This window comes from Pristis pectinata, chromosome 19, assembly GCF_009764475.1.
Source record: "Pristis pectinata isolate sPriPec2 chromosome 19, sPriPec2.1.pri, whole genome shotgun sequence".
NCBI classification, from domain to species: domain Eukaryota; kingdom Metazoa; phylum Chordata; class Chondrichthyes; order Rhinopristiformes; family Pristidae; genus Pristis; species Pristis pectinata.
In genome coordinates, this window is record NC_067423.1 from 42,020,047 (window position 1) to 42,164,225 (window position 144,179).

Below are 144,179 nucleotides of genomic sequence, written 5' to 3' on the forward strand. Positions count from 1 at the left end.
TTTAAAAGCCTGCCAATGATGCAAAGCTCAGAAGCGATTAAAAGTATTGGTTTATTATTGTACCGAGGTACAGTGAAAAACTTGTCTTGCATACCGATCGTACAGGTCAATTCATTACACAGTGCAGTTACATTGAGTTAGTACGGAGTGCATTCATGTAGTACAGGTAAAAACAATAACAGTACAGAGTAAAGTCACAGCTACAGAGAAAGTGCAGTGAAATAAGGTGCAAAGTCACAACAAAATCGTGAGGTCAGAGTCCCTCTCATTGTATAAGGGAACGGTTCACTAAACCACACAGAAAATCTGACTTGTGAATTGGACAGGTGGCATTTACACTAAAGGAGTGTGAAGGGATTAATTTCAAAATGAAAACTGAAGAGATAATATTAAATGGGTTATTTTAAGGAGTTGCAGACGCATAAGAAAACTGAGGATTGGTGCACAGAAATCTTGGAAAATCTATATGTCAAAATACTATTTAGTGTTCTTAACAGAGTACAAAAGCCGGGAAATCCTTTAGGGCTTGATTAAATTATGGTGCTTGATTCTGGATGCTGAGCTTGAGGAAGTGTGTTAAATCTTCAGATGTGCAAAGGAGATTGGAATGGTTTTAATGAAAGCTCATTGGGGAAGATATCAACCTTGTTTCTCTCTATGCAGGTGGTCGACAGACATTTGCAGGGCTTTTCTGTTTTTAATTCAGACTTTTGCCATCTGCAGGATTTTAGCAGGAAAGGACCAGCAATTTTGTAGCTGCGTTGGGGAAAATGGGATCATCCTCTTCGGAGCAATGAAGGTTAAGGAGAGATTTAACAATAATGAGTGCTTTAGTTGGACAGGAGACCCAAATTAAAGAGAGTTAGCAAAAGGAAAGTATTCTTTGTGCACCTGAAATGTAAAACAACCATAAAGAAACTTTCAAAAAACCAATTGTCTTTTGCGTGGGCATGGGGCAGGGAAGGGTAGTGGGAGTTCTGAATAGTTCTGTAACGGAGCTGGCCTTGCCATCTTGTCTCCACCGTGGCACAGATTTTTCTTTCTCCTGAGGGTAGTTGACCTTCAGAAGTTGCCAGGTATCTGGAGAATGTGGATTCGTTGCAAACATTTGAAAGGGAGCAGACATTTCCAGTTAGAACATACAACATAGGAACAGGCCCTTCAGCTCACAGCGTCTGTGCTAAACATGATACCAAATTAAACTAAATCTCTTCTGCCTGCACCAGGTTCATATCCCTCCATACCCTGCAAACAGGTTCCCACCTGTTTTAAGAAGACCACTATCACCCCGATACCTAATAAAAACAAGGTAACATGTCTTAATGACTACCAACTGGTGGCTCTGACGTCCACCATCATGAAGTGCTTCGAGAGGCTGGTCACGGCACGCATCAACTCCAGCCTCCCAGACAACCTCGACCCACTGCAATTTGCCTACCGCCAAAATAGGTCTACAGTGGACACCATCTCCCTGGCCCTGCACTCATCTCTGGTGCTTCTGGACAGTAAAGACACCTACATTGGCCTATTGTTTATTGACTACAGCTCTGCCTTCAATACTATAATTCCAAGCAAACTCATCGCCAAACTCCGAGACCTAGGACTCAACACCTCCTACTGATCCTTGACTTCTTGACCAACAGACCGCAATCGGTGAGGATAGGCAGCAATACCTCCGGCATGATTATTCTCAACATTGGTGCCCCACAAGGCTGCGTCCTCAGCCCCCTACTCTACTCCCTATACAATCATGACTGTGTGGCCAGATTCTGCTCTAACTCCATCTACAACTTTGCAGATGACACCACTGTAGTAGGCCGTATCCCAAATAACGATGAATCGGGGTACAGGAAGGAGATAGAGAGCTTAATGACATGGTGTCATGACAACAACTTTTCCCTCAATGCCAGCAGAACAAGAGAGCTGGTCATTGACTTCAGGAAAGGGGGTGGTGTACATGCACCTATCTACATCAACGGTGCTGAGGTCGAGAGGGTTAAGAGCTTCAAGTTCCTAGGAGCGAACATCACCAATAGTCTGTCCTGGTCCCACAACGTAGACACCACGGCCAAGAAAGCTCACCAGTGCCTCTACTTCCTCAGGAGGCTAAAGAAATTTCATATGTCCCCTTTTACACTCACCAACTTTTATCGATGCACCATAGAAATATCCTATCTGGATGCATCACAGCTTGGTACGGCAACTGCTCTGCCCAGGACCGCAAGAAACTGTAGAGAGTTGTGGACACAGCTCAGCACATCACAGAAACCAGCCTCCCCTCCATGGACTCTGTCTATACCTCTCGCTGCCTTGGTGAAGCAGCCAGCATAATCAAAGACCCCACCCACCCAGGTCATTCTCTCTTCTCTCCTCTCCCATCAGGCAGAAGATACAGGAGCCTGAGGGCACGTACCACCAGGCTTAAGGACAGCTTCTACCCCACTGTGATAAGACTATGGAAAGGTTCCCTTATACAATGAGATGGACTCTTGACCTCACAATCTACCTTGTTATGACCTTGCACCTTATTGTCTACCTGCACTGCACTTCCTCTGTAGCTGTGACACTTTACTCTGTACTGTTATTGTTTTCACCTTGTACTACCTCAATGCACAGGCACGGTGGTGTAGCGGTTAGCGTAACGCTTTACGGCGCCAGCGACCCGGGTTCAATTCTGGCCGCTGTCTGTAAGGATTTTGTACGTCCTCCCCGTGTCTGCGTGGGTTTCCTCCGGGTGCTCCAGTTTCCTCCCTCATTCCAAAGACGTACGGGTTAAGAAGTTGTGGGCGTGCTATGTTGGTGCCGGAAGCGTGGCGACACTTGCGGGCTGCCCCCAGAACACTCTATGCAAAAGATGCTTTTCACTGTGTGTTTCGTTGTACACGTGACTAATAAACAAATCTGATCTTCTGTCAAGAAATCGGCTGCAAAATCCGGATGTGGACAGAGTGGATGTGCAGTGATGGCACCCTCTAGTGATCAAGTGCATTATTTCAGGTCATTTGCTGTGACAGCAGTATTATCTGGTGTTAGAGTCACGGAGAGATACAGCATGGAAACAGGCCCTTTGGCCCATCGAGTCCGTACTGATCATCAACCACCATTAACACTAATTCCATCTTTTATTCTCCCCACAGTCCCATCAGCTCCCCCCAGATTCTACCACTCACCACCCCCCCCCCCCCCCCCCCCCCACATGCACACACACTGAAGGCGATTTCTACAGCAGCCAATTAACCTACCAACCCGCACGTCTCTGGGATGTGGAGGGAATCTGGAGCACCTGGGGGAAACCCACAGGGTCACAGGGAGAAGGTGCAGACTGAGCTGAGGTCAGGATCGAAGGTCAGGTCTCCGGCACTGCGAGGCAGCAGCTCTTCCAAGCTGCGCCACTGTGTTATACCAATTCATTCTGTTTTCTATCTGATTCTTTTACTAAGGTGAGACAGGATCCCAACCTTGAGAATCTATGAATTTTTCTGGGGTCACACTGAGGCTGCCCGACTGGAGATACTCTCTCAACATGGTGGAGATACTCCCTCAACATTTAAGAAGTACTGTATTTAAATGAGCACATAAGTCACCAAGGCACAGCAGGCAACAGACCAGCTGTGGGCAAATGGGATTAGTACAGATGGTACTTACAGAAATCACTATCCAAAAATTTGAGATAAAGAATAAAATTCACTCTAACCTCATCCTATCACTGCAATTTTTGGTTTACCAAGGACAGAATCTGGCCATTTATCTGCTTTCGCTAACCGTATGATTGCCTTTGTTACATTAATGGCCAAACAATCCATTTTGCTTAAATGGATGGATCCAATATCCCCTACTACGTTTCAATGGTTCTCTCAACCTAGATCATGTTTAAACTTGGAAAAAATTAGGAGTGGTACTGTCGATCCTTCGCTTAAATTTGAGGAAGTTTGGAGTCCATTTATTCAATATTTTCACATGATATAGATCCCTTTATAATAACCTTTCAATTTAGAGGAACGGAGTTGATGACATAATACTGCTCTGTTTCTATTGAGAAATTTTAGTCCAGTTTTTTTTTTCTGTTTTTGTTTGAATTTTTTTTTCTTTAGCTTAGTTTGTTTTGATATATTGTTTGTAATTTTTCTTATTGTTTTGGGGATTTTTTTTCTTTTATTTTTTATAATAAATCTTTTTCTTTTACATTATATTCATTCACTAACAGATAGTTGGATCTACAGATTTTTTAATACTTTATTGTTCTTTATGATTATCCATGTCATGATTGTTCTTCTGATCTCTTTGTATTACATGTATAAACATTGATATATCAATCTGTATTAATTTGAAAACTAATAAAAAGATCGAAAAAGAAAGAAAGAATAAAATTCACTCTCATGAGATCCATGTGAAAAAAAAAGTAGATAAACAGGTTTTTCTCAATTGGGGTTTCTTGACACATGTGCAGGTGATGTGGCTTCTCGTTACGTAAGATCGTGATACAGACCGTTTTCTAGAAATGCAAAGCCCCATCACGCGATGGTCACCTGTAGTTGGTCTCCATTCTCACTGCCAGTTCCGTGCTCTCAGCGCTACCTTCTTATTGCCAATTCCCCAGACCACGTTCCCTGCCTCATTCCCTCAGCCTTACCCTGTTGGTCAACCCCCCCCCGGACCCCAGTTCTCATTTCCCAGTCTCAGTCCCCCCTGCTCTTATTGGTGATTATCTAACCCCATTCTCAGACCGCTGCTCCCTGTTCAAACCTCTCATCCTCTGGACCCCTCTCCACCACCTAATGTCTGACCCCATCCTGTGGGGCCATTCTCAGATCTCATTAGCAGCCCCCATTCCCACTGGCTTTTTACCTGTAATCAATATCACATTCAGACTGTAGCGGTTAGCGTAACGCCTTACAGCGCCAGCGACCCGGGTTCAATTCCGGCCGCTGCCTGTAAGGAGTTTGTACGTTCTCCCCGTGTCTGCGTGGGTTTCCTCCGGGTGCTCCGGTTTCCTCCCACATTCCAAAGACGTACGGGTTAGGAAGTTGCGGGCGTGCTATGTTGGCGCCGGAAGCGTGGCGACACTTGCGGGCTGCCCCCAGAACACTCTACGCAAAAAGGTGCATTTCACTGTGTGTTTCGATGTACATGTGACTAATAAAGGTACCTTATCTTATCAATTCGGCCCCACTTCTCCCCCATTCTCAGACCCCTGTTCTCAATTACTTTATTCTTACCACACACACTCTGCACCCAGCTCATTGCCATAGTCCATTCTTGGTGTCACGAGCCTCAGTCTCCCCACTAGAACATCTGCATAATTTGTCCCCTTTATCAGCTCCCCATTCTCTGCCCGGTCCTAACATCACTGTCCTCAGATATCCACTCAGCTGCCATTTGCAGCATCACCACCACAGCCAATTCGTGTTCACCAGTCTAACCCCCTCCACCCATCCCAGATCCCCATTCTGAGTCCCCAGACCTCCCTACTCATCTTCTGAACTTCCAGTCTCAGAACCCCATGATCTAACTTCCCCTCTTTCTGCTTCCAGCTCAGCCCCTCCCATTCTCAGCAACCCTCCCTGATTTGTGGATAGTAGGGAATTACTTTTCCAGTTCCAATTTGGCAGCAAGTTCAAGTTCAAGTTACTTATTGTCATTCACCCATATGCGATGCCATTTGGAGCTGTACTCCTGGTAGGGTCACCCATGGCGGTAAGGTCGATGGTGAGGTCCCTAACAAAGAACAATCCAACCAAGACCTCAACGGTGGAACAGGCGGACGAAGTTACTTCGAACTCGATGGCTGTGAAGGCGGATGAAGGCTGCAACAAATCCATCAGCTCCAATCGTCGTGGTTTCCATGCCGTTGGAATCAGTTGGTTGATTTGTGAAGTATCGTGTGCTGTTCATAGTGCGACATCAAGTACACGTTAAACAAATACACACACAGGCGTCTTCGCTCTGTGGGCTACTTCTGATCAATGGAATGAAGACCATCATCCTTGACCTCGAGGGATAGCCACGATGATGATATGCTATAAAAACACATAGAGGAACAAAATGTCGTTTCCCCCTGACTCACACAACGGAGGACATACATAAAACAGAAGACATACAATAAACGCAGACAAAAAAATTGTGTAAGTACAAATAGTGCAAAAAATGGTCTATACAGAATACAAATTTAGTGCAGAGTTAGTGCAAAACCTAGTTGGACGAAGAAAATACAGAACTCAGTGTGTTGCACTAATTGTATAAACATGTTGAGCAGCAGCCAGAGTTCTTATACGCCGTTGTGCAAACCAGGGCTTTTACAGTCTAGTAGTTCTGGCCTGGATGCTCCGGTACCGCTTGCCAGACGGCAGTGGGACAAATAGGTCGTGGGAGGGATGAGAAGGGTCATCTGTGATTCTTCAGACCTTGCGGGTGCATCGTGTGTTGTAAATATCCAGGCTGGAGGGAAGAGGTACTCCAATGATCTTTCCAGCTGTACTCGCAATTCTCTGCAAGGATTTACGGTCAGAGATGTAACCGTTACCATAACAAGATCCCCCAGATGGCAATATGATAGTGACCAGGTAAAGTGCTGATGTGGCATTGGCCATGAGATAAATATCACCCAGAACACCGAGCACAAATCCCTCTCTTTTTTGCAAGCAGTGCTGTGAGATGCTTTTTATCTGCTTTGGATGATATCATTTTTATCATCTGGATGAAGACGTGGATGCGTGTGTTAGTAAGTTCGTAGACAATACAAAGATTGGTGGTGTTGTGGATAGTGTAGAAGGTTGCCAAGGGATACAGCGGGATATAGCTCAGTTGCAGATGTGGGCGGAGAAATGGCAGATGGAGTTTAATCCGGCCAAATGTGAGGTGTTGCACTTTGGACGATCAAATGTAAAGGGACAGGACACTGTTAATGGCAGGACCCTTAACAGTGTAGATGTACAAAGGGATCTTGGGGTCCAAGTCCATAGTTCCCCGAAGGTGGCTACACAAGTTGATAGGGTGGTAAAGAAGGTGTACGGCATGCCTGCCTTTATTAGTCGAGGCACTGAGTTCATGAGTTGGGAAGTTATGTCGCAGCTTTATAAAACTCTGGTTCAGCTGCATCTAGAGTATTGCATTCAATTCTGGTCACCCCATAAAAGGAAGGATGTGGAGGCCTTGGAGAGGGTGCAGAAGAGGTTTACCAGGATAAGATCTTTATTAGTCACATGTACATCGAAACACACAGTGAAATGCATCTTTTGCGTAGAGTGTTCTGGGGGCAGCCCGCAAGTGTCGCCACGCTTCTGGTGCCAACACAGCACGCCCACAACTTCCTAACTCCTACGTCTTTGGAATGTGGGAGGAAACCGGAGCACCCGGAGGAAACCCACGCAGACACGGGGAGAACGTACAAACTCCTTACAGGCAGTGGCCGGAATTGAACCCGGGTTGGTGGCGCTGTAATAGCGTTACGCTAACCGCTACACTACCGTGATGCTGCCTGGATTAGAGGGCATGTGCTATAAGGAGAGGTTGGATAAATTTGCGTTGTTTTCTCTGGAGCAGTGGAGGCTGAGGGGAGATCTGATAGAGGTTTATAAGATTATGAGAGGCATAGATGGAGTAGACAGCTGGCATCTTTTTTTCCCAGGGTTGTAACGTCTAATACTAGAGGGCACACATTTAAGATGAGGGGGAAAGTTCAAAGGAGATGTGTGGGGCAAGTTTTCTACACAGAGAGTGCTGGGTGCCTGGAATGCGCTGCCAGGGGCGGGGGGTGGAGGCAGATACGACAGAGGTGTTTAAAAGGCTCTTAGATAGGCACATGGATGTGCAGAGAATGGAGGGATATGAACATTGTGTTGGCAGAAGCGATTAGTTTAGTTAGGCGTTTAATTACTAGTTTAATTAGTTCATTGTGGGCCGAAGGGCCTGTTCCTGGGCTGTACTGTTCTATGTTCCGTGTACCCATGAAGGCAGATCGGGTTATCTGTTGTAGTGTGAATGCACCTCTACAGGGAATTATCATTTGTTGTTTCACCCCCCATTTCTTCTCTTCCTTCTCCCTAGCATGAAGGAAAATGAACGCTCCACCTCCCAGTCTGGAGACTTGCACTGACTTACCAGATACAAAGTCAGGAAGGGCTAAGTGACTTCATACCTCACAACTTGCTGGTGAGCGAGCCACGTGTTCCGTTAGAGGTCAACCTTCAACCTCGGCCAACGTTTTCGAGCCTCATCCGAGTAAGTTAGGCCGGTGACTCCTCCTGAGGCAGTCCAAACCTCTGCATCGGACACTTTGGACAACCTGCCCCCTTGGCGGAGGGCTTGTGGTAAATCCTGAAGGAAGGGTAACAGAGAACGCGTTCCTTTTCTCCTCCCTCCCATTGTTCGCTGTGGGTCTCTCTGAGGAGGGAGTGTTAGACATTTGAGCACCAGGTGGCAGTATTGCTCTCTTTCGGGCATTCGGTGGGGTGTAACTGGGCAGTGCCCCTGGGTTTAAACAACTAAATATGGGAAGAGGTTACCACGCATGTTCCTCACAACAGCTGGCACACAGAACAGGCAGATGGTGACGGAAATATGGCGGCACGGTAGTGTAGCAGTTAGCGTAACGCTATTACAGCGCCAGCGACCTGGGTTCCATTCCAGCCGCAGTCTGTAAGGAGTTCGTACGTTCTCCCCGTGTGTCTGCGTGGGTTTCCTCCGGGTGCTCCGGTTTCCTCCCACATTCCAAAGACGTACGGGTTAGGAATTTGTGGGCACGCTATGTTGGTGCCGGAAGCATGGCGACAATTGCGGGCTGCCCCCCAGCACATTCTCAGTAACGCAAAAAGACACATTTCACTGTGCGTTTCGACGTACATGTGACTAATAACTAATTAAATATAAACATAATAACTCGATGGATGCAAAGCAGACTTTGAGAGCTCCATGCTGCTGCACTTGCTCAGCCACAGATGCCTCGTGTACTTGGAGTACAAGTACATAGTTCCCTGAAAGTTGGGACACAGGTAGACAGAGTGGTGTGGAAGGGACGTGGCATCCTTGCCTTCCTTGGCTGAGCCTTTGAGTAACAGAGTTGGGACATCATGTTACAGTTGTACAAATCGGTGGTTAGGCCACGCCTGAGATATCGCCCTGATGAAGGGTCTCGACCCGATACGTCGACTGTTTGTTTCCCTGCATGGATGCTGCCTGACCTGCTGAGCTCCTCGAGCACTTTCTGTGTGTGTTGCACCTGAAATATTGTGTGCAGTTCTGGTCGCTAGGCTACATGAAGGATGTGATTAAGCCAGATAAGATGCAGAAAGGATTCACAAGGATGTTGTCGGGGCGACAGGGCTTGAGTTATAAGGAGAGATTGGATAGCCTGGGACTGTTTTCCCTGAGGGGTGACCTTATAGAGGTTTATAATGTCATGAGGGGCATAGGTAAGGTGGTTGGTCACAGTCATTTTCCCGGGGTAGGGGAGTCTAAAACTAGGGGCCAAAGGTGAGAGGGGAAAGGGGACCTGAGGGGCAATTTTTTCACGCAGGGGGTGGTGGGTATGTGGAACGAGCTGCCAGAGAAAGTGGTAGAGACGGGTACAATTACATTTAAAAAAATATTTGGACAGGTACATGGTTAGGAAAGGTTTAGAGGGATATGGGCCAAACGCAGGCAAGTGGGATTAGTGTGAATAGGTCTCATTGTTGACATGGACAGATTGCGCAGAAGGGCCTGTTTCTGTGCTGTAGCCACTTGCAGTGTGTGAAGGCATCACTATTCTCTTACAGGTTAATTGTTGGACTATTTTTTCTGGCATTAGTTCTGTGTTACAGCATCATAAGATATTTATTTATTAGTCACACGTACATCGAAACACACAGTGAAATGCGTCCTTCTGCGTTGCTAAGAGTGCACTGGGGGGCAGCCCGCAAGTGTCGCCTCGCTTCCGGTGCCAACATAGCATGCCCACAACTTCCTAACCCGTACGTCTTTGGAATGTGGGAGGAAACCGGAGCACCCGGAGGAAACCCACGCAGACACAGGAAGAATGTACAAACTCCTTACAGACAGCGACGGGAATTGAACCCGTATCGCTGGCGCTGTAATAGCGTTACGCTAACCACTACACTACCGTGCCACCAGCACACCGTCACCTCATTTTTTCTTCTCATGCTCCTCATTGGACCAGGGTTTGCCAGGCCTGACAGCAGCCCTCGAGTTATGCTGGGCTGTAATGTTGCAGATCGTGGTGGAAAACACTTCTGGTGCCTACCTGGCGAATGCCAGGTTTGAAGTGCTGAATCTTTCCTCAATCCATCCAGATCAGCACAGTGGTAGCACAGAACACAATGCAATGCAGGGTGCCCTCAGTGTGAGGGACCAACTGTTCAACAGGGACAGCGTGATATTCATTTCAGCCGAACTGTCGGTGAACAATTCATCTGCAACAGGGAGACTTGGGGGGTGTCATAGAAACACAACAAGTCAGAGCGGGAGAAGGCAATCCAGTCCTTCAGTCCTGCTCTGCTCTTCAACACAATCCTGGCCAACCGTTTATCTCGATACCCGATTCCCACTCTCTCCATACTTTTTGCTGCATTTTGCGCAAAGAAATATATCTGTAAACTCCCTGTGTTTTGGCCTCTGCTGCCCTCTAACAGAGTGAGCTCCAAAGAAATCCCTCCTTGTCTCAGCAGGGCAGGCGTGGTAGTGTAGCGGTTAGCGTAACGCTATTGCAGCGCCAGCGACCCGGGTTCAATTCCGGCCGCTGCCTGTAAGGAGTTTGTACATTCTCCCCCTGTGTCTGCATGGGTTTCCTCCGGGTGCTCTGGTTTCCTCCCACATTCCAAAGACGTACAGGTTAGGAGCTGTGGGCATGCTGTGTTGGTGCCGGAAGCGTGGCGACACTTGCGGGCTGCCTCCAGAACACTCTACGCAAAAGATGCATTTCACTGTGTGTTTCGATGTACATGTGACTAATAAAGAAATCTCATCTTAAATTTCTCGCCCTGTAGCTGAGACTGTGACCCCTAGTTCTAGATCCTCAGTCAGGAGAAACATCCTCCCCACGCCCCATCTATTGTCTCGCCCCATCACTCTTCTGTAAGCTTCAATTCGATCTCCTTTCATCCTTCTTCGCTCCAGTGAATACAAACCCAGTCGACTCAGAGATCAGTCCTGCCGTCTCTGGAAACACAAGAGACTGCAGATGCTGGAATCTGGAGCAACACACAAAGCCTTTGAGTAAAGGAGTTGGGACATCATGTTACAGTTGTACAAATCGGTGGTTAGGCCACACCTGAAATATTGTCCTGATGAAGGGTCTCGACCTGAAACGTCCACTGTCCATTTCCCTCCACAGATGCTGCCTGACCTGCTGAGTTTCTCCAGCGTTTTGTGTGCGTTGCTCCATCTCCAGAATCAGTCTGGTAAACCTTTGCTGCACCCCCTTCAGGTATATACTTTCTTAGGTAAGAAGGCCAAGGCAGCCAAGTGCGGTCTTGCCAAGGCTCTGTGCAGTTGTAGTAAGTGTATTCTTGCCTCTGTATTTAGATCTTTCTCTGAAGGGCAACACACCATTTGCCTCCTAACCTGCTCGGGGTGCCGATATGTTTGCAATTAAGCAGGTTTTTCCTCCGTGTTGGTTCACTCAACATCAGTGGGGTCAGTGGTGGTGCTACTGAGCCCTTCATGGGTATAGCATTGAAGAGTCCAACTGCTCAGCCTTCCCCGTGTTGACGTTTGTCATTGAGGAGTCCTGATTCAAAGGCTGAGGGAGGTGCATATATCTGGTTTGGAATGGTGCTGTATCCCATCAGACACTGTGGAGGTCAACAGCAAACAGAAGATAACGTGGGAACTGTTGGTGAGTGAGGAATGTAGATTGTGTGTCTGGGTTTTGCTGCCTCCAGGAACAATCGTTCCTCCAGTTCCATTCGCATGAACATTATGCAATCGTCGGCGAGCATCCTCAGTTCCGGCCTCCTGATGGTGAAGCAGCTGCAGATGGTTGGGCCCAGGACACTGCCCTGAGGAGGTTCTGCGGAGATGTTCTGGGACGGTTGAACCAACAACTGCAACCATCGACCTTTGTGTGAGGTATGACTCTAACCATTGGAGTGTTTTCCCCTTGAAGCTGTTGGATTCGACTGTTTTAAGTAGTTATTTTAACATGTATGGTGTTTAAATCACCTCATGTGGCTGCACAAGGAATGGCTGCTTCTTAGCTTATTGGTTCGTCCATCAGGTAAATACGTGTTTTCTCATTGGTTGGTTTTGCCACAGGTATCTAATAGGTTTTCTGATTGGACTATTGTTAGCTAAAGAGTCCTTCTTAACTCAGGTATCGTTTTTTTTGTTAATCTCTCTCTTGCTCTCTTCCCCCACCCCCCAGCCCGAGCTCACCTTTAGTTCCTTTTGTCTTGGCTCATGCCCCGAGTAGTGAAGCTAGTGCCGTGCGCTCTGTGACTGTTTCTTTGCTTTAAACTTTTCCAATAAAACTTTGTGAAGCACCAAGTTGTTTTCAACTCATTCCTGGACTCCTGAAAGAACCTGCAGATTCGAAAATAACTGGATCCAACAAAGCCTGTTGACCAGTTTTACTTCTTGATACCATACCCAGGACATCACAACATTATATGCTGCGGCTAATGAAAGCAAGTATCCCACATGCCTTCTTCAGCACCTTATCTACCTGTGATGCCATCTTCAGGTATCCTTGGACTTGTACACTAAGGTCCCTCAGTGCTCTGAAGGACCCCACCGTTCATGGCGTAGGTCCTACCCTTAACAGTCCTCCCAAGGTGCCTCACCTTATGTCCACCAGGCAGGACATCAGGATTAAATCCCACCGCTGTTGTCCTATCCACTTTGCCCACTGATCAATATCTTGGTATTGGTTTACTATTGTCACTTGTACCGAGGTACGGTGAAAAACTTGTCTTGCATACCGATCATACAGGTGAATTCATTATAAGAGATAAGATAAGGTAAGATATCTTTATTAGTCACATGTACATCGAAACACACAGTGAAATGCATCTTTTGCGTAGAGTGTTCTGGGGGCAGCCCGCAAGTGTCACCACGCTTCCGGTGCCAACATAGCATGCCCACAACTTCCTAACCCGTACGTCTTTGGAATGTGGGAGGAAACCAGATCACCCGGAGGAAACCCACGCAGACACAGGGAGAACGTACAAACTCCTCACAGACAGAGGCTGGAATTGAACCTGGGTCGCTGGCGCTGTAATAACGTTACGCTAACCGCTACACTACCGTGCCAGTGTCTGAGATTCTCCCCTGCTCCACATGCTGGACTACCTCAGCTGATCGCCGAGGACCAGGTGCACCCTGTTTCACTCACTCTCCTCTACGGACATGGGCTGAGCTTTACTTTGGAGCCACATTCTCCCCACACTAGAGCGGCAGCTGATTAAATTTAGATGAGCACTGGGATTCCTGAGCACTCATTGCTTACACAACAGGCAGCAGTTTAACACCCCAATGTGCCTTTAACAAAAGCAACAATGTCATTGTTTGGTGTACAAAATGCTGTATTGTCTGGTTCTAATCTGCCAAGGTTATTTCTTGGCCATCACGGTAACTGGGCAGCAAACTGTGACTGAAATTCTTTTAGCTTAAGTGTTCTGTTTGGAATGGACTTGTTTACAGTTTTGGTTTAACAAGTCATGGAGTCAGAGAGCGCGGAAACAGCTCCTTCCGCGGACTCTGGGACGACCCTCAAGCGCCCATTTACACTCGTTCCATTTTATTCTCACCACATTCCCAACAACCACCCCCCCCCCCCCCACCCAGTTGCTACCACTCACCTACGCGTGAGGGGCAATTTACAACGGCCAACTTACTACCGACCTCCGTGTCATTTTGGGATGTGGGAGGAGACTGGAGCACCCATTGAGTATAGAACATAGGACACTACAGCACAGTACAGGCCCTTCGGCCCACAATGTTGTGCCGACATTTTATCCTGCTCTAAGATCTATCTAACCCTTCCCTCCCACATAGCCCTCCCACTTTTCTATTATTCATGTGTCTATTATTCATGAGCCTCTTAAATATCCCTAATGTATCTGTTCCCACAATCTCTGCCGGCAGTGTGTTCCACGCACCCACCACTCTCTGTGTAAAAAACTTACCCCTGACCTTATATCTTCCTCCAATCACCTTAAAATTATGCCCCCTCGTATTAGCCATTGTCGCCCTGGGAAAAAGTCTCTGATCATCTTGTATTATCAAGTCGCCTCTCATCCTCCTTCCCTCCAAAGAGAAAAGCCCGAGCTCGCTCAACCTATCCTCATAAGACATGCTCTCCAATCCAAGCAGCATCCTGGTAAATCTCCTCTGCACCCTCTCTAAAGCTTCCACATCCTTCCTATAATGAGGTGACCAGAACTGAACACAATACTCCAAGCGTGGGCTGACCAGAGTTCTATAGAGCTGCAACATCACCTCGCAGCTCTTGAACTCAATACCCTGACTAATGAAGGCCAACGCACCATACACCTTCTAACAACCCTATCGATCTGCGCGGCAACCTTGAGGGACCTATGTACGTGGACCCCAAGATCTCTCTGTTCCTCCACACTTCTAAGAGTTCTGCCATTAACCTTGTATTCTGCCTTCTAATTCAATCTCCTGAAGTGTATTCCCGGAGTTGGGAGGTTATGTTGCAGTAGTATAAGATGTTGGTGAGGCCTCACCTGGAGTACTGTGGATAGTTTTGGTTGTCCTTTTACAGGAAAGATGTTACTAAACTAGAAAGAGTGCAGAAAAGGATGTTGCCTGGACTTGGGGGCCTGAGCTACAAGGAGAGGTTGTGTGGACCTGGACTTTATTCCCTGGAACGTAGGAGATTGAGGGGTGACCCGATAGAGGTACATAAGACCATGAGGGACATAGACAGGGTGAATGCACATTTTTCCCCCCAGAGAGGGGGAGCTAAAAACAAGAGGGCGTAGGTTTAAGATCAGAGGTGAGAGATTTAAAAGGGACATCAGGGGCAGCTTCTTCACGCAAAGGGTGGTGCCTATTTGGAATTACCTACCAGAAATGGTTGAGGTGGGCACATTAGCAACATTTAGAAGCCGTCCGGACAAGTACATGAATAGGAGTGGTTAGGGAGCTATGGGCCAATCGCGGACAGGTGGGACTAGATCGATAGACAGCACAGTCGGCATGGATGAGTTGGGCCGAAAGGCCTGTTTCTGTGCTGTGTGATTCTATGACACCCGAGGGAAATCCATGCAGTCACGTGCAAACTCCACACGGACGGCAGAGGAGGTCAGGGTTGAAGCCGGGTCTCTGGAGCTCTGAGGCAGCGGCTCTACCTGCTGTGCCCCTCTGCTGTGCTAAGATCAACAAACTGATGGCTTATCTTGTATCTCAGTCCCACTTTCCTGCTCAACCCATATCACTTCATTCCCCTGATATCTAAATATCTACTTAGTAATAAATGCTTTTGCTACAGCAGAGTGGCGCAGCAGGCAGATACAGGAAAACAGATTGTTTCTTTTCTAGGAAAACCTCCAATTCATGTTTGAGTCTTGACTTTCTGAGAAGGTTAACAAACCTCTACAGATGTATTGTTGAAAGCACCCTGACTGGTTGCATCAAGGCCTGGTACGGCAATTAGAATGCACAGGAATGTAAGAAGCTGCAGAGAGTAGTGGACTCTGCCCAATACATCACGGGCACATCCCTCCCCACCATCGGGAGTAGCTACAGGAGGCGCTGCCTCAAGAAGGCAACATCCACCATCAAAGATCCCCACCATCCGGGCCATGCCATCTTCTCACCGCTACCATCGGGCAGGAGGTACAGAAGCCTGAAGTCCCACACCACCAGGTTCAAGAAGAGCTACTTCCCGTCAATTATTTGGTTCTTGAGTCAACCAGCACAACCCTAATCACTACAGTTTAGCAACACTATGACTACTTTGATCACTGCGCTAAAATGGACTTTTTTTCTGTTCTCATTGTGTTCCCTCTTGTAAAAATTGTGTATAATTTATGTTTAATTTATGTTTTTCTTGTGAATGCTGTTTATATACGGTAGTGTAGCGGTTAGCGTAACACTATCACAGCGCCAGCGACCTGGGTTCAATTCCCGCCGCTGCCTGTAAGGAGTTTGTACGTTCTCCCCGTGTCTGTGTGGGTTTCCTCCGGGTGCTCCGGTTTCCTCCCACATTCCAAAGACGTACGGGTTAGGAAGTTGTGGGCATGCTATGTTGGTGCCGGAAGCGTGGCGACACTTGTGGGCTGCCCCCAGAACACTCTACGCAAAAGATGCATTTCACTGTGTGCTTCCATGTACATGTGAGTAATAAAGATATCTTATCGTATCTGATGCTCTGTGCCTGTGATGCTGCTGCAAGTAAATTTTCCATTGCACCGGTGCACACATGTACTTGTGCATATGGCAATAAACTCAGACTTGACTGTGGCTTTGATCAGATGGCTTTGGGTAGAAATCCCACCCCAAAAGTCCAGAGTACATCACCAAACCCCACTGAGTTCTGCATTGTCCACATTGTTCTCCTTCAGATCAGACCCTGTCTACTCCCTCAGGTGGACCTAAAAATATCAGGGCACCTTTTGAGAACAGAGTGTGGGGGGCTGTGCTCCCTGACCAGTCTCTGCTCCAGCGATCAGAGAACAGGGTTATCTGATTGTTGGATCTTGCTGTGTTGAAATTGGTTGCTGGATTTCCTGTTACATCACTTCCAGAATATTTAATCAGCTGTAAATCACTTTGGGATATCCTGAATTTGTGAAAAGCACAAAGCTCTTTCGTTGCAAGCTCATTAATGCAGCAAAAGTGCACACACGTTGGCCTAATCTGAACTCTTACCCTACAGATGGGAGAAATAGCGAGAAAGCTACTGACATTCTTCCTGGCCGTGGAGTTGGCTTCTGTAGGGTGCGCTGATATTTTCTTTTGTGGCCATTCATTCCAAGTGTTGTAGTAAAATGTTCAACTGTTTAAAAAAAATTACACAATTACAGATAAGTGCTTTCGCAAAAAGAAAGTGATTGAAAGGCAGAAGTAGTACTCTGTCAGATCTGGTTACCGCTTCTCAATACGCCATTCACTCTGGGAGTGTATAATGTTTCATCTTTAAATGACACGGTATAACAGTATGACACTTATCAAAACCCTTTGTCCAGAGTTGTAATCCAACACCTTGTTGATGCTGTGGGCTAACGGCAATAAGCAGAGTCCTTTGTCCGCACAGATATGCCTGAACCTCATTCAACCAGGCACAAAGTAAATTTTTGACATGTAAATCCAATAATTTTCCGCATACATTTTGAAATGTTGAAGCCCCATTGCTGCTTTGTTTCGTTTTGGTTTGAGGGCAGATGTTGGCCACTGGAGTTTCAGCCTGGGCCACAAGCCAAAGTCTTCACGAAAGTGGAACATTTTGGAAGGGAGAATGTTAAAAAATACACTTAAAACAAATGGAGCATTTTAAGGGGGGGGGCTGCTGAAAAAGAGGGACTTGAGGTTCCAACAACAACACCAATAAAGATATCTTACCTTATCTTTGGACAATCTCCTCGTGACTGCATGGGTTTTTCCTGGTGTCCTGGTTTCACCCCTCCCACCACCCCATAGACCAAAGACAAGTGTGATATTAGTTAAGCTGGCCACTATTAATTGCCCCTAGTGCAATAGAATCTGGTGGGAGTTGATTGAAGAATAAAGCGGGAGCAGTGTATAGGATTGGGGTAAATGGGTGACTGATGGTCAGTACAGACTCAGTGGGCCGAACAGCCTGTTTCTGTGCCATAAGATTCTGTACCTCCTTCATTTGCCCCGCTGCCACTTTCTAAGGTTTGTGCGTGCACTCTCCCAGGCCTCTCTTCCTGGGCCCACCCCACTTCAAAATTAAAGCACTGACCGGAATCGCCCGTGAACAGAACGTGAAGTTACACACTTCTCAGCGCTAAATTCAATCTGTCACGAGGCCTCCACTTCACCAATCTGTTCACGCCTCCCTTAAGTGTACTAATATCTTCCTCCCATTCCGTCTGCATCTTGTGCTACTTGCAAATAATGCCCCACATACCCCAGGACAAGTTACTACTTCGTGTCAGAAGGAGCACTGGTTCTTAACAAGACTCCCGGGAAACCCCTCGGTGCATTTGCCTCCATGTTGAAGTACGGCCATTCCCCACCACCTTCTGCTCTCCGTCCACTGCTCCGTGACATGTCCGCACTGTCCGTAAATCCCGCATGCCATAATTCTGCTAATGTCCGCTAGCAAATAACGAGCTTGGGGGGATAAGTCCTGCTCACCGAATCCGAGCCCGTGGGGTGTCAATCCGTGGTACTGAGGAAACGCCGGCGGGATATCCTGCCTGAAGTCGGATGATGCTTGAACGTTGAGGTTTGTGTTTCTGAATGATGTCATTTGAGAGGTGCCGTGTAAGTTAGGGAGGGGGAGGTGGATCCGTGGGAGGCCCGAGAGATAATGGCCTGAGAAGGACATTCTCTGTCTACGACTGGGTAGCAGGGAGCACAGTTGCACCCATATGGACAACAGGGAGAAGTGTGGGAGCAGGATAACGTGGTCAGTCTTTTCAAGTGTTCTGGACAGGTTGGGAAGAATATAAGAACATACAAGAACCTAAGGGGGCTTCACGGGGTAGAGGTTGGGGTGTTATCACCAGTGGGAGAGTCTCAAACAGGGGACATAACTTCAAGATAAGGGGACGGTCATTCAAAACTGGGGGCTACATGGAGATTTCTTCTCTCAGAAGGTTGTGAATCTCTGGAATTCTCTGTTCCCGAGGGATGTGGAGACCGGATCATTGGATATTTTTGAGGTGGAGATAGATAAATATTTGAAAGATCGAGGAACTGAGGGTTATGGGGATTGGCACAGAAGAGGCCAGCAGGGATCACCCATGGCCACACTGAATGGTAGGGCAGGCTTGAGGGGCAGATTGGCCTTCTTCTGCTCCTATTTTCCAGTGTCCTTAAGGTCTTTTGTGGTAATAATCACAATGGGTGTTACTTGTGACTTGGCGAGGGCCCTCACCGTGCGGGGGCAGAGGCAGAAAGCTGATCGGAAAGGTTCAAATATCCAGTATAGGCCACGATGGGGTGAGTGGCCTCGATCTGCACATTCCTGATTCGATCAGTTTTTTTGTCGCAGATGTTAGTCGAGGGATGCGCTGTCTGAGAATTGCAGGGATCAAGGAACAGGTTCATCCAGCTGTGGTAAATCAATACTGGCCCTGACTGGGGTAGATGTTCCTCTGCATTTCTCTGCCATCTCCGACTTGTCATGTGATCGTTCCTGACCTCTGGAATGTCACCTCAGTCTCTGTTTATTTGAAAAGATTTTTAATCAGCTGAAATTCCGAAACAAAGGCAGCTGGTTTTCCAGTCAAAGTTGACATTTATTTTTAAATAAATTTTTTTTCCTCAACTGCTTTTAATAGGAGCATGGGTTAAAAAAACCTAGAAACTACATCTTGCTACAAGACACATTGTGTTCCACAGATAATTTCACCCTGTTCTAATTTTAATACTTGTTTATTTTATGGCAACAGGATTCTGAAGGAATTTTTTGTTTTTTTATAGTAGCAAATTCTCGAGATTAAAGTCAAGGGCACGTGAAAAGGTTGTTGCATTGATCTCCCATTCACTAACTTAGCTGGAAGTTCTGATAGGTATTTTTATTCAAGATATTTCTCTGGCTCACTGTAGATCTGTAAAATAAAATTTGCACCGGTTGTGCTAATCACCTCAGCAGGAGCTGGTGAAATTTGCTGGGGGTCCCGTTGTCAGCAAGATTGGTGTGCAATGTAAGGGAGTATAGGCGAGACACACACACACGCTACAATGAAGAGAAAATGATGACAACAGGTTTAGTCACACCTGCCCACTATCTTAACAAGAACTGTCAAAGGTTGTCAAAGCACTGCAGCACTCTGACTGCTTCGGAATGTAACTGGGGCCGACAAAAATATTCAGGGCCGTTCACACATTTGTAAAAACAATTAAAACAAAGTACGTTTCAAGAATGTTAAAAACCTGAAACACGATAAAACATTTGCAAAAAAAAATCAAAAGGTGTTTAAACAGTTTAAGACATTAAAATTAACAGTTCTTCAAAAATTAAGTCATAGAAGGGTTTAAAAGACAGTGTCCAAAATGAAAGTTTTAATTGTCTAAAATGTCTAAAATCTAAAGTTGGAAACACTCAGCGGGTCAGGCAGCATATGTGGAGAGAGAATCAGAGTTAATGTTCCAGGTCAGTGACCATTCCTCGGGACTGGGAAAAGTTTTGGGTAAACAAGCTTTAAGATTCAGGGAAAGTGGTGAGGGGAGAAAATAACAAAACGGGAAGTCGGCGAAAGAGCAGATTGCAAGAGGAGTGAAGGACAAGGTGAAATATCAGGTATTTCCACAGCCACACTGTTCCTCAGGGACTGTTTCAGTCTGGGCTTGTTTCATGTGGATGGCACCTGAAATCCTGCCCTTTCTACCCACCGACACTTGGTGCAGTGGTAGTTGTGATGTAAAGTCATCGACCTGTTTCTCTCTCCATGGATGCTGCCCGAACTGTTGAGTATTTCCAGCAATAGAGTCAAAGAGCAATACAGCATGGAAACAGGCCCTTCGGCCCAACTCGTCCATGCTGAACACGGTGCCCACCAAGCTACTTCCATTTGCCTGCGTTGGGCCCACACCCATCTCAACCCCTCCTATCAATGTACGTCCAAATGTCTTTTAAATGTTGTTATTGTACCTGCCTCCAGCAGTTCCTCGTTCCACATACGCACCACCCTCCAGGTGAAGAAGTTGCCCCTCAGAGCCTTCTTAAATCTTTCCCCTCTCACCTTAAACCTACGCCCTCTAGTTTTTAGTTCCCTTTCCCTGGGAAAAGGACTGTGTGTATTCATCCTATCTATACCCCTAATGAGTTTATACACCTCTATAAAGTCACCCCTCAGTCTCCTACGCTCCCAAGGAATAAAGACGTAGTCTGCCCAACCCCTCTCTGTAACTCAGGCCTTCGAGTCCTGGCAGCATCCTCGTAAATCTTCCTTGCACTCTTCCCAATCTTTGCTTTTGGCTTGGGTTTCCAATATCCATGGCATTTTAGAACATACACAGAACATAGAACACTACAGCACAGTACAGGCCCTTCGGCCCACAATGTTGTGCCGACATTTTATCCTGCTCTAAGATCTATCTAGCCCTTCCCTCCCACATAGCCCTCCATTTCTCTATCATTCATGTGTCTATCTAAGAGTCTCTTAAATGTCCCTAATGTATCTGCCCCCACAACCTCTGCCGGCAGTGCGTTCCACGCACCCACCACTCTCTGTGTAAAAAACTTACCCCTGACATCCCCCTTATACCTTCCTCGAATCGCCTTAAAATTATGTTTTGCTCTCTAAACCAAGACTTTTTAATTGCAAACACTTACCCACAGAAATAAGATCCGCCGCAGGATTCCTCCGCGATTCCAGAATATGCGTACACGTTACATGGCATGGTTTCTGCTCCCACAATGCCCGGTGGCAAATCACAGACACCAATGACTTTTGCAGCAAATTATACAGAACTAATGGCCAGTGTTGCTGAATGTTGACAGTTCCGCTGGCACATTCTCACAAAATCCAGTCCAGCTGGAGAAGTGTGAGGTGGTACACTTTGGAAGGACAAACTCCCGGGCGGAGTACAAAGTCAAGGGCAGGATTCTGGGCAGTGTAGAGGAGCAGAGGGATCTGGGGGTTCATATCCACAGTTCACTGAAAGTTGCCTCACAGGTGGATAGGGTAGTTAAGAAAGCTTATGGAATGTTAGCACTCATAAGTCGTGGGATCGAGTTTAAGAGCTGCGAGGTAATGATGCAGCTCTACAAAACTCTGGTTAGACCACACTTACTGTGTCCAGTTCTGGTTGTCTCATTATAGGAAGGATGTGGAAGGATTGGAAAGGGGGCAGAGGAGATTTAAAAACCTGCAGAAAGAAACTAAGAAAGTCATTAGGAAAGAAAAGATGAATTATGAAAGGAAGTTGGCAGATAACATTCAAAAGGATACTAAGTTTTTTTAAATATATGAAGAGTAAATGAGAGACACGGGTTGATATAGGACCAAACGATAACAGTGCGGGAGAGATTATAATGGATGATAAAGAGATGGCAGAGGAACTAAATGAGCATTTTGCATCGGTCTTCAATGTGGAGGACATCAGCAATATACCTGATAGTCAGGGGTCTCAAGGAATGGAACTGAGTTCAGTTAAGATTACTAGAGAGAAGGTGCCAGGAAAGCTAAATGGACTAAAGACAGATAAGTCTCCCGGACCAGATGAGGTGCATCCCCAGGTTCTGAAGGAGTTGGAAAGGGTTCAAAGGAGATTTACGAGGATGATTCCCGGAATGAAAGGGCTTACATACTAGGAGTGTTTGTCGGCTCTTGGACTGTACTCACTGGAGTACAGAAGAATGTGAGGGCACCTCATAGAAACATTGAGAATGTTGAAAGGACTGGACAGAGTAGATGTGGCTAAGCTGTTTCCCTTGGTGGGTGAGTCCAGGACTAGAGGGCACAGTCTTAGAATTAGAGGGTACATGTTTAAAACAGAGATGAGGAGAAATTTCTTTAGCCAGAGGTCAGTGAAATTATGGAATTCTTTGCCACATACAGCTGTGGAGGCCAGATCATTGGGGGCGTTTAAGGAGGAGATTGATAGGTATCTAATTAGTCAGGGTATCAAGGGATATGGGGATAAGGCCGGAAACTGGGGCTAGATAGGAATAGTTTTAGTTTAGCTCATGGAGCAGACTCGATGGGCCGAATGGCCTACTTCTGCTCCCTTGTCCTGTGATCTTGTGAGATTTACCAGGATGCTGCCTGGTTTAGAGAGGATGCATTATGAGGAGAGACTAAGGGAGCGAGGGCTTTACTCTTTGGAGAGGAGGAGGATGAGAGGAGACATGATAGAGGTGTACAAAATATTAAGAGGAATAGATAGAGTGGACAGCCAGCGCCTCTTTCCCAGGGCACCAATGCTCAATACAAGAGGGCATGGCTTTAAAGTAATGGGTGGGAAGTTCAAGGGAGATATCAGAGTAAGGTTTTTTACCCAGAGAGTGGTTGGTGCACGGAATGCGCTGCCTGGGGTAGTGGTGGAGGCAGGTACATTGGTCAAATTCAAGACGTTGCTAGATAAGCATGTGGAGGAATTTAAAATAGAGGGATATGTGGGAGGAAGGGGTTAGATAGTCTTAGGAGAGGTTTTCAAGGTCAGCACAACATCGTGGGCTGAAGGGCCTGTACTGTGCTGTACTGTTCTATGGTTCTATGAACCTGACAAATCGTAGCAAAGGAGGAGGCTGTTCCGCCAGTCATGTTCATGCTGCCCAGTGATGTAGTTCTGTGTGTATGCGCAGTTCCCAGCTATTGGTTGGTGGCCTTGTGGGTTCTAGTACATGCCGGTGGTGTTTACATGCGGCGAAGGTCTTTACATTCACCGCCTCTGCCTCAGGTAGAGAGTTCCAGACCCCACTACCCTCTGGGTGGAAAAAAAAGGCTTCATTCCCTTCTAACCCTTTCACTAACTGACTTGAGTCGATGAAGGTGACATATAAATGCAGAATCTTGTGTGAATGAAGGACAGTCTGGAACGGTTAAACACCTGAGCAGTATGTTGTCCGGAGAAAATAAAATCAACTGAACAGTTGCTGTTGAAAAACAACTAACCTGAATGAAATCCCTAACTTACTGCAAAATCTTTAGGACTAAGTCATGATTATTTGGTATTCGTATTGGTATTGGTTTATTATTGTCACTTGTACCGAGGTACAGTGAAAAACTTGTCTTGCATACCAATCGTACAGGTCAATTCATTACACAGTGCAGTTATATTGGGTTAGTACAGAGCACATTGATGTAGTACAGATAAAAACAGTAACAGTACAGAGTAAAGTGTCACAGCTACAGAGGAAGTGCAGTGCAATAAGGTGCAAGGTCACAACAAGGTAGATTGTGAGGTCAGAGTCCATCTCATTGTATAAGGGAACCGTTCCATAGTCTTATCACAGTAGGGGAGAAGCTGTCCTTAAGTCTGGTGGTACGTGCCCTCAGGCTCCTGTATCTTCTAAGTGATGGAAGAGGAGAGAAGACAGAATGTTCCAGGTGGGTGGGGTCTTTGATTATGCTGGCTGCTTCACCAAGACAGCGAGAGCTAAAGACAGAGTCCAAGGAGGGGAGGCTGGTGTCCGTGATGTGCTGGGCTGTGTCCACAACTCTCTGCAGTTACCATACCAAGCTGTGATACATCCAGATAGGATGCTTTCTATGGTGCATCGGTAAAAGTTGGTGAGTGTCAAAGGGGACAAACCAAATTTCTTCAGGCTCCTGAGGAAGTAGAGGCGCTGGTGAGTTTTCTTAGCTGTGGCATCTACGTGATTTGACCAGGACAGGCTGTTGGCGATGTTCACTCCCAGGAACTTGAAGCTCTCAACCCTCTCGACCTCAGCACCGTTGATGTAGACAGGTGCATGTACACCGCCCCCTTTCCTGAGGCCAATGACCAGCTCTTTTGTTTTGTTGACATTGAGGGAAAGGTTCTCATGACACCATTCCACTAAGCTCTCTATATCCTTCCTGTACTCTGCCTCATCTCCCATCTATCTTTCAGTCCAGATGAAGGGTCTCGGCCTGAAACGTCCACTGTCCCCTCTCCCTCCACAGATGCTGCCTGACCCGCTGAGTTCCTCCAGCAGTTTGTTCTTTTTCTCGCTCCAGGTTCCAGCATCTGCAGTGTCCTGAGTCTCTGTGATTATTTTTATTCATCCATCATTGGGATCTGGGCATTCCTGGCATGGCCAGCGTTTATCACCTGACCGTAATTGCCCTTGAGAAGGTGAGGGTGAGCTGCCTTCTTGAACTGCTGCAGTCATTCTGGTGAAGGTGCTCTCCCATGGTGCTGTCGGGGAGGGAGTTCCAGGATTTAGACCCAGTGGCGACGAGGACCAGCGATATATTTTCAGATCAGGATGGTGTGCGACTTGGTGAGGGGCTCAACAGGCAGCTGTGTTCTCTCATCCCTGTGGCCGTTGTCGTCCTCGATGGGAGAGATTGTGGGTTTGGAAGGTATTGTGGAGTAGCCTGGGTGAGTAGCAGTGGTGCATTTTGTAGGTGGTAGGCACTACGGCTACTGGACTGGAGATGAAGTTTATGCTATTGGATGGGTTGCCAACCGAGACTTGCTCAGGGAAAGATATCTTGTTCAGGAGCTTCCTGAGAACTTTTGGAGCTGCCCTCATCCAGGTAAGTGGGGAATGCTCCATTACACACCTGGTCTGTGCCTTGTAGCTGGTGGAAAGGCCTTGGGGTGCCAGGAGGTGAGTAATTCGCCGCGGGATACCCTGCCTCTGAGGTAGCCATGGTACTTACGTGGCACAGGATAAATAAGCCTGTATGTACACGGTCGAGCCGCCGCCTCATGGCGCCAGAGATGTGAGTTCAATCCTGGGTTCCTCTCCGCATCCCAGAGACGTGTGGGTTGGTAGGTTAGTTGCTTCTAGTGCGTAGGTGAGTGGGGGAGATTTGAAGAGAATGTGGGGGAGATCAAAAAATTGGGATTAATGTAGAATTAGTGTAAAATGTGGCGGGGGGGGGTTTGATGGTCAGTGCAGATTCGATGGGCCGAAGGGCCTGTGCCCATGCTGACTCTATGACTCCACTGGAGCAGATGGTCAGAGGGTTAGTGCCCAACTGGTGATCAGACAAGCTTCCCTTGAGCTGTTTGCGTGGCCTCTCTCCAACACTCGCCCCGCTCTCCTGCTGACTCACCGGAGCGCACCTTAGCGTGGGCTCAGAGACCTGACGAAGACGCGCCTGAGTTCTCGGGTGGCTCTGCTGTCGGAGGAGGAGAGACGTCCTGTGCACGCCTCCCCCTCCTCCCCCTCAGTTAATGCCGCAGTGATCAGCCTCGTGTTCTCACGCAGACCCCGAGCAAGGTGCCGATACCTAACCTTCTTCCTTTCCCTGGTCAGTCTACAAGTTGTCCAATGAGGTAACAGTGCATCATCTACACCTTCTGGGTGAGGTCCTCAGAGAATTTCCACAACACTTGTTGATCTTTCTATCCGTGTTGGTTTGTCGATGTCTCCCACAGAGTGTCCTGATGGCGCATTAATGATCGGTTAACGATATTATGGGTGGTCTTTCCTACCACAAGCTTCAACCCACCCAATCACGTGGCATCAAGATGCAGCCCAACTAGTCCTGCAGCATAGGAGACCAATGTCACCCCTCCACAGACACCTTGGCGTCAACATTTCCTCTTGCGTCTTTCTATTTTTACATAGCCTGACTGTTTGAGCGCTGGGATTAACCGCAGGATGTCATAGCGATGTGTTATTGAAAAGCCGGGCTTGGATCTTAGGTTATTCACTTCAAAACCACCGGCACTGAAATTCCAACCAGGCTGTTCCACTGCATCGGGTTAGCCAGGATGAGGGTGCCTGGGAGATTCTGCGGGAAGCCAGGAGAGCGGGATGGGGTGGGAATCTCGGCACCACTTCCCCTTCTGATGTGGGAGCGACTCCCATTGGAAGGTGGCCGTGACTCCTGGTGGAACTGCTGCTGCTGAGAGCCCGAAACTCCCCCCGGCAGGAGGGACCCCCCCCCCCCCCCCCCATCCGTCTCTGGGACTTCTGACCGGGCTGTTCCAGCAGAATAACCAATTCCCTCTATAATCGATTCCCGCTTCCTCTCAAAGCCATCCTTGGGCCTTTAAACCACTTGAGCCCATCAGAAGTCTGGATGCTTTCCAAGCCAAGACCCCTTCACAATGCAATAGTCAACAGCCGGTAGGTCCACTCAGCCACTAGAAAACCCCACCCCTCCTTCACAGGTGAGACCTGCCCTCTCTCCCAGCCTCTCCCACAAGGGGCTATTCCTGGGAAATGCCCGGAGTGGAATTTCTGGCCCACTGTTTGATTGAAGACCATTCAGTGCAGAAGGCTAAATCTGTGCCAATTTTATTTCATGAATTAAGTAAAAAAAAATGGCAAAATGTCAAATGTTGCAAATCCATAGGACTGCGAAGTGCATCCACATAGCTATACATCATCATTCAAAGTCTACACAGCATATCATCGTGTAACACTGCAATTTTCCCTTTCAAATCCAGTGCATAACGTTTACATCTACAAAAAAAACTATCGTTCAGCTGCGGAAAACTTATTTTTATTCGTTGGGTCCAGTGGTATATGCAGACACAAACTCAGAACCACATCGCACGGCACAATCTCTTTAAGGACATTCAGTGGCCATGAAAGGCAACTGCTTCTTCAGGCCAGGAGTCAGAGACGCCCAGCTTCACTTATCCTTGGTCAGTCCTTGATCTCAGCACACAAGAAGCCAACAATCAGCTGTCGGATCAAAAAAATTCCAGTTTACCTTACTTTCAGATAAAGCTCCTCTGAGCCAAAGTCCTTCTCAATGCTACGGATGGAAGCAGGTCATTCCACTGAACCCCTGCTATCTGACCTCTTGTCATCCACACTTACTTTTCAAGTTGCCCGTCTGATAACCTTTCCCTTGCCATGACCAACATCTAATAAAGTGCGTTATATAAAAAAAGCAAGAGTCTTCTTTCAGAAGGGAGACACATGAATTCAAGGAGTCGAACAGATTTAGATTGCAACCAGTTCAGCAAATGCTTAGATGTGCAACAGTTCCCCTAGAGCGTTAACGTAACAATTCTCCGCTCAACGTTTCCCTCAGGACAGAGACCTGCTCTCGACACCTTGGGAAACCACACTCTGGTGTAAGGCACCAGCTCCACTAGCACTCTGCTCTCAAGATGTGTACCATTCTCCGCCCCAGATCTGGCTTCCAAGCCTGGACGAAGCTCTTCATGTTGACTATCAGCCGGCCAGTGTGGACATCCTCATGCCCCGCTATGAGGTATTCCATACCTGTGGAGAGTGAGAGACATCGGTCAGTGCAGCTCTTGGGCAAAGGATTACAGGGGCCCAATCAACGCACAGGAACACGAGAGGATACAGAGAGAGTAGTGGACGCAGCCCGGTCCGTCATGGGCACAGCCCTCCCCACCATCGACGGCACTTACAGGAGGCGCTGCCTCCAGTAAGTGCAGCATCTATCATCGAGGATCCCTGCCATCCGGGTCATGCCCTCTTCTTGCTGCTACCGTCGGGCAGGAGGTACGGAAGCCTGAAGTCCCACACCACCAGGTTCAGGAACAGCTACTTTCCTACAAACATCAGGTTCTTGAACTGACCTGCACACCCCCAACCGTACCTCAGCAACGGGACACTACGGACCACCTCTTGCACTACAGCGTAAAGGGAGGAGAACTCCCGCTCTGGGATCCACGCCAAACTGTAAGTGTGCAGCCGGTGGAACTGCTTCCTCACAGCTCCAGTGACCCGGGTTCAATCCCGACCTCTGGTGCTGTCTGTGTGGAGTTGGCATGTTCTCCTTGTGACTCACAGGTTTCCCCAGGTTGCTCCGGTTTCCTCCCATGTCCCAAAGATTCAAGGGTCAAAAGGTTAATTGCTCGCTGTAAGTGTGTAGGTGAGGGGTAGAATGTGGGGGGAGGAGATGGCCATGTGGGGAGAATATAATGGGATTAGTGTTGGATGAGTGTAAACGAGTGATTCGTGCTTGGTGTGGACTCGATAGGCCGAAGGGCCTATTTCTGTGCTGTAAACTCTACGACTTTAATCTTAAGTTTGCCTTTCAGGTGGGGACCACTTGTCACAGCAGGTCCACGAAGAGCAGAGAGGGTCCCATGCCTGGGCAGCAGAGTTTGGCGGAGAGGTCCCAAAGCACCATGCTCCACAAGCACCCTGCTCAATGTTGGACATTTCCCGTCCCGAAATTGGGTTTACAGTTTCCTCCCTTAACTCTGCTTTTTATACGGTGCGGTCACACAGAGTGTGGGTGTGGGCGAGGGAGGGTGGGGATTTGGTCTGACACCACTTTCTCCGCTCAGCCCTACCCCTCAGTATGGAAGGCAGATTCTAATTAATGATGTATATAACTCAAGGCAAAGAGAGATGGATGAATCATCACTCGCTAAACTCATTTATCTGTCTGAAGCCCTGTACTGACTTGTTAAAATCACAAAGCCAGGGCTTCATAAACACCCATTTCTTAAAGCTTTGAAATATTTTGTTCTTGTCTAAATTGAACTGCCGAGAATATCCTGGCCACGTTACGCAGACTCACCTGAGCAGAATGTCGCAGTTAAATTTCCTTAACCCCTGGGGACTGCAGGGGTGACTTACAGAATTCCTACGGGAAAATACTCAGCCTTAATTTCACCCGTTGACTTTGTTCCAAAGGGAAGGGATCGCAGCCAGAAGATCGATGCACAGATAGGATCATTTATGGCCATTTAAAAGTGCTATAAATCAGGCTATTCAACGTTTAAAATATATTAACTTTGTATATCCTCAGCGTCTGCTATTTCAATTATGCTCACAGTTTGGATTGAGGCTTCCCATGTAAACATCATGTTACATTTAACTGTCTTACAAAATCACCTGTGGCAAAAGGGTTCAAAAGCGTGACACCGAGTTTATGTAGACTTATTCCATTGGAAACGGGGATAAAGGGAATGTGAAAATGGCAGAACGTATGAATGAAACAGGTAGAGCAATTCCATCAATTAGTCCCATTCCCACTTCCCTGTGATCTGCTGTCCATCTCATACCCATTAACTCTACCCCAAACCTCCTGCACCCACCTACTCCGAGGGCTAACCAACCCACCAGCACATCGTTGGGATGTGGGAGAAAACCGGAGCACCCGGGGGGGGGGGGGGGGGGGGGGGGGGGGGAGGGGAACCCACACGGTCACAGGGAGAACGTGCAAACTCCAGACAGAATTGGATCCGGATGACTGGAGCTGTGAGGCAGCGTCTCCGTCTGTTGCACCACCGTGCCTTTCATACGTTGAATTACTCTCGCCTCTCCTGATCCGACTATCGCCCACCTCCTGACACCACTCCACCTGAAGAGCAACAGGATCAGGACTTCTAACCCGCCCCGGCATTTAGTCGACGAACAAACGGCTGGAAGAGCTCAGTGGGCCGAGCAGTATCTGTGGAGGGAGAGGGGTGGGTGACGATTTGTGTTGAGGTCCTGCATCAGGACCCGAAACATCAACATCCACAGGTGCTGCCTGACCTGCTGAGTTCCTCCAGCAGTTTGTTTTTGCTCCAGATTCCAGGGCGTGCAGTCGCCTGTGTCGTCAGCATTTAATCACATGGCTGCCCTGCTGGTTACTTGTCAGCCTTTCCTACTTGTCCCTTGAAACACTGACCGAATAACAGTAAATTAATCCCAGCTTTAAAACTCCAGCATTCACAAGCCTAGACACTGGATTGATCAGTGCCCATTTTTTAGGCGTTAATCGTGCAAAAATCAATCTTTACCAAAAGATAAGACCATAAGATATAGAAGCAGAATTAGGCCATTTGGCCCATCAAGTCTGCTCCACCATTCAATCGTGGCTGATTTATTTTTTTCAATCCCATTCTCCCCATAACCCTTAACCCTCTTACCAATCAAGAACCTATCAATCTTTGCCTTAAATACACCCAGTGACTTGGCCTCTACAGTCCTCTGTGGCAACAAATTCCACAGATTCATCACCCTCTGGCTGAAGAAATTCCTCCTCATCCCTGTTCTAAAGAGACGTCCCTTTATTCTGAGGCTGTGCCCTTGGATCCTAGACTCTCCCACTGATGGAAACATCCTCTCCACATCCACTCTATCCAGGCCTTTCGGTATTCAATAGGTTTCAATGTGATTCTCCCCTCATCCTTCTGAATTCCATCGAGTACAGGCCCAGAGACATCAAACGCCCCTCATATGTTAACCCTTTCATTCCTGGAAGCATTCTCCTCTGGACCCTCTCCAGGGCCAGCACATCCTTCCTTAGAAACAGGGCCTAAAATTGCTCACAATATTCCAAATGCAGTCTGACCAACGCCTTAAAAAGCCTCAGCAGTACATCCTTGCTTTTGTGTTCTAGTCCTCTCGAAATGAATGCTAACAGCTCTATAGAACTCTGGTCAAACCACACTTGGAGTATTGTGTTCAGTTCTGGTCACCTCATTATAGAAAGGAATGTTGAAGCTTTAGAGACGGTGCAGAGGAGATTTACCAGGATGTTGCCTGGATTGGAGAGCATGTGTTATGAGGATAGGTTGGGTGAGCTAGGGGTTTTCTCTTTGGAGAGAAGGGGGATGAGAGGTGAGTTGATAGAGGTGTACAAGGTGCTAAGAGGCATAGATTGAGTGGACAGTCAGAGACCTTTTCCCAGTGTGACAATGGCGAACATGAGGGGACATGATTTTAAGGTGATTGGAGGAAGGTATAATGGGGATGTCAGGGGTAAGTTTTTTACACAGAGAGTGGTGGGTGCGTGGAACGCACTGCTGGCAGAGGTTGTGGGGGCAGATACATTTAAGAGACTCTTAGATAGATACATGAATGATAGAAAAATAGGGGGCTATGTGGGAGGAGAGGGTTAAATGTCTTAGAGCAGGATAAAATGTCAGCACAACATCGTGGGCTGAAGGGCCTGTACTGTGCTGTGGTGTTCTATGTTCTAACATAGACATTCACGTTTACCTTATGTAACATTTACCTGAAAGAGACCATCCTAATGATCATTTCAAGTTGCAATTATGCCCGATGCAAGTTTGGAGGGGGCACTTCTGTGTGCAAACCGTGCCAACGCAGGTGGCCTTTCCCAACATCAGCCATGAGGCCAATGAGTCACTGAGGTACTCGACCCACAGTGGCCTCGGTGGTGACGCTGCTGGCAGGATCCTGTTACTGCAGCAGCTCCTCAAGACGCTGGGAAGACACCAGGAACTCTGCCTCTGCGTAAGCCTCCAAGTCCATTGGAAGGATAAATGAACCAAAGTCAGTGCCCTCTCTCAGGCCAACATTCCCCAGCATTGAGCCCTAGTTACAGACAGTCCACACGAACGGGCAGGTCACACCCTTCACATGCCCAACACCAGAATCCTGAAATGGACACTCGATTCCAAGTTCGAGGAAGAAATGTTTCCAGGTGAACAGAGGAAAAGATTCAAGGACGTGCTCCAAACCTCCTCGAAGAAATGCAACGTCCCTACTGACTCCTGTGAATCTCTGGCCTGTGACCGCTCAAAGTGGAAAAGGAGCCTTCAAGGTGGCAGCGAGAACCTTGAGGCCTTGCGTCAGGAGCAGACAGAAGAGGTGGAAGGAGCGCACTGCCATGCAGACCATCACCAGGCATCTCCTGGCCTGGATGGACATGAAGTTCCCACCCCAGCCTCACCAGCCACCTCGGAACCCACAAAACTGGAGGGCGGACCAAGTCATCCTTGATCCCCAGGGACAAGAAGTAAGCTGTTGGCACTGATGTTACTCAGGGTGGCTCAGATGGCAGGTGCAAAGGCACAGCCATCTGTAAAGGGCCCACTCCCAGGGAGCCTTCAGAGACCCCTCATCCCACCTGAGCCTCTGATAATCAGGGTAACCGAGGCTGCCATCGCTGAGATATGTGACGTCCTGCAGGACAGTCTTTGGCTGAGTCCACTTGCCTGATCCACCCTCCCTGTGGAGGTCAAGGTCAACTTCCTCACCACAGAATCCTTCCGAGAGACCGCAACAGATCTCTGCCGTGTTCTGCTTCTGCTCTCCGCAGCATCGGACAAGTCAGTCTGGCACAGTATTTGCAGGGAAGTGACTCCATCTACTTTGATTCCACTGGTCAAAGGTCAGAAGGCAAGAGATCCAGGGAGGCTTGGACGTGTGAATTCAGAATTGGCTTGCCTGTAGAAAGCAGAGGGTTGTGGCGGAGGGAGTGCATTCGGATTGGAGAGCTGTGACTAGTGGCGTCCCGCAGGGATCGGTTCTGGGACCTCTACTTTTCATGACATTTATTAACGACTTGGATGAAGGGGTAGAAGGGTGCGATAGCAAGTTTGCAGATGACACAAAGATCGGTGGTGTTGTAGTGTGGAGGGCTTTCGAAGCTTGCAGAGGGACATTGATAGGACGCAGAGCTGGGCTGACAAGTGGCAGATGGAGTTCAATCCGGAGAAGTGTGAGGTGGTACACTTTGGAAGGACAAACTCTAAGGCGGAGTACAAGGTTAATGGCAGGATTCTGGGCAGTGTGGAGGAGCAGAGGGATCTGGGGGTTCATATCCACAGATCCCTGAAACTTGCCTCACAGGTGGATAGGTTAGTTAATAAAGCTTATGGGATGTTAGCTTTCATAAATCGTGGGATTGAGTTTAAGAGCCGTGAGGTAATGATGCAGCTTTACAAAACTCTGTTTAGACCACACTTAGTGTACTGTGTCCAGTTCTGGTCGCCTCATTATAGGAAGGATGTGGAAGCGTTAGATTGGGTGCAGAGGAGATTTACCAGGATGCTGCATGGATTGGAGAGTATGGATTATGAGGAGAGACTAAGGGAGCAAGGGCTTTACTCATTGGAGGGAAGGAGGATGAGGGGAGACATGATAGAGGTGTACAAAATATTAAGAGGAATAGATAGAGTAGACAGCCAGCACCTCTTTCCCAGGGCACCAATGCTCAACACAAGAGGGCATGGCTTTAAGGTAATGGGTGGGAAGTGCAAGGGAGATATCAGAGGAAGGTTTTTTACCCAGAGAGTGGTTAGTGTGTGGAATGTGCTGCCTGGGACGGTGGTGGAGGCAGGTACGTTGGTCAAATTCAAGAGATTGTTAGGTAAGCATACGGAGGAATTTAAAATAGGGGGATACGTGGGAGGAAGGGGTTAGATAGTCTTAGGCGAGGTTTAAAGGTCGGCACAAGATGGTGGGCCGAAGGGCCTGTATTGTGCTGTACTGTTCTATGGTTCTATGGCATCCCGAGCACTGGGATTGGGCGTATCGCCGGCTTCCCAGGAGAGTGGGCAGTCATTGAATGCACTTGTCTGCCAACAATAACACAGGACCCATCAACAACAATGGAGCCCACTTCCCAGGTCTGTTCACACAGCACAGAAACAGGCCCTTCAGCCCGATGACTCTGTGCTGACCGTCAAACACCCATTGACACTGATCCTGCACTGATCTCACTTTATTCTCCCAACATTCCCATATGCTCCCCACCCACCCCCCGAAACCCGATTCTACCACGCATCTACTTGGGGAAATTTACAGTTGCCAATTAATCCATCAACCTGTCCATCTTTGAGATACAGTCATAGAGTCACAGAGTTGTACAGCATGGAAACTGGCCCTTTGGCCCAAATTGTCTATGCTGACCAAGTTAGTCCCATTTGCCTGCATTTGGCCCATATCCCTCTAAACCTCTTCTATCCAGATACCTGTCCAAATATCTTTTAAACGTTCTAATTTTACTAACCTCTACCACTTCCTCTGGCAGCCGGTTCAATATACCCACCGCCCTCTGTGTGAAGAAGTTTCACAGGCCTTTTAAATCTTTCCCCTCTCACCTTAAACCTATGCCCTCAAATTTTAGACTCCCCGACCCTGGGGAAAAGACTGTGACAATTCATCTTTTTATGCCCCTCATAATTTTATACACCTCTATAAGGTCACCCCCTCAAGCCTCTTACACTCCAGGGAAAGAAGTCCCGGCTTATCCAACCTCTCCTCATAACTCAAGTCCTCCAGTCCTGGGAACATCCTTGTGAATCGTTTCTGCATCCTTTCCAGCTTAACGACGTCCTTCCTATAGCTGGGTGACCAGAACTGCGCACAATACTCCAAGTGTGGTCTCGCCAACGACTTGTACAGCAGGCGCGGTAGTGTAGCGGTTAGCGCGACGCTATTACAGCGCCAGCGACCCGGGTTCGATTCCGGCCGCAGTTTGTAAGGAGTTTGTACGTTCTCCCCGTGTGTCTGCGCGGGTTTCCTCCGGGTGCTCCGGTTTCCTCCCACATTCCAAAGACATAGGGGTTAGGAAGTTGTGGGCGTGCTATGTTGGCGCCGGAAACGTGGCAACACTTGCGGGCTGCCCCCAGAACACTCTATGCAAAAGATGCCTTTCACTGTGTACATGTGACTAATAAAGAAATCTTATCTTATAATATGACGTCCCTGCACTCAATTCCCTGACCAATGTGGGTGGAAAGCAGAGTATCCAGAGGAAACCCACAAGGTCCTCCACATCAACAGCACCAGAGGTCAGGATTGAACCCAGGTCACTGGGAGCTGTGGGGCTGCAGCTACACTAGGTGCCCCATTGTTGTAGATCACGAGAAGAACATCCTGATGGTGAAGGGTTTCCATGGAGCACACTAGTCTGCTCCATCCCCAGGGAGGCCACACTGCTGGACAGCTTCAGTGGCTGGCACTGTGCTGGGGGCAATGGCTACCTCTACCCCCCGACACAATTCACAGCCGTCCCACAGCAGCCGGGCACCGCAGTTCCAGGCCGCTGTGGAAAATGCCGCCAGCGTACTAAAGGCGGGATTCTGCAGCCTGCGTCCTTCCAGGGGCACCGAGCGGGACATTACCCGTGGGTGAGGAGGCCTCGCCGTCCTGTGTGGCCGGACGTGCAGCCACAGAGGGAGACCATCAGGGAATCCTGGAGTCTGAGGGCCCCGGGGCGGGTCCCCAAGGCCAGTGGAAGAGCAGGGGACCTGGTGCAAGGAGAGGGTGGGGGGTTGGGGGAGGGGGGGGTGGAGGAGGGAGAGGGACACTAGCAGGAGGGGAGCGAAGGAGAGGGAGGTGAGGAGGTGGTGAGGTGCAGGGAGACAAGGAGGAGGGAGACAAGGAGAGAGATGAGGAGGAGGGGGTGAGGAGGAGGGAGGCAAAGAGGAGGAGGGAGACGAGGGAGATGAGGAGGAGGGGGTGAGGAGGAGGGAGGCAAAGAGGAGGAGGGAGCAAGGAGGGAGACGAAGAGGAGGGAAGTGAGGAGGGAGGCAAGGAGAAGGGGGTGAGGAGGAGGGAGGCGAGGAGGAGGGAGGCGAGGAGGAGGGTAAGGAGGTGGGGATGAGGAAGAGGGGCTGAAGAGGTGAGGAGGAGTCAAGGAGGAGGGAGGCGAGGAGGAGGGTGAGGAGGAGGGGTGAGGAGGAGGGGGTGAGGAGGGGGTGAGGAGGGGGTGAGGAGGAGGGGGTGAGGAGGCTGAGGAGGAGGGGGTGAGGAGGAGGGGGTGAGGAGGGGGTGAGGAGGAGGGGGTGAGGAGGCTGAGGAGGAGGGGGTGAGGAGGAGGGGGTGAGGAGGGGGTGAGGAGGAGGGGGTGAGGAGGCTGAGGAGGAGGGGGTGAGGAGGAGGGGTGAGGAGGGGGTGAGGAGGAGGGGGTGAAGAGGGGGTGAGGAGGAGGAGGGTGAGGAGGAGGAGTTGAGGAGGAGGAGGTGAGGAGGAGGGTGAGGAGGAGGGGGTGAGGAGGAGGAGGTGAGGAGGAGGGGTGAGGAGGAGCGGGTGGGGAGGGGGTGAGGAGGAGGAGGGTGAGGAGGATGGGGTGAGGAGGGGGTGAGGAGGGGGTGAGGAGGAGGGGGTGAGGAGGGGGTGAGGAGGAGGATGAGGAGGAGGGAGTGAGGAGGAGGAGGGTGAGGAGGAGGGGGTGAGGAGGAGGGGGTGAGGAGGAGGGTAACGAGGAGCAGGAGGGAGAAGTGGAGGAGGTTGAGGAGTGGGAGGAAGAGGGAGACCTGCCTGGGGACATTGGAGCTGGACATCTGTCAGCTGGAGAGGAGTTGGGGGGTGGGGTGGGGGGGGAGGCTCCCCCTGACAGACAGACTCTCTCCATAAGCAGCCTGCAGAAGGAAAGCTTCCAGTGCCGGGCAAGCCGTCTCTCCACGTTACAGACCTTATCGCAGGAAAAGAACTCAGCACAAAATCCACTTCTCCAGATCATCAGCACTCTGCAGGCATGAAGCTTGTCTGCAATCTCGCACCCTTTGGACTACAGCTCAGCATCTTCTCAGATACTCAACATTGTAGCCGTAGAGACTAGAGACACACGGTTAACGACAGATTGATCAGGCCGGGTGTGACGTGGTGTTGGGGATAACATTGCAAAGCAATACGGTCTATAATCATTCAGGAATGAGAAATCCCTCACGAGACTCCACTTGAGATTCGGTTTAAAGCAGTGCATCAACTAGCTGGTTCACAACAGGGCACGACTCAGAATTATTGAGTCTTTGCGGCACAGAAGGAAGTCATTTAGACTGCTGAGTCCGCGTTAGTTCTTCCGTACAGCAGTCCCTACCCTGCAGCCATTTATTTCCCTTGTGCCTTTAAGGTGAGAGGGGGTAGGTTCAGAACGGACGTGAGGGGTACGTTTTTTACTGAGAGAGTGGTGGATGCCTGGAATGCGTTGCCTGATAGGGTGGTGGAGGCAGATTCATCGGGGGCTTTGAAGAGGGGCTCGGATGGGCACATGAATGAGAGGAAGATGGAGGGATATGGGCGTTCTGTAAGTAGGAGGGAATAGCTATGTCGGCACAACATTGTGGGCAGAAGGGCCTGTTCTCTGCTGTACTCTTCTATGTTCTATGCATGTTCAATTTCCTTACAAAACCCTTGCTTTCAGCACCCTTGTAGATCATTACTGCTCGCTGCATAAGGACGTTTTCCCTCACTGATCGGTAGGAGAAGCACACCGCTTCACACTGCTCATAATTATATCAGACCGTTGTTTTGCCTCACTTTTGACACAGCTGAACTTTTCCACGAACACTCTCTAAACATTGCCTGCCACTTTCATTCACCTACATAAAGCGGGCCAGAGAATGAGCTGTCTGCAGCGGACATTTAATTCCGCTTTGCCACCTCCCTCATCTCACAGGATTCTCTGCCTCAGAGGTGGACACAACAAGTGTTGTATGAGCAGACATTACGAAGAATGAGAAAGTTATCAACTTGGAGCAACAATTGTCAGAATAAGACGGCACGATTCTAATTACCTCGCCATCGTGCTGCCCGCTGGCAGTGAGGTCAAAGTTTTTCAGGGGAAAGCATCACTAAATGTCTGGTGGCTGGGCATGAAATGACATTGGCAATCTTTCTAGGTGAAGCACGATGAGATAGGCAGCAATGCCAGCAGCTGCCACACCAGTGTGACCTACCTCCACACAATGAAGGAAATTATGTACCCTGAAGGAGGACATGCTGGGTTTTAATGTTGGAGTGCTACATCATGGTGTCGCCTCTGTGGTTCCAGTCCAACTGCTGGAAGGCTGCTCCTGTTCCCATTGGGTGATTGTAGTTAAAGGCTTCCCTGGTTGGATGGTTAGCCTTGGTTTCCAGAGCAGCATTGAAGAATAAATCTCTGCTGGGCAAAGAATATTCAGCAAGATGGCAGTGAGCTTCTGCTGTGTGTTCTGATAGTTTAACATATCCCTTACCAGGATTCAGAACTGGGCACGTGCAGCCTCTGTTTGTCCAGGATTCCGGGTACAGGACTCGCTTTTCCCGGTGAATCTTTAACTTGGTCAACTTAAACACCTTCTTGACCTTCACGTTGACCTCTGCATGTGACCCCTTGTCGTGAGCTGAGAGAATCTTTACTTTCAGCACTGTGGCAATGAAATGGAATTAAAAGACCATGATTCAGTACAATGACGTTCACCATCAGAACAAGACAGAGTGTTGAGTGCTTTGAGCTTGGAAGTACAATAAATACGCAGGGTAACTTCAGAACTGTTGCCTCAGCACAGAGGAGGCAGAAGAATTTCTGCAGATGCTGCAATCCAGAGCAATACACAAAAAGTGCTGGAGGAACTCAGCAGGTCAGGCAGCATCCATAGAGGGAAATAAACAGTCGACGTTTCGGGTCGAGACCCTTCATCGGGACTGGAAAGGAAGAGGGCAGAAGCCAGAATAAGAAGGTGGGGGGAGGGAGAGGGGAGGAGTACACGCAGGCAGGGGAGAGGCGAGTTCAGGTGAGGGGGGAAGGTAGGTGGGTGGGGGAGGGGGGAGATGTAAGAAGCTGAGAGGTGATGGGTAGAAGAGGCAAAGAGCTGAAGGAGGAGGAATCCGGTCGGAGAGGGCAGTGGACCATGGAATAAAGGATGGGGGAGGGGAGGGGAGGAGAGGAGATGGGCAGGTCATCAAGGTGGGGGAAGGGAGCCACAGGGATAAGGGGTTGGGGGGGGGGGGTTAGAAAAAGAAGGGGAGGGGTTACTGGAAATTGGAGAAATCGATGTTGATGCCATCAGGCTGGAGACTCCCAAGGCGGAATATGAGGTGTTGTTCCTCCAACCTGTGTCTGGCCTCAACGTGGCAGTAGAGGAGGCCGTGGATAGACATGTCAGTGTGGGAGTGGGATGTGGAATTGAAGTGGGTGGCCACCAGGAGGTCCTGGCTGCTGCGGCGGACGGAGCGAAGGTGCTCGACGAAGCGGTTGCCCAATCTGCGTCGGGTCTCACCGACGTACAGGAGGCTGCACTGGGAGCACCGGATACAATAAATGACACCCTCGGACTCACTGGTTACTGAAAAAAGGAGGACATCCCGGATGTCTTGGAGTGGAAAGCATCATCATGGGAACAGATGCGGCAGAGGCAGAGGAACTGGGAGAAGGGGATGGCATCCTGACAAGTGACTGGGTGGGAAGAAGTGTAGTTGAGATAACTGCAGGAGTCAGTGGGTTTGTAGAAGATGTCGGTGGTTAATCTGTCTCCGGAGACGAAGACAGAGAGATTCAGAGAAGGGAGAGAGGTGTCGGAGATGGACCAGATGAATCTGAGGGCAGGGTGAAAGTTGGAGGCAAAGTTGATGAAGTTGATGAGCTCAGCACGGGTGCAGGAAGCAGCCCCAATGCAGTCGTCAATGCAGCGGAGAAAGAGTTGGGGGGCGTTACCGGTTCCACGTAGCCGACGAAAAGTCAGGCATAGCTGGGGCCCAGGCAAGTGCCCATGGCTACACCTTTAGTTTGGAGAAAGTAGGAGGAGCCGAAAGAGAATTTATTGAGGGTGAGAACCAGTTCCGCCAGACGGAGGAGGGTGGCGGTGGAGGGGAACTGGTTGGATCTGTTGTCCAGAAGGAAACAGAGAGCTTTAAGGCCTTCCTGATGGGAGATGGAAGTGAACAGGGACTCGACGGCCACGGTGAAAATGAGGCGGTCAGGGCCAGGGAACTGGAAGTTGGTGAAGTGATGGAGGGTGTGTGAAGTGTCACGGACGTTGGTGGGAAGGGACTGAACCAAGGAGGACAAAACACAGTGATTGATCATGTCGTTCAGCTGGACTCCTCATCTTAATCCCTCCACCGTTTTGTTTCTCCCTCCACTACTTGTGTTACTTGTGGGTGAGGAAAGCAAGAAGGGTGGGTGCCCGGGTGTATTAGGACGGTTGACATGTGGGTGCCGAAGACCCAGCACGTAAGACTTCCAGTTATCTCTTGAGGCCCAACTATTCAGCAGGGTGCTGCACTTTGTCGTGGCTGCTCCCCTTTCCCAGTGAAGCAGCCGTGGGATTGGGGAACAGAGGCTGGCATTCTTGGGGATCGGGAGGTGGTGTGGGAGACACCAGTGGGGTGGAGGGGGGGTCAGAATCACAGGGGCAAGGGAGGGGGCTGGTGTAGGTGGCCTGGAGATGTGCGCGTGTTGTGGTGTCCTTTCCGTGTGAGCACCTGGACGAAGCCTACACAGTCGCAAGGAGGACACGCAATCCACACAGACTGCACCAGAGAGGTGCACCGGGGGTGAGAGTGTTAGAGAGATGGAACATTTCAAGGAGGGAGTCCTAGAGATTAAGAGTTTGGCACTGTCCATGGTGGTGGAGCACATCAGCCAGATTTAAAGGGGCACAGAGATCCAGATGTCTCAGAGGGCTGCAGGAGTTGGGGAGGTAGCAGGGGCAGGGGATGGGCAAGGTCATGGAGAAACTTGAAAAGAAAGGTGAGAATTATTTTCATATATATAGTATGGTATTATCAGTGAAGGTAGTGTAGCGGTTAGCGTAATGCTATTACAGCACCAGCGACCCGGGTTCAATTCCGGCCGCTGTCTGTAAGGAGTTTGTACGTTCTCCCCGTGTCTGCATGGGGTTCCTCTGGGTGCTCCGGTTTCCTCCCACATTCCAAAGACGTAGGGGTTAGGAAGTTGTGGGCGTGCTATGTCGGCGCCGGAAGCGTGGCGACACTTGCGGGCTGCCCCCAGAACACTCTACGCAAAAGATGCATTTCACTGTGTGTTTCTAATGTACATGTGACTAATAAAGATGTCTCTCATCATCATCTTTAGTGTGTAGGTGAACAAGTCCTGAATTAAGCCAGGGGCAGCAGAGCTTTGTGTAAGAACACCTACGTAGGATAGAAGGTGGGCCCCGCTCGGGATGGCACTGAAATAATCAGGGCTACGGGTAACCAAGGCAACAGTCAAGTTGAGGTAGGGCTGCAGGCAGGTCTTGGTAATCATGGATGTGGATTACAGGTGGCTCGGATGAGCTTCAGACAATTTCCGGAATGAAATGATGCCCTTAGACCCCAGTTTATTGCGGTGGAGTCTGAAGACAATGGCTTCAGTCTGCCCTGTGTGTGGTTGTAGGAAATCTCTGCTCATCCATTACTGGATAGTAGTACAGGGCTGTGGGTTGTGCGGTTTTGAAGCTGAAAGGGATTGGAGTGAATTCTTTTTCCGGAATTAATTGTGGAACTAAGAGTGGCGGCCTGAAGAAGGGGAATGTGGGTCGGGAGCAAAGCAAGGAAAAGATCAGAGACCATTGACAGTTACAGTCAGAGGGTCAAGGCTGTTTAACAAGGCAAGATGAAGGGGTGGCCATGAAAATGCTTGGGTGAGATGAAGGTGGAGATCAGGGTAGAAGACCCTACGTGAAAAAAACAGCTGGGCAGAAATCTTATTGAGAAACTTGGAGTGGAAAAGAACAAGGATTTTATTGGAGATTTATGACAAGTGGAACAAAGTAAGAAACTCGAAGGAGGAGAGGTTGCTATGCAGTAGGGAGACAGGGCAAGGAACAATTTATTAATAAGTGCGACACCAGCAGTATCACAATAAGTTTGTAAGGAAAGCTGTGTGTTGCATTCAACCAGCTCTAGAAATACTTCTGGGCACAGAGTCAAGGACACATCTGATGTACCAAATATTGTCAATGTAGAAATCAGCCTGGTTATTTCATTAGATGGAATTGATGGGGAAATTTGAATCAGGAAATGTTTTAGTCTCACTGAGTTCCTCCAGCAACATAAAACAGAGGCTACATGTTACTTCAAATTCCTTTAAAGCAGGTCATTCTGTAACATTTTCATTAAAGAAGCACTTTGCTGGAAAATGTGAAATGAAACATTAAACATTTCCAGCATTGCTTTTATTGCTGATTATACCCTTGAAGGAAGCTTGGTATGTTTGTCAATGTTATTCTTCTTAAACTTTGGCTACAAGAGCAGGCTTTTGATGTTCAGATGAATTATGCTTTCACCTCATTCCGTTGCTGCTACCAATGGCCAGTCCTGCAGTGGTTAGAACTTCAGTCACACCGGCACTATCATCTCTCATCACCACCCCGGTAAACCCTTCACTGAGACAGCTCCCCACAGGAGACAATCTCCATTCTCCTGACCAAACGTTATCAACTTGCAATGGGCTGTGGTCAGGTTGTGGGATCAAACGGGGTGGAGGTCAGCGCTGGGACCAGACAGCGCTGTATGCTGGGTAGGACGTCGTTCTGCAGCCCCCGGGGCCGTCCCCAGTGGGCCGTTAATCCACTCTCCCAATAACCTGGATTTTACCTGTGACGTAAATCATAAAAGCTTGGGATGTGTGGCAAATGGGTTCCAGGAAGCAGTGAGGCAGCGGTTGGGAAGCAGGGGTTCCCGGAAGCAGTGGTTAGGCAGTGAGGTGTGGGTGAGGGGTGGGATGGCTTTTTGCTTCAGCAGAGGCAAGACAGAACGAGGAGTGCCCTCGTGCTCAAAGGCAGCAGCCCTGAACTGTGGAGATGGGCTCACTCCCTCCACCGCTTCGGTTCAACTCCTGATATGTCTTGTTCGGCAGTAGAAAGCCCAGTGGCCCAGAACACCGTCCACACCAGGTACCCAAACCTCCAGCTGCCCGGAACTGCACTACCCATGACCGCCAAACCAAAGGTCTCCATAGCTCAACCACCCAACTTACTGAAAGCCCCACCCCGAGGCCGAAGGATCAGAAGTAATCACGCGCTATGTGGGGGACAACGCTCTTTCCTTTGTGAGAGAGGGGAGAGGTTTATGAAGGGCTCAGAGACCTCGTGCTCATGTGCAGTTGGTGAGAATTCTGGGGTGCCCTTTGGGGAAAGAGTGGGGTGAGGTGAGGTCCACAAATCCCTCAAGCATTCTCTCCCCACACACTGGGAAACGAGCAGAGCTGGCTCAGTATCCGGTCTCTCAGTTGCGATATAACAGTACGACCATCTCCAAACAGAAGACAACTCACCAAAGGTATACTTCATGCTGCAGAATAATTGGGGATTTTTTAAGACCTGGCTTCTGCACTCACACTTCCCTGAAAAGAACAGTTAACACAGAGTTCAGAGATGCAACTGTGTCTGAGCAAATCTAAACACACTTAAGAAAATATGTCATAAACAAAATACATATCCTGGAAATCTGAAATGAAAACAGGAAATGCTGGAAACAGCAGGCCAGACAGCGTCTGAGTTAACATTTCAGGTACGAGACCCATTCTCTCTGTTCTGACGTTAACTCTGTTCTTAGAACATAGAACATAGAACAATTACAGCACAATTCAGGCCCTTCGGCCCACAAAGCTGTGCCGAACACGTCCCTACCCTTCTTTCCTCAGATGCTGCCTGACCTGCTGCGTGTTTCTGTGGTTTTCCATTTTTATCCCAAGAAAAATAACATTTACTGACATAAATTTAACTCCAGGAATACATTCTAGTTATTCTGAATTAGATTCCAGGAACCTTAAGAGAGGATCATTTTAATTAACCTGCCCAGTGTGATTTCAGAATCAGAATCAGATTTATTATCACTGACTTATATGATGTGAAATTTGTTGCTGGAAACTTTGTGAGGGGCTCATGTTTGTGCCCTGGTTGTCCTCGATTTGATCTGGACTCCGACAGACATAAAGCATCGCAGTTTCATACACCCAGCTCCTGCCTAATTGGCAGCCAACTCTCAGTATACTGTGCCTGTGTGGGCAGTCTGAACTCCATGGTCTATAGAAAAGAGGTCATGCACATAAATTACACAGAGGGCCAGCTTAGAGGCTTTTATAGACTTTTCTTTGCAGGGAGAGTGTCTGATGCTTTGAACAAGCTCGTGGTGTGCACGGATTTGCTGTAGCGTTCCAAGGAGTTACTGGCTGAGCTTGTCACCCTGGCTGATATCACAGAACGCAGAGACTAGTTGGAACACATGTCCCGAAATGCAATTTGACTGTGTTGGGCTTTTATCCGGATTTTTTCCTCTCTCGGGATCTGTCACAGCTGATGGGAAAGACACTGGAATCTTGTCTAGACATCTATTTGTGTCCATTTATACGATTCTATGTGTCTGTCTTTTAATGCGGTTCATTACTTTTGTTGGGTATTAACTCTTTGATTCACCTGCTCTGCTGCCACCTCTGCTGCCTATCTTTCCCGTTTCCCCTCTAGCCTTCCCAAACCAGTTGAGATGGAATAATCTGAGATTCCATCAGCTGAGATGGAGCCGCTGTGGGGATAATGTCCACAAACTTCTTGTCACGAGACTCAAGCTCTCACACTGATCTATCTTTGACTTTATTCCTAAATAATCAGGATGCAAACTCAACAAATAATGTGATGGAGACACAAGGGACTGCGGGTGCTGGAATCTGGAGCAACAAACAATCTGCTGCAGGAACTCAGCAGGCTGAGCAGCATCTGTGAATTCTCCTTCCAGCAGAGGAGGTTTATTGAAGGTTTAATGCAGGGATCCGTGTCTGTGAAGAGTTTAGGTAGAGGAAATAAGTGTACCACAGGGAGACAGATTTAAGTTCAAAATAGGCCCAGGGTGAAGACAAAGAATTATTTCATAATGCAGCATGTTACAGTCTGAAACACACTGCCTGATTGGTATTGGTATTGGTATTGGTTTATTATCGTAACTTGTACCGAGGTACAGTGAAAAATTTGTCTTGCATACCGTTCGTACAGATCAATTCATTACACTGTGCAGATACATTGTGTTAGTACCGATTGCATTGAGGTAGTACAGGTAAAAGCAGTAACAGTACAGAGTAAAGTGTCACAGCTACAGAGAAAGTGCAGTGGAATAAGGTGCAAGGTCACAACAAGGTAGATCGTGAGGTCAAGAGTCCATGTCATCACATAAGGGCATGGTGGAAACAGATGTAAGAGTAATTTTTGAAAGGGAATTAAATAAATACTTAAAGAGGGATGGTTTGCAGGCAGTAGGGAGAGAGCAAGGAATGGCACTGACAGGATAGCTCTTCCATAGGTCTATGGCAGGCACGACGGGATGAATGGCTCTGTGTGCGCTGATCTTGTGATCCAAGAGATTAATGATGCTCTCTTGGAGTTTGGGATTGTTAAGTAAGATTGGCCAAGTCTCAGCAGGAGGATAAGAGTGAAGCACATTGGGCCATAGGGGTGCTAAGAGGGGCTGGCAGGACAGAACCCAAGAGGTTGTTTCCTCTGCTGGGAGAGTCTAGAACCAGGGTCTTGGCCTCAGCATAAGGGATAGACTGAATAGAATTGAAATGAGGTGGAATTTCTTTCTGGAATTCAAGGGCTGTGTATGCTCGGTCACTGGGGGGGGGGGGGGGGTGTGTATTCAGCGCTGAGGGTGACGGATGTTTGGAGACTGAGGGAATCAGAGTGCACGGAGATGGGGTAGGGCAGCAGAGACCAACCTACTGAGGGGCGCAGCCGGCTCGAAGGGCCAGCAGTGTGAAGCTCAGAATGAATGCTTTGCATCTGAAGAGCGAGATTAAGGAGGAAGGAAATGATGTGTCCGAAATGATGCATATGGAGAGAGGGCACATTAGGTGTCAAGAATCTTGAAAGGTGGATAAGACGCCAGGCCCAGATAAAATGTACCCCCGGCTCTCAGGGATGCAGATGGCAGTAACCAGGCGAGACTGCTTGTGCTGGAGTTGTTTTCTGTGAAACAACTGAGACTGAGGGAGATTTGACTGAGGTGTATAGAAGGAGTATAATTTGACTGAGGTGTATGAGAGGCCTAGGCAAGATAAACAGTCACAGACTTACTTCCCTCAGCAAGGAAGTTGCTAATGAAGAAATAGAGAATTAATTGGTAGTAGAAGGACTAGAGGAGAAGGGATGAAAAATCTCTTCACCCAAAGTGTGTCGGGGTCTGGGACGCTGAGAGGGTGGTGGAGGGAGAAACCCTTTTTGTATTTGCATCAGTTTATTATTGCCACATGTACGGAGATACAGTGAGAAGCCTTGTTTGCGTGCCATCCAGGCAGATCATGCATTGAGGTCGTAAGAAGAAAACAGAATGCAGACTATAGTGTAGCAGTTACAGAGAAAATGCAGTGCGGGTGGACAAATAAAGTGTAAGGGCCATGACGAGGTTGTCTACATAGACCAACACTTCATGCTTAAAAGGTGCCTGGATGAGCTTAATTATCCCTAAACCTACAAGAGTTTTGAAGAGTAGCTTCGTTTTTGGATGGTATGAACACGATGGGCTGAAGGCCTCTTCTGTGCCAACTATTTCCATGGTTCCCTAATTCAGTCTGGAAACTCGGATCTGGATTAACCGGCAAACTGGAAGGACTTTGATGTGGAGTGCGAGGGAAGGGATTTCTCACCTGAATGTCGAAGAGCGGAGAAGCCTTGCTCATCCTCCCAGTTCCAGGTGGGATCCCTTCCAGCAAGTGCAGAGGAATGGCCGCGGCTGGGGGACCCTTGGTACCAGCCTGTATCCGCAGGGCTGTCAGATTCAATGAAGACATTGCAATAACATGAAGGAAATTCAGAAACCTTTCCTTTATTTAGACCCATGACTGGCGGATTCCAGCCATAACCCTTCCTTGCATAGTCTGACCGCCAGCCTGACGCCAAGGCCCTGCTTGGGGAGAATGCCGGATATCACAATGGGGGACCCACCGCCAGGTATCCCACCGAACATCAGACGCCGCTGGAGCTCTCTTCATTAGCAAACCGTGAGGTTTGTGTTCAAAGCAATTTCCTCCCCTCCTTTCCCAGAGCACAACCATCCCCCCCCAGCCACCTACCCCACCATCCCCTGCACACATGGTTTGGGAGTGACGGGATTCCCTCTCCCTGTGTGACGGGTGGAATCTCAAAGAGAGCCTGACCCGTTTATGCCCAGAGTCATTTCCATTTGTGAGTGGTGTCCATCTAAGGTTTGATGAAACTGAGTGACCGGTGAGGTAGTCACAGGGCACGGACTTGAAGTATTAACCTCTGCGGAACAATACGCAGGTACACAGAGGAGTGGGAATGTCGACCTTCCTCTGAGTGAGGACTGGATTATGTGGTGTAGATAACTGCAAGGGAACTTTCAGAGCTGAATGTAAGATGTGGTGTGACTTGGATAGATTGTACTGCTGGACACTGCTGGTTAGTTGAGAGTCACTGCCTTTGGAAAAGAATGTTCTTTTGATTTGACAGCTTATTATTTTCTTATGTGACCAGCTGCAGTAAAGAACTTTACACACTGTCTTTGAGCTTGTGATGTTGTTGCTAGAGGGAATAGCAGGATTGCGGTCAAGTGTGAAGCCAATACAGAATGGGGTTGCCTACAGAGCAGTGATGAAGGTAGTGGACAGGTCGGATACATTGGTGAGTTTATTGGTTTATTATTATTATTGTCACTTGTACTGAGGTACAGTGAAAGACTTGTCTTGCATAGCGATCGTACAGGTCAATTCATTACACAGCACAGTTCCAGTGGGTTAGTACAGAGTCCATTAAGGTAGTACAGGGTAAAACAATAACAGTACAGAGTAAAGTGTCACAGCTACAGAGAAAGTGCAGTGCAATAAGATGCAAGGTCACAACAAGGTAGATCGTGAGGTCACAGTCCATCTCATCGTATAAGGGAACCGTTCCATAGTCTTATCACTGTGGGGTAGAAGCTGTCCTTAACTCTGGTGGTACGTGCCCTCAGGTTCCTGTATCTGAGATCTACAAGGACGCTGCCTGGGATGCGGAGCATACCTTATGAAACCAGGTTGAGGGAACACGGCCTTTTCTCCTTGGAGAGACGGAGGATGAGGGAGGACCTGATAGAGGCGTATAAGATGATGAGAGGTATTGATAAGGTAGATAGTCAGAGGCTTTTCCCCAGGGCTGAATTGATGGCCACAAGAGGACGTAGGCTTAAGGTGCTGGGGAGCAGATATAGAGGAGATGTCAGGGGTAAGTTTTTTACTCAGAGAGTGGTGAGTGTGTGGAATGGGCTGCCGGAAATTGTGGTGGAGGCTGATACGATAGGGTCTTTCAAGACACTGTTAGATCGGTATATGGAGCTGAGTAAGATAGAGGGCTATGGGTAAGCCTAGTAATTTCTAGGGTAGGGACATGATCGGCACAGCTTTGTGGGCCGAAGGGCCTGAATTGTGCTGTAATTGTTCTGTGTTCTATGTTCTATCTTCTGCCTGATGGGAGAGGAGAGAAGAGAGAATGACCCGGGTGGGTGGGGTCTTTGATTATGCTGGCTGCTTCACCAAGGCAGCGAGAGGTAAAGACAGAGTCCATGGAGGGGAGGCTGGTGTCCGTGACGTGCTGGGCTGTGTCCACAACTCTCTGCAGTTTCTTGCGGTCCTGGGCAGAGCAGTTGCTGTACCAAGCCGTGATACATTCAGATAGGATGCTTTCTATGCTGCATCTGTAAAAGTTGGTGAGTGTCAAAGGGGACATACCGAATTTCTTTAGCCTCCTAAGGAAGCAGTTCCAGGGAGCCTGTGTTTTTATCCAGCACTAGACCAGGGCTAACCAGAGGTAACCACAGAGAACAGTACTCCTGTGTGATTACTTGGGATGTTGAGAAAAAGGATGAGAGAACAGCAAATTCTGGCAGCTCTCCGTGAAGGTAGGTGTGGAGATCAACGTAGCAGATGCTCTGGCACCATTGCAGGTTTAGTTTAACAACAGTGTACATGGCAGGGAATGTATTGCTTGGGCTGATAAGAGAACCGGGCAGTTAGACAAGAGATCTTCCTTGGAGGAGATAAGACAGCTGTTTGGGTGAAGTAGGCAGACAACGTGAAGCAAGAAAACAGAAGGAAGGTTATGTGATGGAGCCAAGACTTGGGCAAAACAGCATGGCAGCGACAGACTGCAGTCTATCTTCGGGAGTGATGTATTGTGATTACTAGTGCCTGGAGTGGATACTGCAGGGATGTTTTATTAGATATAAGATATCTTTTTAGTCACATGTACATCGAAACACACAGTGAAATGCATCTTTTGCGTAGAGTGCCAACACAGCATGCCCACAACTTCCTAACCCGTACGCCTTTAGAATGTGGGAGGAAACCGGAGCACCCGGAGGAAACCCGCGCAGTCACGGGGAGAACGTACAAACTCCTTACAGACTGCGGCCGGAATTGAACCCGGGTCGCTGGTGCTGCAATAGTGTTACGCTAACCGCTACACTACCGACGTTACGTGCAGTGAAGAGTACAGTGAACAAAGAGACCGAGAGATTGAATGAGTTTACAACTACGCATTGAAGAAAACAGATAACCGATAGTGTAATTTTATGTACATAAATCGGCAATGGTTTGTATGAGTTTATTTCTTTTTGTTAAAGTAGAAGCAGTGTAGTGCATACTAGTGGAAGTGTACCTTGAGAACAGTATGTACCACGTGGTATGACTTTGATGCAGTACTGTACAATACACTGCTGGTTAGTTGAAAGTTACTGCCTTCTATAGACAGTGTTCTGTTGATAATTCAATTTAATTATTCACTAATACAAGTAACAACACCAACGAGCCCACAGACATACCGAAGATACAGGGGAAGATATGCTGCCCTGCTGTATGGATCCTTAGTCAGACCCATTCGGAGTTAGGCTGCATAGGGGTGCAGTGGGAAGAGCCGCAGCCTCACAGCGCCACAGACCCGGGTTCAATCCTGACCTCGGCTGCTGTCTGTGTGGAGTTTGCACGTTCTCCCTGTGACCGTGTGGGTTTCTTCCGGGTGCTCCGGTTTCCTCCCACAGCCCAATGACGTGAGGACTGGCAGGTTAATTGACCGCCGTAAAGTGCATCAAGTGTGTGGTGGAGTCTGGGGGGAGTTCAGGGGAACGTGGGGAGATCATGTAGGATTACTGTCACTGGGTGGCTGATGGTCGGCATGGACTCCGTGGGCCGAAGGGCCTGTTTCTGTGCTGCATCTCCCTACGACTCTATGAATGCTGCTTTTATTTCTGGACGCAGCACTTCAGGAGGATACGTTGGTCTTGGACGCACCAGAATGATGCTGGGACTGAGAGGGTTCAATTGTTAGTCAGGCTGCTGTAGCTTGCTCAGTATTCCTTTGAACGCGGAAGAATAAGAAATAATTTAAATTAAAATGGTATTTGATATTATTTTCTGTCAAGGGAATTCAGAACAATGGGACAGAAACTTAAAATTACACCTAATCCATTCAGAAGGGAAATTAGGAAGCACTTTGTTTGGTCAAGGGGCAGTGGAATTCTCTTCCCAAAATGTTGTGCCTGCTGGGATCAAGCAAAAGTTTCGGTGTTGAGGTCAGAATATTTGTTGGGGTGAGGATGTCGAGCTGGAGGGAACCAGGGACCGTAAGGGTCAGTCCTGGCAGGTGATTGAGGGTATAGGTAAAAGGGGCCAAATGGCCTTTTCTCGCTGACACGTTCCTCCAGTTCCGTCTACTGCCCAGTAATTCAGACAGCTTCAGGGCACACTGAGTTAACACATGGTATGGCGCCGAGCTGTGTGTGTGTCTCACCCACAGCAGCTCCCTTCACTGAGGGCATCAGTGAACGAGGGAGGTTTTCGTCTTTGATGATCATTTTCCCTCAGGACACCTAGAAGTACTGAATCCTGCTCCAGTCACTGTGGTGACATTAAACTCACGGCCTCTGAGTTTGCAGATCAAGGATGTCGTGAGCGGTAACTGCTGGTTTAAGACTTCCAGCGCGTGGTAAGGTTTACCGCGGTCCAGGATACAGCCCCACCACTGACCCACTCTGCGAGTTGAGGTCAGGTCGGGCATCGAATAGGTTATGCCCTGAGGGTTAGGTTGGGTTTGGGTTTTAATTTTAACCTGCGTAACAATGCGTTGTGGAGGCTGTGGGGTCTGTGAGGAGGGTGTGGGGGTCTGTGAGGGGGGTGTGGGGGGTCTGTGAGGGGGGTGTGGGGTCTGTGGGGGGTGTGGGGGGTCTGTGAGTGGGGTGTGGGGGGTTCTGTGAGGGGCTGTGGGGGGGTCTGTGAGGAGGGTGTGGGGAGGTCTGTGAGAGGGGTGTGGGGGGGTCTGTGAGGAGGGTGTGGGGGTCTGTGAGGGGGGTGTGGGGGGTCTGTGAGGGGGGTGTGGGGTCTGTGGGGGGTGTGGGGGGTCTGTGAGTGGGGTGTGGGGGGTCTGTGAGGGAGGTGTGGTGGGTCTGTGAGGGGGGTGTGGGGGGGTCTGTGAGGAGGATGTGGGGGGTCTATGAGGGAGTGTGGGGGGTTCTGTGAGGAGGGTGTGGGGTCTGTGAGGAGGGTGTGGGGGGGTCTGTGAGGAGGATGTTGGGGGGTCTGTGAGGAGGGTGTGGGGGGGTCTGTGAGGGGGGTGTGGGGTCTGTGAGGAGGGTGTGGGGGGGTCTGTGAGGAGGATATTGGGGGGTCTGTGAGGAGGGTGTGGGGTCTGTGAGGAGGGTGTGGGTGGTTCTATGAGGAGGATGTTGGGCGGTCTGTGAGGGGGTGTGAGGGGGTTCTGTGAGGGGGGTGTGAGGTCTGTGAGGAGAGTGTGGGGGGGTCTGTGAGGGTGCTGTGGGGTCCGTGAGGAGGGTGTAGGGGGAGTCCGTGAGGAGGGTGTTGGGGGGTCTGTGAGGAGGGTGTGGGGTCTGTGAGGGTGGTGTGGTGGGGTCTGTGAGGGTGGTGTGGTGGGGTCTGTGAGGGGGGTATGGTGGTGTGTGTGAAGAGGGTGTGGGGGTGTGTGTGAGGGGGCTGTGGGGTCTGTGAGGAGGGTGTGTGGTCTGAGGAGGTGTGGGGGGGTCTGTGAAGAGGGTGTGGGGGTGTCTCTGAGGGGGCTGTGGGGTCTGTGAGGAGGGTGTGGGGGGTTCTGTGAAGAGCCCCTCAAAAGATTGTTTGAAACCTTGGATCTCACTTCCGTCAGTGTGCAGACTCTGCAATGGACTTAAAGGTTAAAAACTCATTGGACACACTTTACATCGGTCACACACCCTCAGAAACAATTGTATCTTCTAAGCAGGGTTATGGAGAACGACCTGTACCAATGAGCTGAGCTACTCTGTACCCACCTGGGTTACGTAGAACGATAACCCGTACACTGTACCCACCTGAATTATGTAGAACGATAACCCGTACACTGTACCCACCTGCCAGTACAGTCCCCAGTGTAAGGGTCACAGCTCCCTGCGCAGTCACATGGTCGACAGCCATATTCTCCAAGACCCCAGTATCCCAACAGACACTTGTCACAGTGGGGTCCGGCCACACCGGGCTTACACAGACAGTGACCGGTGTCGGGGTCACAGGGCGGGGCCGGCATCAGGAGCACGGTGGTGGAGCCAACAAGATGGCAGGAGCAGGCTAGAGAGAAACAGAGAGAGAGTGAGGAGACGTTCAAGGCACTCATTCACGAACCTCAGTCAGCGGGACACGGAGCACACCCCCACGCTGATGGTCAGTGTCTATCTTGCTACAAAATCTGACATTTTCCAACCAGAACACATTTATCTGCTGTGTATCTCACTCAGTTGTGCCTTCGTCACAACACAGTCCCAACTTGCATAGGTGGACACCGTCCACCATCTACAACTATCCACAATACCGTCTATAAATTCGCTAACAACACCGCTGTTGTTGGCTGAATCATGGGTGGTGACGAGTCAGTGTACAGGAGGGAGATAGGACACCTGGTTGAGTGGGGCCACGACAACAACCTCTCGCTCAGCGTCAACAAAACAAAGGAGCTAATCGCTGACTTCAGAAAGGGGAAGTCGGGAGACCATGTAAGAATTCTCATTGATGGGTCAGAGGTGAAGAGGGTAAACAATTCCTGGGCGTTAACATCTCGGATGACTTGTCCTGGGCCCAGCAGACAGATGCAATCATGAAGAAGGCACACCAGTACTTCTACTTTCTTAGCAGCTTAAAGAGATTTGGTATGCCAGCAAATCATGGCCTGGTACGGCAATTCCAATGCACAGGAACGCGAGAGGCTGCAGACAGTAGTGGACACAGCCCGGTCTGTCACGGGCACAGCCCTCTCCACCGCCGACAACATCTACAGGAGGCACTGCCTCAAGAAGGTGGCATCTATCATCAAAGATCCCCACCAGCCGGGTCATGCCATCTTCTCACTGCTACCATCGGGCAGGAGGTACAGAAGCCTGAAGTCCCACACCACCAGGTTCAGGAACAGCGACTTTCCTACAGCCATCAGGTTCTTGAACCGACCTGCACAGCCCCAACCCCTACCTCGGCGATGGAACACTACGGACCCCCTCTTGCACCACCGTGGACTTGTCACTGATTGGGTCTTTGTTTTTTTGCACTAAGGTCTTGTTTTGGCACAGCCTTTTTTCTCCATCTCCTCACTGTCTTGTATAATTCATGTATAATTTATGTTCTGTGTGCTGTCTGTGCCTACATGCCTCTGATGCTGCTGCAAGCAAGTCTTCCATTGTAGCTGTACCTCACCGCACTTGTGAACATGACAATAAGCTCAGCTTGACTTGATTTGATAGCGTGATAGAGTCACACAGCACAGGAACAGGTCCTTCAGCCCATCCCATCCATGCCAACCATCGAATGCCTGTCTATACTAATCCCATTTACCAGCACTTGGTGAGCAGCCGTTTCATGTAATGTAACACAATGGCTGCCCTGGGGTGGGAGTTTGCTCCATCATGTGACACGGTGGATGTGCAGGAGGCAGCAAATCCTGCCACAGAGTGATTGCTAATTTAGTATTTTTTTTAAATAAATATTCAAAGGATGTGGGTGTCGCTGGAGAGAAAAAAGCCTTCATTGCCCGACCTTTGTCTTCTTGAGATAGTTTGAGATGTTTACATTTCTGGGTTAGTTCAGGGGAGTGTTAACACTAACAGTAATAATTATCAGCTGCTCTGGGTACAAAAATATACATAGAACGGTGCAGCACAGGAACAGCATCCTGGGCCCACGATGTCTGCACCAAACTAAGTCCCTTCCACCTGTACATGATCCATATCCCTCTGTTCCCTGCATGTCATGTGTCTAACAGCCTCTTAAACACCACTATTGTATCTGCCTCCACCACCACCCCTGGCAGCCCGTTCCAGGCACCCGTCACTCTCTGCGTAAAAAACTTGCCCCGCACATCTCCCTTAAACTTGCCCCCTCTCTCCTTAGACGCATATCCTCTAGTACTTGACATTTCTACCCTGGGAAAAAGATTCCGTCTGTCTACCCTATCTATGCCTCTCATAATTTTATAAACTTCTATCAGGCCAAAGACAGTGGATATCCCTCTATAAAGAACACCAGAGAACCAATGGGACTCTTACAATAACCAACTTTTTAAAAAAAATTACTTACTGATTTTATATTTTGATTTTCATTTTAAGATTTAAAAAATACCGAATTCCTATTCTCACTTTCCTTGCGGTTTGATAACCACTAAACTACTGTCCCAAAGTGGACTGAGACTTGTGTCAGCAGTAAATTAGCATATCCGCTTGACGAGAGCCAAAAGGTTTAATATTAGTTGTCAGTGCTGGCTGGACATGAGGGGCTTATAGAGCTCAGAGTTCCAGAGAAACAGTATCCCCACCATCCGGGCCGTGGCATCTTCTCACCGCTACCATCGGGCAGGAGGTACAGAAACCTGAAGTCCCACACCACAAGGTTCAAGAACAGCTACTTCCCTTCAACCATTCGGTTCTTGAACCAACCGGCACAACCCAATCAGTACAGTTTAGCAACACTATGGCCATTTTGATCACTTGGCACTAAGATGGACTTTTTTTTGTTGTCATTTTGTTCTTCCTTGTAAAAATTGTGTATAACTTATGTTTAATTCATGGTTTTCTTGTGAAGATGTTTTTCTTATCTGATGCTATGTGCCTGTGATGCTGCTGCAAGTAAGTTTTCCATTGCACCTGTGCGTACATGGACTTGTGCAGATGACAATAAACTCGACCTTGACCTGTAATCCTGTTCAACAGTGGCAGCAGAAACAAGCACAAATTATTTTTGAGATAAAAGTAGAAAATGTCAGAGGTGTTCAGCAGATTGTCTGCACCTGTGGGAAGAGAGACTGTGTTTCCAGCATTTTCCGTTTTAATTTCAGATTTTATACACCTCAATAAGATCACCTCTCAGTCTCCTACACTCCAAGGAATAAAGTCCTAGCCTGTCCAACCTCTCCCTATAACTCGGTCCCTTGATTCTTGGCCACATCCTTGTAAATCCTTTCTGCACTATTTCCAGTTTAATAACACCTTTCCTATAGAACCTGCCTCCATCCCACCTGCAGGTACAGCGTGGCAAATTCCAGCCACGCCACGCACAAAGAAGTTCTTCCCCGTGTAACTCCTCTTTCTTTTTGCCTTTAGTTTACACTTGTGGCCTCTAGTCCTCCACTCACTGTCCACTCTGTCCAGACCCCTCACCACTTCGTATACTTCTACAAGATCTCTCTTTCTCTTCAAAGGGATCATTCCCAGCCTCACTAATCTGTCCTTGTAACTGTCCCTCACCCCAGGACCCACTCTCATAATTCTTTTCTGGACCCTTGCTGATGCTTCCTACATCTTCTGATAATGAGGTGACCAGAATTGAACACAGTTGAGGCGGGACCAGTGTTTTATAAAGGTTTAGTATGACGTCCTTTCTTCTATACCCCATTGATAGATCCTACTCGATGGTGATAGCAGGAGGCATTTTTCCATGTAAAGAGAGTGGAAAATATCCAGTTCTCTTCTTCAGATGATCATGAAAGCTGAGGAACAACTGGTGCTTCCAGGACTGTGTCCAACAGAATTTTATTGGGTGGATCTAACAGGAGATATAGAGCAAAGGAAGGAACATGGACAGGCAAAAATAGCTTGCGGACCTGGCTGGCTCCCTCCTGGTCTCATGATCCTGTACAGACTGCACCATTTCCCTCAGTGGACACTGTCCTCCAGCTAACCCAGGGATCGACAGAGATTCAGCAAGTTCCCCCAGTGTTTCCAATCACTCTGTAGTTTACAGTTTCGGAAAGTGAGAGCTGGGGTAGTTTGCTCCTTGATAAGAAATGGGCTGGAGGAGAGGGGGAGAGGGAAGGCAAGGTGGATATTCTGCTCTGGTTTAAATATTTTAAATAGTTTGCTCTTAGCCGCTGTCCTGGGGCACATGGTATTTTTGCTGTGGGTGTGATTTTCCCCATTTATGAGGCTCTGGAATCAGATATGGAATTTATCTTTTACGTGAAATAACTTTCTGGGAAGAAGCATGGAGGGACAACGGGGTGAGAGGAACTGCCTAGATTCCCAAAGCAAGTATGGAAGAGATTAGTTCCTATCAAAGACCCCACCCACCTGGGTCATCCTCTCTCCTCTTCCCTCAGGCAGAAGATACAGGAGCCTGAGGGCACGGACCACCAGACTTAAGGACAGCTTCTACCCCACTGTGATGAGGCTATTGAACGGTTCCCTTATACGATGAGATGGACTCTGACCTCACGATCTACCTTATTGTGACCTTGCAGCTTATTGCACTGCACTTTCTCTGTAGCTGTGACACTTTACTCTGTGCTGTTATTGTTTTTACCTGTACTACATCAATGCACTCTGTACTAACTCAGTGTAACTGCACTGTGTAATGAATTGACCTGTACGATTGGAACACAAGACAAGCTTTTCACTGTACCTCGGTACAAGTGACAATAATAAACCAATCCCAATACTGTAGCATTGGATGGTGAAGGCAAACCAAACGAGCCTCAGTGCTTCCCACCTATGTTCCTTCCAGGTTGATGTGCACTTGGGACCTGAATGTGATCGCAGAGTAACAGCTCCAGGCAGGGTTGATACAGGATCGTGCCCAGCGTAACACAACCGATAGCAACTTGACACCTCCTTTCACACAACACCTAGGTTTATTTTCTATCAACTTTCAAGCATGTTCCTGGCAAATGAAAATTTTCACCCTTGCTCCTTCTGGTCCAACCAGTCCTCACCATTCCCACGGAACTCACTCTAAATCCTTCCTAGCTCCTCCTCAAAACCCAGTGAGGTTTCTTGCTTGGTCCCTCTTAAATTGACCATGACCATCATTCAAATAATCTCCAACATTCAGCTCACAGCTACTTTATTAAGTTATATATCAATAAAGAAGAAATAAGGGGATCAGCTGCTCACAGTAGTGTAGCAGTTAGCGTAAATGTCAATACAGCCCCAGCGACCCGGGTTCAATTCCAACCACTGTCTGTAAGGAGTTTGTACGTTCTCCCTGTGTGTCCACACGGGTTTCCTCCGGGTGTTCCGGTTTACTCCCACATTCCAAAGACGTACGGGTTAGGAAGTTGTGGGCATGCTATGTTGGCGCTGGAAGCGTGGCAACACTTGTGGGCTGCCCCCCAGAACACTATGCAAAAGATGCATTTCACTGTGTGTTTCGATGTACATGTGACTACTAAAGATATCTTATCTTATCTAAATAGCCATGTTAATGCAATTTTCCTTCTGATTTGGACCCCCAAAGGTTGGATGGACAGACGTGGGGGAATGCATTTGTACTAGAAGTGAAACCAGGAAGGCTCTTACGCAGGCAGGTGTCTGGGGCAGAGGGTGGTACCCTGAGGTTCCTGTAGAAGCCCGGCTGGCACTGTTGGCAGTGATGCCCCTCCGTGTTGTGCTCACAGTTGTCACACACTCCGCCGCTGTGATTACCCGATGCCAGCCACACACCGAGGTCAAAATGACAGCTTTGTGCATGGCCATTGCAATTGCATTCTGTCACAAGGGAAAAGACAATAAGAGTTAAAACCCTTTCAAGGCAGGCAGAAAGGAGTAAAATGTGCAAGAAATTAAATGATTGATTTTCATCTGAAGAATACAGAAACACCCCATGGAAACAGGCATCCAGGGCGTTATCCTTCCACACAAATGATGTCCTTACCCTGTGCAAACACACTATTCTCATCTCACTTCATTCCCAATTTCTTTAACCACTAATCCTGCTTGAAGTTTATCCTGAGGTCACCAAAGATTCTTGCAAATTTCCACAGATGTACAGTGCAGAGCATTCTGACTGGTTGCATCACCGCCTGGTACAGAGGCTCCAATGTGCAGGATCAAAAGAGGCTGCAGAGGGTTGTAGACTCAGCCAGCTCCATCACGGGCACAACCCTCCCCACCATCGAGGACTTCTTCAAGAGGTGGTGCCTCAAGAAGGCGGCATCCATCACTAAGGACCCTCACCATCCGGGACATGCCCTCTTCTCGTTACTACCATCGGGGAGGAGGTACAGGAGCCTGAAGACCCACACTCGGCGATTCGGGAACAGCTTCTTCCCCTCCGCCATCAGATTTCTGAACTGTCCATGAACCCGTGAACACTACCTCATTATTCCTTTTGTTTTGCACTATTTATCTTTGTAATTTATAGTAATTTTATGTCTTTGCACTGTACTGCTGCCGCAAAACAACAAATTTCAGTGACAATAAACCTGACTCTGATATTACTGCATCAGTACTGATGAAAGTGGGTCACGCTGTGTGTAGGGATGGTGTGGGGGAGTCAGAGGCTGGCGTTTTAAGGACATCCTTTCACTGCACTTGGATCCCATCAACCACTCGCTAGCCACCAACTGAATGCTTTGTGTGGCTCCAGGAGCAATGGGAAGGGCACCTTGGTCAGGGGGGAAGGTAAGGGGCAGTGTTAAGTTGGGGGGTGGGGGTTGTCAGGAAGGCGAGGGGCTTGGGTGGGGTGGTGAGGGGTGTGAGTCAGGGTCTGGGGTCAGGGTGCTGAGGGTTTGGAGATCAGGGTCAGAGCGGCAGGGGAGGATGGTGGTCAGGAGTCCATGGTCGGGATGTGAGGTGAGGGGTGTCAGGGTGGTGGGCGAGGGGGCTCCTGGAGGTTAGAGGGGTGGGGGTGGGGGGGAGGAAGAAGGTCCAAGGTGAGGAGGTGGGGAGGGCCCTCCTAGATTGCTGCTCTGGTTGACCCTCCTTTTTTTTTAATACAAATGTTTATTAGCTAAAGGCACTACAAAAGGACAACCAGTGTCAAAGTACTACAACTAATACAGAAGAGAGGAAAACAACTTAGCATCTACATAACTACAGCAAAATAACGCGAACTAAACACCCGCTAAATGCACACACAACACAGCAGGGAAAAACACCCCCTAAACGCACACGCAACACTTCAGAGAAGAATGGCATTCTCACCGTCCAAGACACACACGGTCCCCTGAGGGGCCCACTGACACTCCTCCTAATGCACCCTCGTGCTTGGTGACCTTCCTCGTAGAGCCAGAGAGTCAAACGGGACGGAAAGCAGGCCATTCGGACCACTAGGTCCACACGAACCACTGGGCACCCATCTGCATCAATCCCTCTCCCAGCACTTGGCCCGTGACCTTCTGAGCCTCGACGGGGTCAAGTGCTCATCGAGACAACTGCTGTCAGCGACTCTGCTTCCACCCCTCTCTCCGGCAGTGTGTTCCAGGTCCTCACCACTCTCTGCGTGAGATAAGGTCCCCCTCAGTTCCCCTCTAAATCTCTTCCTCCTTACCTTAAATCTATCTCTGAGCTGGGGAGAAGTCTATCCTATCTAAACCCCTCATCATTTTATGTACCCCAATCATGTCCCCTTCAACCTCCTCCACTCCGGGGAGAACAGACCCAGCCTCTCAGGGGTGCCCACTGTGTCACTGAAACACTCCGTCCCAGAGTGCTGCTCTGGCTGGCACTCCTGCTGGTGCACCCCTGTGGTTGCTGCCTCTCCTCCTGCTGCAGATTCCCCCATTACCGACGACCTTCAATATGGAAGATCCCGGCGGAACTTTTCGTTAATCGTCTCCTTGCCCCTAACACTCTCTCCACACACCTGAGGTCCCTTAGGGCAGGCATAGGTAGTGTAGAAGGGCAGGCACGGTAGTGCAGCGGTTACCGTAACGCTATTACAGCGCCAGCGACCCGGGTTCAATTCCCGCCGCTGCCTGTAAGGAGCTTGTACGTTCTCCCCGTGCCTTGCGTGGGTTTCCTCCGGGTGCTCCGGTTTCCTCCCACATTCCAAAGACGTACGGGTTAGGAAGTTGTGGGCGTGCTATGTTGGCGCCGGAAGCGTGGCGACACTTGCGGGCTGCCCCCCAGAACACTCTGTGCAAAAGATGCATTTCACTGTGTGTTTCAATGTACTTGTGACCAATAAAGATATCTTATCTTATCATTCCCGACACCATTGCTGTAAATCCCCTCTGAGAAGACCCGCAGAGAACCAGGACCGTCTCCTGACTTACTTTGGCACTGGTTCGCCACTCCCTTCTTCCCGTCTGCAGGTCTCCAAGGCCGATCGTTATACAGGGGCGCACAGCTCCCGCAGTGCTCACCCATCGTGTTGTGCTCACAGATACACCTGCCATGGATCTGCCACAGAAAGGAAGGGAGAACCAAGTCAACTGGGGACTGAGGTGACCAGTCAGTGGCAGTCTGAAAGGAAGCTTGCATTTCTATAACACTTTTCATGGCCTCAGATCATTCCAAAGTACTTTACTGTGAATTAAGTACTACTGAAGCATAGTTACTGTGATAATCTTGAAAGAACAGCGGTCAATTTATGAACAAGCTGATTCCCTGGAATGTAGGAGATGGAGGGGTGACCTGATAGAGGTGTATAAGATCAAGAGGAGCATAGACAGAGTGAAAGCTCATGGTCTTTTTTTCCAGGGAGGGGGTGCTAAAAACAAGAGGGCATAAGTTTAAGATCAGAGGCGAGAGATTTAAAAGGGACATCAGGGGCAGCTTCTTCATGCAAAGGGTGGTGCGTATTTGGAATGAGTTCCCAGAAATAGTGGTTGAGGCGGGCACATTAGCAACACTTAAAAGCCATCTGGATAAGTACATGGACAGGAGAGGTTTAGAGGGCTATGGGCCAAACGCGGGCAGACGGGACAAGCTCGCTGGGCAACACAGTCGGCATGGACGAGTTGGGCCAAAGGGCCTGTTTCCATGGTGTAGGACTCTATGACTCTAAGCTCCCATGGTCAGCGATGTGGGGATGATCCTGTTGTGATGAGATTTGGTTGAGGCACAAGTATCAGGAAGAAATGCTAGAGAAACAACGGGCCAGTAGATAAGGAATCTCCTGAGATGGAGATGGAAAGATTGAGCAAGGAGAGAGAGGTGTCAGAGATAGTCCAAGTGAATTGGAGAGCAGGGTGAAAATTAGTGGCGAAATTTATGAACCTGTCGAGCTCCGCATGGGTACAAGAGCTGGCACTAATGCAGTCGTCGATATAGCGGAGAAAGAGTTGAGGAATGGGGCCGGAGTAGGCTTGGAACAGAGACTGTTCAGTGTAGCCAATGAAGAGGCAGGCATAGCTGGGGCCCATGCGAGTGCCCATGGCTACGACCTTGGTCTGTAGAAAGTGAGAGGAATCGAAAGTGAAGCTGTTAAGGGTGAGGACACATTCAGCCAGGCGGAGGAGAGTATTTGTGGAAGGGGACTGTTTCTATCTCTGGTCAAGAAAGAAGCGGAGGGCGGTGAGGCCATCATGATGAGGAATGGAGGTATATAGGGACTGGACGTCCATGGTGAAGATGAGGTTGTGCGTACCGGAGAACTTAAAGCTATGGAAGAGTTGGAGAGCGTGTGATGTGTCACGGATGTGGGTGGGAAGGGATTGGACCAGGGGGGACAGGATAGTGTCCAAGTACGAGGATATGAGCTTCATGGGGCAAGAAGGGTCCTGAAGAAGGGTCCTGACCCAAAACGTTGACCGCCTGCTTTTCTGCATGGATGCTGCCTGGCCTGCTGAGTTCCTCCAGCGTCATCGTGTTTTTCAAGTATCGGGCAGAAGACTGGGAAGAGCTCTCTCATATTCCAAATGGTGCCTTGGTGTCTTACGTCCATCTCAGTGGGTAGTGGGGCCTCAGTTTAATATCACACCTCCAATAATGCAGCAGTTGCTTAGAACTGCCGGCAGGTTCACTCTGGACTATGTGTTCACTTTGGGAGTGGGGATTGAACCCACAAGCTTTTGAGTTATGGGGCAATAAGACTTGGATGCCTTGGGGTCACCAAGACTGGAACGACTTGGGCAATGGATGGGACGTCAGGTCTTCTTCACTGCCGGACATGAGTCAAGCAGTCAGGTAATATACCCATCTGCCATTGCTCACGGTCATCGTAACAACATGCCCTAATGACTCATGGAATCCATTTGTCTGGGTCGGACCTTAATTCATCCTCTCTTGAGTTCTAGACCAGGGTTAAACCAGCAGGTTCAAGCCTCAGCTGTCAACTGAGGGACAAAGTGGGTGGAAGAGGGGGACTCGAAGGGCGGCGGAAGGCAGGAAAAGGATTTTGTGCGTCTCATGGTAACTCACACACGGTGCACAACGAAGAGGCTTTCTCAGCCACTCTCGTTTGCCGTAATCGCCCCTCCACAGCCGGATGGATTGTTGAAGTGGAATGACGGACAGCTCTGTGGGTGCACTGGCAGGTAGCCAGCCAGGCCAACGGACCGGGGAAGCAACAGACTGCTTTCCTGGTTCCCCTGAAACTCTGTTATGCATTTTTGACTCTGAAACCAAACCATAGCTGCACATTATTGCTCATAACATCTTCTTCAAAAACAGACATGGATTAGAGTGCAGCTGACTTAACACAAACTGTTTTTGAGATGGCGGGAGATTATTATTTTTATCATGTAGTTAATCACCGCAGTCCATCAGCACGTTAAATATTTTGTTTTCACCTCAGTTGAATATGGGAATAGTTTGTACAGGAAATGGCCATTCAATCCATCATTACACATTAACCATCAGGGTTATTTTAGCCAACGTCAGATTTCTGGTGGACTGGATGGACGGATTGTTCCCAGCTTACGATAAGGCTGGCATTTATTGTCCAATCCCTGGTTACCCTGTGGAAGGCTCGGGTGGGGTTCCTTAATCTCCAGCAGCCGGTGTGGTGAAGGATCTTTCGCTGTACTGCCTGGGAGTGAGTTCCAGGATTCTGATCCAGTGGCAGCGAAGGATTCTGAGGCATGTCCAGGCAGACGAGAATACGGAACGTCTGAGTCACGCTTTGCAAGAGCGGAGCATTCCTTCACTATGCTTTTTGTGTATTATCGCCAAGCATTCCTGTGATGTCACGGGGACCCTTGATGTCCTTCTCCTTGTTGCTGCTGGATACGATAATATTTTCAGTGCCAGCAGCTGCAGGTAAGCATCATCCTGCACTGGGGTGTTATTCCAGAAGTCTTCCAGGTGTTATTCAGCCTCAGAAGTAACAGTGGCCACGAGGTGGGCAGGACAATGTTCTGGTGGGCAAAGACTCCAAGGTTGCAGAGGGAGCCAATGGATGTGGGAGCGGATTGTTAGTGATCGGCTCTAACCCCATTGTGTGCAGTTCTGGTCACCTAACTATAGGAAGGATATCAGTAAGATTGAAAGAGTGCACAGAAGATTTACTAGAATGTTGCCGGGACTTCAGGAGTTGAGTTACAGGGAAAGATTGAACAGGTTAGGACTTTATTCCTTGGAGTGCAGAAGAACGAGGGGAGATTTGATAGAGGTTTACAAAATTATGAGGGGTATAGACAGAGTTAATGCGAGTAGGCTCTTTCCACTTAGATTAGGAGAGATAAGCACGAGAGGACATGGCTTTAGGGTGATAGGGGAAAGGTTTAGGGGGAACATTAGGGGGAACGTCTTCACTCAGAGAGTGGTGGGTGTGTGGAATGGGCTGCCATCTGACGTGGTAAATGCAGGCTCACTCTTAAGTTTTAAGAATAAATTGGATAGATACACGGACGGGAGAGGTCTGGAGAGTTATGGACTGGGTGCAGGTCAATGGGACTAGTGGAATAAAGTTTCGGCACAGACTAGAAGGGTCGAATGGCCTGTTTTCTGTGCTGTAGGGTTCTATGGTTCTATTATTCAGTGCTGAGCTATAAACAGGTCTCGACCTTAATGACACTGACTTTCCCTTCACTAAAACAGCACAGATGTACAGAGGGATCTTGGGGTCCAAAGTCCATAGCCCCCTGAAAGTGGCAATACAAGTAGATAGGGTGGTAAAGAAGGCGTATGACACGCTTGCCTTCATTGGTCGGGGCATAGAGCATAAGATTCAGGAAGTCACGTTGCAGCTGCATATAACTCTGGTTAGGCCACAGTTGGAGTATTGCGTCCAGTTCTGGTTGCCCCATTACAGGAAGGATGTGGAGGCTTTGGAGGGGGTTCAGAAGACGTTTATCAGGATGCTGCCTGGATTGGAGGGTATTAGCTATAGGGAGAGGTTGGACACACTTGGAGTGTTGTCTCTGGAGCGTCGGAGGCTGAGGGGAGACCTGATAGAAGTTTATAAAGTTATAAGAGACATAGATAGGGTAGAGAGTCAGAATCTTTCTCTCAGGGTAGAAACGTTGAATACTAGAGGGCAGAGCTTTAAGGTGAGAGGGAGGAGGGAGGTTTAACGGGGATGTGCGGGGCAAGTTTTTTTTACACAGTGCTGGGTGCCTGGAATGCGCTGCCGGAGTGGTGGTGGAAGCAGATACGATAGCGGCATTCAAGAGGCTTTTAGATAGGCGCATGAGTACGTAAGGAATGGAGGGATATGGACTGTGTGCAGGCAGAAAAGATTAGTTTAATTTGGCATCATGGTTGGCGCAGACATGGTGGGCCGAAGGGCCTGTTCCTCTGCTGTACTGTTCTGTGTTCTATGTAATACAGGTCCTGCCCAGGTTAGCAACGCCTATCTTATGTACAGCCCGCGCACACAATGGAGAGTTTAGGAGACCGGCGGGGTGGATTAGCCTGGTGTTGGAGGGCTGCAGGCATCTTCTGCTGCCTGGGAACTCAGATCATGGCCGCATTTCCGACTTGGGGACTGTCCGGGTTAAGAACGGTTCACAGGAACCCTGTCGTAACCTGGGAAGGAGTTGTATTCACAACGTGCTCCTTGAGCAATGAAAGACCTCGCGTAATCTGGTCTCAGACCAGCACTGGTGACGGACCAGATTTTGTGGGTGGGGCTGGGCTACAGGTCTCACTGCAGCCTGATGTGATTCCCCTGTGATCTTCCTTCTTCTTGGACTTTTTGCTCACGATCTCCCACAACCTCGTTCATTGTAGAGCCAGATCCAGAGCCGACCAGAGGTGGAGGGCGGTTCACCAGCTCACCCACCCCTGGTTGTGGGTGGGCATTGGGAAGCCACCAGCTCTCCTCTGCTGCTTAACGAACCACTGATCTTACTCATTCCCTCTCGGTACTCTGACACCTTTGACTTTCCGCTTGTCTAGGGCTGCACCAGGAACACCCAAAGGTGAGATGCCAATCTGGTGAAGCAGCGACACTGGACAACATGACATGTTACTCTGTATTCTGTTATTGTTTTTACCCTGTACTACCTCAATGCACTGTATACTATCTCAATACATTCTGTACTACCTCAATGCACTGTGTACTACCTCAATGCACTGTGCACTACCTCAATGCACTGTGTACTACCTCAATGCAATCTGTACTACCTCAATGCACTGTGCACTACCTCAAAGCACTGTGTACTACCTCAGTGCAATCTGTACTACCTCAATGCACTGTGTACTATCTCAATACATTCTGTACTACCTCAATGCACTGTGTACTACCTCAATGCACTGTGTACTATCTTAATACATTCTGTACTACCTCAATGCACTGTGAACTACCTCAATACACTCTGTACTACCTCAGTGCACTCTGTACTACCTCAATGCACTGTGTACCACCTCAATACACTGTGTACTACCTCAATGCACTCTGTACTACCTCAATACACTCTGTACTACCTCAATGCACTCTGTACTACCTCAATACACTGTGTACTACCTCAATGCACTGTGTACTATCTCAATACATTCTGTACTACCTCAATGCACTGTGTACTACCTCAATGCAATCTGTACTACCTCAATGCACTGTGTACTATCTGAATGCACTGTGTACTATCTTAATACATTCTGTACTACCTCAATGCACTGTGAACTACCTCAATACACTCTGTACTACCTCAGTGCACTCTGTACTACCTCAATGCACTGTGTACCACCTCAATACACTGTGTACTACCTCAATACACTGTGTACTACCTCAATGCACTGTGTACGACCTCAATGCACTGTGTAATGAATTGATCTGTATGAACGGTATGCAAGACAAGTTTTTCACTGTACCTCGGTACAAGTGACAATAATAAACCAATTCCAATACCAATACATGGAAAAGCAGGATGCATTTGGCAGAGCGAGCAGGGATGGGAAATGAATGCTGACATTACCAGTAATACCCACACCCCAAAAATATGAATAAAAATTAATCGCACCAAACCATGACAGCATTATTTTACAACTGCATTTCTGAAATACAACTATTTATTCTGAACACCTCCCAGTCTCTTTAAAATGACAGTTAAGCAACAGAATGACAGAATGATTTGATGAACACTGCTTTCAGATTGTAAGTGCTTTGTTGAACTAAGAAATGTAAACACAAATCTCATCCCTTACATATCAGCAAAGTGAAGCTAATCTCTATAAGCTGGTTAAATATCTTAAAACCTCTCTGGAGAGTGAAGTGCAGTATATAAAATCCAATTTAACATCCTCTTATCTTTCTCCCAGTTTTCCCTTCGTACCTTGAATCACCGCATTGGAGGGCGGTCATTTGGACCTTGAGACCACACCAGTTCTATGAAAAGGCAATCCACTAGTCCCACTATCCACCCTCTCCACACAGTACCATAAATCCTTTCCTGTCAGATATTTATTCAGCTCCCTTTTAAACATCACAGTAAGATCGACCTCCACTGGTTCCCCAGCAGTGCATTTTGGACGTTAACCACTCACTGAGTGAAAATTCTTTCCTCGTCTCACTTCTGCTTCTTTTGCCAATCACCGTCATTCCATCTCCCCTCCGCCAGAGCGAACAGTTTTTCTCCAACTACTCTGTACACTTCATGTCTTTAAAAGCTCTGTCAGATTCCCTCACAGCCTCAGTCCATCCACATAACTAAAGTCCCCCAGCACATGAATCACTTTGGTAAGTCCCTTCCACGCCCTCTCTAAAGCCTTCACAGAGGCCTGAAGCCCCACACACAAGAACAGCTACTTCACTTCAATCATTCAGTTCTTGAAGAACCCTAATCACTATAGTTGAGCAACACCATGACCACCTTGATCACTTTGCACTAAAATGGACTTTGTTTTGTTCTGTTCTAATTGTGTTCTTTCTTGTAAAAATTGTGCATAATTTACATTTATGCTTTTCTTGTGAATGCTGCTTATCTGATGCTCTGTGCCTGTGATGCTGCTGCAAGTAAGTTTTTCATTGCACCTGTGCACACATGGACTTGTGCGTCTGACAACAAACTGGACTTTGACTTTGACATCCTTCGGAAAGGGTGAGGTCTGGAAATGGGCACAATACTTCATCTGTCACAGAGCCGGCGTTTTATGAAGGTCAATCATCACTTTGTACTCTTGTGATCCTTCTCTCTATTTACTAAGTCCACAATCTCATCCGTTTTTTTCGACCACCTTCTCAATCTGCCTGCCACTTCCAGCAAAACATGCACACAGATCTCTTCCTTGCCAGACTGCGCCTTCTGGTTTATATTGCCTCTTCTCTTATTGGACCCTTGATGAGATCACACCTGGAGTATCGTGTGAAATTCTGGTTGCCTTACCTAAAAGGGATACACTTGCACTGGAAGGCATGCAGAGGAGATTCACAAGACTGGTTCCTGGGATGGCAGGTCTGTTGTACGAGGAGAGACCGAGCAGCCCAGTACTGATCCCTGTGGTACTCTGCTAGTCACTCGCAAAAGGACCCATTTATTCCTATTCTTTGTGTCCTGTCTGCCAAAGAGCTGTCTATCCATGACAGTATATCAAGCTCACTCCCAGCTGCTTTAATTTTTCATGTGGGAACATGTTAAAAGCCTTCTGAAAGTGGACTTTAGAAGAATGAAAGAAGACCACATCGAAAAGCACATAATTCATAGAGTGTTGGACAGGATGGCTGCGGGTGGACGTTTCCCCTGGCTGGCCAATCTGGAACTACTGCGTCACAGAACAAAGGGTTGGACATTTTGGACTGAAATGAAGAGAAATATCCTTACTCAAAGGGTGGCGAATCTTTGGATTTATGCCCTCACCATTTTTTAAACAAAGATTTGTTTATCTTTGTTGGAGGGCTATGTGGGAGGGAAGGGTTAGATAGATCTTAGAGCAGGATAAAATGTCGGCCGAAACAGAAACAGGCCCTTCAGCCCAGCTCACCCATGCCAACCAAGAAGTTTATCTGAAATGGTCCCATTTGCTTGCATTTGTCCCATTTCCCTCTAAACCTTTCCTATCCATGTACCTGTCTCAATATCTTTTAAACGTTGTAATTGTACCCGCCTCTACAACTTTCTTTGGCAGCTCGTTCCATATACCCACCACCCTCTGTGTGAAAAACTAGCCCCCTGAAGCCCCCTTTACCCCCTCACCTTATATCTCCGCTCTCTAGTTTTAGGCTCCCCTACCCTGGGAAAAGACTGTGACCATCTCCCTTACCTACTCCCCTCATGGTTTTATAAACCTCTATAAGGTCACCCTTAAGCCTCCTTCGCTCCAGGAAAAATGCCCCAACCTATTCAGCCTCTCCCTATAACTCAAGCCAGTAATATCCTCACCATATGCGGAGAGATTGGGATGAGGGGTTTGCTTTTAACTACAGTCTGGAGGAGTGAGACAGGCTGGAGGGCCTGGATGTGAGGAGGATGTTTCCTCCAGCGGTGCGTCTAAAACAAGGGGGTCAGAGGGTCAGGATAAGACATTTAGGACTGTGAAGAGAAATTCCTTCACTCAGAGAGTGGTGAACCTGTGAAATTCTCTGTGGGGAGCAACACTGAGTATCTACAGGAAGGATGCAGATAAATTTCTAGATGCAAGAGGCATGGCGAGAGGGTGGTAAGGAGATAACTGATTAGCCATGATCATATTGGATGGTGAAGGAGACTCAAAGGTCTGATCCTGTTCCTATTTTCTTTTGTGTCTATTATTGGACAAAATTTGACCAAAATCTCGATCAAAGATCTTACAGGCAGGGAGGTTTGGCAAGGGAACTCTGGGGTATTGTGGCCAAGGCACTTTAGCACGTGGCTGTGGTTAAAATCAGGGGTAAGATCTTGGAGGGAACTAGGGCTGGAGGAGGTCGTGGAGATAGTGAGCACAGAGGGAGGGCTCAACAAAGGCAAATACTTTAAAGGCAGGGGCAAATTGCAGCTGGGAGCTAGTCTAGGTTGGCAGGGCATGACTGAAGTGTGAAGAGTAATCATCAGAACTTTGGATGAGCTCCAACTTACAGAGATCATTTTCAACACATGCATTAATTCATGTTTCATTTTCAACACACTTGCACTAATTAATGTTTACACTTATCGCTTTACGCAATACTCAGGGTTCCCTTGACAGGAAATGCTTCTTTCGTTCGCAGTTGAGAAAGACGCTGCTGTGGGAGAGACAGGCCACTTGTTGAAAGCACCACCCTCACCCAGACAGTTTGCAACAGGAAGAGGGGAACATCTTTTAACAAACACTCCCACATCGCAGGGATTCAAGAGCTCAGATTCAAGTGATCGTGGAACCAAGGCAGTTACTGAGTTCAAATTCCACAGTGGGAACATGGATTACTTAAAACAGGCCATTTGTAGGCTGGTATTAAGTAAAGTGACAACAGAGGTGCCAGGTACAATCCAACTGCTTCAGTGACCTCTGTCAGAGGACTGAGTCGGTCTGACACATGTTTGGTTCTAGTCTCAAGCGGTCTGGTTGACAAAGCAGTTAGAGATGGACAATAAATGCTGGCCTGGCCAACGTGACTCAGTCTCAGAATGAAGAAAAGCTTGTGATGGTCTTTGGACTAATCACACACTGGGCTTCTATCCCGAACCTTCCCACTCTGGCACCTTCTGATCCTGAACCTTCTGATCCTGAACCTCCTGATCCTGAACCTTCTGATCCTGAACCTCCTGATCCTGAACCTACTGGTCCTGAACCTTCTGATCCTGAACCTTCTGGTCCTGAAGCTTCTGGTCCTGAACCTCCTGATCCTGAACCTCCTGATCCTGAACCTTCTGATCCTGAACCTTCTGGTCCTGAAGCTTCTGGTCCTGAACCTCCTGATCCTGAACCTCCTGGTCCTGAACCTCCTGATCCTGAACCTCCTGATCCTGAACCTTCTGGTCCTGAACCTCCTGATCCTGAACCTTCTGGTCCTGAACATTCTGATCCTGAACCTTCTGATCCTGAACCTCCTGATCCTGAAACTTCTGATCCTGAACCTTCTGGTCCTGAACCTTCTGATCCTGAACCTCCTGATCCTGAACCTCCTGGTCCTGAACCTCCTGATCCTGAACCTTCTGGTCCTGAACCTCCTGATCCTGAAGCTCCTGACCCTGAACCTCCTGATCCTGAACCTTCTGGTCCTGAACCTTCTGATCCTGAACCTCCTGATCCTGAACCTTCTGATCCTGAACCTCCTGATCCTGAACCTCCTGATCTTGAACCTTCTGGTCCTGAACCTTCTGGTCCTGAACCTTCTGGTCCTGAACCTCCTGATCCTGAACCTCCTGGTCCTGAACCTTCTGATCCTGAACCTCCTGATCCTGAACCTTCTGATCCTGAACCTCCTGATTCTGAACCTTCTGATCCTGAACCTTCTGATGCAGCACCTTCCCAATCCAGCACCCATCCAATCCCAGAACTGAGAGCAATCCAGAAGTTTTTGTTTTTGCTTCAGGGAGGGGAAGTCGGGAGAACACACACCACTCCTCATTGAGGGGTCAGTGGTGGAAAGGGTGAGCAGCTTCAAGTTCCTGGGTGTCAACAATTCAGAGGATCTATCCTGGGCCCAACACATTGATGCAATCACGAAGAAGGCTCACCAGCAGCTCTACTTCATTAGGAGTTTGAGGATATTTGGTATGTCACCAAACACTTTTGCAAATTTCTACAGATGTACAGTGGAGAGCATTCTGACTGGTTGCATCACCGCCTGGTATGGGGGCTCCAATGCGTAGGATTGAAAGAGGCTGCAGAGGGTTGTAGACTCAGCCAGCTCCATCACGGGCACAACCCTCCCCACCATCAAGGACATCTTCATGAGGCGGTGCCTCAAGAAGGTGGCATTCATCACAAAGGATCCTCACCACCCGGGACATGCCCTCTTTGTGTTATTACCATCAGGGAGGAGATACAGGAGCCTGAAGACCCACACTCAATAATTCAGGAACAGAATTGGTTCATTATTGTCACTTGTACCAAGGTACAGTTAAAAACTTGTCTTGCATACCGTTCATACTGATCAATTCATTACACAGTGCATTGAGGCAGTACAGGGTAAAAACAATAACAGAATACAGAGTAAAATGTCACAGCCACAGGGAAGTCAAGAGTCCATCTCATCATATAAGGAAACCGTTCAATAGTCTTATCACCGTGGGATAGAAGCTGTCCTTGAGCCTGGCTCCTCAATGTGCCCTCAGGCTCCTGTATCTTCTGCCTGATGGGAGAGGAGGGAAGAGGGAATGATCTGGATGGGTGCGGGCTTTGATTACGCTGGCTGCTTCGCCAAGGCAGCGAGAGGTATGGACAGAGTCCATGGAGGGGAGGCTGGTTTCCGTGACGCGCTGGGCTGTGTTGGCAACTCTCTGCAGTTTCTTGTGGTCCTGGGCAGAGCAGTTGCCACACCAAGCCGTGATGCATCCAGATAGGATGCAGCCATGATGAAGGACAGAGATATATTTCCAGCATGGTGTGTAACTTGAAGAGGAACAAAGTGTATTCAAAGTGATATCCAAGTGTATTCTTATGGTCACTACTGGCCAGGTGTTCCTCTACTTTGACTTCTTTTATCTGCTCTGGTTCACTCCCCGTTATTGATCCAATAGTGAATCCTCCCTCTTTGACTATCTATATACTGGGTTAGAAGGGAGTGTCTACACATTGCAGGGATCCCATTCCCGTATCCGCTTTACCAACCTCATCCTCCAATTAAAACTGGGGTCATTAAAATCCCCATGATTATTCATCAGTATTTAAAGTTTTTCACTCATTTCCCTGATTTATCTGCACATTTCTTCCCCTACCTCTATTCCGTTGTCAGATGGCCTGTGGACTACATCCCTTCATGCGATTAATTCCTCATTATCTTTTATAGCAATCCATACAAATTCTATTTTTGTCTTCATTATAGCTGTGGTGTTCTTTTCTATTGCTGTTATGCTATGGCCAACAGTATCACCCCTGCACTGTTATCCCTGTTATCCTTTCTATTGTTTCTTAATTCCTCGCCTGAGGTTTCGGCCCCTTTCAATCCCTTTGCTCCTCCATCCCACATTAGGACGGTCTGACGACCCTCTGCTTCTTCCCGGAGCAGAGGCCCAACAAGCTCCCCCGCCACCAACACACTCATTCGCCCGGCTGAGCCTCTTCTCCCACTGAACGACTTCTGCAGCTCCACTCACTTCTTCGAGATGTTGCCGTGGTTACTCGCTCTGCCTGGCTCTTCGTGGGATGTGCCAGACTTACCTGGGCCCACTCCCTCAACTCTCTTCCCGGCCTATCGGTGACTGCATTGGTGCTGCCTCCTGTACTCGGGCAGAACCAAGCAATTTCATGACTTGACCTCAAGGGAGGAGGCCAACACTGGCACTGACCTGCCCGCTTCTGTGCTGTATGATCTGCGGGACTTGTAAGTTATCTCACTGACTACATATTGTACTTCACGCTGGGACTTTCCAGAGTGGGACCCACTGCTCACACTTGCCGCCCACATTCGCCATTTCGTATCTTCTCCAAATCTGGGAAGTTGATCTCATTGGCTCAAGACGAGCTCTTGCCAAACACTGACGGACAGTAAAGCCCTGTCCCCATCTTGTCAGAGCTCTATATGTTTCTGACATTCAGAAAGTTTTTTTAAACTATTAACAACAAAATAAGCAATTAAAAATTTTAACTAATATAAAATATAATCAAGTAAAACATATAGAAACACTTAAATAATTAAAAACATTAAACAAAACACAAATAATAACCAGACTTTAACTCACCTTGTTCTTCCCCACAGCCCTGCAGTCCCCATCCAACTGAACAGAGTCTCAGATCTTGTGCCAGGCAATTGCCTTGACAGCAATTTTCCCAACTAAGTGCTGGGGGTTTCCACAACCTTTGTCTCCGCCGCTGGATTCCAGGGGACGTCCAGCAACTGAGTGCAGCCAGGAAATTGCTGGCCAAGCCCGCCCAGCAGGTTTGAGACTTCCATTTATGTTCGCCGCAGCTACATTGAGAAATGCTGGAAGTTGCATGCAAAGCCAGCAAAATCCGGGCCATAGAACAACAGACCTTTTCCCTAATGAATGAATAAAGTGCTCTGCCATGAGTCAGTGGGAGGGAAAGAAAGCAACCTAATCAAATCAGCATTAATTGCAGAGATGGGAGTACCTCTACTGCCCCAAGCCTATGTGCTGGTGTGGAGTACTGGTGGACATACGTACCATGGTCTGGGTGTTGTCCTGCTCTGGTGTGAAGCCCTCGGCTGGCTCACATTGCTCAGCGTGGCCATTGCAGAAGCAGCTGCCCATCGCGATAAAGTCATAGACTGCATAATGCGCAAACGTCTGTGGTTTGAGGCCGGTCGCACGTGTCATGCAGGGACACGGCTGGCGCTTGAGCATTCGTATACGGATGTTGGTGACTTTCAACATTTCTTGAGCTTGAAGGCTGTATGGGTCCTGCACAGAGTGCGGCGGAGAGAGGGCACGGAATATAACCTGTTTAAAGAGAAGGAGCATGTGGAAGGTCAGGTAACCAGGACTGAACGCTGAACCACCTTTACATGGATCACAAACAGCTGCTAGCATATATATCAGACTATTCAGAATATCAGGTGATGAGTTTGGAATAAACAGCAGTTACAGGGAATAATCAACCCAAGATCAAAAGACTTCCCACTCTCCCCAAACACAGTTCAACTAAACTCTCACTATTTAATATGGGGCCTTTAACATAGGAAAATGACATCTAACAAACTTCTGTTGAAAGTGTCCTCACTGGTTGCATCATGGTCTGGGATGGCAATTCGAATGTGCAGGAACGTAAGAAGCTGCAGAGAATGGTGGACTCTGCCCAACACATCACGGGCACGTCCCTCCCCACGATCGGGAGTATCTACAGGAGACGCTGCCTCAGGAAGGCAACATCCATCATCAAAGATCCCCACCATCCGGGCCGTGCCATCTTTTCGCAGCTACCATGGGGCAGGAGGTACAGAAGCCTGAAGTCCCACATCACCAGGTTCAAGAACAGCTACTTCCCTTCAACCATTCGGTTCTTGAACCAACCTGCACAACTCCTATCACTACCTTAGTACAGCAACACTATGACCATTTTGCACTACAATGGACTTTTTTTTTGTTCTAATTGTGCTCTTTCTTGTAAAAGTTGTGTATAATTTATGTTTAATTTATGTTTTTCTTGTGAATGCTGCTTATCTGCTGCTATGTGCCTGTGATGCTGCTGCAAGTAAGTTTTTCATTGCACCTGTGCACACATGGACTTGTGCACGTGACAATAAACTCCACTTTGACTTTGAGATTCTTTATAGGACAAAACGGCACAAACCACATGACATGCTTGATCGAAGGAAGCATTGTAAAGTAGTAGAGAGAGGCGACGGGGATGACAATTCCAGAGCGTGGGATCCAGGTGGCTAACAGTCCAACCGGCCACAGTCCGCAAAGGAAGGCAGTGACATATGAGAGGCCAGTGTTGGAGGAATGTCAGATGAAGAGGCTCCAGAAACAGAGGGAGGAGAGCACAGAGAAGCATTAGATCAAGAGACACAAGAGACTGCAGATACAGATCAAAGTCTTAATTGTATAGTTGAAGGGAGCCACAGAATGAAGGTGCAGCAGTTCCTCAGTACAGTGTAATCTTCACACAGAACAGCTGGCTGCTCCCCCAGCAATGTGCCTTCACTGTAGCGTGGTTCTTTCCCAATACTATATTAGATTCCCTCATCCCAGCAGTACAATGTATTGCGCCTTCACCATGGTGTAACACATTATACATTGCAAAGCTCTGGGTTACGTTTTCAAAATTAATGACAAACAACATCAGCTTTCATTTATTAGCACCCAAACTGCAAGGAAGTGGCGGCAGGTGCTCCACAGGAGAATAATCACTTTTTACCGAAGTAGAGATGACCGCACGCTTGGCTAAAGACGAAGATTTAAAGGAGAGTAGAAAGTTCGGAGAGGTCTGGGGAATTCTACAGCTTGGGTCCTGGACTGATGAAGGCATGATCCCCAGTGGTGGGGAGGCCAGTAACACAGGGTTCGCAGAGGTTTGTAGCACTGGAGTAATGTCACAGGGATGGAGAGGAATTTGAAGATGAGAAAGCAAATTGGAAATGCAAATTTCAATCACCAGGAGTTGCATTCACATGGCAAGTTTAGACATTCCATGTGAGAGGTCACTTTCACTGTGTGTATGCCAAGGGGCACAAGCCATCATCGTTTCAGTGAGTCTCTGTTGTCATGTAAACTCTTCCTCGGACTGGCTTTGTTTCAATGGCTCGATATTGCTTTGCATTTATATAAAATCTGACCCCCAATTAACTGTGCAGGGATACAGTTTGACTGATGTCTTTAAAGATTTATTATTTTCACATCAACACACTGAAGCAAAATGAGAATCATGAAATGAACATTTCTCAATCTTGTATTGAAAAGTTACAATTACCAGCAGCGAATTCAAGGGGGATCAGACACCCTGTGTGTCAGAGGGACAGGCACATGTAATGCATTGGTCAGTTGTCTTCCATTGTAGGCATTCAATGTAGTGAAGCCCCAGGTTCAAGAACTGCTACTTCCCTTCAACCATTCGGTTCTTGAACCAACCTGCATAACCCTATTCGCTACCTCAGTATAGCAACACTGTGACTACTTTGTACTACAATGGACTTTTTTTTGTTCTAATTGTGTTCTTTATTTTTCAATCTTTTTATTAATTTTCAAATTAATACAGAATAATACATATAACATTGGTAATTGTACACATAATACAAAGAGATCGGGGGACAATCATGACATATCTAATTGTGTTCTTTGTTGTAAAAATTGTGTATAACCTCCATAACCTCCACTTGTCTGAAGTCACGATGATTCTCAAGGTCCCATGTCTTATGAGGATAGGTTTGAGTGAGCTGGGGCTTTTCTCTTTGGAGAGGAGGAGGATGAGAGGTGACTTGATAGAGGTGTACAGGATGATAAGAGGCACAGATCGAGTGGACAGTCAGAGACTTTATCCCAGGGCGACAATGGCTAAGACGAGGGGACCTAATTTTAAGATGATTGGAAGATGGTATAAGGGGGATGTCAGGGGTAAGTTTTTTACACAGAGAGTGGTGGGTGCGTGGAACGCACTGCCAGCAGAGGTTGTGGGGGCAGATACATTAGGGACATTTAAGAGACTCTTAGATAGACACATGAATGATAGAAAAATGGGGGGCTATGTGGGAGGGAAGGGTTAGATAGATCTTAGAGCAGGATAAAATGTCGGCACAACATTGTAGGCCGAAGGGCCTGTACTGTGCTGTAGTGTTCTATGTTCTATGTTCTATGCACACAAGCCCATGAAGGCAACATAATGTCTATCCAGGACTTCACCTGGCAAACACTACTGTGGGCAAACACTGCCCAGAACAGGACTTACAAGGCAGTGGGGGAGAAAAGAGGAAGACATTGGAGGAAAGAGAAAATGGTGTGTGTTGCCCAGAAATGGGGCAGATATCTAAGAGTAAAGTTGCAGTGATAACCCGATGTAAGTGAATGAACATACTGCTGAAGCTTTGCATCAAGATTTAATTTTCAGGTGAACCCTCTGGTTAAATTACAGATTTGTAAGTCATGTATTTATCTATTCTGTACTCAAGGTATGTGATTGTTGTTGAACTCAAGAAAATAACAAGAGACTTCAGCTATTGCTGAATTTGACAGGCTATGAGGTGAATGGTAGAGGTGAATAAAGCATGTGTTATATTTATGCAATCCTGTATACACAAGTTTTTTGTCAATTTATTATACTTTTTGATGCTCACATTTGTAATAGAAACCAGTATAACAACCGACAGCAGGGTGTGGTGTAATGTTTTTATGTAAGTGGTATGTGTAAAGGGGAGCATGGGGAGTTATAATAAAGGTTAGGGCATTTAAAAAAAAGAGAACATATGACCTCAAATGGGAATTGAATGGGTGCAATTTTACCACCAAGCTCAAGGACAGCTCCTGCACCACTGTGATAAGACTATTGAACGGTTCCCTTATATGATGAGATAGACTCTTGACCTCACAACCTACCTCATTATGACCTTGCACCTTATTGTCTACCTGCACTGCACTTCCTCTGTAGCTGTGACACTTTACTCTGCATTCTGTTATTGTTTTTACCCTGTACTACCTCAATGCACTGTGTAATGAATTGATCTGTACGATCAGTATGCAAGACAAGTTTTACACTGTACCTTGGTACAAGTGACAATAATAAACCAATACCAATACCTTGCACATTTACAGCATTGCATCTTGACCGTGGGAGACTGGTGAGTGAAATATGTTGAGCAGGAGGGGAGACAGAAGCAATTTAGGGCTTTGGTCACTTCTGTGCCCTGGTGATTCATGGATGAACCTGCTATCGAACACACTTTAAACTCCAACCTGTTTTCTGCAGGGAATCAATGCGACCTGAACATTGTACTAACTGACTGGCGTGTACATCCTGCAAGATTTTGAGTTCAGGTCCAGTGAGCATAGTTTAGAAAAGACATCAAGGTCTCGGAGAGGCTACTGATGCTTACTAGGTAAATTGGTTTATGATCGTCACATGTACCGAGGTTTTGTTTTGCATGCCGTCCATACAGATCATTTCGTCACATCATACATTGAGGTAGTACACGGGAGAAACAATAACAGAATGAAGAGTAAAATGTTGCAGTTACAGAGAAAGTCCAGTGCAGGCAGACAACAAGGTGCAAGGTCATAATGAGGTAGATTGTGAGGTCAAGAATCCATCTTATCGTACAGGGGGACCATTCAATAGTCTTATAACAGCGGGATAGAAGCTGTCCTTGAGCCTGGTTCTACGGGTTTTAAGGCTTTTGTATCTTCTGTTCAATAGGAGGGGGGAGAAGAGAGCATGTCCAGGGTGGGTGGAGCCTTTGATTATGTTGGCTGCTTTACCGAGGCAGTGTAGACAGAGTCTGTGAAGGGGAGGCTGGTTTCCGTGATGTGCTGGGCTGTGTCCACAGCTCTCTGCAGTTTCTTGCGGTCACAGGGAGAGCAGTTGCCAGACCGAGCCGTGATGCATCCAGATAGGATGCTTTCTATGGTGCATTGATAAAAATTGGTGATGGGAATAAGGAGTCATGGACAGATTCCTGGAGCGGAAATGGGGAGATTTAACAGAAATGTTCCAAATCATGAATGGTTTTGAAAGAGTGGAGAGAAGTGAACTCTTTCCACTGCTGGGAGAGTCAGTAAGCAGAGAGTATAAGGATTAGAAGCAGGACTGGGCTCACTGCCTCTTGAGTCTGCTCTGCAATGCAGTAAGACCCTGTGACCCAAACCCACCTTCCTGCCCTATCCCCAGAACCACTCTGTTCATAAATCTATAGGTCTCAGCCTTGCACACCCTCAGTGTCAGCTTCCTGTGAGGTGAAGAGCTCTAAAACTTGGCAATCCTCTGCCAAACCTTCAACCTGACACCATGTCCTCTGCCAAACCTTCAGCCTGACACCATGTCTCCAAGTTCGAAACTCTCCAGCAGGAGTAAGGAACCTCAGCCAATCAAACCCTCTCAGCCTCGTCAAGATCACCCCATCTTGTGTGTGCAGGACTCCAGTGAGTATAGACCAATCCCAAACATTGGGCAATCTCCTCATCCCAGGAATCAATCCATACCGGGCTCCCTCGAAGGTAGGTTTATCCTTCCTTAGGTCTGGAGATCACAACAGCACAACCTCACCACATCTCTCCATGACCTCAGCAAGGCTTCCTTACTTTTGTACTCCAACCCCTTTGCAATAAACATACACTTGCCTTCCTAATTACTTGATTTCCTCTTGTTTTGCCTTCTGAACCTAATGAATCTACGAACCCAGATCCCATGCACAGTTATTATTTGGAGACACAAGAGACCGCAGATGCTGGAATCTGGATCAACACACAAGAGATGCTGGAGGAACTCAACGGGTCAGGCAGCACCTGTGGAGAGAAATGGACAGTTGACGTTTTGGATTGAGACCCTTCATCTGGACTGGATGAAGGGTCTCAGTGAAGGGTCTGAACCTGAGACATCGACTGTCCATTTCCCTCCATAGATGCTGCCTGACCCGCCGAGTTCCTCCAGCATCTCTTGCACACTTATTACTTTCTCAGTTTAAAAAGTTTTCTATTTTCTATTCTTCTTGCCAACATTGTGCTCGATCTGCCAACTTCTCATCCATGTGACTGTTCCAGTTCTAGCTCTTTGCACCTTTTCCATGCTCACAGTTTGCCTTCTCACCCATCTTTGTATCAGCAGCAAATTTGAACATAGTACACTCTCAGCCACCAATAGAAGTTGGGAAAAGCCCAAGACCAATGACTGAGGCACATCATTAGTATCAGTCTACCAATCTGACAACAAACTTTTAATTCCCACTCTGTTTTCTGTCCTGTATTGTTGTTATCCCAGCACCTTGAACCTTTATTTTCTATAACAGCCTTTTACGAGATGCCTTATTGAAAGCTTTTTCAAATTCTAGATATACAACATCGACTACTTCCCCCTTATCTACCCTGATAGTTATATCTTCAAAAGAAAACTTTTTCAGATAAGTTAAGTATGGTTTTCCTTCATTAATGGCACTAATAAGAAAGTACTGGAGAAATTATGGTTCTAAAATCAAACAAGTAACCATGCTGAAGCAAAAAAACAAGATGCTGGAGGAACTTAGCGGGTCAGGCAGCATCTGTGGAGGAAACGGACAGTCGACCTTTTGGGTTGAGACCCTTCATCTGGACCAGATTCCAGATGTTTGTTTGCTCCAGATTCTAGCATTTGCAGTCTCTCCAAGTAACCATGCTAATTCTACTTTGTTATATTTTTTCTAAGTGCCTGTCAATGATCACTTCCACTATGTTGCCAACAACTGACAGATGCCCAATTGCTCAGTAGTTCCCTATGCTTTTCCCTCCCTTAAATAACAGTGTCACTTTTGCCTATCCTCCAATGTGCTGGCACTGTTCTAGAATCCAGTGAATTTTGGAAGAACACCAGTAATGCTTCTGTTATCTCTGCAGACTCCCCTTCTGGAATGCCTGAATGCAAGGTTTCAGGTCCAGAGGAGTGATCTGGTTTTGGTCTTCCTAATTTCCCCAGCACCTCTACTTGCTCAGAAATTTGGCATATCCCCAATGACCCCCATCAATTTTTACAAATGCACCATAGAAAGCATCCTGTGTTGTGACCTTGCACCTTATTGTCTACCTGCAATGCACTTCCCTGTAGCTGTGACACTTTACTCTGTATTCTGTTATTGTTTTTACCCTGTACTACCTCAATGCACTGTGTAATGAATTGATCTGTATGAACGGTATGCAAGACAAGTTCTTCACTGTACCTCAGTACAAGTGACAATAATAAACCATTTCCAATATCAATCCTATCCAGATGCACCACAGCTTGGTACGGCAACTGTTCTGCCCAAGACTGCAAGAAACTGCGGGGAGTTGTGGACACAGCCCAGTCCATCACGTAAACCAGCCTCCCCTCCATTGACTCTGTCTACACTTCCCACTGCCTTGGGAAAGCAGCCGACATAATCAAAGACCCCTCCCACCCCGGTCATTCTCTCTTCTCCCCCCTCCCATTGGGAAGAAGATACAGAAGTTTGAGAACTGCACCACCAGGCTCAGCCCTGCTGTTATTATACTCTTGAGCAGACCTCACCATGGCACTTGTACCTTATTGCCTGCCTGCGCTGCACTTTCTCTGTAACTGTAACACCATTTTCTGCATTCTGTTATTGCCTTTACGTTTTACTACCTCGGTATACTTATGTTTGGAACGATCAGTCTGGATGGCATGCAAAACAAAGCTCTTCACCGTATCTTGGTACATGTGACAATAATAAACCAATTACCAAGATGTGTTGGTTGATAAGTTAATTGGCTACCGTAAATTACCCTTAGCGTAGGTGGCTGATGCAAGAATCGGGGTGTGTTAATGGGCATGTGTGAGAGAACAGGTTGCTAGAAAAGAAACGATGGAATGAGATGGAAGGGATTGGCATACAGCCGATGGGTTGAATGTTGCAAACATGAGGAATTATAAGCCTCTTCCTTTAACCTCATACTATATAATGTTAACCCAAACCTCTACATTAGCTATGATTGGATGACTTTTCACGTGGAATTTATTGAGAATTTTGAAATATTTCTTTAAATGTTTTCCACTACCTTATCATATTATGTAATTTCCCAATCTACCTTAGCCAAAGCATCCCTCATACCGGGTTTACTTTAAATTAATTACAATCTACTAAGAGTTAATTATAAAGTATAACTTTTTGTTTGCTGTAAGCTCTTTAAAAAGTACACATTAAGCATCAAACAAAATTTAAATTCTGTCTGATATTTCCACAAAGCACAAAACAGCGCCTCCTTCCCCCAGGATGATGAATTCCAACATTAACCAAATTAACCAATCATTAACGAAGAATTATTAACCAAATTCTTGTCTTCGGCACTCTCTTAAATTTCCAGTTTATTCTGTTCAACTAGAAAGTTGAAATAATTGACAAGATAGCCAAATGGAGGATGAGTTTTGATCTGAAATCTACCACCAGAAAGAAGTGGATAGTAAATTTGAAAAGGGAGTTGGTATTGGTATTGGTTTATTATTGTCACTTGTACCGAGGTACAGTGAAAAACTTGTCTTGCATACCATTCATACAGGTCAATTCATTACACAGTGCATTGAGGTAGTACAGGGTAAAAACAATAACAGAATACAGAGTAAAGTGTCACAGCTACAGGGAAGTGCAGTGCAGGCAGACAATAAGGTCAAACAAGGTAGATTGTGAGGCCAAAAGTCCATCTCATCATTTAAGGAAACTATTCAATAGTCTTATCACAGTGGGGTAGAAGCTGTCCTTGAGCCTGGTGGTACGTGCCCTCAGGCTTCTGTATCTTCTGCCTGATGGGAGAGGAGAGAAGAGAGAATGTCCCAGGTGGGTGGGGTCTTTGATTATGCTGGCTGCTTCGCCAAGGCAGCGAGAGGTAAAGACAGAGTCCAAGGAGGGGAGGCTGGTTTCTGTGATGCGCTGGGCTGTGTCCACAACCCTCTGCAGTTTCTCGCGGTCCCGGGCAGAGCAGTTGCCATACCAAGCCGTGATACATCCAGATGGGATGCTTTCTATGCTGCATCGATAAAAGTTGGTGAGTGTCAAAGGGAACGTGCCAAATTTCTTTAGCCTCCTGAGGAAGTAGAGGCGCTAGGGAGCTTCCTTGGCCATGGTGTCTATGTGGTTGGACCAGGACAGACTACTGGTGATGTTGACTCCTAGGAACTTGAAGCTTTCAACCCTCTTGACCTCAGCACCGTTGAGATAGACAGGTGCATGTACACCATGCCCTTTCCTGGTCAATGACCGGCTCTTTTGTTTTGCTGACTGAGGAAAAGGTTGTTGTCATGACACCATGTCACAAAGCTCTCTATCTCCTTCCTGTACTCTGACTCATGGTTATTTGAGGAGTTGAATAAACACTTAGCAGGAGCAGGAGGAAAAAGCAGGGAGTAAGGTTTCTAATGAAGAACTGTCGCAAGTAAGATGGGCTGAAAAATTCTTGTAACGTTCTATGATCAATGTCGATTCATGCCAAAACCCACAAAATAAAACAAAAAAATCTATGGATAAAAGAGATTTGGAAAGAACAAATTAAATATTTGTGACCTAAAGGGTTTCCTGTTTACCAAGTCGGCAGCTTGTGAATGTTGGCTACTTATTAGTTTGCTCATAGATCGAGTTTCCTCAAACAAAGGAGAGTATAAAGGTTGACTGTTGAGAGGGTCAGTGCAACTTGAATGCCAGCCATGGCTGGGGGTGGTACCACACTCTGTGGGTAGAGAGATGTGGGCACAAGAGATTTGAACTGACGCCCAAATGCAAGATGTCCCATGACACAATTCACAGAGCAGAGGGTATCCTACCCAGCTCTGTGGGCATGCTATGTTGGCACTGGAAGCGTGGCGACACTTGCGGGCTGCCTCAGAACCCTCAATGCAAAAGATGCATTTCACTATGTGTTTCAATGTACATGTGACTAATAAAGAAATCTTATCTTATCTCCTGCTCAACCAAAACAGATGACCTGGTCAGTATCATTATCAAGCTTACATGGTCTTGCTGCAGGTCAGTGTGCATGGTTCATACACTGCAGCACTGACCACATGCCCTATCTCAATACCTGCCTATTCGCTCTAAGATATCACAAGTAGCTGGTCATTTCAGCTGCAATGGAGCGACTCACAGGACCGGGCACTATCCTCACAGCTTTCTTTCCAACAGCCTGGATGTGGAACTTCTTGTCCCGAACCTGTTTCAACACCAGAAGCAGTCGTCCGCTTGAAACAATCCTTACCGGGGTGAGAGCACTGTAGGAACGATGATTGTCCGCACACTGAAACTTCATATGATACACATGTTACATCCCTCCTTTTAGTGAAAGACAAAAGAAAGTAAAAGAAGATCCCAGTCACTGCCTAGTCTCTGCATGTTTTACTTTGGTAGAAAGCCCTTGAGATACGTAGGTCCTTCCCAACCTGGTCCTCACAGGCTGTGCTTTCCCCAGGACCTATTGCCGAGCTGTGGTGTTCTCAGTGTTCAGGTTAATGGTGCACCCTTTGGTGTCTCCACATCTGCTTCTGTTTTGCAAGCCCCCCAGTGGTCTTCTGAAATGGCACCTGTTTTTCCATTAAGAGTTGCCCCTATCTCGTGTGATCGAGGGAGTGGTGTGTGTCGAGTCTCCACTCTCTCCTGCCGTGACTGGCATTGGGCTGATCTGGATGCATCACGGCTTGGTACGGCAACTGCTCTGCCCAGGACCGCAGGAAACAGCAGAGAGTTGTGGACACAGCCCAGCACGTCACAGAAACCAGCCTCCCCTCCTTGGACTCTATTTTTACCTCTCGCTGTTTTGGTGAAGCAGCAGCATAATCAAAGACCCCACCCACCCGAGTCATTCTCTCTTCTCTCCTCTCCCATCAAGCAGAAGATACAGAAGCCTGAGGGCACGTACCACCAGACTCAAGGACAGCTTCTACCCCACTGTTGTAAGACTATTGAATGGTTCCCTTATACGATGAGATGGACTCTTGACCTCATAATCTACCTTGTATGACCTTGCACCTTATTGTCTACCTGCACTGCACTTCCCTGTAGCTGTGACACTTTACTCTGTACTGTTATTGTTTTTACCTCAATGCACTGTGTAATGAATTGACCTGTACGATCGGTATGCAAGACAAGTTTTTCACTGTACCGAGGTACAAGTGATAATAATAAACCAATACCAGTCAGGAGTTGGTATTGGTATTAGTTTGTTACAGTCACATGTACCGAGGTACAGTGAAAAGCTTTTGTTTGCATGCCATCCAGACAGATCATTGCAAACGTAGGTTAAATAAGATAGTTGAAAATGAGGTAAATGAGGTAAAGGAAAACAGAATGCAGAATAAAGTGTGACAGTTAGAGGGAAATTGCACTGCAGGCAAACAAATGAAGTGTAAGAGCCACAAGTTAGATTGGGAGATCAAGGGTTCATCTTTTAGCGTATGAGAGGACTGTTCAAGTCTTATAACAGCAGGATAGAAGCTGTCCTTGAGCCTGGTGGTACGTGCTCTCAGTCTTTTGTATCTTCTGCCTGATGGGAGAGGAGAGATGAGAGAACGACCCAGGTGGGAGGGGTCTGTGATTATGTCGGCTGCTTTCCCGAGGCAGCGGGAAGTGCAGACGGAGTCAACGGAGGGGAGGCTGGTTTGCGTGACAGACTGGGCCGCGTTCACAACTTTCTGCAAATTCTTGCGGTCCCGGGCACAGCAGTTGCCGTACCAAGCCGTGATGCATCCGGATAGGATACTTTCTATGGTGCATCTGTAAAAATTGGTGAAGGTCATTGGGGAAATGCTGAATTTTCTTAGCCTTCTGAAGAAGTAGAGGCGCTGGTGAGCTTTCTTGGCCGTGGCGTCCATGTGGCTGGACCAGGACAAATTGTTGGTGGTGTTTACACCTAGGAACTTGAAGCTCTCAACCACCTCCACCTCACTTCCTCCCCTGCCTCCCAGTGGTGGCAGCTGATGGACACTCCTGTTGAAGCAGGGTGCCCGCCTGCCTTGGTCGCTTCCAGAGGTCTTCCTAAACTGTAGAACCATGTATAGCAGTCATGGTTCTCGTTCATCTACTCATACGTCTCTGCCAAGGATGGTCCCCCACCCCCAGGGCTGGGTGTTGAGGAAGGCTGGGGTGTTCGAGTAGGTTCTGACTGAGCTGACTCAGTCCCTTGGCCACTTTTCCCAGACTTCTCTGCCTTTCCATTACTCTGAAAAGTGAGCTGATGCTGCCTGCTGATGGAACTGCTGTTCCTTCGAGAACCTCACCAAGTTGTCTGCTGTGGACTGCAACATGGCATCAGTGATTGGCACCTCAGGAGCTCCACATCAAGCAAACTGTCCTTCCAGCTGGCAAATGCTCTTCAGTGGGAGGGTGTTTTCTAAGAAGTCCATCTCTTGGAAATTTGAAGAACAATCAACTGTCACCAGATAAATTTTCCCATCCAGGCGTAAAATTGGTCTGGTGTCTGTCCTGACCAGAGGGAATGATTCTCCTTTGGCTGGATCCTTGCAGGAGATCCACAGGTCTCACATTTCTGCGAATGTTCCCTCATCTCCCTGGTCATCTTAAGGCGATCTGATTGAAACATGCAAGATTCTGAGGGGTACTGACAGGGTGGATGCTGAGAGGATGCTCTCCCTGTTGGGGTATCTAGAACTGGGGTGATGGGGCGTATACCTTCAGAATAAGCCGTCCATTTCTGGAAAGAGCACAGAGGAGATTTACGAGGATGTTGCCTGGACTCGAGGGACTGAGTTATGGAGGGAGGTTGAACAGGTTGGGACTGTTTTCATTGGAGCGTAGGAGAATGAGGGGTGATCATATAGGGGTATATAAAATTATGAGGGGCACAGATAGGGTGAATGTGCACAGTCTTTTTCCCAGGGTTGGGGAATCAAGAAATAGAGGGCATAGGTTTAGGGAGAGATTTAATATAATCTGAGGGGCAACAAGGTGTGTCCGTATATGGAATGAGCTGTGGTTGAGGCAGGTACATTAACAACATTTAAAAAGGTACTTGGACAGGTACATGGATAGGAAAGGTTTCGAGGGATATGGGCCAAAAGCGGGCAAATGGGACTGGCTTAGATGGGAATCCTGGTCGGCATGGAGCAGTTGGGCTGAAGGGCCTGCTTCTGTGCTGTTTGACTCTACTTGGTCATCTTCAGCCGCTTCTCCCTGCCTCTGGTCATGGTCTAATCCTGCCCCTTCCACCTTTTCTCCTTCAAGGACCGACATACCATCTGCTGTTGTCTTTATCCCGGTGAGACCTTGAAGTGCAACATCCAGTCCTTGCTGAAATTCCTCTGGTGCTGTGTTGATTACAAATAACATTCTCCAACTGTATCTAACAAATAACAAGTTGGAACAGGTTAAACATGAACCCTGCTCACCGAGCTCTACGTGCCCGAACCCATTCCTTGCATCCAGCACTGAAAAATATTGCTCTTCTCAGATCTGGCAAAATATTTTCCAGTATCTTCATCGTCTAGCAACTTCTCTTTGGAGCACCATTAAGATCTCTTGGATCTAAGCAAATTCTCACTTGCCATCTGATTTCTCAACACACCCCAAGCTGGATACTCGGGGGTAGATGTATCTACTAGGACTGCCGTCTCTGCCTTAGTCACTCTCTCCAACTCAGCTCAACGTTTCTCTTTGCTACCCAGTGGAAATGTTCTAGTGGGTGAACTACTGGCTGCTACCTCTTATCCAGGTCAAGATAGTAGTCGTCTTCTAGTTTCTCAGCTCTGTTAAAAAACATCTGCATATTCATCTGCGAGGTTTGCGGTTTGAATTGGAATTGGTTTACTATTGTCACTGGTACAAAGGTACAGTGAAAAACTTGTCTTGCGTACCAATCGTACAGGTCAATGCATTGAGGCAGTACAATAACAGAATGCAGAATAAAGTGAAACAATTACAGAGAAAGTGCATTGCAGGTAGACAATAAGGTGCAAGGTCATAACAAGGTAGATTGTGAGGTCAAGAATCCCTCTTATCGTTCAATAGTCTTATTAAAGCGGGACAGGAGCTGTCCTTGAGCCTGGTGGTATGTGCTTTCAGGCTTTTGTATCTTCTGCCCGATGGGAGGGGGGAGAAGAGAGAATGTCCGGGGTGGGTGGGGTCTTTGATTATGTTGGCTACTTTACCAAGGCAGCAAGAAGTATAGACAGAGTCCATGGAGGGGAGGCTGGTTTCTGTGATGTGCTGGGCTGTGTCCACAACTCTCTGCAGTTTCTTGCAGTCCTGGGCAGAGCAGTTGCCGTACCAAGCTGTGATGCATCCAGATAGGATGCTTTCTGTGATGCATCGGTAAAAATCGGTGAGGGTCAAAGGGGACATGCCAAATTTCTTTAGCCTCCTGCTTGCATTGAATCGATCTTTATGACCTTTATTAGTTCCATCTGCTGTACTGTGTTAATTCCAAGTATGGATGTGTCAGCCATCTGGCCCACTACGATGAAAGTCACATCATGTCTCCTTTGATTCTATTGCTTCACCAGCTTTAAAGAGCATCTCCCAGCTGCCTCAGTGTATCGGTATTGGTTTATTATAGTCACTTGTACTGAGGTACAAAGAAAAACTTGTCTTGCATACCGATCGTACAAGTCAATTCATCACACAGTGCAGATACATGGAGTTAGTAAAGAGTGCATTGAGGTAGTACAGGTAAAAACAATAACAGTACAGAGTAAAGTGTCACAGCTACAGAGGAAGTGCAGTGCAGGTAGACAATAAGGTGAAAGGTCATAACAAGGTAGATTGTGAGGTCAAGAGTCCATCTCATCGTATAAGGGAACCGTTCAATAGTCTTATCACCATGGAATAGAAGCCGTCCTTGAGCCTGGTGGTACATGCCCTCAGGCTCCTGTATCTTCTGCCTGATGGGAGAGGAGAGAAGAGAGAATGACCCAGGTGGGTGGGGTCTTTGATTATGCTGGCTGCTTCACCAAGGCAGCGAGAGGTATAGACAGAGTCCATGGAGGGGAGGCTGGTTTCTGTGATGTGCTGGGCTGTGTCTACAACTCTCTGCAGTTTCTTATGGTCCTGGCCAGAGCAGTTGCCATACCAAGCCATGATGCATCCAGATAGGATGCTTTCTATGATGCATCGATAAAAGTTGGTGAGTGTCAAAGGGGACATGCCAAATTTCTTTAGCCTCCTGAGGAAGTAGAGGTGCCGGTGAGCTTTCTTGGCCGTGGCATCTATGTGGTTGGATCAGGACAGGTTATTGGCAATGTTCACTCCTAGGAACTTGAAGCCTCTCGACCTCAGCACCATTAATATAGACAGGTGCATGAACACCAACCCCTTTCCTGAAGTCAATAACCAGCTCTTTTGTTTTGCTGACATTGAGAAAATGTTGTTGTCGTGACACTATGCCACTGAGCTCTCTATCTCCTTCCTGTACTCTGACGCATCGTTATTTGAGATACGGCCTACTACGGTGGTGTCATCTGCAAACTTGTAGATGGAGCTAGAGCAGAATCTGGCCATGCAGTCGTGAGCCTCGGGAGCGCACTACAGGTGGCTCCAGTCAAGGTGAAATGTTGCATCTTGGCATAAGTACGTCTGGTGGCAATGAGCTTGTCTGGCATCAACTTCAGCTCGTGCTCTCAGTATGTCCCTGCCTCCATCACAGCTCATCTCCTTACTCCAGAGACCTTCAATGCCTTTGTCATTGTGCTCTCATTGTAGAAATGGTCCTCCAATCCACATCACACGCACTCTCTCCCATGCAAAGGACGTTTCTTTATAAACCGCTTGTGTTGCCTCCACTATCCTGGAGCCTGGTGGTGCAGCTGCTGCCTCACAGTCCCAGTGATCCAGGTTCCATCCTGACCTCGGGTGCTGTCTGTGTGGAGATTGCATGTTCTCCTTGTGACTGCATGGGTTTCCTCTGAGTGCTCGGGTTTCCTCGCACACCCCTAAAAGTAGGTTAACTGGCCATTGTAAATTCACCCTAGTGTGTGGTAGAATCTGGGGTGGTGGGAGGTTAATAGGAATGTGGAGAATAAAATGGGTTCGGGTCAGATTAGAAACGGGTGTTTGATCAGCACAGGTTTTGTGGGCCGAAGGGCCTGTTTCTGTCCTGTATTTCTCTATGACTTGTAACAGCTGGACCTGCCTGGTTATGCTCCCTGTTTGGCCTGCCTCACATTTCCCTCTGAGCCCTCAAACATTCCTGGTCGGACTTTGGGAAGCTTCACAGCTTTGCATATCTCCACACACTTCGCTGGAATTAACTCTACCTCACATAGAAGGCGTCCCCTCAGGCTGAGCTCCCGGATTCCACAAGTAATCCAATCTTTGATGTGCCAGCACTTCACATCTGTGAAATTGCAATTACCTACTGACAGTCATAGCTTCACTAACAAAATGTCAAAGGATTCCAAAATAAAAACGGAAAGTGCTGGAAATCCTCAGTAGGTCAGGCAGCGTCTGTGGAGACAGAAAGTGAACTATTGCTTCAGGTCGACGAGCTTCCATCAGGTTCAGGCATCCAATGTTGCAGCATTTTATTTTTGAATTATCAAACTGTTCTCCCTGCCCCTGGTCACCTGTAAATAACCAGTTAACGGTCAACTGATCCAGTTCCAGGTGGCTTGCAAAGTCCTGTGACTCACCTGTTGCATTCTCTTGGGTCTCATTTCAGGGCTTCATTCAATTCAATCATAAGATATAGGAGCCAAATTAGGTTCCTGTATCTTAGTCTGCTCCATCATTCAATCATGGCTGATTTTTTAAAAACCCCATTCTCTCGTCTTCTCCCCGTAACCCTTAACCCCCCCCCCTTACCAATCAAGAACCTATCAATCTCTGCCTTAAGTACACACAATGACTTGGCCTCCACAGGCCTCTGTGGCAACGAATTCCACAGATTCACCACCCTCTGCTGAAGAAATTCCTCCTCATCTCAGTTTTAAAGGGACGTCCCTTTATTCTGAGGCTGTGCCCTCGGATCCTAGACTCTCCCACTGATGGAAACATCCTCTCCACGTCCACTCTATCCAGGCCTTTCAGTATTCAATAGGTTTCAATGCGATTCCCCCTCATCCTTCTGAATTCCATCGAGTACAGGCCCAGAGACATCAAACGCTCCTCATACATTAAGACTTCCATTCCTGGGATCATTCTTGTGAACCTCCTCTGGACCCTCTCCAAGGCCAGCACATCTTTCCTTAGATACGAGGCCCAAAATTGCTCACAAGATTCCAAATACGGTCTAAGCAACACCTTATAAAGCCTCAGCAGTACATCCTTGCTTTTACGTTCTAGTCCTCTCAATCATATGGATCTACAACTCAGTTCCATAAACCTGGCTCAGATACATATTCCTTCATATCTCCAGCTCACAAAAATCCTGGAAGATCTAACCGATCCCGAGCATTCAAAGCTTTGCAGGGGATGGCGTTTGAGATTTCACTATCAAAAACTGTACGCTTGCTTGCACCACATCTGAAAGGCACCTTTCTAGTGTTAGAACTCTGAACTCTATCACCATAGTTTTTCTCTAACTTTTTCCTTGACTTTTTCCTCTAAGTTTTTCATCAAATCCATGCAACAGTAGGGAAAGCTTACAAATTATTCCTTAATGCCATGTCCTGTTTTATTTTCCAGCTCAAGGGACTGCATTGACATTCACAGGATCTATTCTTTGGGTCACTTTGGCACCAGAAGTGTGGCGACACTTGTGGGCTGCCCCCAGAACACTCTACGCAAACAGATGCATTTCACTGTGTATTTTGATGTACATGTGACTAATAAAGATATCTTATCTTATCTTACTTGCACTACTGGACAGCTAGTGAGGAATCAGGCTGGCTTTCAGTAGTTTATTATGTAGTCCTGTCTCCACAGCAACAAGAGAGCGAGTCTGTGGCTGTGTTAAATGCTAAGTATTTTTCAATTTAGCCCTATGCAGTGCAAACACACAGAGTGTAATCACCCCTGTGCAGAGTACATGAGTTAACTTGTTTCAGAATTCTTTTCAAATACTTCAATACCTCAATGACACACACCCTGAAGCAGTTTCATTCTTTGATATGTGTGTGAATTTGCAGTTGATCTTTCAACTGGAATTACCACTTGTGGTGTGTTCTCGGGATGCGTGCAAACTAATGACTAGTAATTTCACCCGGCTTCAGAATCTTCCGTGCGACTTACGCGGAGCTGAAGATTAGAGTTTTGTGATGACAGAATCGCTGCATGGGACAGCCCGGCATTACAGGATTAGCACGTGCGAGAACATTCCACTGCACCCATCCTGCATCTCCTGTTCCATGACTGGCCCCATCTAACTAAATACACTAACAGTCCACTATTATATCTATCTTATTGCTGGTACATTAATATCTACAGCACACACCCTTCCTGGAACCCCCATTGCAATTTAAAGAATGGGAATATACTCAAAGTCGTCTAATACCAACTACTTACAAATGTCCTCAAAGGTTTCCCAGAAATATAGGATCAGAAGTTATTCAGATGCACAGTAGTGTAGCAATTAGCGTAACACTTTACAGCACCAGCGACCTGGGTTCAATTCTGGCTGCTGTCTGTAAGGAGTTTGTACGTTCTCCCCATGTGTCTGCGTGGGTTTCCTCCGGGTGCTCCGGTTTCCTCCCACATTCCAAAGGCGTACGGGTTAGGAAGTTGTGGGCATGTTATGTTGGCGCCGGAAGCGTGGCGGCACTTGCGGGCTGTCCCCAGAACACTCTACGCAAAAGATGCATTTCACTGTGTGTTTCGATGTACATGTGACTAATAAAGATACCTAAATCTAAATCTAAAAACTGTAATTGTACTTGCCTCTACGGCTTCCTCTGGCAGCTCGTTCCACACACCCACTATCTGTGTGGAGTTTGCACGTTCTCCCTGTGAGTATGTGGGTTTCCCTCAGCGCTCCGGCTTCTTCCTGCAATCTGAGGCAGGCAGTACGGATTACAGCTGGGATAGGTCGGCAGTGCAGATTGCTGTGGGAAGACTGGATGGTATGGATCACTGCTGGGAAAGTTGGGTAGACCAGGGTACTGCTGGGAAAGGTGAGGGGAAATAATTACAGCAGGAAAAGTTCGGATGTGTGGGTTACAGATGGCAATGTTTGGCAGTACAGATTACCGTAGGAATGTTTGGCAGTTTGCATTCCCATTGGGAAAAGTGCGCTGTACCCTTTGCAACTGGAAAGCACAGATTGCTGCTGTCAAAGTGGGAATGTACAGATTATTGATGGGAATGTCTGGCAGTGTGGATTACTGCTGGGAGAAAAGGCACAGCACAGATTCCTATGGGCAAAGTTCGGCAGTGTGGATAATAGCTCGAAAATTTAAACAATATTGAATGCTGCTGGGGAAAATGGGAGTACAGATCAGGACTGGGAATGTTGGGCATTGGATGTTAAACCTGGATAGGGGGAAGTATGGATTATGCTTGGGAAAATTGGGCAGTATTGAATACTATTGGAAATATTGGGTAATATGGATGAGTGCTGGAAAAGCTGGGCAGTATGGAATGCCAGTCTGGAATGATGCTAGAAAAGGCAGGAAATATGGATTATGGCTGTGAAAGGGGTCAGAACAGATTACTGCCGGGAGATCAGAAGGTGTGGCTCACTGCTGGGAAATCAGGATGTGTGGATCACTGCCAGGAGATCGGGATGTGTGAATCACTGCCGGGAGATTGGGATGTGTGGATCACTCTGGGAGAACGGGATGTGTGGATCACTGCCGGGAGATTGGGATGTGTGGATCACTCTGGGAGATCGGGATGTGTGCATCACTGCCAGGAGATTGGGATATGGGGATCACTGCCAGGAGATTGGGATGTGTGGATCACTCTGGGAGATCGGGATGTGTGCATCACTGCCAGGAGATCGGGATGTGTGGATCACTCTGGGAGATCGAGGTGTGTGCATCACTGCCGGGAGGTTGGGATATGTGAATCACTCTGGGAGATCGGGATGTGTGGATCACTGCCAGGAGATTGGGATGTGGGGATCACTGCCAGGAGATGGGGATGTGTGCATCACTGCCAGGAGATCGGGATGTGGGGATCACTGCCAGGAGATGGGGATGTGTGGATCACTCTGGGAGATCGGGATGTGTGCATCACTGCCAGGAGATTGGGATGTGTGGATCACTCTGGGAGAACGGGATGTGTGGATCACTGCCGGGAGATTGGGATGTGTGGATCACTCTGGGAGATCGGGATGTGTGCATCACTGCCGGGAGGTTGGGATGTGTGAATCACTCTGGGAGATCGGGATGTGTGCATCACTGCCGGGAGGTTGGGATGTGTGAATCACTCTGGGAGATCGGGATGTGTGGATCACTGCCAGGAGATTGGGATATGGGGATCACTGCCAGGAGATGGGGATGTGGGGATCACTGCCAGGAGATGGGGATGTGTGGATCACTCTGGGAGATCGGGATGTGTGCATCACTGCCAGGAGATGGGGATGTGGGGATCACTCTGGGAGATCGGGATGTGTGCATCACTGCCAGGAGATGGGGATGTGGGGATCACTCTGGGAGATCGGGATGTGTGCATCACTGCCAGGAGATCGGGATGTGTGGATCACTCTGGGAGATCGGGGTGTGTTTGGACTTTGGTGGGGACTAAGTACAAGTCCCCAGATCGATGAGGATCATCATTGAGCATCTTGTCCACCATTCAACAGGATCAAATCTACATCGTGGTTACTCAGTGTCCTGAACACTTGGGATTCCTCATAACAGGATGTGTCTTCTTTCGGAATTGATTACGTTGACATGGTTTGGGGAGTTCAATTTCTAGCATCTTTCGATGATATGAGCCGACAGGTGACGACTCAGAGATGCGTATAAGCTCCGGACCTCAGGCATAAGGGATTGATCAGGCTGGTGCCAACTCTGGAACAGAGAAGTTTGCCTGAGGGCGAGTTGACTGGATGATTGAGGGATCGTTTTCAAATTCTCAACGAGTATAAAAGAGTGGACTGTTTCCAAAACTTGGAGCCATTACACAAGCGAATTCCTTTATGCAGAGGGAATGTGGAGCAAGGTTGATTGTGGAGGCAGTTGCCATGCAGAGATTTCGGGAGAAGCTCAGGAAGCAAGGAGAAAGCAACGAAAGGATCACGTTAACATGGAGACATAAAGACGGGCAGGAGATGCTCGCGTCAGCAGAACACCAGCATGGACCTGCTGGGGCATGAACGTAACTAGTGGGTGGAGGATCACTCAGAATGGACGGAAACCAAGGATAATCCTAGTCAAGGAAAATCAAAGCAAAAAGCAGATGCTGGAAATCTGAAATGGAAACGGGAAATGTTGGAAATACTCAGTGGGTCAGGCAGCGTCTGTGGGAAGAGAAACAATTAATGTTTCACGTTCCAGATCCTAGTCCATCTGACTCACTGGGACTGTGGCTTCAAAGGGATTTCTGCTTCCCAGCGTTGTAGATGTTGCAATGCAATTCCAAACTCAGTGCCAGTGCCAAGGGATATCCAGAGGGAAGCAGGATTCCCAGGGAAGGAGGTTACTTGGGCATTGCAGGGGACTGACATGGCAGGAGCAGCAACCTCAGTGCCGCAACAAACGGACCTTGGCTGTCCTGCGTACTTTCCAACCCACCTGGAGTTCATATAAGTGCTGAGATGGTGTGCTTACAGCCACCTGGGCTCTCTCTGCCCTCAGTGTAACTATTGGGACAGGAGCTCTCTGGATGCAGAATCACCTTTCAGACTCTTTCCTATATCCAATATCCAGATACGGCCATCAAACCAGATCCCCAAGCAGTTCCGGTCTGAGACGAATAGTTCTATTATCTTCAGACATCTCATGTGTGTTCTGGAGGCTTTGAAAGGTCACAAAGAATTGTACATGAAAACCCTGGAACATGGCCTGTGTTTATACTGATACGTGTTTGGCTGAGTTATACTGAAAGAGGGACGGTAGCATAGCAGTTAGCGTAACGCTATCACAGCACCAGTGACCTGGGTTCAATTCCCGCCGCTGCCTGTAAGGAGTTTGTACGTTCTCCCCGTGTCTGCGTGGGTTTCCTCCGGGTGTTCTGGTTTCCTCCCACATTCCAAAGACGTACGGGTTAGGAGCTGTGGGCATGCTATGTTGGCGCCGGAAGAGTGGCGACACTTGCAGGCTGCCCCCCAGCACATTCTTAGCAATGCAAAAAGATGCATTTCGCTGTGTGTTTCGATGTACATGTGACTAATAAATAAATATCTAATATCTATTGCACTCTTGATTTTGACGATACAATTCTCTCTCACCCTTTGCTCTTCTCCTTGCATAGTTGAGAACTTAGGCCAGTGTCCCTGACCTCCAAACTAATATTTCATCTTTGAAGACTGAACTTCCAGGGGATATATAAGCGCAGCCCTGTGCTGACCTGTGACCGGTTCCTGTGTTCCGGGTAAGGGAAGGACAAGGGCTGATACAAAGAGAGTGGGAAAGAATGCCCCTGACCCCCGGGGTTTCTCCACTGGGAGAAGAAATGGGAAGACTCCTGAGCAGAAACACGAACAGATTCCATCCCGGAGCAGGAGCTGGGGTTCTGTGTAAAAGCCACAGTCAGCCGAGCGCAGAGAAACAAGATTATAAAGGCACCACGTATGCAGCTGCCAGTTGCTCAGTTACAGTGTCTCGGCATTAGAATTCTCATCTCGACGGTGGTGTGTTGAAACAGTGTTAGTAGGACTCCTATTGCATAGGTCCTGTAGAGACAAAATTCCTTCTTCACGCTAATGAGGTACCCTCAACTGTCTTGTGCTGAATACAATATGCATTATATTATATAATATTATATTATACAAGATGGATCTAGCAGCTCAAAACTGGGCATCCATGAGGCACTGTGGGTGATCAGTGGTTAGCAGCAAAGCATTCCATATTAGACTGCAAAATGGCCTGACATATCCATACAATCATAGAACCATAGAACAATACAGCACAATACAGGCCCTTTGGCCCACCATGTTGTGCCGACCTTTAAACCTCGCCTAAGACTATCTAACCCCTTCCTCCCACATATCCCCCTATTTTAAATTCCACCATGTGCCTATCTAACAATCTCTTGAACTTGACCAATGTATCAGCCTCCACCACCACCCCAGGCAGCGCATTCCATGCACCAACCACTCTCTGGGTGAAAAACCTCCCTCTAACATCTCCCTTGAACTTCCACCCATTACTTTAAAGGCATGCCCTCTTATATTGAGCATTGGTGCCCTGGGAAAGAGGCGCTGGCTGTCCACTCTATTTATTCCTCTTAATATTTTGTACACCTCTATCATGTCTCCCCTCATCCTCCTTCTCTCCAATGAGTAAAGCCCTAGCTCCTTTAGTCTCTCCTCATAATCCATACTCTGTAATCCAGGCAACGTCCTGGTAAATCTCCTCTGCACCCTTTCCAACGCCTCCACATCCTTCCTATAATGAGGCGACCAGAATCCCTACAATCAAGCTAAGCAACCAACCCCTGGTTTTAATGAGGGGTTCGGAAGACGCCGTCAATCTTTCAAAGTTGTTAAACGGCAAAAAAACAGTTTAGCAAAGCAATGTCATAACCAATAGATGAGATCAGAGCTCTGCAGTGCTCTCCACATCTGGTCATGAATGGTGCTGGGCAATTAAATAACTAATAGGAGGAAGCTCTGAGAATATCCCCATCCTCAACAAAGGTGGGGCTCAGGTCATGTGTGCTAGAGAAAAGGCTGGAGCATTGCAACCGTCTTCAGCCAGAAGTGCAGGGTGGGTGATCCATCCCGAGATCCCAACATCTCCGAAGCTGGTCTCCAACCAATTTGATTCAATCCAGGTGAGATCAAGAAATGCTGATAATTCGGGACACAGCAAAGGTTACGGAACCAGACAACACCCCAGCTGTCTAGAGGAAAATAGCTTTGATACTGCAGACACAGTGGTGTAGCGGTTAGCGTAACGCTATTACAGCACCAGTGACCTGGGTTCAAATCCGGCTGCTGTCTGTAAGGAGTTTCTATGTTCTCCCTGTGTCTGCCTGGGTTTCCTCCGGGTGCTCCGGTTTCCTCCCACATCCCAAAGACGTACGGGTTAGGAAGTTGTGGGCATGCTATATCGGCGCCAGAAGCATGGCGACACTTGCGGGCTGCCCCCAGAACACTACGCAACAGGTTTATTTCACTGTGTGTTTCGATGTACATGTGACTCATAAATATATCTTATCTTATGATAATCATTGATGAAACTAGGTTTTTAATTCCAATATTATTTATTAAACTGATTTAATTTCCCTCACCTTCGCGATGGAACATATCTATGGTTATCTGAGCTGGTTTCTCCAGATCATGTCTAGGTTTCTGCATTACTAGTCTGGTAAATCATTCTCTACAATACTGTACACCCAGTTATAGCAATTCAGCATCTTCTACCATAAGTGGTCCTCAGTATCACAGTTGTTATGTGTCACAGAATGGAAGGAGACCATACACAGATGCCTCTGAAATGCCTTCCCTCTTCCTCATCCATGGCTCCTCTTCTACCACCGTGGACAGAGTTCTCGACTATGTCTCATCTTTCTCCCGTAGCTCTGCTCTCACCCTCTCCCCTCCTGGTCCCCACTATCCACCGCACCAGCCTCCACGTTCAATAGGATCACCTTTCATAATTTCCGCCGGCTCCAAAAAAAACCACATATAGGCGACCTCTGCACTGGGGGGGGGGGGGGGGGGGGATTGTTTTCCCAGAAAACCGCCTGTATCGCGATTGTAACGCGAAGCCACATCATCTGCACGTGCATCAAGAAATGTGAGTTGAAAATAAAATTTTGCATCTGTTCCCTGAGAGCGAATTTTTATTCTGTATCTCAGATATTTTTGTAGTGATTTACGAATTTGGTAAGAGAGAATTTCCATTAACCCAAACTGCTGTAACACATGGGGTCAGCTATATTTCCCCTCCCCTCACCTTTCAGCACTTCAGAGGGGTCACTCTCTCTATGACTCTCTCCCCATCATCAGGCACTTCCTCACGCAGCAGCAGGAGGTGCATCACAACTGTCCTTTCTCACACCATCCAGCGATCCCAACCTGTCTTTCCAGGTGAAGAAGCGATTCACTTACAATCCAGCACACTGCATCCGGTGTTCACAAGGTGGCTTCTCCACATCGGAGGACCAAATGACGATCGGCTGAAGCACCTGTGATCTCCTGCACTGCTATAATGAGGCTGAACAGAACAACATGGAACATAGAGCAGTACAGCACAGGAACAGGCCCTTCGGCCCACAGTGTCTGTGCCGACCATGACGCCAACTTAAATTGCACTTCTGCCTGCACGTGGTCCCTATCCCTTCAGTCCCTGCATGTTCATATGTCTGGCTAAATGCCTCTTAAACATTGCTGTTGTATCAGCTTCTACCACCTCCCCTGGCATCTACCACTTTCTGTGTAAATAACCTGCCACGTAAATCTCCCTTAAGCTTCCCCCTTCTCATTGTAAAGCTATGCCCTCTAGTATTTAGCACTTCCACCCTGGGAGAAAGGCTCTGACTATCTACCCTATCTCTGCCTATTATAACTTTATATACCTCTCTCAGGTCGTCCCTCAGCCTCTGAAAAGGCTCGAGATACAACACCTCACTTGTCATCTGAACACGCTGCAGCCTGTAGGAGTCAGTGTTGAATTCTCCAGCTTCACAACTTGCTCTTTCTTTCTGTCACTACCAGGAGTGGCCGACTGTACCAGGAGTGGCTGACTGTACCAGGTCTGGCTGACTGTACCAGGGGTTGTCGACTGTACCAGGAGTGGCTGACTGTACTAGGAGTGGCCGACTGTACGATGACTGGCCGACTGTACCAGGAGTGGCTGACTGTACCAGGGTTTGTCGACTGTACCAGGTCTGGCCGACTGTACCAGGGGTTGTCGACTGTACCAGGAGTGGCTGACTGTACCAGGACTGGCTAACTCTACCAGGAGTGGCCGACTATACCAGGAGTGGCTGACTGTACCAGATCTGGCCGACTGTACGAGGACTGGCCAACTGTACCAGGAGTGGTTGACCGTACCAGGTCTGGCCAACTGTACCAGGGGTTGTCAACTGTACCAGGAGTGGCTGACTGTACCAGGACTGGCCAACTCTACCAGGACTGGCCGACTGTACCAGGAGTGACGGACTGTAGAGGTCATCCCTCCTTTCTTTTCTCTCTGTTTGTATACTCTGACCTGCTCAGTACATCCCAGTAAGCCAGACTGTACATCACCCAGACTTTGCAACATTAGCAGCACATTACACAGGTGAAAGGGCTCGACATCCACTTGATGACTGTCCAGCATTGCATCCTATTACAGGCATTTCCTTTGTCCCACTCACTGCCCCGCCCCACCATGAGATACAGGAGCAGAATTAGGCCATTCAGCCCATCGAGTCTGCTCCGCCGTTCAGTCACGGCTGATCTTTTTCAACTCCAGTCTCCCGCCTTCTCTCCGTAACCCTTAACCCCCTTACCAATCAAGAACCTAATAATCCCTGCCTTAAATACACCCCAATGACTTGGCCTCCACAGGCCTCTGTGGCAAAGAATTCCACAGATTCACCAGTTCATCTTAGTTTTAAAGGAAGAAATTCCTCCTCATCTCAGTTTTAAAGGGACATCCCTTTATTCTGTGCCCTCAGATCCTAGACTCTCCCACTAATGGAAACATCCTCTCCACATCCACTCTATCCAGGCCTTTCAGTATCCAGTAGGTTTCAGTGAGATCCCCCCTCATCCTTCTGAACTCCATCGAGTACAGGCCCAGAGACATCAAACGCTCAGCCCATCCAGATTAACCTGCCTTCTTTCTTTCTCAGTTCTGATGAGGGATCTTTAACTTGAAACATTAACTGTTTCTCTCTCCACAGCTGCTGCCTGACCTGCCGAGTTTTTACCGGCATTTCCTGTTGTTATTTCAGATTTCTAGCATCTGCAGCTTTTCTTAATTTCCATGGAAGGAGGCCATTTGGCCCAACAAATCCATACTGGCCACCTGTAAGAGCAATCCAACCTGTCCCACCGCCCATTCCTCTCCCTGTAGTCCTGCGAATTCTATTCTTACAGATCTTTATCCAATAGTATTTTGAACACTGCAATTGTATCTGCCTCCATTACTGCCTCTGGCAATGTATTCCTGACTCATCACTCACTGTGCAAAAAGACTTCTCACTTTTCGTACTTATGTCTCATACTTTCATTCAGTGCCCCCTCGTGCCTGACCCGTTACCAGTGTGAGCAGTTTATCTCTATTCTTCATGACTTTAAATACCTCTGGCAGGCACGGTAGTGTAGCGGTTAGCACAACGCTATTACAGAGCCAGCGACCCGGGTTCAAATCCGGCCGCTGTCTATAAGGAGTCTGTACGTTCTCCCCGTGTCTGCGTGGGTTTCCTCCGAATGCTCCAGTTTCCTCCCACATTCCAAAAGACGTACGGGTTAGGAAGTTGTGGGCGTGCTATGTTGGCGCCGGAAGTGTGGCGACACTTGTGGGCTGCCCCCAGGACAGTGTACGCAAAAGATGCATTTCACTGTCTGTTTCGATGTATATCTGACTATTAAAGATATCTGATCTTATCAGATCCTCTTGCAACCTCCTCTGTCCCAACTTCTCCAGTCCGTCCACAGAACTAAAGTCCCTCATCCTTCGAATCACTTTGATGTTTCTTCCACACCTTCTCTACAGCCTTTACACCTTCCCCAAAGAGAGGTGCCCAGAAATAGACAGAACAGTTCCGTCGTGGCCCAACCGTTTTATAAAGGTCCATCATGCTACCCTAGATCTTGTAGCTCTTGTTTATAAAGCTCAGGGTCTCATTTGCTTTTTAAATCAGTTTCTCAAACTGCCTGTCACTTTCAACTAACTTTGCATAAACACCCACCGATTTTTCCGTTCTTTCACCCTTTCCCAATATTGCCAAAATGCAACACTTCGTATTTCTCAGCTTAAACCTTCATCTGCCTGTTTCACCAGCCTGAATTTATCTCTTTGAAGTCTACGACCAACCTCACAGTTCACTGTTCCTCCAGGTTTTGAGTCATCTGCATACAGGCTGTCCCCAGGTTACCAACACCCAACTTACAGACGCCTCCACATTCAAAAGAGCTCCCATAATAGAAATTAATTCAAAAGTCCAACGTACATACATTCATTCCCAGTTTCCTCTCTCTCTCTCCAATTTTAGTAATTGTTCTTTCTTATCAGTCGTATGTCCTTTTGATGCCATTCATTACAAAACTGTGGAGGTGTTGGTTACCATGTCGAGCTTTTTTTTGTATTTTCCATCTTATAGACAAAATCGACTTAAGGATGTCTAAAAATGGAACCCATTCATTTTCAGATGACGGCCTGTATTAAGAAATTGTGCCCTTCATACCCAGATCCAAGCTATTGTTGTAGTTTCAGGAAAACAATGGTCCCAGGACCAACCCTGTGGGAACTTCATTGTAAACTTCCCTTCAGTATGAAAACAACCTTTCATTGCCATTTCTGTTTCCTGTTACTCAGCTAATTTTCTATCCATACCGCCTCATCCCTTTTGTTCCAATGCTTTCAATCTTGACGAAGCCTATTATGTTGCAACTTATTAAATATAGAAGAAACTAGAAGTCTTGTTTACTTACTGTCCCTTTGGAAAGAAGTTGTTGTAACTGTCTCTCCTTCTTATTCCCCCCTAATGAAGATGGAATGCTGACTGTCGTGTACCTTCTATTTAAGGAAAGCAAATCTGACCTGTCCAAAATAATAATGTCTCCCACATTCTACTCATGTTGGCTCTGAGCTCAGAGAAGTGATGGAAGGGTCACTGCTCCGTAGAGTTATAGAGGGATACAGCACAGAAACAGACCCTTCAGCCCGAGTCTGCACAGACTGACAACCACCTACTTACACTGCTCAGTCATTATTCGCATCTGGGAACTGCAGCAAATAAAGAATTACTCTCATGTAGCATAGTGGTTAGCGTAACGTTATTACAGTGCCAGCGACCCGGGTTCAATTCCCGCTGCTGCCTGTAAGGAGTTTGTATGTTCTCCCCGTGTCTGCGTGGGTTTCCTCCGGGTGCTCCAGTTTCCTCCCACATTCCAAAGACGTACGGGTTAGGAAGTTGTGGGCATGTTATGTTGGCGCTGGAAGAGTGGCGACACTTGCAGGCTGCCCCCAGCATATTCTCAGTGACGCAAAAAGATGCATTTCACTGTATGTTTCGATGTACATATGACTAATAAATAAACATCTTAAAATATCTTGTCTTATACATTCCAAATAATTAGTTTAACAATAACAAGTCCACAACACGTACATTTGTAACAGTATAGTAGCCCAAAAGTAATATTTTGTCAGAACGAGCTTTTTAAGTGGTAACTTATAATGCAGCAGTTTATGGGATCTTTCTGTGTTCAAATGAGATGTACCATTCCCTAACAATCCAGCAGGGGTTACACTCCTGAAGTAAGATAAGGTGTCTTTATTAGTCACATGTACATCGAAACACACAGTGAAATGCATCTTTTGCGTGGAGTGTTCTGGGGGCAGCCCGCAAGTGTCGCCACACTTCCATTGCCAACATAGCATGCCCACAACTTCCTAACCCGTATGTCTTTGGAATGTGTGAGGAAACCAGAGCACCCGGAGGAAACCCACGCAGACACGGGGAGAATGTACAAACTCCTCACAGACGGCGGCTGGAATTGAACCCGGGTCGCTGGCACTGTAATAGCGTTATGCTAACCGCTACACTACCCATGCTTTAGGACACCTAAAGCTGCTATAAGGATGGAACTTCTATTAAACAAAGACTCAAAGTACAGCCACCCAGCATGGATTCCTGTTGGAAGTTACAGCTGTTCAATATGCCATTCCCAATACAGAGTGATTTGACCAATATAGATATCATAGGTGTACATTTTTTGGGCTACTGTGCTGTTACAAATGTACCTACTGTTGACTTGTTATTGATAAACTAGTTGTTTGGACTGTCAGCATTTTACTTTACTTCATTTAGGTGGGTCCAAGCATCACTCCAGACTTGAACCCACAACTTAAGCTAACATTCTGGTCCAGCACTGAGAGACTGCTGCACCGTTGGTGGTGTCATCCTTTGACTGAGAACAAAGAACACAGAGCATTACAGCACAGTACAGGCCCTTTGGCCCACGATGTTGTGCCGAGATTTTATCCTGCTCTAAGATCTATCTAACCCTTCCCTCCCACATAGCCCTCCATTTCTCTATCATTCATGTGTCTGTCTAAGAGCCTCTTAAATGTCCCTAATATAACTGCCTCAACAGCCTCTGCCGGCAGTGCGTTCCACGCACCCACCACTCTCTGTGTAAAGAACTTACCCCTGACATCCCCCTTATTGCTTCCCCCAATCACCTTAAAATTATGCCCCCTTGTGTTAGCCATTGTCGCCCTGGGAAAAAGTCTCTGACTGTCTGCTCGATCTATGCCTCTTATCATCTTGTACACCTCTATCAAGTCACATCTCATCCTCCTCCTCTCCAAAGAGAAAAGCCCGAGCTCGCTCAAGCTATGTTGATGTGGTTGTGGAAAATCCCCCAGCAACATTCAAAGGAGAGCAAGGGAACGTTAAAAGCAAACGTTTGTCCTTGACAAAAACCATCAAAAGGCCAGCTTAAATGGTCATTAATAGAATCAGAGAGGGTCATACATCAGGGCAACAGGCCAGTAAACCAAATCCACACCAATCAACAAACACCCTGTTGCTCTAATGCTACTCAATCCCATTTTATTCTCCCCACATTCCATCAACTCTCCCCAGATTCTGCCTTTCACCTACCCTCTAGGGACAATCTACAGCAAGCCAATTAACCTATCAATCTGCACACCTTTGGAGTGTGAGAAAAATGCTGAGCACCCGGGGGAAACCCACGCGGACACAGGGAGAGCATGCAAACTCCACACGGACCGCATCCGCGGTCAGGATTGAACCTGGGTCGCTGAGGCAACAGCTCCACCATCTCCAACACTGTGCAAGAGATTGTGGGATCTTACTGTACACAAATGAACTGCTTTGTTTCCCTACATTACCACAATGTTAAAGAGATATTCATTGACTGTGCAGCACTCTGGGATATCCAGAGGACGTAAAAGGTGCTATAAAAATGGAACTTATTTAAATGGGATACTGATATTCCTTGGAGCATAGGAAACTGAGAGGTATTGGTATTGGTTTATAGAGGTGTGTAAAATCACGAGGGGTATAGATCGGGTGAATGCACTCAGTCTTTTTCCCAGGGTTGGGGAATCACGAACTAGTGGGCATAGGTTTAAGGTGAGGGGGGGAAAGATTTAATAGGAACCTGAGGGGCAACTTTTTTTTACACCAAGTATTTGGAACGAGCTGCCAGAGGAAGTGGTTGGGGCAAGTACAATAACAACTTTTAAAAGACAGTGGGACAGGTACGTGGATAGGAAAGGTCTAGAAGGTTATGGGCCAAACGCTGGCAAATGGGACGAGCTTGGGTGGGGCATCTTGGTCAGCATGGACCAGTTGGGCCGAAGGGCCTGCTTCTGTGCTGCGTGACTCACGTATAATTTAGGTGTAATTTGCTGATGTATAATTAATGTCAATTTAAAGTTATGTTAACTTATGTTTGTCCTCGTCTTGTAACGTACTGTGCTGCTGTTTATAAAAGCGAATTTTCATGGCATTTCTACCCCCTGTGTGTCTGTCGATGACAATAAACTTGAACTTGATGCGAGTACCAGCAAAGACTCCAGGTACAGCCACCAACTTGTGGCCCACATCAATGAAAGTGGGCAGGCACGGTAGTGTAGTGGGGGAAGGCATGGTAGTGTAGCGGAGGCAGGCACGGTAGTGTAGCGGTTAGTGTAAAGCTTTACAGCGCCAGCGACTCGGGTTCAATCTTGGCCGCTGTCTGTAAGGAGTTTGTACGTTCTCCGTGTCTGCGTGGGTTTCCTCCGGGTGCTCCGGTTTCCTCCCACATTCCAAAGATGTATGGGTTAGGAAGTTGTGGGCATGCTATGTTGGTGCCGGAAGCGTGGCGACACTTGCGGGCTGCCCCCAGAACACTCTACGCAAAAGATGCATTTCACTGTGTGTTTCCATGTACATGTGACTAATAAAGATATCTAAATCTATCTAGTTACCGTAATGCCCTTACCTCTCCTCGGGTACAAGGGAATGGATCAGAATATCTGGACGTACAAACTGCCCCAGGCCAGTGGAGGTCATCCGGCAGCCCAAAGGTGTCACTGCAGTTCCGGGCAAAATACTTATATGGTTTCCAGGTCAAACCAAAGTCTTGAGATCTCTCCAGGACCATCGCAGCAGGCCGGGGGGACTTGAAGATCATGATGAGGTGCGTGAAGTAGAATTGGGTCTCCAGGTCCAACTGGATGGTTTCCCTGTGACTCCCCTGAGCTGACTGCCACCAGGTGCTGGGAAAGCGGAACGAGGAGTCGGTCATGGCGGCTGGCCGGTGGGAGTGGCGGCGGCTCCGGCCGGCGCTACACTTGCCGCATTCGGCGGCGGCCTCGCAGCCCGGGCCGGCGTAGGAGCAGAAGAGCTCGGCGGAGTGGTTGCCGCAGGTGGAGGTGGTCTTCAGCTGCCTGGCTATCACCAGGTTGCCCAGGCGGGGGTTGCAGGCTCCAGACTGACAGTGCCGCCTCACCCCGGGCAAGTCTGACGGTCCTGCAAACAGACGGTAGCCCGGGTTACTGTCAGCACCCAACACACCCCGGCAACCGTCGACGGCCGGCACCCAAGGTAACTGTCAAACGTTCCTGCTGTACTCAAAAGAGAGGGAACAGAACTACCTCAAAAAAGATCAGCATCTATCTCACTCATAGAACAGTACAGCACAGGAACAGGCCCTTTGGCCCAGCGTGTCTATGCTGACCATGATGCCAATTTAAATTAATCCCACGTGGTCTGCATCCCTCCATTCCCTGCCTGTTCATGTGCTGTCTAAACTCCTCTGAGATGGTACAATTGGATCTGCTTCCCACCACCTCTCCTGCTGCAGGAAAGATGCCATTCCCCTCCCCTCCCCTCCCCTCCCCTCCCCGCACAGCCCACCCCTCCCCTCCCCTCCCCTCCCCTCCCCTCCCCGCCCACACCTCCCCTCCCCTCTCCTCCCCTCCCCGCACACACCTCCCCTCCCCGCACACACCTCCCCTCCCCTCCCCTCCCCTCCCCGCACACACCTCCCCTCCCCTCCCTTCCCCTTCCCTCCACTTCCCTCCCCTCCCTTCCCCTCCCCTCCACTTCCCTCCCCTCCCCTCCCTACCCCTCCCCTCCCCTCCCTTCCCCTCCCCTCTCCTCCCCTCCCCCCCTCCCCTCTCCTCCCCTCCCTTCCCCTCCCCTCCCCTCTCCTCCCCTCCCTTCCCCTCCCCTCCACTTCCCTCCCCTCCCTTCCCCTCCCCTCTCCTCCCCTCCCTTCTCTCTGCTTCCCTCCCTTCCCTCCCCTCCCTTCCCCTCCCCTCCCCTCCCTTCCCCTCCCCTCCCTTCCCCTCCCCTCCCTTCCCCTCCCTTCCTTCCCCTCCATTCCCTTCCCCTCCCTCTCCTTTTCCCCTCCCCTCCCCTCCCCTCCCTTCCCTTTCCCTCCCCTCCCTTTTCTCTCCCCTCCCTTCCCCTCCCCTCCCTTTCCCCTCCCCTCCCTTCCCCTCCCCTCCTCTCCCTTCCCTTCCCCTCCCCTCCCCTCCCTTTCCCCCCCTCCCTTTTCTCTCCCCTCCCTTCCCCTCCCCTCCCCTCCCCTCCTTTCCCTTCCCTTCCCCTCCCCTCCATTCCCCTCCCCTCACCTCCCTTTCCCCTCCCCTCCCTTCCCTTCCCCTCCCCTCCCCTCCCCTCCCTTCCCCCTCCCTCTCCCTACCCACCTCCCAGGGGAGATTTATGAGGATGTTGCCAGGGCTCGAGGGACTGAGTTAAGGAGAGAGGTTGAGCAGGTCGGGACTTTTTTCACTGGATTGTAGGAGAATGAGGGGCGATCTTACAGGTGGTGTATAAAATCATGAGGGGCATAGATAGAGCAAATGCGCACAGTCTTTTCCCCAGGGTTGGGGAATTAAGAACTAGAGGGCATAAGTTAAAAGTGAGAGGGGAGAGATTTAATGGGAACTTGAGAGGCAATATCTTCACCCAGAGGGTGGTCAGTATATGGAATGAACTGCCAGAGGAAGCGGTTGAGGCAGGTACATTAACAACAGTTGAAAGGTACTCAGCCAGTAACATGGATAGGGAAGGTTACAAGGGATATGGGCCAAATGCGGGCAAATGAGACTGGCTTAGATGCAAATCTTGTTTAGCATTGACCAGTTGGGTCGAAAGGCCTGTTTCTGTGTTGTATGACCCTGTGACTGCATGACACAGATTTGATTGCAGCCTCCACTGCTGTCTGTGTGGAATTTGCAAGCTCTCCCTCTGATTGCGTAGGTCATCCGGGGTTGCTCTGGTTTCCTCTGACATCCTTAAAACGTGCAGGTTTGTGGGTTAATTGGCCGCTGTAAGTTGCCTCTGATGTAGTGGGTGGCAGGAGAATTGTTTCGAGGGGAGGGGGGAGTTTGAGAGATAGGATGCAAGTGATAGGATTAGTGTAGTTGGATGCTTCCTGGTCAGCACAGAGTTGAAGGATCTGTTTCCACACTGTACAACTCCAAGTTGAATTAGTTTGGCTTGAGCTATTGAACAGCAAGAGGCAGTAAACGTTGGTGGGAGTTGCCTAAAGGCCCCCAAACACTAGTGATAATGACGGGGATAGTACAAATCAGGAAACCGGAGGAGCTAAGGAACCAAGTACAGGGTAATTTAGATCGAATATTTTGCAGTGAGAAATTGTTAATTAATAATCTTAAAGTTAGGTAGCCTTTTGGTAAGAGTCATAGCAGTAGAACTCTGAAATTCTATCATACTATAAAACCTCTTCCCTTAAGTGTTTTTTAGATTGAAAATGATTTAGTTTAATCTAAAACCAGGGCCTAAATGTAAATAAAGCAAATTACAGAAGGATGAGACATGATTTAGCAACGGTAGATTGCAAAACTATGTTAAAAAGCTTTGACAAGTGAGCAAGCAGTAGCTAACATGTAAAGAATAATACTTTGTTTACAACAAACAGATATACCCTTAAGACACAAAATAGTAAAGGTGGTACCGCCCTGGCTAACAGAAGTAAAAGGGAGTGTTAGATCAATAGCAAAAGTATCCTCTAGTATCCAAGGCGGAGTACAAGGTAAATGGCAGGATTCTGGGGAGTGTGGAGGAGCAGAGGGATCTGGGGGTTCATATCCACAGATCCCTGAAAGTTGCCTCACAGGTGGATAGGATGGTTAAGAAAGCTTATGGGGTGTTAGCTTTCGTAAATTGTGGAATTGAGTTTAAGAGCCGTGAGGTAATGATGCAGCTCTACAAAACTCTGGTTAGACCACACTTGGAGTACTGTGTCCAATTCTGGTCGCCTCATTATAGGAAGGATGTGGAGGCGTTGGAAAGGGTGCAGAGGAGATTTACCAGGATGCTGCCTGGTTTGGAGAGTATGGATTATTAGGAGAGACTAAGGGAGCTAGGGCTTTACTCTTTGGAGAGGAGGAAGATGAGGGGAGACATGATAGAGGTGTACAAAATATTAAGAGGAATAGATAGAGTGGACAGCCAGCACCTCTTTCCCAGGGCACCAATGCTCAATACAAGAGGGCATGGCTTTTAAAGTAATGGGTGGGAAGCTCAAGAAAGATATCAGAGGGAGGTTTTTTACCGGGAGAGTGGTTGGGGCATGGAATGCGCTGCCTGGGGCGGTGGTGGAGGCAGGTACATCGGTCAAGTTCAAGAGATTGTTAGATAAGCATATGGAGGAATTTAAAATAGGGGGATATGTGGGAGGAAGGGGTTAGATAGTATTAAGTGAGGTTTAAAGGTCGGCACAACATGGTGGGCCGAAGGGCCTGTATTGTGCTGTACTGTTCTATGGCTCTATGATCTCATTGAAACATTCTTGTGGCGCTTGAGAGGGTAGATGCAGGAAATTTGCGTTAGTGCGAGGAAGTGGCATCAAGGTGGGATTCAGCCAATGATACAGCTGCAGGCGGGTCCAATCACAGGGACGGCGCTGGGGATTGGGATTGAGCCTGGGTCATTGGCGCTGCGAGACAGGGTCCTACTAGCTGTGCCACTGTGCCACCCTATTCCGTATCCAACCTGCACTGTCCCTACTCCGGGAGTGTGTGATGGGATGTTGCAGAGGGAGCTTTTCTCTGTACCTAACCCATACCTTGGAGTATATAATGGGGCAGTATACAGCAGCCTTACTCTGTATCTAATCTGCACTGCCCCTGCCCTGGGAATAGGTCACAGGACGGTGTCGAGGGAGTTTTACTCTGCATCTGAATGACTTGGATGAAAATGTCAATGGGTGACTTAGTAAGTTTGCAGACGGCACAAAGATCGGTGGTGTTGTGGACAGTGAAGCAGTTTGCCAAAGGATACAGCAGGATGTAGATCAGTTACAGATATGGGCAGAGAAGTGGCAGATGGAGATTAAACAGGACAAATATAAGGTGTTGGTCTTTGGGAGGTCAAATGTAAGGAGAAAGTATACGGTAAACGGTAGGATCCTTAACAGCAGTGATGTACAGAGGGAACTTGGGGTCCAAGTTCATAGCTCCCTGAGAGTGGCTGCACAAATAGGGTGGTAAAGAAGGCATACAGCATGCTTGCCTTCATTGGTCGGGGCACTGAGTATAAGAGTCAGGAAGTCATGATGCATTAGGCCTCTCTTGGTGTACGGTTCTGGTTGCCCCATTACAGGAAGGATGTGAAAGCTTTGGAGAGGGTGCAGAAGAGGTTTACAAGGATGCTGTCTGGATTAGAGGATATGAGCTATAAGGAGAGGTTGGACAAACTTGGGTTGTTTTCTCCGCAGTGTCGGCAGCTGAGGAGAGACCTGATAGGAGTTTATGGAGTTGTGAGGGGCGTAGATAGGCCAGACGGTCAGAGTCTTTCCCAGGGTAGAAATGTCAAATACTAGAACATGTGCATTTAAGGTGAGAGGGGGGAAAGTTTGAAGGGGATGCGTGGGGCAAGTTTTTTTTACACAGAGAGTGTTGGGAGCCTGGAATGCGCTGTCAGGGGTAGCGATGGAAGCAGGTATGATAGTGGCATTTACGAGGCTTTTAGACAGGCACATGAATATGCAGGGAATGGATCATGTGCAGGCAGCCCAGATCTTGTTTAATTCAGCATCATGTTCGGCACAGACATGGTGGGCTGAAGGGCCTGTTCCTGTGCTGTACTGTTGTATGTTCCGTGTTCCGATATTGTTGAATTGGGGAGAAGGCCAAATGTTGTACTCTTTCTGTACCCTGGTTTGCATACCAACCAGTCTCCAGGAGGGAGAAACAAAGAACAATTTTATTTGGAATGATTTTTAATTAATTCATTACTCCTGGGTGGTGTGTATTTTTACAACCATAAATTTGATCGTTTTATTTCACTTCACCCCAAGATCCCTCAGTATATCAATGCTCCTAAGGGCCCTGCTGTTTACTGTATACTTTCCGCTTGACCCCCCAAAGTGCATCACCTCACACTTGTCCAGATTAAACTCCGTCTGTCATTCCACCGTCCACATTTCCAGCTGGTCTATATGCCGCTGAATCCTTTGACAACCTTCCTCACTATCCGCAACTCTGCCGATTTTCATGTCAGCTGCAGACTTGCTAAATCAGCCCCAGTACGTTTTAGTCCGAATCATTTATATATACATCACGAACAGCAGGGGTCCCAGCACTGATCCCTGTGGAACACCACCGGTCACAGACCTCCAGTCAGAATCACACCCCTCCACCGCTACCCTCTGTCCTCTACGGCCAAGCCAATTTTGAATCCAATCTACCAAGTCACCGTGGATCCCTTGTGACTTAATCTTCTAGATCAGCTTATGACGAGGGGCCTTGTCGAATGCCTTACTAAAGTCCATTTACTCAAACCAATATAATTAAGATGCAAGCTTACGTTAACATTTTTTTTAAAGCAATTATGATTTAGGCATGAATTTTGATGCCATGAAGTGAAGTAAAACAATCACATTTATGGATGTAAAACTACACACCACCCAGGAGTAATAAATTAACTAAAACTGCTAAGGTCCCAAGCCTTCTTTCTCTTTACCGTCTTCATCACATTCTTTATTACCAGTCACTTGATCACTTTGCTTCTATGTGTCTGTACTGCCTATGAGATAATACCCATTTATTTCTGTTTCAGTTTGCTTATCTTGTTATGAATTCTGCACACATTCAGATAAAGAGCCTTCAGTCTTTGTCTGTGCACCATTTTCCCCTTCTCTAATTGGAGGTTTACTCTAGTGTTTGCACGTTCACCCCTTCCTGTCACTCTCTGGTTATCATCTCCCATTTTATTCCCTGGCGCTAACAATTTGTCCTTTGTGCCCAGCTTTCCGAACCTCTGCTTACCAAAACGCCCCACCCCTCCGTTTAATTTTCTAGGACATTGGACCCAGCCCAAGACAAATGTTCCCGACGGAACAGCTCCCTCTTCCCTCAGTACTGGTGATTTTCACAAGATCACAAGACAAAAGGAGCAGAAGAAGGCCATTCGGCCCATCGAGTCTGTTCCGCCACTTCACCATGAGCTAAACTACTCTCCCATCTAGCCCCAATTCCCTGCCTTGATACCCTGACTAATTAGATACCTATCAATCTCCACCTTAAACGCTCCTAATGATTGGGTCTCCACAGCTGTATGTGGCAACAAATTCCATAAATCCATGGCCCTCTGGCTAAAGAAATTTCTCTGCATCTCTGTTCCAAATGGATACCCTCTAATTCTAAGACTGTGCCCTCTCATCCTGGACTCACCCACCATAGGAAACAACTCAGCCACATCTACTCTGTCCAGTCCTTTCAACAGTTGAAATGTTTCTATGAGGTTCCCTCTCATTCTTCTGTCCAAGAATACAGTCCAAGAGCCGACAAGTGCTTATTTTACCTCATTTCTCCTGCACTAGTCTTTCAGCAACACAAGCTCTCTGATTTTATTAATCCAATGCCCATTTGCACATTGCTCAGGTAGTAATCCGTAGATTATTACCTTTGTGGTTTTGCTTTTTAATCTGTACACATTCCTGAAGATGAACTTTCTTCTTAGTGTCTTTGGATCCCCCATGGACCATGATGACTGGATCTTGCCCCTCCCATTACATTCCTCTCCAGCGTCAGGGAGATGTCCTCAACCCTGGCACTGGGCAGGCAGCAACACCTTTGGGACCCACACAGGTGACCATGGAGGACAATATCTATCCTAGCCCACAACTGCATTGGCCTTATTCCTTGCACTCCCTCAGCATGGAGGGTGCCCTGTCTCATGCTGCTGTGGTCAGTTTGCTCATCGACCCTGAAAACTCTACCTATCACACAGGCTGCAAGAACCTCGTACCTGTTGGACAAGTGCCATTCCAACAATAACATCTGGATTCCCTATACGTCTCATAGTACTAATTCCCTCCTGTCCCTTTTGGTCCATTCTGTAGTTAGGGGTGTGCCTGCTTTCTGGAGTAAAATGTCCCTCTAATTTCTCCCCATCAACCCCAAAAGATGGCAGCTCAGACTCCAGCTCATCATCTCCGAGCCAAATCCTTGAGTGACAACAACTCCCTACGGATACACGGTTCCCAACAGCCCTCATGAGCTACAGCAGAAACACAGCACCTTGCCTTGCTATGCTTGTCAAGTTAATTTAGTCAGTAATTAAATTATCAACTGGGTGTTTACACCTGTTAATTATAATTTTATTAAGTCTCTAATTTAGTTTCAAATTATAGTTAATTATATACAGTGGGTTATAATTTTTGAAGCAGACCTCTTAAAATGGAGCAAACTATAACCTCAACACCATGCCTCACCAAAGCCCATATTCACAAGGTCCATATTCCATACCCACGGTACTCAGTGCTAAACCCACACATTTATAGTCCTGGGACCATTAGATCTGCTTCAGTTGATGGTAAATTCATTTAACCAGTTCTAGCTGGCAACTTGCTTATAACTAGCTTACCACTCCAAGTGAAAACTACAAGGTTAAGAAAATCTAACAGTAAAACTCAATTTAGCAAATTAATAATTTAAATGAAAGCACCCCTTTTGTCACCAACCTGCACACTCAGTGGACACTGCGTGCTGTGCTAAAACAGTAACTGTCCATCTGTGATTGGCCAATTTGTTATACCTGGTCAAAGTATTAGCTTCTTGTGATTGGCCAATTTGCCACCCACAGTCCAGTCTTTATTACCCTGAAATTGGTTGATTTTCTACCCCTGGACCTGTTACCGCCTCTCTGTGATTAGTCAGTTTGCTGCCGTAGAACCTCACAGATATTCTAACATTGAAATAGAAACACAGAAACCCTACAACACAATTCAGGCCCTTCGGCCCACAAAGCTGTGCCGAACATGTCCCTACCTTAGACATTATTAGGCTTACCCATAGCCCTCTATTTTTCTAAGCTCCATGTACCTATCCAAAAATCTCTTAAAAGACCCTATCGTATCCGCCTCCACTACCGTTGCCGGCAGCCCATTCCACGCACTCGCCACTCTCTGAGTAAAAAACTTACCCCTGACATCTCCTCTGTACCTACACCCCAGCACCTTAAACTTGTGTCCACTTGTGGCAACCATTTCAGCCCTGGGAAAAAACCCCTGACTATCCACACGATCAATGCCTCTTATCATCTTATATACCTCTGTAAGGTCCCCCCTCATCCTCCGTTGCTCCAAGGAGAAAAGGCCGAGTTAACTCAACCTGTTTTCATAAGGATAGACGATACCCAATCTATACCTTCATTCTATCTAGTACTGGAGCAATTCATGACCTCAAAGACAATCGTGGATAGAAGCATCCACATGAGGTTAAAAATAAAGTGCCTGAAATAATCTAGCAATCTCAGTTTTAAAACCTTCAGTTTATCCCCATCCACAGAAGATTTCCAAATTTCCATGAACCTTTAGTGAGGTGATGCTTCTTGACATCGCTTTAACAGCCCAGATCCAATGTTCAGGGGAAGACCGCCTGGCCTCTCCATAAGAGGAAACAGGCCCCCTTTCCACCTCACAGGTCTTTAGTTACCTTAAATATTTAGATCACCACCAATCTTCCAGATATAAAGACCTTGTCTGTGTATCATCATATTTTGACTCCTTTAACTTGGATATCATTCTATTGAAACTGCACCTCATCCCTTCCAAGGCTGATAAAATCCCAACCTGCAGTGCCATGAGTTGAGAGATGATATTCAAATGGGGTCTCACCAGAGATTTATACAGTTTTGTATTCCAGCCTCCTTAAAGATCAAGGCTATCAGTCCACTGGCTCTCTGAATTACTTTTTCTACCTGTCCACTCTTCACCTACACCTCTCCACAGTGAGCTCAGTTTGTCCAGTACTCTCTCTTACTGTCCCTCTCGTTTGGCCATAGGTCATCTCTGGTGCAGTTACCTTCTCTCTGTCATGGGTCATCTTGTTGCCCTCACCCAGTTCCAGTCCCCCGAAACTGGGTGGTTTGAGCAATGGGTTCCAACCTCCCAGTCCAGTTACTGCCCTCAGATTGGACAAGTTGCTCTCTCCCTGGTTCACCTGTAGCCCTGTGATTCTCTGACTTCCTCTCCCCAGTTCAGGTACTACCCTCTAGACTGGCGAGTCTGCTCTCCCTGGTCCAGTTACTGCCCTGGGATTGGGCAGTCTGCCCTCTCTCTCTCTCTCTCTCTCTCTGGTCCAGTTCCTGCCCTGGGATTGGGCAGTCTGCCCTCTCCCTGGTCCAGTTCCTGCCCTGGGGTTGGGCAGTCTGCCCTCTCCCTGGTCCAGTTCCTGCCCTGGGGTTGGGCAGTCTGCCCTCTCTCTGGTCCAGTTCCTGCCCTGGGATTGGGCAGTCTGCCCTCTCTCTGGTCCAGTTCCTGCCCTGGGATTGGGCAGTCTGCCCTCTCTCTGGTCCAGTTCCTGCCCTGGGATTGGGCAGTCTGCCCTCTCTCTGGTCCAGTTCCTGCCCTGGGATTGGGCAGTCTGCCCTCTCCCTGGTCCAGTTCCTGCCCTGGGATTGGGCAGTCCAGCGTCTCCCGGTGACGCCGGGGCACGGAGTGGGGCAGCCGGCGGTGCCCGAGGTTGGGAGCCCGCGGGCGGGGTTGTTGGTGGGCAGGAACCGTCCTGCTGCGGAGGTCCCAGGGCTGGAGCCAACGCTGCCCAGCGCTGTAACCGAGGCCTCTCTCTCCCCATCCCCTGCGTCTGCCCCGGTCGCCCCGTCCCTCGGCGAGTACCTACCGGCAGCCACGGGCTCGCAGCCCAGGGACAGGAGCACGGAGACGGCCAGCCACAGCCGGCCCATCCTGGGTCCCAGCGGAGGCCCGTGCCCCGCCGCAGTCACGGACAGTCGGCGGCTCAGCCTCTGTTCAGCATCTCCCACAGCCCCGGGAGCCGGGCCACCCCGTCCCGCCGTCTCCTCCCGCTGCCCGCACCGGGAGCTCAGAGCGCTCCCTCCCTCCCTCCCTCCCTCTCCCTGGCTCCCCCTCCCTCTCTCTGTAGCTGCTCTTCTCTCCTCCTCCCGCTACACACTTCGCCTCTCCCTCCCTCCTCTTCCTCTGCACGGCTCCCCACACCCTCTCCCTCTCTCCCACAAGTTCCGCGCCCTGCATTGATCAGTGTAACACACACACCCTCTACCCCTCTCCCTCTATCCCTCTCCCTCTATCCCTCTCTACCCCCTCCCTCTACCCCTCTCCCTCTACCCCTCTCCCTCTATCCCTCTCTACCCCCTCCCTCTACCCCTCTCCCTCTACCCCTCTCCCTCTATCCCTCTCTACCCCCTCCCTCTACCCCTCTCCCTCTATCCCTCTCTACCCCCTCCCTCTACCCCTCTCCCTCTACCCCTCTCCCTCTATCCCTCTCTACCCCCTCCCTCTACCCCTCTCCCTCTATCCCTCTCCCTCTATCCCTCTCTACCCCTCCCTCTACCCCTCTCCCTCTACCCCTCTCCCTCTATCCCTCTCTACCCCTCTCCCTCTATCCCTCTCTACCCCCTCCCTCTACCCCTCTCCCTCTACCCCTCTCCCTCTATCCCTCTCCCTCTATCCCTCTTTACCCCTCCCTCTACCCCTCTCCCTCTATCCTTCTCCCTCTATCCCTCTCTACCCCCTCCCTCTACCCCCCTCCCTCTACCGCTCTCCCTCTATCCCTCTCTACCCCCTCCCTCTACCCCTCTCCCTCTATCCCTCTCTACCCCCTCCCTCTACCCCCCTCCCTCTACTCCTCTCCCTCTATCCCTCTCCCTCTATCCCTCTCTATCCCTCTCCCTCTACCCCTCTCCCTCTATCCCTCACCCCGACCTGTAACCCTCCCCCAACGCCGCATTAATCTCCCCCCCAACTCTATTTCCGTCCGCCTCCTCGCACCCCCCCCCCCGCCTCCCGTCACCCTCTCTGCCTCCCCCCCCCCCCCCCCCCCCCCACCCCCGGCTCCGCTCTTGCGCCGGGGTGTCTGTGCTGTGACAGCGGCCAAGGAAGTGAGGTGTCGGCGGGAGCGGAGCCTTGTGTCCAACCGGCGCCGGTCACCCGCAGCATCACCTTTAACGGGTCGACGGGGACTCGGGTCGTTTCATCTCAGACCCTGGGGAATTCCGCGGGAGGGGTGGGGGCAACTTTACCGACATGTAACCCGCCCGGAGCCACGCTGGCACCCCGCTAACGGGACACCCCAACCCCCGCGGGTTAAACATCCCAGCCGGGCTCCGGGAATGACCTTCCGTGCTGGGAGGGTTAACCCGAGTGAGGTTAAATCCTGAGAGGCTGCGGCCACCGGCGCTCTGCTGCCCGGGGGTGGGGGTGGGGGGTAGGGGGAGAGGCAAAGGAACGGGCGGGGGAACAGCACGAGTGCCCGACACAGTGAGGGAGGTGGGAGAGACAGAGGAGTGAGGAGTGGGACTGAGAGAGAGAGAGAGAGAGTGTGACATCCAGAGAGGCAGACAGGAGAAAGTCAAAGGGGTTGGGGGGGGGGGGGGGGGGGGGGGGACAGAGAGACGGGCAGTGCGGCTGAAAATGACAGAAAAGTAACGGCGGGGGCAAGGAGGAGAACGAGGTCCAGGTGAACAGCTGGACGCAGAACCAGAAAGTTGCGGCTCTGGAGGTCTTTCAGCTCATCAAAGCCTTGCAGCTCTGGGCTCTTCATCAGCTTAACCAGATACTTCTTAAACACGGGGGAGGATTCTGCCCCCACCACTCGTTAGAGCAATGTTTCAATCCCACATTCCTCCTGTGAAAATATTTCCTCATCTCCCCTCTGATGCTTCTTCCACTAATGAAATAATCTCTGCCCCCTCCTTGCTAAGGGAAACAGAACTCACTGTACACACTGTCCAGGCCTCTTTAGCCCCCAGAACGCTCTGCGCAAAGGATGCATTTCACTGTGTGTTTCCATGTACATGTGACTAATAAAGATACCTTACCTTAATTTTATGCATCTCAGATAAATCTCCCCTCCAGTTCAAAGAAACCCTAACCTCGGCGGTCTTTCTTCAAGAGCTGGCAACAACCTTGCAAACCTTCTCCGCACCATCTCCAGTGCAACGGCGTTCTCCCTGAAGTGTGGTGCATAGCATTGAATGCAGGGCTCCCAACGCACCCTAACAATGTTTTATACCGTCCCAGCATGACCTCCTGCTCTAACGTTCCAGAGAGTGAGAAACAAATGAAGAACGAGGCAGGAGTGTGACAGAGAAAGAAGTACGAGAGAGAGAGAGAGGGGTCAGGAGAGAGAAAGGTGAAACAGGGAAGGGATAGGAGGAGAGAGCGGGCAACAGAGTGGAGTGGGTCAGAGAAAGGGAGTGGTGAGGAAAGCAGGGGTGAAGGATGCGTTAGAAAGTGAAAAGGGGAGTGGGGCAGAGTGTGAGAGAGAGAGTTTGAGATAAGGAGGGGGAAGAGTGGGGCAAGCAGGAGGATGAGAGGGGAGGATGTGACAGAGAGAGAAGGGATTGAGAGTGTGAGGAGTGGGAGAGAGTCAGAGTGAGTCACGGAGAGAGAGGGAGAGGGGCAGCTGTAGGGAGTGAGACAGTGAGACAGGAGAGCAGTGAGACAGAAGTGCTGGAGGTGGTGATCCGGCTTCACTGAGAGGAGGCCCCAGGACCCAGCTTTTCCATCATGGATCGTGGATGTTGGAAGGCGATGTGTGGCAGAGACAGGTTGGGAGAGGGCCTTTGTCCTTCAGATGCTTTCATATAAGTCCCACCTTCTCATGTGCTTCTGTGAAGGGCAGTGAGAGCTTGGCCTCCAAGTTTGCCCATTCGCGGGCATTGTCTGCCTCCAAGTTTGGGATGATCTTGGCTTTAGTGTGGACACGATGAAGGCTGAACACTCTCATCTGACCAGCAGATAAGCTCCACTCCATCAAGGTGCTTGTTGGAGTGAGGTGCAGTTTTGCAGCAAGGACGATTGAGAATAGATTTAAAGCAATGATATCGTCTTGTTTGATAAGATATCTTTATTAGTCACATGTACGTCGAAACACACAGTGAAATGCATCTTTTGCGTAGAGTGTTCTGGGGACAGCCCGCAAGCGTCACCACGCTTCCGGCACCAACATAGCATGCCCACAACTTCCTAACCCATATGTCTTTGGAATGTGGGAGGAAACCAGAGCACCCGGAGGAAACCCACGCAGACACGGGGAGAACGTACAAACTCCTTACAGACAGCAGTGGGAATTGAACCGGGGTCGCTGGTGCTGTAAAGTGTTACGCTAACCGCCACACTACCGTGCCTGGTATGCCATGAACGGTATGCAAGACAAGTTTCTCACTGTACCAGGCATGGTGGTGTAGCGGTTAGCGTAATACTTTACAGCGCCAGTGACCCAGGTTCAATTCTGGCTGCTGTCTGTAAGGAGTTTGTACATTCCCCCCGTGTCTGCGCTGGTTTCCTCCGGGTGCTCCGGTTTCCTCCCACATTCCAAAGACCTAGAGGTTAGGAAGTTGTGGGCATGCTATGTTGGTGTCGGAAGCATGGCGACACTTGCGGGCTGCCCCCAGAACACTCTACGCAAAAGATGCATTTCACTGGGGGTTTTGGTGTACATGTGACTAATAAAGAAATCTTATTTTACCTCTTATCCTACAGATCAATTCATTACACACTGCATCGAGGTAGTACAGGGTAAAAACAATAACAGAATACAGAGTAAAGAGTCACAGCTACAGAGAAAGTGCAGTGCAGGTAGACAATAAGGTGCAAGTCCATAACAAGGTAGATTGTGAGGTCAAGAGTCCACCTCAAGATTAGATCACTTATTGAGGAGCAGCAAACAGAATTGAACAATAGCCCAGTCATCAGTAAACTTCCACCCTCCGAACATGCTGGAAGGAGGGTCATTGTTGAAGCAGTTCAAGTCTGTTGCACGCAAGACGCTCTCCTGAGGAACTCCTGTAGCGATGTCCTGGGGCTGAGATAATGACTTTTACCAACCACAACATCCTCCTCTGAGTGAGGTTTGACTCCGACCTTTGGAGTGCTTTCTCCGAGATGTCCATTGACTTCATTTTTACCACAGCTCCTCCTTGATGCCTCACTCCATCAAATGCAGACCTCGATGTCAGGGGTGTTCACTCTCACTTCTTTGTTCCATGGTTAGATCAAGGGTGTGATGAGGCCTGGAGTTGATGGTCCTGGAGGAACCCAAACTGGGCACAAGTGAGCAGGGTATTAATGACTCGGCCCTGTCATTGACACCTTGCACCATTTACCTGACAAGTGAAAGTTGACTGCTCAGCCAGATTCAACTTGTCCTGCTTTTAGTGAATGGGACATACCTGGTCAATTTTCCACGTTGTGGGGTAGACCTCAGTATTTTAACTACACTGGAACACAAGAGGCTGTAGGACACAAGTTCCATTCCATTCTGGATTCATTCCAGGGTGTCCAGATGAAGGGTCTTGACCCAAAACGCCGACTGTCCGTTTCCCTCCACAGATGCTGCCTGACCCGTTGAGTTCCTCCAGTGTTTTGTGTGCTACACCGCTACACCGGCAGGCACGGTAGTGTAATGGTTAGCATAACGCTTTACAGCGCCAGCGACCCAGGTTCAATTCTGGCCGCTGTCTGTAAGGAGTTTGTACGTTCTCCCTGTGTCTGTGTGAGTTTCCTCCGGGTGCTCCGGTTTCCTCCCACATTCCAAAGATGTACGGGTTAGGAAGTTGTGGGCATGCTATGTTGGCGCCGGAAGCGTGGTGACACTTGCGGACTGCCCCCCAGAACACTACGTAAAAGATGCATTTCACTGTGTGTTTCGATGTACATGTGACTAATATAGAAATCTTACCTTATCTTTTCTAACAGTTTGACAAGGGATGCAGTTAGTTTTGGAGTGCAGGTCTTCAGTCGTTCTGGTCCAGTGCAGTCAGCTATTTCTTGATATCATTTGCAGTGAATTGAATTGACTGAAAGCTGGCTCCTGTGAACATGAAGGAAGCTAAGATGGATCATCCAATCAGCTCTTCTGGCTGAACATGATTGTAAATGCTTCAGCCTTGTCTTTAGCACTCACTGGGCCTTACCGTCACTGAAGAGGAACTATTCCTGGAACTGTCTGATTGGCCATAGTGATCACCATCGGCTAGATGTGACAGGACCGCCGAACTGTCGTGGGGTTGTTTCGCTCAGTGTTGCCTCCTGCTTTTGTCATGCAGCACACATTTAGTCCAGTGTGCTCCAGGACACCCTCCTGCATTCCGCTTTGAACCGCAGTGAGGGGCATCTTCATCTCCAGGGTCACGCACACTCCCCAACCCACCAGCTGAGAGCCAAAGTAGAGCACAATGAGCCCTAACTTGATGCATCAGGCAGAGAAAGAAGCTTTAGGCATAAGTAAATATTGGAGGTGTATTTCAGCTTATGTCAACTGAAAAATGGTAAATGAACTGTTAAGAATAGATCAAAGGTCCCTCGAGAACACAATCGCATTTAATCTATGACAGAACTTGGTACAACTGCTAATTAGAATTAAATTTACTGTTTGCAGTGATCACACACTTATTTAGAAAACATTCAATTTAAAGCGGATGCAAAGAACAGCTACCACCCAGCATTGTCACTAATGTATATCCTATATTTAAAAAGAAACTTACAAAGGCAAAACTTCAAAGCACTTATATTACCTGCAACATTTTACAAATTCTAATCAGTCCTACCTTTAAGTATCATCTACAGAGATGAAGTATAAGAGGTAAAACATATTTTAAAGTACAAGAATATTGATTATTCAAACTAAAATATCTTTCAAGATGTGGCATAAATCCACAAGCATCCAATCAATGAAAAACACAATGATGCCGGCGGAACTCAGCAGGCCAGGCAGCAACGGTGGAGAAAAGCAGTCACAGCTTTTGCAGTCAGACTTTTTCCCAGGGCGACAATGGCTAACACGAGGGGACATAATTTTAAGGTGATTGGAGGAAGGTATAAGGGGGATGTCAGGGATAAGTTTTTTACACAGAGAGTGGTGGGTGCGTGGAACGCACTGCCGGCAGAGGTTGTGGGGGCAGATACATTAGGGACATTTAAGAGACTCTTAGATGGACACATGAATGATAGAGAAATGGAGGGCCATGTGGGAGGGAGGGGTTAGATAGATCTTAGAGCAGGATAAAAGGTTGGAACAACATTGTAGGCCGAAGGGACTGTATTGTGCTGTAGTGTTCTATGTTCTATGTTCTATGTTTCTGCACGGATGCTGCCTGGCCTGCTGAGTTCCTCCAGCGTCGTCGTGTTTTTCATCTAGATTCCAGCATCTGCGGTCCCTTGTTTCTCCAGCATCCTATCAATGCCTCAGTGGGAAAATTCATCTCTCAGACTCAGGCAATACTGAGGCAGTGCGGCACTGTTCGGGATGTGGTCCTTTGGATAGAAATTAATCCGAGGGTCTGTGTGTGCTTTCAGAGGGATGTGAATCGAAGGATGTTACAGGCATTGTTCAAAGAAGGTCGAGGGACCTACTCCGAGTGTATTAAGCAAAATTTATCCCTAACCATCACTGCTAACACAGATTTATGTGGTCACTTACGATGCTTGCGATTAGACAGGACTGCATTTAACACTTCATTTTAGGGAGTCCCTCAGGATTGAGGAGGACTTAGTTCCACTCTAGTTTTGTGGGTTCTGAGGTGGCTGATGAAGCCAATATTTGAACCTCAGAATCTCACAGATGGGGCAGGGGCCAACTGGTGGGGTGAGTGGTGATAGTTTGTTAGGCGGTGCACTCCCCCTGCCATTTACTTGGGGCCTGTGTGCTCCCAATGCATTGCCTTTAGGTCCTCGTACCGTCCTGAATGCTCCTTCTCCACTTTGAGCGGTCACAACCCAGGGGTTCCCAGGAGTCAGTGGGGAGGTTGCAGTCCTTATTGAGGGGTCAGCGGTGGAAAGGGTGACCAGCTTCAAGTTCCTGAGCATCAACATCTCAGAGGATTGATCTTGGGCACGGTAGTGTAGTGGTTAGCCTAACGCTATTACAGTGCCAGCGACCTGGGTTCAATTCCCGCTGCTGTCTGTAAGGAGTTTGTACGTTCTCCCCGTGCCTGCGTGGGCTTCCTCCAGGTGCTCTGGTTTCCTCCCACATTCCAAAGATATAGTTAGGAAGTTGTGGGCATGCTATGTTGGCGCTGGAAGTGTGGCGACACTTGTGGGCTGCCCCCAGAACACTCTACGCAAAGATGCATTTCACTGTGTGTTTTGATGTACATGTGACTAACAAAGAAATCTTATCACCTTGATGCCGGCATGAAGAAGGCATGCCAGCAGCTCTACTTCATTAAGAGTTTGAGGAGATTTGGTATGTCACCAAACACTCTTGCAAATTTCTACAGATGTATGGTGGAGAGCATTCTGACTGGTTGCATCACCGCCTGGTATGGAGGCTCCAATGCACAGGATTGTAAGAGGCTGCAGGGGGTTGTAGACTTAGCCAGCTCCATCACGGGCACAACCCTCCCCACCGTCGAGGACATCTGCAAGCGGCGGTGCCTCAAGAAGGCGGCATCCGTCACTAAGGACCCTCACCATCCAGGACATGCCCTCTTCTCAGTACTACCATCAGAGAGGAGGTACAGGAGCCTGAAGACCCACACTCAATGATTCAGAAACAGCTTCTTCCCCTCCGCCATCAGACTTCTGAATGATCCATGAACCCATGAACACTATCTCGTTATTCCTTTTTATGCGGTATTTATTTATTTTTATAATTTATAGTAATTTTATGTCTTTGTACGGTACTGCAGCTGCAAAAACAATAAATTTCATGTCATCTAAGTCAGTGATAATAAATCTGATTCTGATTCTGACTTCTTGGAATTGGGAATTGAAATTGGTATTGGTTTATTATTGTCACATGTACCGAGGTACAGTGAAAAACTTATTTTGCATACCGTTCATACAGATTAATTCATTACAAAAATCCATTGAGGTAGTACAGGGTAAAACAATAACAGAATACAGAATAAAGTGTTACCATTACAGAGAAAGTGCAGTGCAGGCAGACAATAAGGTGCAAGGCCATAACAAGGTAGGTTATAAGGTCAAGAGTCCATATTTCTATACTAGGGAACCATTCAATAGTCTTAGAACAGTGGGATAGAAGCTGTCCTTGAGCCTGGTGGTACGTGCTTTCAGGCTTTTATATCTTCTGCTCCAATGGGAGGGGGTAGAAGAGAGAATGTCCGGGGTGGGTGGGGTCTTTGATTATGTTTGCTGCTTTTCCAAGACAGCGAGAAGTGTAGACAGAGTCCATGGAGGGGAGGCTGGTTTCTATGACATGCTGGGCTGTGTCCACAGCTTTCTGCAGTTTCTTGCAGTCATGGGCAGAGCAGTTGCCATACCAAGCCGTGACGCATCCAGACAGGATGCTTTCTATGGTGCATCGATAAAAATGGGTGAGGGTTAATGGGGACATACTGAATTTCTTTAGTCTCCTGAGGGAGTAGAGGCACTGGTGAGCTTTCTTGTCTGTGGCGTCTACGTGGTTGGACCAGGACAGGGGCTATTGGTGATGTTCACACCTAGGAACTTGAAGCTCTCACCCCTCTCGACCTCAGCACCGTTGATGTAGACAGGAGCATGTGCACCACCCCCCACCACCCCCCCTCACCACCCCCCACCCCACTTCCTGAAGTCAATGACCAGCTCTTTTGTTTTGCTGACGTTGAGGGAAAGATTGTTGTCATGACACCATGTCACTAAGCTCTCTATCTTTAAGGAAGATATTCCTCTCTATTCTTCAAGGGAGCTTTGAGCACATCCTTGAATCTCTTCCTCTGTCTGCCTGGTAATCTCCTCCCATGAGAAAACAAGGAATGGAGTGGTACAGTCTGGTGTCATGCACGAGAATGATGTGGTTGGCCCAACATCGCCACCTGAGAGGCCTCACTGCCGGGGGTGGGGGCTGGGAGATGGTGCTAGTTTACTTCCACTGACTTTGAAGAAACAGCATTGGTGGTACATGTTCAATCCCTTGCGATGCCTGCTGTGGGCAATCCAGGTCTCAGAAGCATTCAGGAGAGCAGGGATCACAGCTGCCTGATAGACAATGAATTTTGTGCCAGGTTTTGATCTTCAAATACCCTTTCACTCAATTGGCCAGAAGTTGCGCTGGTGCATTGCAGGCAGTGGTGAATTTAATGATCAAGTTCCTCAGGATTGAGGAGGGCTTGATTCCATTATGGTTTTGTGGGTTCTGATGAAGCTATCATCAGTGATTGCCTTCAGTGAGGTACCTCCTGAGATATGATATGGCAACTGCTCTGCCCAGGACCGCAAGAAACTGCAGAGAGTTGTGGACACAGCCCAGCACATCACGGACACCAGCCTCCCCTCCTTGGACTCTGTCTTTACCTCTCGCTGTCTTGGCGAAGCAACCAGCGTAATCAAAGACCCCACCCACCCAGGACATTCTCTCTTCTCTCCTCTTCCATCAGGTAGAAGATACAGGAGCCTGAGGGCACGTACCACCAGGCTTAAGGACAGCTTCTACCCCACTGTGATAAGACTATTGAACAGTTCCTTTATACGATGAGATGGACTCTGACCTCATGATCTACCTTGTTGTGACCTTGCACCTTATTGCACTACACTTTCTCTGTAGCTGAGACACTTTACTCTGTACTGTTATTGTTTTTACTCTGTACTAACCCAATGTAACTGCACTATGTAATGAATTGACCTGTATGAACAGTATGCAAGACAAGTTTTTCACTGTACCTCGGTACAAGTGACAATAATAAACCAATACCAATACCAATACCAATATGAAGAGTGGTCCTTGTTTTTCAGGGTCTCGTCATGAACCTTTACTGTTGGGGGGGTGGGGGAGGGCAGTGCAGCAGGGACAGGTTGGTAGAGGCCCAGGTCTTGCGGGTGTTGAGTGTAAGGCCCATCCTCCCATATGCTTTGGTGAACAAGTGGGTGACGTCTTGGAGCTTGGTCTCCAAACACGAGCAAGTGTCAGCACCATCTGCACCCTGTAGCCTGGCGAACGAGGTTTGGGTGACCTTGGTTCTGGAGACCAGTCAGTGGAGGTTGGGCATTTCCCCATCAGCTTCGCTCCCACTGGAAGTTTGTTGGACCTCGGTCCAACATTCCGGCAGGGAAGATTGGGAAAGATTTTGGAGCCATGACACAGCCTCAGCCGACACCAGTCTTCGCTCTGGGGGCTAACATCACTGCCTGCATGTTGTCACACAGCAAACGTAAGACGGAGATGAATTTCCGTGGGCAGCCAGATTGAGGAGGGTGTTCCAAAGTCCCTCTCAATTGCTGGAGTCAAAGACATTAATTAGGTTGAAGAAGGTCACGTGTCATGGGCTGCCTGTATTTTTCTTGGAGTTGTCAGGTGTGGAAGATCACGTCCACTTGTGCCTTGACACGGACGGAACCTACGCTGTGATTCAGGGAGTAGTCCTTCAGCCGCTGGGGGGAGGTGGTCGGGGAGGATGAGCTGCCCTGTAGCAGGTAGCAGGGCCAGTCATTGCCAGTGTCTTCCTCAACCGCGGTTCAACTTGTCTCCGTTCTTGAAGATGGTCAAAATTACATCACTATGGTCCCCCTGGTACGTGTACAGTGCAGTCAGCTGACAACTCATTCCCAATCTGGTAGAGGAATTCCTGACCTACAAAGCTCCGGTTCTGGTCCTGTGATGTGCGAGAGTGGGACACTGTTGTTCCTGCCCATCCCCAATCAGGTGCTTTCCAACGGAGGTGGTGTGACAATAGAAAGTGCAGGATCAAGGTCCCAGCAGTAAATTGGTAAAATGGTTTATTACCGAGGTACAGAGAAGAACTTTGTTTTGCATGCCATCCATACAGATCATTTCATCACACCGTGTATTGAGGTAGTACAAGTGAAAACAATGACAGAAAGCAAAACAAAATGTTATCGTTACAGAGAAAGTGCAGTGTTAGGCAAATAGTAAGGTGCAAGGCCACAACGAGGTAGATTATAAGGTCAAGCATCCATCTTATTGTACCAGGGAACCGTTCAATTGTTTTATAACTATAGGATAGAAGCTGTCCTTGAGCCTGGTGGTACGTGCTTTCAGACTTTTGTATCTTCTACCTGATGGGAGGGGGGAGAAGAGCGAATGTCCGGGGTGGGTGGGGTCTTTGATTATGCTGGCTGCTTTACCGAGGCAGTGAGAAGTGTGGACAGAGTCCGTGCAGGGGAGGCTGTTTTCCGTGATGTGCTGAGCTGTGTTCAAAATTCTCTGCCGTTCCTTGCGACAGTGTCAGTGGGGTTACAGTCTTTCAGCAGTGGGATCAACGAGTGCAGGGTGCCAGCAGTGGGAGCATTGTCCCAGTAGGGAGAGTGGGGTTCAAAGTAATTTAAAATTAAAAAAACTCATTCCCCTCATTTTATGCCTATGATTTAGCACGACTTCCACAACAAAAAAAAAGTTTGTTTTGAATTTGTATTGCTTGAATTTAATCCTAAAAATGCTCCATAGATAAATGGGATACTTCGTTAAAATAAATTTGCTTTGAACAATAATATTTCTATTGCTTAGATTATGCACTAAATTCATTCTCTTTTCACTTCCATGATTTCCAGTCCATCAAAACACTTAATAAATTACTTTTATTTTGTTCATTGAATAAAGTTGTTGTATATTAGACATTCCAGTCAAAATTCTGTCTTTTCTGATCAGTTAGAATATTTAGTCTGGGTCACTGATCTCCAAGCCTGTACCTGTGAAACAAGTCAGGAGTTTTTAAATAAAAGATATTTTGCTGGTGGCTCTATATCTGTTATTTGCCTCTGTTAAGCAGCAAACAGCCTGCAGACACTGTAAAGGGACAGGGTTGGGGTGTTGCGGCTTGTGGGAGCAGCAGGGGCTGTAGTCAAGTGTAAAGAGGACAGAGAACGGAGTTCTTCAGGCACAACAGTGATGGTGGCAGGCAGACAGGAGAGAAACATCGCTGGTCTCAGCCATTTTCTGTGCATATGGAAGCTGTGTGAATAATCCTGAGGTCGAATGCACAGGGGAAGCCACAGAACAGAGAAACGCAGCCATACGCAAGAGAGAGGAGGGTGCGCACAGGGTTTTCCAGGAGGTCGAATGGCTGGATGCTCCCCTGACGTTGGAGGGGCTGAGCAGTGCCCAGCTTCTCCGGAGCCGGATGGGCTGACTGTCGAATTCCGCAGGCCTTCTGGGATGTCCTGGGAGGTGACTACGCCAGGGACCTGGGAGAAAGCCTGGCGACCGGCGAGGTGCCCCTCTCTTGGTGTGGGGCAGTTGTAGTCCTGCTGCCTTAGAAGGGAGATCTCCGCTGTTTGAGAAACTGGCTGCCAGTCTCCCTCCTCAGTACGGGGTGCAATATCTTTGCCTGGGCGATTGCCAATCGTCTGGGCTCCTTGCTGGTCCAAATGATCCACCCTGGCCAGTCCGACATGGTCCCAGGCCGGTCCATTCAGGACAACCTCCACGTAGTCTGAGACCTGGTCCACCTGTCCCAGAGGGCTGGTCTGTCAGTCGCCTTTCTCTCTCTCTCGACCAGAAGGAGGTATGCGACAGGGTGGGTCATGAATATCTCTTCGGGACTCTGCACGCGTTTGGACTTGGGCCACATTTTTTGGCCCGGCTCCAACTCTAGTACGCCGCTGCAGAGTGTCTGGTGAAAGTCAACTGTCCCTTGACAGCGCCCCTTCATTTTGGGAAGGGGGGTGCGGCAGGAGTGTCCCATGTCGGGCCAATTGTATTCTGCCTGCATGGAACCATTCCTGCATCTTCTTTGGAAGAGGTGACGGGCCTGGTTTGGCGCGAGCCGGACGTGGAGGTGGTCCTCTCGACCTACGCGCCCTGATGGCGTCCTCCTCGTGGTTTGATCTGCAGAGGATGCGCTAGTGCCAGCAGGTCTTGTCGGCTGCATCCTCCACCAGGGATCAACTGGGAGAAGTGTTCTGGTCCTCCGGTGGGTCAGTGGCAGGTGGACTCCCTCCCAGAGGAGACGAGACCAGTTGTGTGGAGTACCACTCACTTCCTTGACTAGGGTGTCTCCTTGAGTTCCACTAAGGAAACCTGGCCAGCGAACTGGTAGGACTTAGAGATGGAAGTCGCTGGCCGGCTGAGGCGCTGGTCAGGACTACTTAAGGCGATTTCTTACCGGGGCAGAGCTCTGGTCATAAACCAACTGGTGGCCTCTATGTTGTGCTACTGGTCGGTTACTTTGGTCCCCACGATCTGTCATTGTCACCATGACCCAGAGGAAGTTGGTGGACTTCTTCTGGGGCAACGGGAAACACTGGGTCTCTGCTGAGGTCCTGAGTCTCGCAAATGAGGAGGGCGGTCAGTCGCCGGTGTGTCTATGTGCCCAGTTGGCGGCTCTCTGCCTCAGGACCCTGCTGAGATACCTGTACACTGAGCACCCTCCGAGATGGCATGCGCTGGCAATATATTCTTCCTGCTAGGGGTGTTGCCTTCAAGAGGACATGCGGCTCCCACCGGCGGACATCAGCAGGAGCTTCCCAGTTTTTAGCGGGAGATATTACAAGTCTGGGACATGGTCGCCTCCAGTCAAGAGCGCCAGCAGAGTTGTTTTGGCTGTGAGAGAGGCCGGTCCCCATCCTGTCGCAGTGGGTGTCGAGGGGGCTCGGGAGCGTGGAGTGACCCCGGTTGTGCTAACCCCTGCTCAGCTGAAATTACTCATCGGACCCAAGGCCCAAAACCTCTCTCGGGAGCCGGTCCCACACAACACAGGCTGCCTTGCAAGAGACACCCACTGGGCTGTTTTGCGATGGGCTGAGGAGGTTCTTGTATGGGCTGCTCCCGCACACTGTACACTTCCTTGCCCTCATCTGCCGTCCGGACACGCCATGGTGGTCTGTTTTGCAATGAGGGAGGTCCCTAGAGGAGGTCTCATTACGCAGGAATCCTCCCACTTTACACTGGGGACCTGGGGTGGAGAGTTGCACAGAGCAGTACCGTGTAACAGATCCTTAAATCAGTTTACAGACTCCCCAGTCACCTGTCGTTTCTGCGGCCAGGAGGAGACGGTGTATCGTGTACATACGGAGTGTGAGAGGTTGCTGCCTCTGTTCGAGTATCTGAAGGGGCTGCTCCTCAGGTTCTGGCTGCACTTCAGCCCCACGCTCCTGATCTTTGGTCACCCGGTTTCGGGGGGGGGGGGTGGGGGTGGGTGGGGGTGGGTCGCCTGGGGGATCTCCTGGTTAGTTTGCTCCTGGGCCTGGCCAAGGCGGCCGTTCATGGGTCCAGGCGGTAGGCAGGCGAGGGTTCTGCCCAAGCCGATTGCCTGCCCTGCTTCTGGGGTTACATCCGTGCCCATGTGTCCCTGGAGAAACAGCACACAGTGTCCACGGATACATTGAGGGCTTTCCGGGACCAGTGGGCGCCACAGGGGCTCGAGTCCGTTCTGAAAAGTGATGGCCGTGTTATAACTTGAAACTGTAAACAGTGTGTATCGTGCAGTACTGGACTATTGTATCAATGTGATCCTGTAATCACTGAATAAACCACCTTCAGAAAAGGGAAAAAAAGAAAGAGTGATATTGTACTGAAGGCAAGTCAAAAGACATCTGAGATATTGTAGTGTCCATTAGCACCACAAAAAATGGATGAGTTCTCTTATGAGGACATTATAAAGACCTTGAAAGGACCTTTTAATTAACATAACATATCTTTATTAGTCACATGTACCTTGAAACACACAGTGAGATGCATCTTTTGCGTGGAGTGTTCTGGGGGGCAGCCCACAAGTGTCGCCACGCTTCCGGCGCCAACATAGCACGCCCACAACTTCCTAACCTGTACGTCTTTGGAATGTGGGAGGAAACCGGGGCACCCAGAGCAAACCCACGCAGACACGGGGAGAACGTACAAACTCCTTACAGACAGCAGCCGGAATTGAACCCGGGTTGCTGGCGCTGTAATAGCATTACGCTAACCGCTACACTACCGTGCTGTTATACTCAGTGAGAGATGTTCAAGAGCTACAGGCTTGGCAGATGCAACCAGAGACTGGGTGCACCTCGGTACAAGTGACAATAATAAACCAATTCCAATTCCAATCCCAATCAATGTACAGACTGACAAATGGGAGAATTCAGGCAAAACTATTCAATATATTGGATTCAAGGGAGGATGTAGAATAGCCACCTGAAAGGAAATAACACTCAAAAATGTGAGGTGGTTTTGGTCAGGCCCTGATTCTGACATATAATCAGGAACCAGGTCTATATAACCGAGCGTGGCAACTTGGTCTGCTTCACACCAAAACATTTGGACACTAGCAGAGGGTTCGTTAGGAAACCAGTGGGTCGCAGGGGCGTCATGAATGTTGTGGTGCCTGCCCTGCCTCGGAATGCCCCTTGAAATTAGCCCATTGCCAGGGCTGTCACAAAGGAAGGCATATTCCTCAAGAAATTGCAGAGAGTTGTGAACACAGCCCAGTCCATCACACAAACCAGCCTCCCCTCCACTGACTCCGTCTACACCTCCTGCTGCCTCGGGAAAGCAGCCGACGTAATCACGGACCCCTCCCGCCTGGGTCGTTCTCTCATTTCTCCTCTCCCATCAGGCAGAAGATACAACAGCTTGAGAACATGCACCACCAGGCTCAAGGGCAGCTTCTACCCCGCTGTTATAAGACTCTTGAACAGACCTCTTATACGATAAAGATGAGCTCTTGATCTCTCGATCTACCTCGTCATGGCCCTTGAACTTTATTTGTCTGCCTGCACTGCACTTTCTCTGTAATTGTAACTCCATATCCTTTGTTCTGTTTTCCTTTTCACCACCTTGACGTACTTACGTGAGGAATGATCTGTCCGGATGACGTGCAAACAAAGCTTTTCACTGTATCTCGGTACATGTGACAATAATAAACCAATTACCAGTATTGCATGGAGGTACAAGTCCCTGAAGAAAGCAAGTATCAGTAAAGAAGATAGTCTCCCTCTGCCTCAGATAGAAGAGGGCAAAGGTGTGGAACAGTTCTGCTGGGGTACCACACACGTAGAGCTGGCGCATAAAAGGAGGTAGAAACGGGAATGTTCAATGGACTCAATACACAAAAAGTGCCGGAGCAACTCGGCAGGTTGGGCAGCATTCACAGAGGGAAATAAACAGTCGACGTTTCAGGTCGAGACCTTTCATCGGGACTGGGCAGGAAGAGGGCAGAAGCCGGAACGAGAAGGTGGGGGGAGGGGGAGGAGCGCACGTGGGCAGGGGAGAAGTGAGTCCAGGTGAGAGGCGAGTCCAGGTGAGGGGGGGAAGGTAGGTGGGTGGGGGAGGGGGGCAAGTAAGAAGCTGAGAGGTGATGGGTAGAAGAGGCAAAGGGCTGAAGGAGGAGGAATCCGGTCGGAGAGGGCAGTGGACCCTGGAATAAAGGATGGGGGAGGGGAGGAGAGGAGATGGGCAGGTCATCAAGGCGGGGGAAAGGAGCCACAGGAATAAGGGAAGACGGGGGTGGGGGGTGGGAAAGGAGGGGGGGGGGTTACCTAAGTTAGAGAAATCGATGTTGAGGCTGTCAGGTTGGAGACTCCCAAGGAGGAATATGAGGTGTTGTTCCTCCAACCTGCGTCTGGCCTCAACGTGGAATGGACTTTATTGGACATGTCAAGTAAGTGTTATAAGGCCTCTGTATTACTTGAAAAAGCATTGAAGAGCACGTACAGTGATACCATGCATGTCAGTCCATTGTACACCAGGGTGTGAATCCTAAATACCTTACTTTACAATTTAACAGAGCCAAATGGTGTTGGAAACATATGGGAGCAGGAACTCTCTGAGTTATGGGAGGGGTGAATTCTCACAAGCTCTACCTCTGTTACTTGCCTCACTAAGCAGCTAGCTGTACAGTTGAGACTACAGACACCACAATTGCCTGCACGGTTTGAGAAAAAAACATTCATCTGCAAAATTACAATTTGCTTTACGGGGAATTAAAGTTCACATCCAACGCAATGCTTTGTCATGGGGCTCTGGACCTGGATAGGCTGAATGTGCTCTGAAACCAGCATGTGAGCGGGGTCTATAAAACATTAAGACCCAAGGATACAGGAGCAGAGTTAGGCCATTCAGCCCATCGAGTCTGCTCCGCCATTCGATCATGCATGTTTTTTTCTCAAACCCCATTCTCCTGCCTTCTCCCCGTAACCCTTAACCTCCCCCTTCACCAATCAAGAACCTATTAATCGCCACCTTAAATACACCCAATGACTTGCCCTCCACTGCCCTCCATGGCAACGAATTCCACAGATTCACCACCCTCTGGCTGAAGAAATTCCTCCTCATCTCAGTTCTAAAGGGACATCCCTTTATTCTGAGGCTGCGTCCTCCAGTCCTAGACTCTCCCACGGATGGAAACATCTTCTCCACGTCCACTCTATCCAGGCCTTTCAGTATCCAGTAGGTTTCAGTGAGATCTCCCCTCAGCCTCTGAAAAAAGGGTCCAATTGTCGAAAGAAATCCTACAATCTGCAGCTGATCCCAGAGAGTTTAAACTTAAGAAGACTCTTCATCAGTTAAAGACTCCCAGGCAACTCGTATCTGTTTAAAAGCTACCTGTTTCTGTCCAGACCCAATTGTATACATCCAGACTGCTAAGTGAATGACCCAAGAGAGATTTCATTTCATTTCATTTTGAAATGTCTACAGGCCATTCAAAGCTTTTGACTGCAGAAGAGACTTTGCTGTTCATTGTAGCTTGGCTCCAACCGGTGAGTTTTCGTGAATCATATCTTTTTTCGTCACATTTATGTAAGTCCGAGGAGCAATTTCAATGGAAACATCAAAACGTGAAGAAGGTTTCTGATTCCTGCATCAGACTTAATGAAGTGAAGTAGTTAACTACACGGATTCCATCAGTTAATGCTACCACACCTCTCTGCAAGTATGTTGTTTGCATTAATACAGTTGTTTTGTTTTCAAGCAATATCGTCTGTATTGATAATGACGATATTGCATTCTTCACTTGCTCATTCAGTAAGAAACAAAGAATCTTATCAGCTCTCAAGTGGTAACTGAAATCACCATGCAAGGAGGCTTGAAGGACAAAGGTCATGGAACATGTTTTCAAATTCCTTTGAGACTCTGAGTCATCGATGTTTGTCCACTGTCTTACTTTTTGATGACTTTTAAATCAGTACAAACAGTAGTTTACATTCATAAAATCCTCCGCAATGTAGGAAGTTTTCCAAAGAGATTAGCAGAGGCAAAGCTGAATGCGGTGCCGTGGTAGGGAGTGAAACTCAGTGTGGGGATTGACTGTTGAAGTAATTGTCTTCCAGCATTCTTTTACAATCGAAAAAAACAATAGGAAGGCAAGGAGATAAAGGGATTTTTTTTTCTATTTATTCATTTTTTGAGATCTGGGAATTGCTGACATTTATTGTCCATCCTTAGTTATCCTTGGATTGAGAGGCCATTTCAAATGGCCAACCACACTGAATGAGTGTTAGACTTTAACACTACTGTGCACACATCGGTGGCGATCGGCACTGAATCCATTGGCTCGTTCCTTTCACACCGCATCCAAAGCCTGTATGCTTCACCTTCAATGTGCCAAGCACTCAGACATTGTGACTTCCCACCTTGATAGTGTCCTGCACTCAGAGATGTGGCAGGTGCCAGAGGTTCCCCCATGGTTTCTCTGAGGCAACGGGGCTGATGAAGATCAGTGCCCATCAGCAGCTGTGCACTGAAGAGAGAAAAGCCAATCCATGTACCCTGAAATGAAAGGCCAAGGTTTGTTGTCTCCTAGTGGGGCAGAGTGGACAAGAGGTACCTGGTGCACAAGAATATCATTCTGGCCTCATGTAACATGCTGATGAGGAGGAATTTCTTTTCTCAGAGGAGTTAGAATGGCCATAGAGTCATCGACTCATAGAGTTATACAGTTTGGAGACAGGCCCTTCAGCCCAACTCACTGATGCTGACCAAGATGTCCATCCAAGTTTGCCTGCATTTGGCCCATATCCCACTAAACCTTTTATATCCATGTACCTGTTCAAATATCTTTTAAACGTTGTAATTGTACCCGCCTCTACCACTTCCTCTGGCAGCTTGTTCCGCACACCCACCACCCTCTGTGTGAAAATATCGCCCCTCAGTCCCTTTTAAATTTTCTCCCTCTCAGCTTACATTCTCTAGTTGTAGACCCCTCTACCCTGGGAAAAAAACTGCGACCATGCACCTTACCTACACTCCTCATTATTTTACATACCTCTCTCAGGTCAGCCTCCTACATTCTCAGGAAGAAAAGGTCCCAGCCTATCCAGCCTCTCCTTATAACTCAAACTGTCCGGTCCCTGTAACATCCTCGTGAATCTTGTGCAATGGTGCAGCTGGGGACTCAGTAGCACCATAAGATGGAGACTCTAGGCCCATTCAGATCTGTTGGTTCCTGTTCTTTCTGTGCTTGGTCAATGCTTTGGATTGTTACATGGATCACCTGGGGATTATGCCATGGTCTTCTTGGGGTTTCCTTAATCCATCCATTGACCTCCATAATTCTTAGATCTGCCTGTTGCGGAGGTCATCTGGGAGAAGAGCAGTGGAGCTGTAACTAAACAAGACCTATTGGTGTTTGGCTGATCTTTCAGTTCTGCTGATTCTGCTGAGGAAGGACAGTGATATACAGTATAGTAAAATTATGCAAGTCCAAGGAGCAATTTCAATGCGTGAACAAGGTTTCTGATTCCTGCATCAGACTTAATGAAGTGAAGTAGTTAACTACACGGATTCCATCAGTTAATGCTACCACACCTCTCTGCAAGTATGTTGTTTGCACTAAAACAGTTGTTTTGTTTCCAAACAATATTGTCTATATTGATAATGACGATATTGCATTCTTCACTTGCTCATTCAGTAATAAACAAAGAACCTTATCAGCTCTCAAGTGGTAACTGAAATCACCATGCAAGGAGACGATATTTCTCCTTGGACTTGCATATACGGATGTCCAACAAGATTCCAGCTTCCAAACCCTAAATAATTATATTCGTTGAAAAGTCCAACCATTCACCACCCTCTGAATGGAAAAGAAATTCCTCCTTGTCTGTGTATTAAATGAGTGATCCCTTATTCTGAAACTATGGCCCTTTGTTCTAGAAACCTCTACTAGGGGAAACACCTTGCATTCAGCATTCACCTTGTAAACCCGCCTCAGAAACTTGTAAGATCTCCTCCCGTACTTTATACTCCAATGAGTACTGGCCCAACCAGCTCAACCTTTCGTAAACACCAACCCCGTTGTTACAGGAATCAGTCTAGTGAACCTTCTCTGCACTCTCTCTAATGCAGGAATATCATTCCTTTAATACGGAGGCAAAAACTGTGGACAGCGTTTAAGATACTATTGAAAATTGCGTCAAAATTTCTCTATTTTTGTATTCCAACTTCTTTGTAATAATGGCCTATGCTCCACTAGTCTTCCTGCTGCACCGGTATGATTTTATTTTGTGTTTCCTGTACTAAGACCCATAGATCTCTTTGTACAGTGATAATTCATAGTCTCACTCCGCTTAAATAATAATTTGCTCTTTCACCCTTCTTTCCAAAGTGGATAACCTCACATTGTCCTCCTTTATACTCCACCTGCCAACTTCTTGCCCATCCACTGAACCTATCTCTATCATGTTCTTGGTGAACTCCTCACGATCTGCTAATGCACCTACCTTAGTAACATCAGCAGGCTTGCCTATAGTACACTTGGCAAAGTCATTAAGATTGTAAACTCCACCAGTTACTGACTGCCAATCTGAAAGTGGCCCATTTATCTGGACTTCTGTTAGTTACCTAATCCCCTATCCATGTCAATATAGTACCTTCAATCCCATGCACCCTTATGTTGTAAACTTTTATGCGGCACCTTACAAATGCCTTCTTGAAATCTAAATACTCTACATCTACTGGTTCCCCTTTATCTACCCTCCCTGTTTGTTATATTCTCAAATAACCCCAGTAAATTTGTCTAACATGATTTCCCTTTGGTAAAACCATATTGACTTTGCTTCATTGTTTTAAGATTAAAATGTACCTCTATTACAGCTCTGCCTTCAATACTATAATCCCAAGCAAGCTTGTCACCAAACTCAGAGATCTGGGACTCAACACCTCCCTCTGTAACTGGATCCTTGACTTTCTAACCAACAGACTGCAATCAGTGAGGATAGGCAGCAATACCTCCGGCATGGTTATTCTCAACATTGGTGCCCCCAAGGCTGTGTCCTCAGCCCTCTACTCTACCCCCTATACACCTATGACTGTGTGGCCAGATTCTGCTCTAACTCCATCTATAAGCTTGCAGATGATACCACCATTGTAGGCCGTATCTCAAACAGCAATGAGTTGGAGTACAGGAAGGAGATAGAGAGCTTAGTGGAATGCTGTCATGACAACAACCTTTCCCTCAATGTCAACAAAACAAAAGAGCTGGTCATTGACTTCAGAAAAGGGGGTGGTGTACATGCACCTGTCTACATCGATGGTGCTGAGGTCGAGAGCGTTGAGAGCTGCACGTTCCTGGGAGTGAACATCACCAATAGCCTGTCCTGGTCAAATCACGTAGATGCCATGGCCAAGAAAGCTCACCAGCGCCTCTACTTCCTCAGGAAGCTAAAGAAATTCAGTCTGTCCCCTTTGACACTCACAACTTTTATCGATGCACCATAGAAAGCGTCTTATCTGGATGTATCACGGCTTGGTACGGCAACTGCTCTGCCCAGGACCGCAAGAAACTGTAGAGAGCTGTGGACACAGCCCAGCGTGTCACGGAAACCAGCCTCCGCTCCTTGGACTTGGTGAAGCAGCCAGCATAATGAAAGACCCCACCCACCCGGGACATTCTCTCTTCTCTCCTCTTCCATCAGGTAGAAGATACAGGAGCCTGAGGGCACGTACCACCAAACTTAAGGACAGCTTCTATCCCACTGTGATAAGACTATTGAACGGTTCCCTTATACGATGAGATTGACTCTGACCTCATGATCTACCTTGTTGTGACCTTTCACCTTATTGCACTGCACTTTCTCTGTAGCTGTGACACTTTACTCTGTACTGTTATTGTTTTTACCTGTACTACATCAATGCACTCTGTACTAACTCAATGTAACTGCACTGTGTAATGAATTGACCTGTACGATCGGTATGCAAGACAAGTTTTTCACTGGACCTCAGTACAAGTGACAATAATAAACCAATACCGATACTAATCTTACTTCCTTAATAATTGATTCCAGCCATTCCCTGATGACAACTGTTAGATCAACAGGTCTACAGTTTCTGTTCTCTGTCTCCAGCTTTCCTTGAATAGTGCACTACATCTGTAATTTTCCAATCCAGGGAATTTTGGTAGATTACAACCGATGCACCCACTATCTGTGCAGCAACTTTCTTTACAACCCTAGGACGTAAGCCATCAGGTGGCAGGACTTGTCAGCCTTCAGTTGCATGGTTTGCCAAGCACTTATTTTTCTGGTGATAGAGTTTGTTTAAGTTTCTCCTTCCCTTTAACCCCTTAATGCTCTATTATTATAGTGTCTCCCCCTGTGAAAATTGAGCCAAGATAAATCTCTGCCATTTCTCTGTTTCCATTATTAATTTCCCAGTCTTATCCTCTAAGGAACTAATTTTATATTAGCTACTCTCTTAGAACATAGAACCTAGAACAGTACAGCACAGGACAGGCCCTTCTGCCCACCATGTTGTGCCAAACTAATTAAACTAGTAGTTTAACGCCGAGCTAAACTAATCCCTTCCGCCTACACAATGTCCACATCCCTCCATTCTCTGCACATCCATGTGCCTATCTAAGAGTGTCTTAAGCATCTCTATTGTATCTGCCTCCACACCCACCCCTGGCAGCGCATTCCAGGTACCCACCACACTCTGTGTAAAAAAACTTGCCCCGCATATCTCCTTTGAACTTTCCCCCTCACTTTAAATGCACGCCCTCATGTATTAGACATTTCGACCCTGGGGAAAAAGATACCAGCTGTCTATCTATGCCTCTCATAATTTTATAAACCTCTATCAGGTCTCCCCTCAGCCTCTGCTGCTCCAGAGAAAACAAGCCTAGTTTGTCCAACCTCTCCGTACAGTAAATGCCCTCTAATCCAGGCAGCATCCTGGGAAACCTCTTCTGCATCCTCTCCAAAGCTTCCACATCCTTCCTATAATGGGGTGACCAGAATTGAATGCAATACTCTAGATGCAGCCTAACCAGAGTTTTATAAAGCTATTCCTTTTTATATATCTGTAGAAACCTTTTTATATCATTTACCAATTTACTCTCAATCTCAATCTTCTCTCTTTTTTAGTCACCCTTTGCTGGTTTCTAGAAATATCCCAAACCTCTTGCCAACTACTAACCTTTGTCGCACTGTTTGCCTTTCAATTTAAGACCATTCTCCGCCCTCCCCCAATGGTAGCATCCTTAAAAGCAGCTTCCCTTTGTGCCTGCCTGTACCAAATGCAACCAGAGAGGGTTTGACACACATATGAGTTGCCAAAGCTAGAAATACTTTTCATTCCTTAGCAGTCACACCCACACCACAAAAATTCCCCAAGATAAAGTATATAATTCAGAACATAATAAACAAAAGCACGAGTGGGTCATCATCCCCTTCAAACCTGCTCCACCATTCAATAAGATCATGGTTGATCCTGTGCCTTGTCCACTTTCCTTCCTGATCCCCATATCCTCTGAGTTGCATCTAAAAACACCTTTGAATATATTCAGTGAGTGAGCATTCATAGCTCTTTGAGATAGAGATACTCTGCATATTCCCTTCACCTCAATCCTAAATGACCAAGCCTTTATCTTGAAGCAATGACTCCTAGTTCTCGATGCTCTAGTTGAAAGAGAGATGCTCCTGCCATCTACCTTGTCAAGCCCCCTCAGGATCTTTTAAGTCTCAATCAGATCATCCGTCATTCTTCTTAACTCTTGCTCATTTGCTTTTCAAAGGACAACGTATTAATTCCAGGATTCAACCTACAGTATATTGCACTGACAACCATTCCAATATTTGCTTCTCAGAGACGAGGCAACAACTGCACACCATTCCAAATCTGATCTCACCAAAGCATGTGCAGTGTCAGAAAGACTTCCTCACTTTTGTATTTCCACCCCCTTGCATTAAAGGCCGATGCCCCGTTTGCCTTCCCTATTGGGTTTGGTTTACATTCTGCATCTCTTGAATAACACACTCCAGGTCCCTCTGTACACAAATGTTTACATGTTACTCAGCATTTAAAAGATATGATTTTTTTTCCTCTTCCTACTGAGGTGCATTTCCCACATTGTGCTCCATCCGCCCACCTGCTCTACCTCTCTTTCTTCAGATCCTTATTGTCCTCCTCACAGATCACTTCCCGAACGAGCTTCATTCCATCAGCAAACCTCAACACTGTCCACTGTCCTTTCATCTATGTCACTTATATAAAATGTAAACAGCTCAACGTCCAGTACTAATCTCCATGGTACTCTGATGGTCAACCTGACACTCCGTTAATACCTACTGTAAAGTCAAACCCTTTCAACTAACTAAAACAAGATTCATATCTATCTACACATTAGTTTTATACTTTCAGTCACAATTCAAAAAGATGCCTCTCAATTTTAGTGCTCCTTTAAGATAAGACAAGATCTCTTTATTAGTCACATGTACATCGAAACACACAGTGAAATGAATCTTTTGCGTAGAGTGTTCTGGGGGGCAGCCCGCAAGTGTCGCCACGCTTCCGGCACCAACATAGCATGCCCACAACTTCCTAACCCATACGTCTTTGGAACGTGGGAGGAAACCGGAGCACCCGGAGGAAACCCACGCAGACACGGGGAGAACGTACAAACTCCTTACAGACAGTGGCCGGAATTGAACCCGGGTCGCTGGTGCTGTAATGGCGTTACCCTAACCGCTACACTACTGTGCCTTCAAAAAGATGCCTCTCAACTTTAGTGCTCTTTTCAGACATTTAGAGTTAAAGGGTGTCCACAAGCCTCATTGAATTTCACTCTAATGCAAATATTTGGCGTTATTTATTAAATGACTCAAAGGCAGCATATTGCCTCTGAGTTATTTATTAAATGACTCAAAGGCAGCATATTGCCTCTGAGTTTATCCTTCGTAACCCATACTGGCACTTCAGTGAATATTCAGAGTTGCCATTTTTTGGATAGGTTTCAAACTGAGGTCCAGTTACCTACTGGGCAGTTGAAAGATTTGATACTGCATCAGTCTGAACAATCTGGGGCGCTTACCCCACTGCCCCAGGCAATACTTACCTCTTAACCAACATCACATGTATAAAGCTTTGGTTAGGCTGCACTTGGAGTATTGCATGCATTGCTGGTCGTCCCCATTACAGCAAGGATGGGGAGGCTTTGGAGAGGGTGCAGAAGAGGTTCATCAGGATGCTGCCTGGATTAGAGGGTATGTGCTGTAAGGAGAGGTTGGACACACTTGGGTTGTTTTCTCTGGAGCGTTGGAGGCTGAGGGGAGACCTGATAGAAGTTTATAAAATTATGAGAGGCATCGATAGGGTAGACAGTCAGGATCTTTTTCCCAGGGTAGAAATGTTGAATACTAGAAGATATAGCTTTAAGGTGAGAGGGGGAAAGATGTGTGGGGCAAGATCTTTACACAGAGAGTGGTAGGTGCCTGGAATGCCTGTAGCAGTGGAAGCAGATAATAGTATTGTTCCAGAAGCTTTCAGATAGACACACGAATATGCAGGGAACGGAGGGGTATGGATCACGTGCAGGCAGAAGGGTTTAGTTTAATTTGACATCATGTTTGGCACAGACATGGTGGGCCAAAGGGCCTGTTCCTGTGCTGTACTGTTCCACATTCTCTCACCAAAACAGATTATCTGTGCATTATCTCCTTGCTGTTTGTAGGACCTTAGAGTTCACAAGTTGGAAGCCATGCTTCCTGCTTTATATTTAGGACTTCCTGAGGTTCTGAAAAAAAAGGAATGACTTGTGTTTATTTAACACCTATCACAACATCATAATATCCAGAGATCATTACAAACACTGAAGTGTACTCACTTTAGGAAGCACAAGAGCCAATTTTCCCATACACCCTCCCATAAACAGAGGATCACATAATTTGTTTTGGTAATATTGATTGAGCAATACATATTAGTCACGACACCAGTGAGAATGTTTCTGTTGTTCTTCAAAATAGTCCCGTGAGAACGGCTGTCTGCGTCTGAGATCACACAAAGGAAGGCGGTTGTAGGTAGTTGAAGGGCCCCTTTCTGTGCTGCACAACTCTACGACTGTCGACTTTCAAACCATTAGTGAGGCCACATCTGGAGCATTGTGTGCAGGTTTGGTTGCCGTATTTCTGCTGGATCGAGGACTGTCTCTGGGAGGCAAGAGTTACCCCACCTTTCTTGGCTTCTGTCCCTCACTGGGCTCTGTGGATGAAGCAGAACTGCAGTCCAGCCAGAACCATCGGATGGCATTGGTGCCTTCAGTTAGGGAAGTGGCAAATGGATTTCAATACAGATGAGTGTGGGGTGATACATAGCGGAGGATTTATACTATGAATGGTAGGGCACTAAGGAGTGTAATGGAACAGAGGGACCAAAGAGTACAAGTGCACAGTTCATTGAAAGCAACGTCACAGGTAGACAGGGTGGTGAAAGAGGTGTTTAGCACGCTGGCCTCCATCAGTACAGGAGTTGGGACGATATGTTGCAGTTGTGTAAGTCGTCGGTGAGGCCGCACTTGGAGTACTGTGTAGAGTTTTGGTCGTCCTGTTATAGGAAAGGCGTGGTTAAACTGGAAAGAATGCAGAAAAGATTTACGAGGATGTTGCCAAGACTAGTGGGGCTGAGTTATAGGGAGAGGTTGGCCAGGCTGGGTCTTTATTCCTTGGAATGTAGGAGAATGAGGGGCGACCTTACAGAAGTGTTTAAAATTATGAGAGACATAGATAAGGTGGATGGTAGCAGTCTTTTCCCAAGGGTAGGGGAGCCCAAAACTAGGGGGCATGAGTTGAGGATGAGAGGGGAAAGACTTAAAAGGGAGCTGAGGGGCAACTTTTTCACACAGAGGGTGGTGAGTATATGGAACGAGCTGCCAGAGGAAGTGGGTGAGGCAGGTACAACAGTATAATCTAAGAAGCACTTGGATAGGTACATGGAGGGGTGGGGCTTGGAGGGATATGAGCCGAATGCAAGAAATTGGGACTAACTGGGTCGGCACCGTGGTCAGCACGGACTGGTTGGGCCGGAGGACCAGTATCCGTGTCGGATTGCTCTATGACTCTCTCTCAGATTCTGGAGTCTGGCCCAAATGGGGCACTTTGTCGTTCTAGGTTTACGTGGTCATCATCTGCTGCATGCTTCTCGATCTGGCCTTGCCTTGCCTGGAGACCTCCACCCGGAAGAGGGGCAGCTAGAACTGTGGTGGTGGTAGGGGGAAGGAAGAGCGGACAGAGAATCATTTCAGCAGACGGCACAAAGAGAGATACCCTTGGGACGTGCTGTGGTGGGGGCCCTCAGAGCACACAGGTTCTCCAGTTGAGTGGCCCCCACACCGAGGATGGGCAATAACAGCCTCCTCGACACTATATCATTGCCTGGACGAGGTACTCGAGTGTCCGACTGGAAGCATCTCCATCAGGTGCTGTAGACACCTCATGGTCGCACATACCCAACGTAAGAGCGATGTCCATAGTCCATGGTACAGTAGTTTGGAGGAAGATGACCACAATTAGAAAATAGAACAGTACAGCACAGCACAGGCCCTTCGGCCCACAATGTTGTGCCGACATAGCTAATCCCTCCTACCTACAGAATGTCCATATCCCTCCATTTT

At 48.1% G+C, this 144,179-nt stretch overlaps 1 protein-coding gene across 1 annotated transcript; it reads right to left on the reverse strand.

Moving 5' to 3' along the window:
• Positions 1–26,990: 26,990 nt before the first annotated feature.
• ntn4 (netrin 4) lies at positions 26,991–116,319 on the reverse strand. The gene is made up of 10 exons (XM_052033702.1): positions 116,123–116,319; positions 105,964–106,493; positions 73,867–74,142; positions 60,577–60,703; positions 57,878–58,066; positions 52,460–52,673; positions 46,737–46,858; positions 43,380–43,448; positions 38,356–38,526; positions 26,991–27,949 (listed from the first exon to the last, which is right to left on the reverse strand). The coding sequence occupies exons 1-10, from the start codon at positions 116,184–116,186 to the stop codon at positions 27,816–27,818; spliced, it is 1,896 nt and encodes a 631-aa protein (XP_051889662.1). The 5' UTR covers positions 116,187–116,319; the 3' UTR covers positions 26,991–27,815.
• Positions 116,320–144,179: the final 27,860 nt, after the last annotated feature.

What these genes read in the sequence shown, in the direction of transcription:
- ntn4 (XM_052033702.1), bottom strand. Translation starts at nt 116,186, where the DNA reads ATGGGCCGGCTGTGGCTGGCCGTCTCCGTGCTCCTGTCCCTGGGCTGC. An exon ending in TCCCTTGTACCCGAGGAGAG is followed by an intron (nt 74,143 to 105,963) that starts GTAAGGGCATTA and finishes CTCTTTAAACAG; the next exon opens with GTTATATTCCGTGCCCTCTC. An exon ending in TGCCCCAGACACCTGCCTGC is followed by an intron (nt 52,674 to 57,877) that starts GTAAGAGCCTTC and finishes GTTTCTCTCTAG; the next exon opens with CCTGCTCCTGCCATCTTGTT.